The sequence below is a fragment of the Sinohyriopsis cumingii genome, chromosome 14, assembly GCF_028554795.1.
Source record: "Sinohyriopsis cumingii isolate HCF-2022 chromosome 14, ASM2855479v2, whole genome shotgun sequence".
Classification (NCBI taxonomy): domain Eukaryota; kingdom Metazoa; phylum Mollusca; class Bivalvia; order Unionida; family Unionidae; genus Sinohyriopsis; species Sinohyriopsis cumingii.
In genome coordinates, this window is record NC_142974.1 from 43,030,978 (window position 1) to 43,175,156 (window position 144,179).

Below are 144,179 nucleotides of genomic sequence, written 5' to 3' on the forward strand. Positions count from 1 at the left end.
AAATATCTTACAACCCCTGTGGGAATCCACCTGCTGAGTATATTCAAATAATAAACAAAGATAATGAACCTTTGGTGCCAAATGAACAATCAGTTCTCATGTTACACAAGTAGAAGTACGCTTTCAAAGGTACATATAACAATTCATTTTGTGGTTACAGATGAAAATGCATTCTAACTTGTGTCACAGTGTACTGGATCTAAAACTGTAATATGCAGAAACAAACACAAAAACCCATAATGTATAAAAATGTCAAAAGGCAGAACAATGCCTCGTCCATATCTAAAGTTTAGTTTAGTATTCCATTCATATATCCATTTTATATTAGAAACAGTTACAGAGCTAGCAAAGCAAAATGTCTTCCACTAGCATTTATAGATTTTTTAATGAGAGAATCTGAGTAACATAGCTAGTGCCTATATCACTTCTTTTAAACCATGAAAAACTGCTGCCCTTAACTGCATTGTCATTAGGTAAAAAAAGATACACAGAATCTTCCATATTGTAGCATGAAGAGGGAAACAGTTTTCCTAAGTAAGATTTAAATAGTAGTCAAGTATCCAACTGACTAAACAGATTTAGTTAAGTTCCAGATTAACATGGTTTGAATTAATAATCTGGCCTGATTTGTATCTCAATGGTGGGAAGACTGATTATTAGATTCCACTGTAACTACAATCCACAATAGATTATGTGTGTGTGTGTGATTTGGATTTTTAACATAGCTTTAACAATGTTTCAGTCATATCAACACAATGTCTGCAGTGTGACAGTTTTTTTAGTGATTTCTAGCACTGGGGCATCATGCCGCAGACTTGTAGCATGATGTCCCACCCAGTCACATTATCCTGACACCAGGCCGGCCAGTCCTAACCCTAACCTCTTAATGCTGAGCGCCAAGCAAGGTAGCTCTTAGTACCATTTTCGTAAGTCATTGGTATGACTCGGCCAGGGATCCAACCCACGACCTCCCACATCCGAGGTGGACACTCGAACCACTAGGCCACTGGAGCAGTCACAATAGATTATGAGTGTTGGCACTGTTATTATGTTGTTATTATGTCGAGGGAGGACTGATGCAAATGCAATGTTAAAAGTGTCGAAAAGAAACATAAGCTTGAGTGTTGGCACTGTTATTACATCCTGGGAACACTGATGCAAAATAGTGTTAAAACTGGAGAGGAAAGAAAAGCTTGAGTGTTGGCACTGTAATTAAATTAAGGGATCACTGAATGCAAAGTCATGTTCAAAGTGTGGAGAGGTAAGAAAAGCTTGAGTCTTGGCACTGTCATTACGTCCTGGGAGCATTGATGCACAGCAGTGCTAAAAGTGTGGAAAGGAAAGAAAAGCTTGAGTGTTGGCACTGTTATTACATCCAGTGAGGATTGATATAGTGATAAAACTGCAGACAGGAAAGAAAAGCTAGAATCACAAGCAGTCAGCATGGATTCCTATGTCTACCTCTACTCCCTGAAGAAATAAATTGAAAGCCAATGTGATTGCTACACAAAGGAATTTAGGTGGCTCAGTGGTTGAGACATGGCATTTCTGACCAGAATTTTGTTTAATAATGTAATGTTAGCAACTGTCAGGTCCTAGTTATACAGTGCTACACTAACAACTCTAGCTATACAGTGCTACACTAACACAACCCTAGCTATAAAGTGCCACAATTTAACACAACCCTAGCTATACAGTGCTACACTAACACAACCTTAGCTATACAGTGCTACACTAACACAACCCTAGCTATACAGTGCTACACTAACACAACCCTAGCTATACAGTGCCACAATTTAACACAACCCTAGCTATACAGTACCACATAACACAATTCTAGCTATCAGTACCACATTAGCATAATCCTAGCCATACAGTGCCACATTAACACAATTCTATCTATAAAATGCCACATTAGCACAATCCAACTAAACAGTGCCACATTAAGATAGTCCTAGCCATGTGGAACCACACTGGCTCAATCCTAGCTATACAGTGCTTCATTAACACAATGTAACTGTACAGTGCCACATTAGCACAACCCTAGCTATACAGTGCCACATCTGCATAATCCTAGTTATAAATTGCCACATTAACACAATCCAGGATACGGTATACAGTGCCACAGTTGTAACTGTTGTTGTTTTGGGGTTTAATGGCATTTCTCAGTGCAAGATAGGCTATATATGGTGGCCAGTATAAATGGTGGAGGAAGAATCCAGAAAAACCCCAGTAAGCACCACCAACCCTGGGAAGTTACTTGCAGCTTTCTCACATAAACACACTGGCTAAGCCTGAGACTTGAACCCATGTAGACTGAAGTTGAAATGGCAGTGGTCACTTAAAATGGCAAGTGCTTTTGACCACTTGGCCACCCAGAGCCCCTCAATGCCACAGTAACACAATCATAGCTATGCAGTGCCATGTAAATTTAGGTATTTCCCAAAATGAAACATAAAGCAAATTAAAAATGCCAAATTAATAATATAGAATGTCAAATTTTTATACAAACTGCTCAATAATAACTCCAAAGCCTTCCTAGCGGAACGATCCCACATGTCCAAGGCAGTCTGTGGATCAGCATCATTTTGAAAAAATTTGAAGGTGCTTTTGACCAGGATGTTCTCTGTCAAATTTGGTCAAATTGTTTATAATTGGGATTTTGAGAAATCATTTCAAGGTCCCTCCTAGTTTTAGTAATGATGGTCAAATTTTAGGGCAAATTAGCATCATGTGAACAAATTTACAGGTAATTCATTCAAGGATGTAGTCTGTCAAATTTGACCAAATGTCATGAAATTTTTTTAGAGAAGTCTTTCAAAGACTTTTCTATTGTTAGTAATGGTGGCTATACTTAATAGCAGACTGACATCATTTTAATGACTGTTGGAGCGAATGACAGATTGGCATCATTTTAATGAATGTTGGAGCAAATGACATATTGGCATCAATTTAATGAATGTTGAAGGGAATGTCAGATTAACATCATTTTAATGAATGTTGCAGGGAATGGCAGATTGACATCATTTTAATGAATGTTGGAGGGAAGGACAGGTTGACATCATTTTAATGAATGTTGGAGGGAAGGACAGATTGGCATCATTTTAATGAATGTTGGAGGGAATGTCATAATGACATCATTTCAATGAATGTTGGAGGGAAGGACAGGTTGACATCATTTTAATAAATGTTGGAGGGAAGGACAGATTGGCATCATTTTAATGAATGTTGGAGGGAAGGACAGATTGACATCATTTTAATGAATGTTGGAGGGAAGGACAGATTGACATTTTAATGAATGCTGGAGGGAATGGCAGATTGACATCATTTTAATGAATGTTGGAGGGAAGGACAGATTGACATCATTTTAATGAATGTTGGAGGGAAGGACATATTGGCATCATTTTAATGAAATGTTGGAGGGAATGGCAGATTGACATCATTTTAATGAATGTTGGAGGTTATTGTGCTCTCTGCCAAATCTTACTATTCATTAATCATAAAGGATGAAATTATAATGAAAAGAAAAACTGGCTAATCAAAGGTGTCAATAGAAAGAAGTGAGTATGGTTCATTAATAAAAACATTTCCTAAGCCATCAGAAACTCAGTAATATACACAAACTTTATTCCTTCAAGCACTTTTTGTATCATGATTATAGATGCTCTTCAGGTAGGTACACTTTACATTTAAAAGTATTTTTGTAAATAAATAATTAGATATCATAAGTATTGATACAACACAGGTAGGTACACTGTACATTCAAAGTATTTTTGTAAATAATCAGACATCATCTGTATTGATACCCCAAAGGTAGGTACATTGTACTTGCAAAGTATTTTTGTAAATAAATAATCAGACATCATTGCTATGGATATCCCACAGGTAGGTACAATGTACTTTCCAAGTATTTTTATAAATAAATGATCAGACATCTGTTAGGGATACTCTTCAGGTAAGTACACTGCACTTGCAAAGTATTTTTGTAAATAAATAATCAAACATGATCGTTATGGATTCTTTCAAGTAGGTATACTATACTTGCAAACTATTTTTAAAAAATAATCAGACATCACTGTTATGTTATTATGTCACTGCATACAGTACAAGTTAAAACCAATTCCTTATCATTGTTATAGATATTCTTTAGGTAGGTATACTGTACTTCCTAGCAGTTTTGTAAATAAATAATCAGACATCATTGTTACATCTATTATGTCATTGCGTATAAGGATGAGATAAAAACAAATTTCATTATATCTATATACAACAAACAATACTTGCATATACAAAATGACATTGCAAGACTGATGAAACCATTATATCCTTCAGTCCTGGGGATAAAACAAAATAAAATCAACTGAATGCAATCAATACAGGCCCTGTACAGTATCTTGTGCCACACCAAACTCATTCGTTCTTTCCTTTGACTCAGACCTAAATTCTTCCGTAAATTTTGTCTATGTATCAAGTGTATCAACGTCCACCAAGTAAAGCACAAGTTCTGTGATATGAGATCATTTAAGTGGCTTAATGATAATGTACCACCTCCCCAAAAGTCTTTAACATTATCAGAGAATCCATCTTATACAACAAAATTTAACAAGATATTTTAAGGTCTTCAACCGTTTTACAACTATCTTTTACTTTAATATTGTGTACAGCATTTTAGAATCTGTACCTTTGGCATTGTATTAATTCATATTTCCAAAGGATTTATCTTCCTTAAGTACTTTTGAAATGTTTTATATTTATATGTTTAGATTTATACTTTTAATTGGCACCAACTATCCAGGAGTGTGCTGACATGCCATGAAACCTCAGCTGCTGGAGCCCCAGACTCGTAATACATGGGTTGTGGTTTCAGTGGGTCCTTGGGAAAAGCACTGAGTTAACATTTTCTTGTAACTCCCCACTGTCCAAAAATGGATAATTACTGTAGTGGCATGCATGTCTAAGCAGGTCATCTACAAATGCATAAAAGCATTTGTCTGTGTCATGTATTTTTTTAACAATCATGGTTACAAGTTCTTATAAAAGGTGAGTCAAAAGAAGTTCCAATTTCTCCAAAGAAATGAAAAAACTGACTTTATTGGCATGAAAATGTAACTAGTCATCTCTGAATACACAGAAATATAATTTTTTTAATCGTGTAGTTTTGTTCATCTGTGCTAAGGGCTGTTCCATTTAAACATACATGGTATCAAGGGAGGGCACTTTTTTAAAAATATATGCCAGGATACTCTGATTTTCAGGGCTCATATTAAAATGATAAATAATTTCTAAATTGCATCTATGGGTGAGTACCCCACTTTAAAAGTACCTTCCCTGGATCTCATGTATGTTTTAATAGAACAGCCCTAACAAGGTCTTCATGGAACAAGTCTAACTACAAAAGATTTAAAAATGCTTAATAATGGAAAAATCAAGATAACGTAAAGAAAATCTAATTAGGGTTAAATAAAAACAAGGATGAATTTGTGCAATCCATCTAACATGCTTCTCTGGGTGGAAAGATGAATGTACACATGTGTAGACATTTGAAGGAACTTAAAGATGGACAGGACCAAATTAAGAGGCCACTGCTGCAGGGAATTATTAATGAAGCTTTAAGGTTATGGAGGAAAGTGGTAATGATGTAATAGAATGAGATGGATAATGCAATAGAATAATGATGAAGAGCAAAGGAATGTTGGTGATGCTGTGACGGAGGAATAATAAATACACTGCTTTGCATGTGATTGCACAATCACTTAATGATGCATGGACACTTCCAAGTTACATGGAAGAGGCAATTTGGTAACTACTGTTTCTGTGAGGGATAAATGATTACAGCATTACTTTCATCGCAAAAAAGCATGCCACGAATAGCAGTGCTTGGGTTTATGTAATTAGGTGAAGTGATCATCTTGATTGTGACTTTTATAAATAGATTTACATATATCTTTCTTACCCTGAGAGCCACTGAATTTACTACTTTCCACCACTTGCTCACGAAGATGTAGAACTTCTCCACCTAATGACTGCACATTTTCCTCTATCCTCTGACATCTGGTATCCTGACACGAAACTCTACTGTCCACAGACTGTAAATTTTCTTCTATCCTCTGACACCTGGTATCCTGACACGAAACTCTACTATCCACAGACTGTAAATTTTCTTCTATCCTCTGACACCTGGTATCCTGAAAAGAAACTTGGTGCTGGGTTGTGTTCAATTTACTCTCCACAGACTGTACATTTTCTTCTATCCTCTGACACCTGGTATCCTGACACGAAACTCTACTGTCCACAGACTGTAAATTTTCTACTATCCTCTGATACATGGCATCCTGAGAAGAAACTTGGTGCTGGGTTGTGTTCAATTTACTCTCCATAGACTGTACATTTTCTTCTATCCTTTGACTCCTGGTATCCTGACACGAAACTTTACTGTCCACAGACTGTAAATTTTTTTGTATAGTGCTAAACCTGGTATCAACATTTTCCTCCAGATCTGTCAGACATGCACGCATGTCTAACTTATGTTGTAGAAGCTCCTGATGGATGCTTTCCAAGTCATGTTTCTGTAAGCCAAACTGATTCTGTAGCTTCCCTATGGCATCTCCATGAATTTCCCTCAGAGCTTTTATATCCTGTTCAAGGTCAAGAAATACATCTACTGAGGAATCACGTATCTATAATATATTAAGAAAAAAAATTATATTCAGTGAGAAACTTTTATAGATGACAAGAAAGTTTCCCTGTTTGAAAGGGTTAAATAGCAATTTACTGAAAAATAAGAAGTTCCTGTCACAGAATTAGGCAAAAAAATAACTTGGTTTTGCCTTAGAACTATTTGACTATTTTTCGTTATACATGCGTACAACGTTATCTAGGGTGAATAAATGTTTTTCCAGGTAAGCGACTGTACTAACATGTACCTCGCCGGAAATTACTTGCGACGAGGGACATTAAAAACATGATATGCATGGGTATTTTACCCTATTACTCACTCTCCAATGGATTTAAAGAAGATCAATTTCTAACCGACACACTGGTCGTTTTGGATCTCATCAAGGAGTGTATGCTCTCCATTGTGTTCTCCAGCTATAGGGGTAAGTGTTAAATTTATATTTCATTTGATATGCGGAGCTTATTCAGTTTGTAATGTCATATCGTGTAATGATGCATTTAATACAGCGCAGATAACTGTGTAATTGTGAACTTTGAATTACAACTTGCTATTAGAGTTTAATGTATTAGCATATATCTAGAGATTTTTCAGAACCCATTTTTATGACCAGTTTGATTTTATTATAGCTGTCTAGAGCTGTCTGAAGCTGTTTAGAGCTGTCTGGAGTATTTAGGGCTGCATGCTGTCGATATGTATGTACGTATGTCTGTACATGTGGTAGTGCCACAGAAGTAGACGTAGCTAATTCAAGGGTGCTGTATGCTGTCTGTACATGTGTATACGTATGACTGTACACGTGGTGGATCCGTGAAGGGTGCGAGTGGCCGATAAAAATGTGGGCCAACCCAAGGACTCGGTGAAACTGTGCGGTTCATCAGTTCAAGAATCGTACGATTGTAGAAGGGTCAAGAAGCATATGTGTGTACCAATTGTTGTTTCAATTGGGTACATTTTTATTTACATAAGATTATTTTGAATCTTAGTTATATTCCAGGAGATTATGTGAATCTCACTTACTGTGCATAACATTATTTGAAACACATTTGAATACCTTGAGATTATCTGAATCCTATCAGTAGTACCATACGTGAGATTATGTGAATCTCTCTTATAGTGCATATTATTATTTAAAACGTATCTGCAGTACATGAGGTTTCTTGAATCTGTATTTCATATTGAATTCATATTTTTGGTTTATTTTCAATGTGTGAATGTTTGTGTAGAGTGACTGGATCAAATGTATGAGAGAATCATTGTACTTATACACCATATATTTTTCTTTACTAATTCATTTCATAAATTTCTATCTTTCACAAATTGTATTTGTATTATTCATTTAGTCCAAAATCCACTGTTTCTATTCTGCAACAGTTCCAACTAATCATTTCTTTTCAGATCTAAATTAAAACATTTACTTGCCCTTTAAAGGTCAACCCAACCAAAACCAATGACCAAACAACATGTGTACTGTGATCTGGCATAAGAATTTGTCAAGAGTGAGTCTTTCAAATACTGAAACAAGTATACAGACTGATGTACACAATGTGCACAAGCCTTGCAGACATTAGAATGGAAAGTGGATTTTTTTGCTAGGTGATTTTATTGTGAGAAGTGACGTGGTAACGATTAAAAGGTCTAGTTTCAATCAATTACTAAATAAACATGTTAATGTTTCAAGGACCAATATGAATTATGTTTTGACTGTGCCCTTGACAAAAGGTCCCAATTTTGTAATCCAAAGGAACAGAAAAGGCACACTTATATAAACTAATCAACTTAATCATGACGACACTATATGCACAATACATGAAATAAAAACAGTCATGAAGTTAAATTCATATTAAATGTTCCCAGAAGGTAAAATTGTAGCTACAAATATTAACAATCAAGACTAATTACTCTGCTGATATTAGACCAGGAAACCAACCCAGTTAAAACATGAGGCAGTGCCCAGGCTCCAGTATCAACTAGTCTGAATTCTCAAATTGTTCGGAAAGTGAGAGTTTACTTAATCTTGCTTACAATACATCAAATAATATTGTAAATTTCAGTGGGAGAGACAGGTATTGGGAAGCATTAAGTAACTCAACATAAATATAGAAATAGCTTAATCTAACATTTATGAGGAATTAAGAATTACTAACATTTTTCTCAAACTTAAAATTATATGAATACATGATATTATTACTGAAATGTACATACTCGTATGTTGTATTTAGAATGCACATTTAATTGCTGTATGCTAAGTAATAAGAGAAGAATTATTGCCGTAGAAAATCTGTTTTATGAATACAATATGAAATGTATTGTAGATGTTTAGTTTTACTGGATCACATTCAATTACCAGTATATACATGGACCTAATCTGTGGTATTTCAGAAAAAAATCATTTTTATTTCTTTCCAGATAAAACAACAATTAAAAGCTGGGCATTTTCTGCCAAATTTGGTCAAATTATGATCATAGCTATAGAGAGTCAGTGTAACAAATTTAAAAGCATTCCAAGCCAGGAAGCTTTCTGCTAAATTTGAAAAAATTATTTTGAGCAGTTTCTGACAAACATTTCAGGAGGCTTAAACTATTTTTGATAACGTTGGTCGTATCTGATGACAGATTAGAATCATCTTTACAAAAATGATAGTCCTCCATGTCAGGATACTAATAGAAATAATTTAAACATTTATCAATTTTAGCAACAGTAGCCACTTTTGACAGTGTGTCAGCATGCAACTGAATTACCTTCATGTCTAGATGCTTCTATAAAATTTCCTATAATTCTGTTCAGCAGTTTTTCCCAAAACCTTATTTAAATATTTATTTTCTCTGTAGCAACACTGAAAGCCATCCATTTGAAAATGCTTTAAAATTTGATAGAACTGTGTTCAACAGTTTTCAAAAGGTTGCTCAGAGGATTTTTTATATTTATAATGAATGTCACATGTGATGCATCTGTTGTAAGGAATCTAAGCACTTAATGTCAGAATAATTTCTGTCCAGTTTGGTCAAATTCTTTAATGCAAATATTTTAAGAAGCAGTCTTTAAATGGTTTTCTAATTTCTGTGATATCCATATTTGATAGAGGATATTATGCATTATAAAAACAAAACTGAAAGACCCCTATGTATATATGCTTGATTTCCAATCTGCACTGTTTCAAGAAAGAAATAAAGTAAAAAAGATTCCAGTTCTATTAAACACTGGTAAAACTGGCCAAATATGACAGCAGATCAGCATTATTTGACTAAATCTAAACCCATACCTACCAGTATGCTTTTTGTGAAATGTGATAAAATTTCAGTGGGACAGCTTTGAAAAGTAATTTTTGACAGATTTGACATGTCTATTAATGGCAGTCATATTTGATAGTGAATTTAGATCATTGGTAATAATTGTCATATGATGTTAGCTAGGGCATCTGCTGAATAAACATTTAATGCCAGGATGCCTTCTGTAATATTTGGTCAAATTCTATTAAATAATTTTTAAAAAGTCATTTAAAACTTTCCTAAATTTTGCAATGTCTACATCTAAAAGCAGATAGGTATGATCAGTACAAAATTAGAGACCTCATGGCCTGGATGATTTCTAATTTTGTCAGTTTTGGGAAGAAATGAAATCAGTATTTTTTCCATCTTTCTTAAAGACATCAATAAACTACAGCAGATTTGCATCATTTGTATTAAATTAAAAACCATACCTGACAGCATCCTTTCTATTACAATAAGGTAAAACTATATGGGTCACAGTTTGAAAAGCCGTTGCTGAATGATTAAATATGTTTACAAAAGACAGCCATATCTGATGGTAGATATTTGGAATACATTGCTACCTAGATGCTTTCTGTCCATTTCGGTCAAATTCTGTTGAGTGATTTTGAGAAAAATAAATTTAAATGTCTTTCTATTGCCTTATCTGATGCTGGACTGGCATATTTTCTATGAATTTTAATCCTGTACTGCTCATCAAATTGGAGGTTATCTAATCTACATTAATTAGTCATTTGGCTTCCATTTTGAATTTACTTATTGCACAGTAATAATTGTCTCATTACTATTAAGTTTGCTGTGGACAAATGAATGGCTATTCTGGATGTGTCATTTCAAAATTCATGGGATCAGTAATGTTAGTAAGCCAAACCAGCCAGGCAGGCCAAACCATTAGCAACAAAAGGAGGGGGGGAGGCGTGAACCAACCATTTTGGGGCATTTTTAAGGATCCATTTTTAAAATTGAGGCCTTAAAAAATGTTGAGATTTTGAATGAAAAACGCCAATCTGAGCCTTGTGTCCACCACAGGCACATCGTCGGTGATGTCCACGAGTGTAAGGGTGGTGGGGGTCAAGCCCCCCCCCCCCCCATGTGTGTTATGAAATCATTGAGCCACTGTTGCTTTGCACAAAGTCATGAGTATCCCTAGAAAAAAATAATACAGTTGTTAAGGCACGTCGCTAAGTTGATGGTTTGATGTAGTACATTTTAGTATATAATCTATGTGCTAAATGGTTGCTCAACAAAAGATTTTATCAAGACCAATGTGATATTGTGTTCTAGGATTGTGTGATTTAATTGCAATGAATCCATGAGGGGTTTTCTGAGCATTTGCAAAAAAGTTTTTAAACTTATTTATGTCTATGTCACTGGGGCACCAAGTCTAATGTATATTTTGCATGATATGTATATCAACGCTGTTAAAGATAACCCAAAAATTACAGTTATATCTGATCACTTTGGGGTTCTGAGGGTATCGCTGCGTAACATAAATGATATCCATGTTTTTATTCCTGCTTTGGGAAAATATTCTGGCTGGATCTGTTTGTCAAGCATGAAATCATCACAAAGCACAAGATTACTGATGCTGCCATCAAGATCTGTGACCAACAATGCAGGATTGATGCCAGTGATAAATTCAACAACATCTTGAAAGTGGAATGAACTGCTCCAGTGGCCTAGTGGTTAGAGCATCTGCATCGGAAGCGGGAGGTTGTGGGTTCCATCCCTGGCCAAGTCATACCAAAGACTTAAAAAAATGGTACTAACAGCCTCCTCGCTTGGCGCTCAGCATTAAGAGGTTAGTGTTAGGACTGGTCGACCTGGTGTCAGGATAATGTGACTGGGTGGGACATCATACTACATGTCTGTGGCATGATGCCCTAGTGCTAGACATCACTATAAACTGTCACACTGCAGACATCGTAGCTATATGACTGAAAAATTGTTAAAGCTATGTTAAAAATCCAAATCACACACACACACAAGGTGTAATGCTTGTGTTTCAAGGAATCCTTTGCAGCTTCATTGAATTCTTTGAGGACATCATAACATTGATGGTTGTCTCTGGATGGCGCTACTAAATAAAGTATGTTTCATTTGAGTCACCTCATTATCAGGTTGAGTAGCAAATGAGATTTAGCAGATGCAGACGAACCGATGATTATTGCACAGTAATGATGGATGATGCTTGATTGGTCCTTGCTCTTGTGTCACAGAAAAGTCAATCACTTTCGTGTTGTAGGAATATATTATTATCACATATAATCATGAGTCTATATCGTGTTTGATGCGAGATGATCACTGATATCATTGGATCAAGAGCGGCAACAACAAGGAATCATCAACAGCCACTTACAGGTACATGCTTAAAATGTGGCCCAAAATATATGCGTTTGTGAGCATTCCTAGTGGGCAAAGTTGTGGTGGTGACATCACCCTGACAGTCGGAAAATTACTCCATGGGCTAAGTATCCTGGTGAAAAACATCTTCCAGGATATAATTAATGTGGTACTGTAACCCGACTTGATATCAGACTTGACAAGGAAAATTGACCAGGAGCTGATGAATTTCCAGTGAATGCGATTGATCAAGCATGCCATGCTCATGATATTGCTTTTAAAAATAAAGATCGGTGACAATGACGTATCACTGACGTCAAGCTGATTTGCATGCTTATAAAACATAAAAACATGCTAGAATCGCTTGCCAACTTGTTGGTAAGATCTGCGATGATCGACAAACTAGCAGTTGGGGTAAAATCCCCCAGGATGGGCAATTGATTGTCTGATAATAATGGAATAAATTTATTATAGTCCAAGAGGATACTGGAAAGGCAATTAGCAAACTCGCTGATGCAGCAGGTGTCACACATGGTGTTGCCGCAGACTGGTTGTCCTAACAGGCAATATGGCAAATTAACTGCCACCATCTAAAATGATTCAATGTGCATGGCTTGATGTTAGCACCCCCAACGAAGTTCATCAGGCAGATATGTTGTTTTTGCCCCATGACAAGGTACTCAAACCCACATATAAATAAGTACTGACGTTGAAGTAGATACACAGAAGCAGAACCATTGCCAAATAAAACAGCAACTTAAGTCACAGCCGTGTTTGAACAAATTTATCAATGTGGACCTTTACAATGGTCACAACTGCTGGTAAAGAATTTATTTGTGCAGTAACATCGCTAATGCAACAACATAATGTTGAAATCAAACATGGACATGCCGCCATACATCGTGATCTGGTAATCGTTGAGCGATTTTATCAAACACTTGCTAAGCGATTGTCTGGGCATCAGTAACCCAGGAATTAATGATGGAGGACACTTGATATCATGAATTAGTTATAAGACTACAGCGCCTGACAGCTGTGCTAAATGAAGTCATGCATGGATTTGCTATAAAACCCACTGATGCTATCTCGAAGAAACACAATACCGGCTAAGAGACCAGTGAGACTGTTGCTGGGTAGCAATGTGACAATCAGTTGTTTATATAAGCCTGGCAAACTTGAAGGTGGTAAAAAAAAAGAGCAACTGTTCCTATCTGGAGTGTAACCCCCACATAAAGTTTCCAGTGTGGTAAGATCTACAGGTAGGCCTGCAATTTACAGACAAGAGTTGACGGTTGATCATCAATAAGACGTTTAATGATGCATATGCATGCAAGCATTGAGGATCTCATGGTGACAAAAACATTAGGTGCACAGAAATGCCAGAGAGCATTATATATATATATATATATATATATATATATATATATATATATATATATATATATATATATATATATGACAATACCAACATGGACATGTTGATCACCACCTTCAATACAGCAACGACCGAAACAGCCAGCAATATCCTTGGTAGACATCGCCCAGTCAAGAAACCCTGGGTCACAGCTGAGGTTCTGAACCTGTGTGACAAGGGGAGGGAACTGAAGAAGAAAAAGAATGATATGAAAGGGGCAGAGCAGTACAAGGCAGTCAACCGGGAAGTCAAGAATAGCTTGAAAAATGCAAAAGAAAACTGGACAGAAGAAATGTCCGAAGACACTGAGAGAAACTTGAAAAGGAACAACAGCAGGAAAGCATACCAACTGGTCCATGTTCTAACAAGCACAAAACAATGGCGGGTTACCTTCTTACAGGACAAAGCCAGAAACTGCCTCACAGAAGAAAAAATATTCTGAAAAGATGGACAGAGTACTGTACAACATCAATGCCAACCTCATCACAGTAATAGAGCACCTCTATGACAAGGCCACCAGTGCAGTGATTTGAAAGTCATACATTTATTTTACATTTAATTTACCTGTGGGGATTAATATAAAGTTCTCTGTACTAATAGTGTAATCAACTTGTAACTCACCTTACTCACTTGACTGATATAGTATTCCTTATAAAATCTTATAGGCATTATGATCCAGCTTTCCTAGTAAGTTTTTAATGAAATACTGGTGACAATAAGGAAACCTTCAACAATATGTCAAATAGTTCATCAGATGAATTGCCTACAACTTTTCAAGCATTCTTGATATGACTGATTTTTATTGAAACTCTGAAAAGCATAAAAATCTTTAGTCTTTTTAAGTCATCAAGTAAATCGATCATTTTTATTGCATAGTTGTGAGTGAAAATATTTCTCTTCAACTGCTAGCACCAGTGTACTTGTCTCTGTTTGCAAGTTCATTTACTTTTCTAAGTATAATTAGTTCACATGAAACAGTTATTCTGTCAGTTCACTCACTTGCTCAGTAGGATTTCCTGGAATAGTTCCCCCTCAAATGCAGTATCTCACATTGCCATAAAATAATCCCATGAATAAGTAAAGCACTATACCTGCTTGATGTATGACACAGCAGAGATACAGTCTGGCAGACGATAAAGATGTTTCGGATCTTCAAGCAAATCTATGATTTCTTTTATGAACCCCATCGTTTCTCCATCAGTCAGCTCCATCTGGGGTGCATGCATAGTGGTGTTCCTCACATTCAACACCTATTGTAAGAGTACTTGTCTTTCAATTATAAACATCATAAGTGATATTAACTAATGAATTAAAACAAGACTACCATTAAACCCACATTATATACCCATCATATATTTCATAATCCTCTGTATAGGTACTAGCAGAGTATGGTTATGTTGGAGGTTACTGTCTGATGTGTCTCAAAGACTTTGACCTTTAAACCCCAGAATATATAGGTTTCTATATTACCTGAATTGCAACTCTACCAAAATGTTTTAACAAGAAACCTATTCTTAGAATAAAAGTGTTTACTGCAAAACCCAGTTTGATTGTAACTGACACTGACTAATGAATTTTCAAATAAAAAATTTATAAGCCTGTCCTACACTTTAAGTACAAGCCATTCCATAAATTTTAGTCAAGGTGCATGATCAAGACTTCAGTTTATTATGCGCTATTTTTTTCCACTTACAGTGCTATTGAGTTTGGACCCAAAATCAATCTTCCTTCTCTCAGTCTCAGTGACCGTGTTCTTTGATTCCAAACTGATAAGCATTTTCCTTCCAAGTACTAGCCATTCACAAAGAATGGTAACTGTAAATGGTCGAGAACTCAAGTTATGGTACTAAAACTACTTTTTCTTTCACACAGCAACTTTGGCCTTTGACCTTTTGATCACCAAATCAATAGGTTTCTTCATTATCCTTAATATAAGCCATCCACAACATTTGATTAATGAAGCTAGTGAAGAATTGGAGTCATCTTGTCTAAACCATTTTTCTTCTTCAGTCATGTTCACCTCAACCATAGACCTTTAACCTTTGTAATTAATACATATAAGTTTCATTATTTTTACATGACTTTGTGCAAGTTATCCACAAAGTCTAGTAGCTGTGAATGGTGGACAATTCAGAATTATGACAGATGGATGAAAGGTTATATGAACATCATAACATTAAACATTCCACCAATCAGTTTTATTAGCAACATCATTTTCATACAAGATTAACTAGAGCAAAGGATGAACAAGTCTTTAAAGTATCATGGCAATCCTCCAAGTAGGAAAAGTAGCAACAACAAACTTAATGATGGATGAAAATCATGCCATAAGCTCCTCTGGTCTAGAGTTTTAAAAAAAACAAGAAGACAGGGAAAGTAACTTTAAACTTGAAAATGTATTTTAGCTGCTAAATTCCTGACAAACACTTGGCCAGATTATTTATTGTGGGCAAGTACTGTTGAAGACTTATCATTGAGAAAATGTCCAAGGGGCTCCCAAAGTTAAAACAATGCTTGATATAAATATAAGCACAGATTCAGCCAGACAATTGGCCAAACTGAAGTCTCTGAATCACAAAATGAGCCAGTTTTTATGGTACCAGTAAATTATTAATAAATAAGTGCTTGTAGATAAACCATTTAATAAAGTTATATTTATATTGTTATTATGGAACTGTGATTGATGCTATTTTATTTTAATGCATAAATAATTAATAGAATTTTTTTGCTATTTCAATAAAACAACAAGCCTGGAATTTAAAAAAAATGTCCTTGTATTCAGAAGGACTAGTAGATTTTTGAAATTTTCTAGTGCTGCAGAATCTTTACGAGTCCTTCCCACAAACATAGGCACATATCTAGATTATCACATCCATTCATTAAGAACACTTTTTCTTTTTTAAATATCACATCAATTCATTAAGAACACTTTTCTTTCTTAAATATCGTACCCACTCATAATTCAGATGTATAAATCTTGCTTTAGAAATCAATGTTACTTGAAAATATCCTCTATAAGTTCACAAGAAAAACAATGATTAATTCTCCACAATGTAACCATAAAAAGGAAATGAAAAAGTAAATACTTTGTACAGGCTCATCCGCCAGAAAATAGAAATAATAACAGAAAAACAAAGACCTCACTCACGCTGATCACTATGTATTTTTGCTCCACAGACAACTAAATTACAGAGAAAGCTGGGAAAGAAGATCTCTTGTTATATTATATATTTACTATGTAAAAAATTGACTTAATTCTGATTTTAATTGCTATTTGAAGAATAATTTTCGGGTACATTTATTTATCTAATCTTCATGTAACCACTGGCAGAATCCAGAAGAAAAATGAGTGACCGATATTTGATTCTTTATGGCCCCATTTGATAATCTTCATGCACTGGTGGTCCATCAGATTGAATCCCAGATTAATTCTTGGTCAGTACAGAGAGTGTCAGTTCAACTGACCAAGTGTGAACTCACTGCATAAGAAAACGTAATAATGGAACTCCTAATGATCCAGAATAAAATGACTGGCTTCAATATGATGGAAATAAAATGTACAATTTATTTGACAGGTGTGCAGAAATTTTTAGAGAAAACACAGTTATAATGGATATGATACATAGTTTGTTATGCATTGCTCTACTTCTTAAACTAATAAAAGAATGCATCTCTCATTAACAGTATGAAATTAAAACAGTTATTTTAAAGATTTTAATACTTAAAATGTTTGATGTTATAATGATGCAATAAGCATGAAATATGTTGTAATAAATAATGAAATAATTGGCTGGTCAGAGCCTGAAAGAGAGAATATACCCTACAAATGAAACCCAAGAGACTCTAAAGTATCCCTTTTATAGGGAATGTGGAGCAAACATTATGGGCTGTTAAAATTATTTGTCCAGAATATCAGTGTCAAATAAGAATGTATTATTAAGCTAGTATGACAGAAACAGCATGTTTTAACCAAATTTAAAAACTTACTTTGTGTGTCTGTTTAAGTCCAATAGGGGAAAGCAACCCATGAAAGTGTCTACAATTTGCCATTAATGTTAACAGCGCCTGGTGATCACTCTCTTTGGGATCTGTGTTGGTTGGTTTCTGGCCCCTGGGCATAAAAGCCTTAGCACACTCCCAAGCATTGTAGGCCCATGAAGTCACATCACAGTTGTTCCAGTAGATTCTATCCGAACTAGGATTATCAAAAAGATTAAGCAACTTATCCAACCAAACATGACACCCTGCTTGGCAATGCCTTGTCTTCCAAAATCCCCACACCTTGTGCTCATTTTGTGTAATATCCCTAGCACTACAACTTCTGCATTTTGGATGTGGAACACGAGTACCATGATATATTTTTTTCTTCAGTTCCTCATGTATCAGGTTGACTTCCGTTCTGACAAATGAGTCAAGAGCTCTCTTCATGTACCAGAGGGCCAGTCCCACTTTCAGCCAATTTCTGTATCCAGGATCTTTAATATCCTGACCCGGAGAACTTGCTGCCATTTTCTCTAACACCAGCTACTTAAATGGTTCAAGTTTGTCCATTACCTACTGAGGAAGAGACATTAAAAATTAGAAATTGTTCCTCATTTCATTCAATGGTGCATATCTGTTGTTTTAATACACTGCAAATGTCATACTATAGTGGTACCTGAAGGAAATGTCTGGGACAACATCATAGCTGCAAACCTCTGGGTATATGAATGCTGACTGCTCATGACAAAAATACTGATTTTCATGAACAAATACTGATTTTTAACATCAAAGATGCATGTGATACACTCTTGCACCTTCTGAACAGGCACCTTGTTCCATTTGGGTGTCCATTCAGAAGGTGCAAAAGTGCAACATACTCACACTCAGACACAGGCTTTTCCAAGCTTTGTTTTTATCAATCATCATGAATTCCTATATACCTCCTTTCACTGATGATCTGAATTCTGTGATTTTTTTTACTGAACAGTTTTCATTCTAGCATGCAACTAATCCTTTGCAATTTTACTGTCTGGAAAAAGTGTGCAAAATAAATCTCCAGCAACACTAGCAACTGAAAAAGGAAGGTTCATTTCAATGAATTACATCAAGGTTTTCTCTGGTATTTATGAAAGTCATACGTTTAGGCTGTGTTGTTGATGATGAAGCAGCAAGTTGATGTTTATTAGCTTTTTCATGCTGTTTTATGTCAATGCTCAATAGTGCAATTACAATTATACAATTTGCAAAACGCAAAGTTTTCTCCTTTACTATTGTACAACTCATGTAGTTCATGTACGTGCTCAAAGTCACTTTTTAAAGCTATAGGTTATCATTTTAGAAAATTTTATTACACATACATTTAAATGGCATTGATTCACTTTATTTCACAACTTGTCCATCAAAATTCTATTGAAGATTATTGTATAAATTCCTCGAAAAATGCTTACTGGCAAATTCAATGATAACGCCCTTCGACATTTTTAGGCACAGTCAAGCAAGCGGGGTGATCCTATTTAAACTGGTTTGGTTGGGCGCTATGATGTAAGAGAGAATGCACCTGTGGTTGGGAAGTTGTACTACAAACATAACCTGAGATGTGACAATGACGTTATTTATAAACAAAGCCTGGTAAAACACTGGCAGGAGAAAAAACCGTGACACAAGTCCAATAAATTGGAGGCAGCTATGTAACTTCATATGTATCTTCTATTTGGTATGTCATATCTTTTATCTGATTCCCATACAAATATGTGCTTTCATACATGTAAAAGACAGTAGAAAAAAGGGTGTCAATTCAGGTTTTAGTTAAATTTTATATCATGCTAAATTATCATTGTGAAGAAATGTCATATGTACAACCTATGAATAAAATTTATTTAATGTTACTTCTTTATCCCATTCAAAGTTGAACATCCACATAGGAGATTAATGCAAATGAGCATGACTTCTTGTTCATGCAATCATACCTTGATTCCCCCTGCATTAGTAATAGTTCAATCCCACAGGCAAGTTGATTTGGAAGACAACGAATGTGTACACTCACCAATTAATACAAGGCAACTAACTCTTGCAGGTCACAATCTGACCCCTCCATGACTCCAATCAAATTTTTGATACTATCTACTTATTCAGTCACTCATAACTTACACCACTGTAAAAGAAGACATTCATCCATGTACAATTTAAGTAACAATACTGATTTAGAAGATCCTTTTTTATGCGAAGTATATATGTTGCTTCACACAGGCACACAGAACATAACCCAACTTCTGGTGTAAATGCGACTACTGGGCATTATGTATATAAACAATGAATACTGGTGAATAACAACAATTCAAATTTATTTTCTTTCATGCTCATTCGGAAAATAAACCTTTGTACATTTTCTCAAGTAATCTACTTATTTACTATACATGTATCATAGCGGTCATGACCCTTAGATATTTTCATAAAATAAGTGACTTTCCAAAGACCATATTTCATGAGGGAAATTCGAAATATTTTTTCTTGAAACAGATATTGTAAAAAAAATCTTTAGCACCGATAAAGCATAAGAAACGCAGTTTAATACTGTAGAAAATGGCAGAAATTTCAATCACAACATCGTATGTGACGGCTAGACATTTATGTTTAAGTTCAAATATCTCCATCCCTGTGAATGCACATGTACTTGATTCCAGGGGAAACTAATGATAACACACATTCCAATTAACTGGGCTATTATTTTCCCCCTGAATCAAATGTCATTGTGTGAATGGTATTTGTTGTATTTAAACAAAAAAGGGGGTGGGGTGGGGATAATATCCTAGTCATTTTTTGGAACCAAATTTCAAGTTGTCAAATAGATTCCAAAAATATTTCTTGCCCTGAAATGTGGATCATTTAAAAAAAGATTAGACTACAATGTATTATTATGAAGAAAAAATTATTGAGAGAAATTAGATTTAAAAAAGGACCTTGTTAAAAAAAACCTCCCCACACACCAATTCAGAGTGAAGTGGTTGTTTAACCTTCCATTCATCTGCATGCTCATATGGACAATTCCAAGTCTGTTAAGTGCACCCACTCCCCAACAATATTAAATTTACAGCAATCAAATCTTACGCTTTTTCACTGTAAAAAGTAGATGATCAAAATACAAGTTATTACTGCAATTTTAAAAATACTATTTCTTTAATTTTGGTTACTTTTGGACTGTGACTTTTACCCACGAAAGTATCGTTATCATGATTGACATAAGAGCACATATTTGGTATAGCTATCTCTATGCATGTGTAGATGACTTAAATATATTTTCAAGGCAAAGCACCTATTTTTCAATGTTGTACATATGGATATGTTTGCATTTGTATTTTTCTTAGATAAATGCATTGTTTCCTTATCTTGGCCAAAAATACAGGAGGTAGACAAATGGATATTGGTATGCATATGTCTAGGCATTCTGTGTCATTATCTTGTCACTCCATAATAACCATTATAATTTTTCAGTGATTAATTACTTCATCAGATCTAAATGTAGACAATCTACATGACCTTCCAGGTCATGTAAAATTATTGGAAACTTGCATCAACACTCCTCAAAAAAAAAGGAAAACGTAAATTGCTAGTTTTTAGTAAAATATACATTTTTTAAACTGAAAACTGTAACATATTAATATACAATTTCTATGTATATGTTTTATGTGTACTTACATATTCCTTCACTTCTATCAAATGTTATCCCCATAAATATTTGTATCTTACATTTTATGACATTATCTCCACCTTCTCAGTAACAGGCGACAGTTTTTTAAAGGACTTTTTCATTACATTAAATCTAGGTTGCCTGAGAATCTTATGATTGAAGGAAAGAAAAACACAGGCCTTGATAACATTATTTCTAGGCTGAGAGAGGATATTCCAGCTTCTAAGGATGTGTGCTATCCAAAAATGCTGTCTTACATAATCATGAAAATAATTCCAACTGTAAAAAAGTCTTTTGTGAGAGTTAACCTTAAACAGATAAAGAACATACATGGTATAACTGTAGATATATCAAGCAGCAGAAGTCAGCTAATGGGTCATTCCATATCAAGTGGGCCAGATTTTGGAAAGTTGGAAATTTGACTCCCTAAAAAAAATCTGTAAAAAATATATGCTGATGTACGTGTTGAGGGATGATGACTTACAAAATATTAGACTCATAGCTCAAAAACTGACTGAGATACAGTTTTCTAAGAAGTGAGTATCACCAATAACTTGTGAAAGCATGTAGCTGGGGCTGATTTTCAAATAACTTTTTTCCACATTTTTAATTTGGCTAGACAATTTGGAATCACAAGTCCTACATAACTTTTTGTTTAGATCAACTTGAAGTGATGTTTGAAAAGACTCATTAAGGAAAGAACCAATGACTAAAGCAATCCCGCTCTAATGGCATTCACTCTGTGCCTGTGTGTACAAGACACAAAGCAACGGATAAACTTTATGAAAAATTGGCCCTTCTATATCAGTAAGGTTACTTAAATGGTAATGATGAAAGGTGTGGAATGTCCTCTTTACAGTGGTGTAAGTTATGAGTGACTGAATGCTCAGATTGTGATCTGCAAGAGTTAGTTACTTTGTGTTAATTGGTGAGTGTTAACATTAGTTTCCCCCAGAATCAAGTGCCTCTGTTCAATCCAGTAACTTTCTTGAAGCTATGCTCAAGGTATGTTGAAAAAGGCATTTTCAAAGTATAATTAACATCACTAGATTTATCATGGTTTCATTATTACATATTTATATTTTTTCCCCCAAAGCCCCTAAGATATTAAGCCAGGAGTTGTCCAAAAATTTAAATCTAAAAACAACCAGTCAAATTTTCTGACCTTGGAGATCAACAATTTTCTCCTCAGCAAATGGGAATTTGCAAAAATTTAAAACATGGAAACGTTTTTTAATAAAACTTTAAACTAAATAAATGTAAACGTATTAATTTATAAAAGTAAATAAAAAAGACATTTAAACCATGTATCTGAATTTGTTCCTAAGTGTGGTAATTTGGAGTAATATTGTGATATTGTTTAGTATAATGGGATTAGGAATATGTACTGATGTGATGCAATTTATTATAATAATAATAATAATAATAATAAAGACTTTATTTAGAGAAGGTAACTCAATTAGTTACAGAACTAATCTACCTTGAGGCCTTCTTAGTTACAGAACCAATCTACCTTGAGGCCTTCTATCTGTTATGTACAATATATACAGTATATACAACATGATGTGAAGAGTCTGGCTTGACACTAAATAATTAAGTAAATTTAAAATTCAAAGTATCAAGCTTTTTCTAACTCTAGCCCGCAACAATGTTTAGACATTTAACACATGGCCACAGTAATTATACATGTCTTAATACCTGGGCTTAGCAAACATGACACACTATATAATATTGTATAGAATATTTTTTTTAATTCATAAATTGTATATCCTTTATAACAAAATAATTATATGTATGACTGTTTCTGTATTATTTTTATTATTTTACTGATTCAGGTTTCATCAGAGACTCATGTATCTTTTCAATTCCATCACATGGAAACCTTCTAGCACCAAAACCATGAACAGAGCAATTTAAAAAGAGCTTCCAACAGTGTATCCCTCAGGGGTGTAAAACTGAGGGTAAAAAAAAAAACAACCTTGGTGTCAGAACTGGGGGTCAAATAAAAAATGTAGGGTAAAAAATATACTGCCAAATTTGCTGAAAATATTAGAGTATTTATGAAGAGATAACACGAGCATGTATGTGTTTCTAATAGATGATGGAATTTAGTATTTTGATACTAAACATGTTAAAATAAACAGTAATTATTGCTATCTTCATATAATGTGCATTATTAAACTCTCCTTAAGAGGGTCTCAAGGGAGAATAGTCCTTGACTAATGAGTCACCCTCTATAAATAAAGCATTATTATTATTATTATTATTATAATACATAAAATTGTTATGATGATGCATATCATTTTTGACGTTGCATAATGATGTAATTGTTATTTTAAAATATAAAGACGTCATCCGTTTCTTTTAAAACATTTTGTGCCTGAAGAAGCATACATTAAATGCGAAACTAGTTGCACAGAATTATCAGCATTTGTGTTGTTTTTTATCCCAATTCTAAATGTTTCATTGAACTCTTTAACAAATAGATTCACACAGTTATTAATGATGTGACCTCAACATAAATGCAACTACTTACAGAGTATGAAAAAAGACAAATTTAAGCGAATGACACTTGAGGTTAATGCATTAAGATTTTTGTTTATACATGGCTAATATTCCTAATATTGATCCTTGGGCCAAACATTACCAACTAGTACTTAGTCAAATTATATTCATCATGAAATGACAGGAAACCATGATATTCATTCATATGCAGACATTTTAGTCCTGGATAGTATTGTAGTAACATGTAACTTAACAAATTTATACTCCTCTGTTCAATTCCTAGTTTATGATGAGTGATTATTTGGATAGCAGAAAGATTATAATCCTCACCCTCCTTGATTTATCTGCAGCATTTGACACAATAGACCATGATATATTACTTCACCGTCTCCAGCATGTATTTGGCATTCAAATTTCAGCCTTACTGTGGTTCAAGTCCTACTTGGTGAACAGGACACAAATTGTGTCTGTAAATGGAATACACTCCAGCCCAGTTGATCTATGTTGTGGTGTTCCACATGGTTCTGTTCTTGGACCTGTTCTCTTCATTCTATACACTCAGCCGCTCTAGTGTCATAGATCATCATCCAGTGTCTCACCAATTGTACGCTGATGACACCCAAATATACAAATCTAGCCACCCAACTGAGTGTGAAGTTGATGCTACCATCCAAGGTGTAGAGAGGCACATTTCTGATGTGAAATCATGGATGACATGTAACAAGCTATAGATGAATGATGATAAAACTGAGGTCATTTTGATTACAACATAAAGACGTTCTCATTCACATCCTTTACCTCAAACAATAAATATCAGCAACACCAACATTAAATTCACACAATCAGTATGAAACCTAGGTGTTACTCTGGACAGTACTCTCATGTTGCACCAACATGTCATGAACATATGCAAGGCTGCATATCTTGAGCTGAGACGCATCAGCTCCATTCACAAATATCTTTCAGTTGATGCCACTAAAACACTTGTGTGTTCATTAGTATTTTCACGACTGGACTATTGTAACTCATTTCTGTCTGGTTCATCTCAATATCTACTTCAAAAAGTTCAAAACACAGTGCTCGAATCATACTTAGAGTACTACGATCAGAGCACACCTCCCTGCTGCTCTGTACCCTACACTGGCTATCCATTCGATCCAGAATCAAACACAAAATTTGTTCTCTGTGCTATGTTTCACTGACGGACTCTTGTCCAACATACCTATCCAACCTCGCCGATGTGTACACATCAGCAAGATACTTATGATCCTCTTCTGACAATCGCATACTCATTATTCCCACTATGAAAACAAAGTCATATGGACAGTGTTCTTTTGCATAGCAGAGCCCAGCAACGTGGAATGAATTGCCCACTGAACTTAGACACAAAGACACAGTGATCACATTCAAGAGTGCTCTCAAAATTCACTTATTTCGACTGCATGAACAAACTTAAAGACCTAATAATGTTTCCTACCGTAAATATTCTCAGCATGTTTTTTCTGTTTTCTAATTTCATGGTGTTTGTGTTTGTAATCGTATCATTATATGTTTTTTATCTTATAGGTGTTGTCTAATGTTGTAAAGTGCTTAGAGCTTCTAAAGATTAGCCGCATTACAAAGTCCTCATTATTATTATTACCTATCCAAGGTCTGTGGCTTTCCACTGGTTCTCTAGTTTTTTTCCAATGAAATGACCAGTTTAACAACACACATGCTAGTAAAGGTACCTGATATACCCAGGAAATCAAAATTCCCAAGCCCGGCTAGCCCAAACATGTAAAGAGCATTGTTTGGCAGGTGAAATATTATGTAAATAGCCAAACCCTTAATACAGAAAGGAATACAATTTTAATTATAATACGATTTTCCCCATAAACCCCTTGCCAGGTTAGTATATGTAGATCAAGACTGAAGCTCTCATTACTTTTGGTATAGTGGATGTTACATGCATATAGTTTATACTTAACAATAATTAAGTGATCAGACACAACTTTGAAGAGAACCTGATAATTATAGGTCAAAAACAAAAATGTAGTAAATTGATGCTACTCACCCGGTAAAACAGTGTTAGTCCAAGTAGTGTCACTGAAGGAGAAGCCAAGCCTTTCTGGATCTCCTTGTGGAAGTGAAAGAAGTGTGTTACTAAGAAAAAGGATGGCTTTTTCAAGTCTGCTAGCAGAAAGCAAAGAAATATTTCATTCAGGATGAGGGTAAGCTTTTGAGGTTTGCTTTGGAAGTCTCTGTATCACTCACAAGAGGCCAGGTATGTTCTGGGTTTGCTTCTGGAAGTTCAAGAAACGCAATTAACTTTGAATACTAGGTAGAACTGAAAATAATACTGAAAATTAGAATCAACTTTGTCCAAATATTAGAACTGGAAAATTGATACATGTATCTGAAATTTTTTTACAGTTTGGCAGCATTTAATAAACGAAACAAACAATGCAAAATGCAAACTATGCAACCCTGAATTTATTAGTTTCCAAGGAAACAACTTAAAATCTGCTAAATAACATGAAATACAAACTGATCCTTCTGTTGTGATATAAGGACCCAACTTCAGTGAGATACCAAGATTTCGCATTAAAATCCAAAGAGCACTGATCTTCTGTTGTGATATAAGGACCCATCTTCAATGAGATACCCAGATTTTGCATTAAAATCCAAAGAGCACTGATCTTCTGTCATGACAGAAGGACCCACGTTAGGGAAGCAGCCAGATTTTCCTTAGGATCCAATAAGCTCTGATCCTTCCCATAATAGAAGGACTAAAATAGAAGAACCCACCTTTCCCCTTCCAAAAATATAATTAGCTTTCAAAACGTCAAATTGTGTTCCTTGAAAACTAACATGCATGAAAAGAAATGAATCCACTGTATTATTGCAAGACTTCAGCTGCATTTTTATAAAAAGGTCCACAATTATAACATAGTTTGAAAGTGTTTTTCATAACACTTTTGCCATTCAGATTCATCCCAAGTGTCTAGGCTGTTTATATTTTGCAAACATGAAACTCCATATTTTGCTTATTATGATATTTTGAAATAACAATTTACAGATAAGTTCCAAATAATTTTTTTCAAATATGGCACAATGTTCCTAGCATAATATAGTCATGGTTGTTGCTATCTTCATATAATGTGCATTTTTATACTCTCCTTAAGAGGGCCTCAAGGGAGAATAGTCCTTGACTAATGAGTCACCATCTATAAATAAAGCATTATTATTATTATTATTATCATTATTATTATTAAATGAATATACCACATATTGCTAATATCTGTATTACTGTGTCTCTGTGTCAGCAAGTGCAAGATATGACAGCACTAAATGTGTTGTAAAATAAAACCACATGCCACAGGAATGTATAGGACTGTGATGAATAATGTTCTTGAGCTGGAGAAAAATAATAGAGAATGACCAACCACTGGAATTCTACCAAATGCAAGCTGATTATTTACCAATAAACAATGCTGTCCAAGGGGTTATCACTTACAGAGGCAACTTTCAGGATTTTATATATATATATATATATATATATATATATATATATATATATATATATATATATATATATATATATAATTTATGATTAAATAGAGATGAACAGTTTTATTGATATTTTTATTACGTATAATGCACATTTTCAAAAAACTATACTATACCTTTATATATTATTGATGAATGTTCACTATTTCATCAGAACGCAAATTATATAAGGATCACTGCCATCTGACCTCTGTGGGGTTGAGTCTCAGGTTCAGCCAGTGTGGATATGTGAGAAAGCTTGCCAGTAGCTTCTTGTGGATCAGTGGTTCTTTCACGGGTTTGCCGGGTTCTTCCTCCACCTTTGAATTTTTTTATATTTTTTATTGGTTTTTTTTGTTATTTTTTTTTGGGAGGGGATCCCCATCTGATCTATTTAGACCATTCGAGTCGGCCCCCTCTCGTTTGTTATGTTTACCTGAAGGTTTACATGTTTACTGTGCCCGAAGGCTTATTTGTATATTTTAATGTTATTTCCATTTAGTTTCTCTGCTCATATTTGTATGGGGGCCCCAAGTGGCCGAGCGGTCTAAAGTGCTCTCCGTTAAGGATCACTGCCATCTCACCTCTGTCTGCGTAGGTTCGAGTCTTGGATTCAGCCAATGTGGGTATGTGAAAAAGCTTGCCAGTAACTTCTCATGGGTCGGTGGTTCTTTCTGGGTTTTTTCTCGGGTTCTTCCTCCACCATTAATACTGGCCGCCATCTATTGCCTATCGTGTGCTGAAAAATGGTGTTAAACCCTACAACAACAACATATTTGCATGCTATGTTTTTTCAAACACACATGTAAATATATATATATATATATATATTGTTTTCTTTTTTGAATTTTTGTTTTTGTTTCTTTCCAATTCAAATAACATTTTGCAAATTCAATGTCTCTATTGCAAAATCTGTTGTATCCAATACTTTCGAGTCTTGGATTCACCCAATGTGGGTATGTGAAAAAGCTTGCCAGTAATTTCTCATGGGTCGGTGGTTCTTTCTGGGTTTTTTCCCAGGTTCTTCCTCCACCATTAATACTGTTGTATCCAATACTTCATCGAAAGTTAGTTTATACACGTCTCTAATTTTCCTTTTCCTTTCACCATCATCTGATGTTTGTGATTTATCTGATTTATCTGTTTGCTCATCCTGTTGTAGAGATCTCCTTATTTTCTTTTCCTTTGGATTTGGATTTGCTTGTTCCGTCTGTTCCTGTTCTTTTGTCTACATGTGATTTTTTCTCTCTGTCTTTATGTCCCTGTTTATCTTTGGATTTTTTCTCACCGAGTGCCTGGGTTGTTAGTTGCTTATTTGGATTATCTTGTGTCTCTTTTTCTCTTGTATTTGTCTGCTGTATGTGTTTCCTGTTCCTTGGTTTCAGTTTTGGTGCCTGTATGTCTTCTTGTTCCCTCATTTCATTTTGCCTGGAGGTAGTGGGTTCTCTGTTTAGTGTATCATATAGAATTTTTGTAGTTGGGCATTTCCAGGGAGTGTGACCTACTTTCCTGCACTTTTTACATTTTCTATGGAATAAACAGTCCTTGTTCTATGATAGCACAAGGAAACCATGTAGAAAGAAGGCTTTCTTTATTGTCTTTAGTTTGTCTTTCTCTATCTTCAAAATTCTAACTCTGTTCTTGATGGAAAAACCGGGATGTGTATCCATTCTTGCCCCTGTCACTTTTATTTGGAACTTCTTTTAGATTTTCTCTACTGTGGCCTCAAGTGGAATCTCTAATGGAATCTCTGATAAGTGTAGCTCTGCTGTCCTTTTTTTGATCCTCCTTATAAACGGCGGTGGTTCCCTTATGTTTACAGTGAAATTTCCACAGTCTAATTCCCATATGGCAATAGAGGATCGTTTCCTTTAGGTCTTATGATATAGGCATCTTCTTCCCCTTTTCTATTTAGCGAATCCTTGCCACACTTGGTCTTATTTCAGGTTCGACTTCTCTCATATCTATTTCTTGTGCCCCTTGTTTGTATATACATCCTAAAAATTCTCATTCTGTTGTTTCAATTCTCCTGGTGTAAACAAATTTCTTCATTTTTGCTACTTCCCTATCTTTCGACATTTGCGCTTTGCACATGCAACACGAAATTGTTTTTCAGTCAATTGATACTTGAATTTTTTCCAGTTTTGTAACTATTGTACAAGTTGTAAATTTTTATACTTTACGTATAGTGTTTCTTGATCCCTAGTCCATTCCAGAGTAGTATTTTTCCTGGCTATATGTATCCGTAGATGAAAGCACAATTTGGGAGGGGGTTCCAAACTGCTATTCCGTTTGCTTTGTACGTACCATTGCCGATGATAAAACAACAGACTGTACTTCTCAAGGACTATCATTGATACTGGCTGCCATATATAGCCTATCTTGTGCTGAAAATGGCTTTAAACCCTATAACAACAGTAACAACAAATTATATAATAAAAAATTATGGTGTGCATAATACTTATAATCATAAAACAAATAAGTATTTTATAAATAATTAATCATAAGATATTGAGAATCAATTTTAAAGTGCCCTTTCATTATTAAAGAATTAGTAAACTTATTTTTATGATATTAGTTTATACTTTCACTAGTTAAGTTATTCTGTAAATTAGAATAATACAAAAATATTTTAACTAATTGTAAACAGGGGACATAATTCAAAAAAGTTTCATTAATTAATGAATGTCGTATAAAGTTTTGGAATTTAGATCTTTTGGATAAACATTATTAAGAAGTTGAATACAATAGGTTTCCTTTAGCTGACGTTCCATCTCAGAATCAGCTACAAATTAGGTTGAAAGGAGAAATCTTGCAAAGTATGGGAACCCTTGTTAAAATGTGTGGCAACATGAGATTTGATGTTGCACAATTAGTATCACTAATACTATATAATACAAATAATGTGATACTAATTGTGCAACATCAAATGTTATTTATTTGATCACATGCAAAGGATGTGGCATCAAAATATACTGGTTGATTGATTGATTGATTGTTTGTTTTTTAACGGCGCATCAGCACTTTTAGGCTATTTAGCGCCAAACAAAGTGTTACTTGTATAATCTTTTAAAGCTTATAAAAGGTTCTATATCGACCAGCGATATAAAAGAACAAATGGTTGAAATTAAAAACGGTAAGATGGTAACGGTGCAAAATAAAGCTTCCCGATCAACGGGAGATGTAAAAAAGATTAATAGGTATTAAAATGGGACGGTATATGTATATTGCATAAAACTGCACAAGATGATAGCATAAAAGTCAGAGTTTTGAGTAAATATTTATGGCTTTCAAGAACTCGATAATACGAGTGATGTTTATATTATCAAAAAGTTCTTTCATGTCATGCACAACGTAATAACGATCGCGCGTAGGTTGTAGGTCAAAGCACTCTATCATAAAGTGCTTGACAGTGAATGGTTCATTGCAAGAAACGCACTCTGGTGGGTCTTCACCTTTTAGTATGTGGGTGTGGGTGATATAAGTATGACCAATTCGGATTCTTGCAATGACTACCTCCTCCCTACGAATGGTTCTGTAGGAAGGAGTCCATTCTCCTAGAGTTGGCTTGATGGCATGAAGTTTGTTATTTACAGCATCATTCCATGATGCCTGCCACTTCTGACGTAAGAACTTTCTGATACAAGGTTTAAAATCAGTATATGGTATTTTAAAATCAGATGGTTCTTGAGAAAGGGCCATTTTAGCAGCGCGATCTGCTTTTTCGTTACCTTTAATACCAATGTGGCTAGGTAACCAACAGTATATTATATGGTGGGAGACACTCAGCTCGGTATTTTTTACGAGTACGTTTTTCAATAATGGGTTCTCCAGTTTTCTATTGTGTAGTGACTGGAGTACTGATAGCGAGTCGGAGAAGATGATACTGTTTAAAATACGGTTCTTTTCTATATGTTGCAGAGCAAGGTCTATTGCTCTGATTTCGGCCGTAAAAATTGATGCTCCATTTGGTAAGCGAACTTGCGTTGTGTGATTTCCACAAACAAAGGCTGCAGCAGCCTTTTCCTCATCCTTTGATCCATCAGTGTAAATTCTGGTGTAGTTTTTAAATTCGGTGAGGAGTTCATGGTAAGAGTTGTGGAAGATAGAAGGGTTTGTTTCGGATTTTTTTCCATCGTGTAGCGTAAAACGTACTTTTGGTTGTTTAATTAGCCAGGGTGGTGTTTCGGAGATGGATGTTTTCTGAATTTTAGAAAGATCTATATTTGTAGTGTCAAGGCTGGATGATATTCTAATGCCAAAGGAAGGTATGGCGTTTGGTTTATTTTCGTATAAAGTTTTGTATTTGGGTTGAAAAACAGCCGAAAAAGCAGGATTCAGAGGGTTTGATTTTAATTTGAGAGCATACTGTGCTGAAAGCATTTCTCTACGATGCGATAACGGTGGTTCATTCGCCTCAGCTAGAAGGCTTTCACACGGGGATGTTTTAAATGCTCCCAGAGCCAGTCTTATTCCCTGATGATGAATTGGATCAAGCATTTTAAGATACGATTTTCTGGCAGAACCATACACAACGCAACCATAGTCTAGTTTGGAGCGAATAAACGTTCTATATAAATTCAGGATGACTTTTCTATCAGCACCCCAGTCAGTGTGTGCTACTACTTTAAGTAGGTCAAGTGCTTTTAAGCATTTGGCTTTCAAGTTTCTTAGGTGTGGAATAAAGGTCAGTTTTCTGTCAAAGATAATACCCAAAAATTTTGTTTCCTCAACAACTGGAATAGGTGTTCCGTCCAGCGTGAGTTTAGGTTCATCATGGTGTCGTTGTAATTGACAGAAATGCATACATACAGTTTTTGATTTCGAGAATTTGAAACCGTTCGTACTAGCCCAATTTTGAATCTTGTTGATATTTTGCTGTAGTTGTCTTTCAATTGTATGCATGTGCTTTGACCGATAACATATGAGAAAATCATCAACATATAGTGAGCAATCCACACCAGGAGTCAAACACTTGGTGATGTTATTAATTTTGATATTGAAAAGTGTCACAGATAAAATACTGCCCTGGGGCACACCCATCTCTTGCTCGTGCAAATCTGAGAGAGTAGAGCCCACTCGTACCTTGAATTCTCTGTCGGAGAGGAAGTTGGATATGAAAGAGGGCAGACGGCCTTTAAGACCTAGATCGTGCAGGTCTTTTAGTATCCCGTACTTCCATGTTGTATCATAGGCCTTTTCTAAATCAAAGAAAACCGCTACTAAATGTTCTTTCTTGATAAATGCATCGCGAATGAATGTTTCTAGTCTAACCAGATGATCGTTGGTGCTCCGTCCATAACGAAAGCCACTTTGGAAAGGAGATATTAAATTGTTAGTTTCCAGGTACCATACAAGCCGAGAATTGATCATTCGTTCCATTGTTTTGCACATGCAGCTTGTGAGTGCAATAGGTCGATAGTTGGTAGGATCTTCACTATCTTTACCGGGTTTGGGAACTGGTATTACTGTTGCTTCTTTCCATATTTTAGGTAGGTTACCAGTAATCCATAAATCATTGAAGAGTTTTAAAAGAGATGTTAAAGATGATTCTGGAAGATGTTTTAAAAACTGGTAATGTATTTTGTCAGGCCCAGCGGAAGTATCATGGGCCTTGTCTAAAGCCTCCATAAGTTCTGATAGTGAAAACAGCTGGTTGTAGCTTTCCGAGTTGTTGGATGTGAATTTTAAACGTGACTTTTCTTTTTGAGTTTTCAATTTTTGGAAGGCTTCGGAATAATTAGATGATGACGAATTTTTAGAGAATGTATCAGCAAGAACATTTGCTATGTCACGTTTTGAGCTAAGATTGTTATTGTTCACTTTTAGATGTCGGAAAGAATTGTGTTTTCTCTTTCCGTTTATTTTTCGGATCGTGTCCCAAACTTTCTTAATTGAGGAACGAGAGTTTAAAGAGGAAACATATTTCATCCATGATGCTCGTTTACTTTCTTTGATCGTGCGGCGAGCTTTGGCCCGGAGAATACGATATTTACTTAAATTCTCGGGCGTCGGATGATTGTTAAATTTTTTCAAGGCTTCTCGGCGTTGCCGTATGGCTTCCTTACATTCCTTAGTGAGCCAAGGTTTTAGGGTTCTTTTACAGTTTGCTGAGGACTTGGGGATAGATTCTTCTGCAATGTCGGTTAAAATAGATGTAAAATGCTGAATGGGGTCGTTAACATTGAAAACTGTATCCTCATTCAGCCTGGTTTTACAGAGTGTTTCGAATTTGGCCCAGTCGGCCTTCTTTAAATTCCATTGTGGAATTACTTCATCAATTGTAGAGTTATGATTTACAAGGGAGATTGGGAAGTGATCGCTGCTGTGAAGGTCATCAGCGACCTTCCATTCATAGTCCAAAAGCAGCGAAGGAGAACAAATTGTCAAATCGATGCATGTGTATGTACCCGTGCCTGGGTGTAAATATGTAGGTGTTTTGGTATTATATAGACACAGATCGTGTCTAGAAATAAAGTCTTCAACTTTGTGACCTCTGTCACTTACATGATTTGATCCCCATAAAATGTTATGGGCATTAAAATCCCCGAGTAAAACAAAGGGTGCGGGAAGCTGTTGAACAAGATTATCGAGTTCGTTTGGTACTAGGTTAGTGTTTGGTGGTAAATAAATAGAGCAAAATGTAATCACTCGATGTAGAGTGACGCTTACAGCAATGGCTTGTAAATTGGTGTTTAAAGTAATGAAACTATGAGGAGCTCTGTTGTTCACAATAACAGAAACTCCTCCCGATGCCCTGTCAACATTTGGAGAGCAGGTGTTAAACAGGGAGTAGTTTTTAAATGTGATATTGTCTGTATCTTTCAAGAAGGTTTCTTGAAGGCATAGTACCGCAGGATCATGTTCGTTTAAAAGCAGGAGAATATCATTGTAATTTGCTTTAAGTCCTCGACAATTCCATTGTATGATAGTGTTTTTCATTATAAATTTAAATTAAAGATTGTGGAGCTAGGTTAGACCTTTCGCAGACGGAATTTGTTTTGTTATTTCTCTGGAGGAAGTACGGGGGTGAATTTTTTGTTTGTAGGTCTGGAGTTCCCTTGGGCGCATGGAGCAGATTCTTCTGCATCCATGCTCTCGATGTCTCCAAACCTGTTATAAAGTTTGATGGGGTCATCTGACCCCTTTTGTTGCCTGTTTCCGTGAGATTTTTTATTCTTTGGTGATTTAGGTTGTTGGGTATTATTAAATGTAGTCTGAGTAGATGCCGTGTTTTTCTGTGCTTGGTAATGGGGGGTGTTTGAATTTGGTGTTGAATCGGGTGCTTCTGTTTGTGTTTGAGCGTCCTTCGTTGTTTTAGGATTGCTCTTCACTACAGTGGAGAAGGATGGGCCAGGATGGGCTGTTTTTGCCTGTACAATTTTTCTGGCTTCTGGATAGGGAATATTATTTGTGTATTTTACCCTCTGAATTTCCTTCTCCTGTTTCCAGGTATCGCAATCCTTGGAATTTGCGTGGTGCTCTTTTCCGCAGTTGACACAATGCGGAGTTGCTCTACAATCAGATTCCTGATGAGCATTGTCTCCGCATCGGCCACATATTTGGCTCTTGGAGCAGCGGTCTTCGTGATGGCCGTATTTTTGACACTTATAACACCGAAGGGGGTTGGGAATGTAAATCTCTACCTTTACTTGCAAAAAGCCAACTTTCACCACTTTGGGTACAGTTGGCCTGTTGAAGGTGAGTACAATGGTGTTGGTGTCCTGCAGATTGTTATTACGTTTAATACGTATTCGTCGGACTGCAGTGACACCTTCATCTTTCATTCCTTCGATGATGTCAGCGTCGGTGACTCCAGCCAAGTCACGGCAGCGAATCACGCCTTTGGACGTATTCAGTGTGGTGTGAGCGAATGAGGTTACTGGGATATCAAAGAACGTTTTCATTTTCCTGATATTGTCTGATTGACCTCGTCGCTCACACTCAATAAGAAGACAACCCGATTTCAACTTTTTAACACTTTTAGGTGTGCCAATCGATCCTGTGATAGTCTTTTCGATGACAAATGGAGATAGTGCGGCAAGCGGTTTCGTGGCATCTTTTGACTGTATGACCATGAAGCGTGGAAATGACTCCACACTACATGGTTCATCGTCAGACTCTGATAAGGGTTTCGATCTTTTATTTTGATTTTTTTTGGAATTATCCATGACGGCTAGATTAAAAATTCAGCACCCGTGCTCCCCACCCACCAAGGAGCCCAACAAGGGGACACTTTTCAAGTGTCAGGGATACACAGATGCCATACTCAGTTGATAAAATTACCTTTGAATGACCCTGAAGTCGCCAATTTCTAAGGTCGGTAAAATTACCCCCCGATTGACCCGTTAAGCCACCGCCTTCTAGGAAGCCTTCTAAGACTTGGAAAAGTGAAATATAAAGGAAAAGAATATAGGGGCAACGGTGGTATCAAGAGAGATACAAGGAGAGAGAGAGAAAGAAGGTGAGAAAGTTAATAAAGACCTCCTAGGGCTCGGCGTGACCAGCCGATTTGTCGGAACCGGGCCCATCCCGACCACCCGTCTAAGAGAAGTAGAGGCCAAAGTAGTGTGTTGCAGGGAACTGCTCAACTACCAGGATCCTTTCCTCCCCCGACACGGGACGCAACCCACGGCAAACAGGTTGCCTCTACTTAGTCGCCTTTTACGACACGTAGCGAGGCACGTCGGGCCAATTCTACAACCCCGGACCCGCAGGGGGAAAAATATACTGGAAAACCAGTCAAGAAATATCTAAACATACAAACCAACATAGATCAGACATAAAAATTATATCGATCAATCATTTTCATCTCATGGTGTTAATGGGAAATTCCAAAACTATACGACATTCATTAATGAAACTTTGTTTTTGATTTATGTCCCCTGTTTACAATTAGTTGGGAATATTTTTTATTATTCTAATTTACAGAATAACTTAAGTGGTAAAATTATAAATTACGATAAAAATAAGTTTACTAATTCTCTAAAAATGAAGGGGTATTTTAAAATTAATTCTCAATATATAATGATTAATTATTTATAAAATACTTATTTATTTTATGATCATCAGTATGATGCAGACCATGTTTTATTATATAATTTGAGTTCTGATGAAATATTGTACATTCGTCAATAAAATATCAAGGTGTAATATATATGTTTTTCAAAATGTGCATTATAAATAATAAAAATAATAATAAAACTGTTTATCTCTATTTATTCATAAATTTTTGATATAGTTATCAATATAGATAAATGTATCTTTCAGATCCACTTTTATGTATTAAATTACAATTTTATGTACTCTGTATGCATATTTTCGTGTCAGTTATTCATTACAAAATGAAATAATTAGGTTAACAATGTAAGCAACAACATCATCTTGTTCATGTCATACTGTTTATTTCATTGATCGCTTAGAAACAGAATATATTTAATGACATAAGCAATGATATTGAATTCAGTCTGATGAAGCAATAAAGCAAAACCAGTCACACATTCTACTGTTGATGTTGTTTATTTTATATAAAATCAATAATTGTTCAAGTAACTGTTCTTCTAAAAATGAAGCCTACTGCAATGGTATGAGAACATGTTATAATGAAGTTTACTTAATGTAATTAATTCATTGTACATAGTAGTTTTGTACCGATTAATGAATATAATCAATCATCAGTTGGTTGAGCGAACCAATAAAATTCTAAGTTGTGAAACTTCATAATCAAATGTGTTAATTAGGGAGACAACTTCTTTTTAGTTGTATGCAAAACACAAAGGTTAGTAAAACTCCTGTGTGACTGGTAAGCTAAGTGAGGCTTCCAATCCACTAAAGTTGATATGAATTATTTATTCCCTTCACAACTTCGAAAAATAAAACCATATACCATATTCCTTAGGTGCAAACTTTCATGTGTGTGTGTGTGTGTGTGTGTGAGAGAGATTTTAGATTTTTAATGTAACTTTAACAATTTTTCAGTCATATCGCTATGATGTCTGCAGTGTGGCAGTTTATAGTGATGTCTAGTACTGGGGCATCGTGCTGCAGACATATAGCATGATGTCCCACCCAGTGACATTATCCTGATACCAGGCCGACCAGTCCTAACACTAACCTCTTAATGCTGAGCACCAATTAAGGCAGCTACTAATACCATTTTTATACTGTACATCTTTGGTATGACTCTGCCGGTGTTCAAACCCGCAACCTCCTGCATCCAAGGCAGACACTCAACCACTTAGGCCACAAAAGCAGTCTGCAAACTTTCAAAATTAATTAATAATTAAAATTAATAATATATAGTCATGATTACTTGATGTTGAGTTAATAAATTTAAACACATTTTGATGATTTGTTTTAGTTTAAACGTAAAATCCTTTGTAGTATTTATAAATAATGACAAAGAAGAAAACCATGTCCTTCTATACTTTAAATTACTGACACATCACATATGAATGAAAGGGATTTGGGGGACTGCAACTTACAGTATTTCAGTTACATAAGACTGATCAGCCATAAAAGGTTGCTTTCATTTAACAAAGTTGTAGAACAAAAATAACACAACTAAACAGAAAAAAACAATTGTAATACTTTTATCAGGTTAAAGTATACATGTCATAAAAAGAGACTACCCGGTTACAATTAACATTTTAATTTCCTGAGCAAAAATATAACTGTATAACAAATAAAAATTAAATTTGCTGTTGGTAACCGTTTATAACCCATTATCAGTCAAGTGGAACTGATTATCAATTGTAAAATTCTAACCGATTCCCATGACTAGAACATAGTAAATTTCACCTAGATAATAATTATTGAAGCTTGTGAGAAAAAGAAAACAAACTATTGACAAATTATTTCCAGCTAATAACATTGATCCTTGCAGCTGGTGATTTTCAATTTCTATCCTGGTAAATGTCAGCTGTTATTCACACAGTCTGTCATTGTCACATGGACATTAATATTTTTAGCTTCACTACTCTTCCATATCTGGTGATGTACACATTTGGAATATCATTTTGTTTACTTGTTAATTAGCCAGATATTTTACACGAGTAGAATCCTGACCTTCACTCAATATCTGAATCTCAGAATCTCGGCTTTGAATAGCTTCGTTTGTTTTCAATAAATGATTCAATTACATATATATTTATTACCATCTGGTGTTTGCACTGAATAAGATCTATCACTATGTTTATCTGTGACAACAGCTTCTATCCATATTTTCTTTGGCTGTTGTACTCTAGCTGAATCACCTATACTTAGAGGCTCTTGGTGCTTTGCCTGTCTACCATAATACTATTATTTCCTTTGTTTGTTTAAGCCGAACTTTTCCTTAGGTGGAAGGCAGCTTTTCCTTTGTTGTTAGCAGTACTGTACATAATAGCCTACCCATAAACAATTGTGCTGGTGAGTATCCAATGTTCAAAGGGGTTTTCCTATTCTCCATAAAACCTATCAATGGATCTCTTCTGTCAATTTTGGCCTTGGTGATAGTTCTTTAAGACACCTGAACATACTTTTTTGCAAGGCTGTTTGATTGGTAATAATGAGGACTGAATGTCACTGGGAACAAAATCCCAATCCTTTGCAATGCATACTCTTAAGGGATGTAACAAAGAACACTGTCTGAAATTTCCTTCTCACTAAATCCCCTTCATGAAAATTACAACTTTAGTATTCTTGGGATCCAACAGATCTTTGTAATTATTCTGCTATAATAAGGTAATTTTATAATCCCAATTGAACAAGTCAGTAGCTTTAACTAGCCAAGAATAATCAGGGAATTCATGGGGACCAATTGTTTCTTTTAATTTGAGTTCCTGTGTCTCAGACAAATGGGACAATTTAGCACCATGTTTATTATGTCTGAAGAGATTCCTGACAAAAACATAACATCAAATGCTCTCTTCAGGCATTGTTCAATATGTATGTGACCTGCATGTACTATTTTCAGCAACCCTGACCTTCAGGATATGGGTATTGCAATTGTATGACCTTTATTATGATGCCCTCCACAACAAACATCTCAACATCTTAGTTCCAATTAGGGATTATTTGGCCTTCATTCATTTTTCAACTTGGGCCAACCTTGAAGTATTACCTTCTTAAGTGTGCTCTATTGTTTGTCTTGATCAGTCAGACAAATTATTTCCTGCATTTTTTGGTCACTTACAGGCAAATTTGATATTACCATATTGACCTGTAAGTCTATTCCATTCAACAATTCTGCATATGTGTCATTTAGGAACTATCTACTTAATGTATATGGTCCTTCCTGTCCAGAGATGTGCTTAAGTTCCAGGTCATATCTTTGTAGTCTTAACATTATGCACTGTAGATGTGCAGAGGCTGCATAGAGAGGTATCTTAAAAACTGGCACAAGTGACAGGTGATCAGTTTGCATATGTGCTTTGTGGCTATACATGTATAAAAATGTATTTACTAACATGTCAGAGACTTGGGTGTGTATGATATGGGTTTACCATTCTGCATAATGGATGCAGCTAATCCAAATTTGCTCATGCTGCAATTTGGAGAGTCGATGGTTTTCTGGGATCCAAGTATGCCCATATTTGACCTGGCTGTGTAAAGATCTCCTGGACATTCATGAATTCATCATTTTGGGGCTTTTCTCAGGTAAATTCAACATTTTTCTAAAGCAACTGTCTCATGGGACATATCACCTTTGCCAGACCGAAGCAAACCTAGATAAACATGGTATCATGCCTAATATGGTCTGTAATTCTGATTTTTTTACAGGGCATGGTATACCCTTGACAGCTGTGACCTTGTCTTTGTCAGGTTTGAGACCTATGGCAGTCAGCATTTGTTCAAAGTATACTTAATTGACTACTACTTCCAACTTCTCATTTTTGAACTGAATGACCTTTGAAAGTGACCTCTGTAAGACAGCCATTAGCTTTCTAATATGTTTTACCCTTGCTTTCCCAAAAGAAGGAATGTCATCAACTATGGCAACTACCACACTAAGACCTTCATATCATTCATCTAATTTGCATATGAACTCATCTCCATTTAGGAGGAGAAGCAACAAGAAGACTCTTAAGATGGCTACCATGGTGGCCATACTATCAGATTAGCACCAATGAACTAGACATCATTAAATTTGTTTTCTAGTGAAAACCCAAGGCTGATATCACTTTCCATCAAAGACGTATATCAATAAAACTTACAAGATATCAGCTGAGATAGCCATACAGATCATCAGACTGACAAAATTTTTAAGACCATCCAGACACCATAAGAAGTCTTCCTGAGGCAAACAAACACTCACACCTTTCCATTCTGGAGGAGAAGCCAACAGAAGATTTTTGAGTTGGCTGCTAAGGTGACATTAATAGATATCAGATCAACACCATTTTCATTTAGGACCAACTAGATATAATAAGAAGTATTTCATAATTTTCAGTGAAAACACTATGCTTACATGTTCAACTATTCAGGTGCAGTAGCAATAAAAAGATATTCAAGATGGCCACTGTGGCAGTTAGACATCATAAAAAGTTTTTAGTAAAACTCAATGATTATATGACCATACACTTAGAAGGAGTAGCAATCCAATGAATTTCAAGATAGCTACTGTTGTGGCTATACTGGACCAGTAGATATTAAAAAGGAATGGTGAGCAAAGCAACATTTTTGTTTATGGCAAACTAGGAACACTCGTATAATATAATAATAGGCAATCACATTACACAGGAAGTATTCTTCACTCGCTGCTTGAAATAATGCTGCAAATATACTATTATTATTATTTAATCTCCAAGTTTCACAGCAGCTTATGTAATATTGACAGCTGTTCTATCTTTATTTTACTGATACAATATTTTCTATCAGTCTCACCAAGTACACACAAAAGTTTCTCATTAATTATTCATGTCAAAACAAGATTAGCCATAGGAACATCTATCAGGTAATACAGCAGGTATTGATAAACAGAAATAGCATCAGTTTCATAAAGAAATAAAACAAAAAATAAAAATGCTTTCCCAAATGAGCCTGAATGATTGTGCTTTCCAACTTTTGTGAATTTAAAGCTGGGGAAATTGATCTTTTTATGTTGTCATTTTTGTACCATAGATGTAAATTCCTCAAACAACAATTGAGAAATGGTATGGTTCACAGCTGCAATTTAATGTTGTTATTTTAAAAAATGGCTTATGCCCAGAATAGTTAGAGTCTGATACTTGTTTCTTAATGTGGCAGAAAGAAAAATTTAAATCGTCTTTGGGTCACTGAACATCAGTGAGATACAATCTTCTAAGCCAAACTCCTTGACATAAAACCCCTTTGATCTTAATCTCAGGCAAGGACATACATCTGACACTAACTGCCTTTAATCCTCAATTAGACAAGTGATTCAAGTTTGAGAAACAACTAAAACAACCAATTGAAGTAATGAAGCATCTTGAAAATGATGTAGCATTTACAAAGTTGCTGATTTTACAATTCAAGAATGTGAAGGGACACGGTGAAAGGAGCAGAGGGTTGCACAGTGGGGGCAGACCAATTTAGGGGCAGGATGGGTTGCTCCCTAATTTAGTCCATCAAGAATCAAGGTTGAAAAAATAATTATTCTTTTTAAATTTGTAAAACTCAGATCTTTTCATTTAAATAAAATGTTTAAAATTTAAATCAGACATTTTTATTTAATGAAACTTATCAGGCCATTGTATATGATCATATAGTGAAGATAAGAATAGATTTTAGGTTTTCAATTTATTTACAAAATATATGGATAGTTTATGATGTTATATTTTAAATAAATTAAACTGAGCTGAGAAGCCTCATGTTTTCCTGATACTACAGAAGTAACATAAGTGACTGGTTTCTCAATTACAGTGGGAGCTTCCATGTCACTGCTGCTCTGTGTCTCATTCTGTCAAAGTAGAGCCAGACAGAAACTTGTTTTCTTCCAGACATTGCACAGGCAATAGTGTAGAGATTCACAGATTCCAACATCTAAGAGATCAGTCAATGATTTTCTTCTTAATGGTACCTGACTGAATGAACATGCATCTTGTATATCCCATGCCTGATTGCACTTAATACTGCAGTGCTCAAAGTTACACACATCTGACAATTTCGATGAGTTGAGCAGATCCTGACACGTGTTTATTTAAAATTAGACTTAATATAATGTCCAAACATCAGTACTATTAGTTCAGCAGATTCAATGTGTGTTTATTTATTTACATTTTGTATGTATGACATTCTAATACTATTTACAAGCGATTTAGTCACAAAATCTGTCTAGTTTATCATTATATGTAAAAATAAATTAAAAACACTATTCTGATGATCCTTTGAAAATTATTTCTTTTGGACTGATTTAAATCATCTGATGTGAATCAAACAACCCTGTCTAGATGACATATATATGTACTGCAACTTTTATCAACATAATACAACTGGTATTGGTATAATACAGCCATCAAAATGTCCAATCATTCCATATTTTGGATTCCATCCCAAGACCCACCCAAAATAATTAAATGATTTTATAGTTTTTTGAAACTTGGTCTAATAGTATACCTAAAATAGTGTATGGAACAATGACCTTCTGGGACTTTTGACCCAATCTATTTTTAATATATCAACTTGTAACAAAGTACAATACCAGATATACAATTATTAGCTTATAGCTTTTAAGATAATCGATATAAATTAATTTATATAAAAAAATCCCAAACATATACTGTATACAATTATTAGTTTACTGAATTTCTAAAACAATCTAATATTAATAAATTCATACATAACAAAGTCCAATACCTAATATATAGTGTATACAATTATTACTTTATTGGACTTTTTAACCAGTCTAATATTAATAAGTCAACTCATAACAGCCCAATACTAAACAATAATAGTACTCTTTAAGGCATGCAACACAATCTAATAGTAATAAATAAATCTATAACAATCTACATGCATTATGTAAAATATGATGTATTTGATAAGACTTCTGACACAATCTAATATTAATATTAATAATTTAGTTTATAAGAAAGTCCAATAACAAAATAGTGGTACAGAATTACTACCTTAAAAGGTTTTTAATACAATCTAAAATTAATAAATCTAATTATAACAAGTCCAATACCAAAATACAGAATTAATACTATAATGGGATTTCGGCATAATATTAATGAATCTGATTACAACAAAGTCCAATACCAATTACAGAATCCTACCTTAATGAGATTTTGGCATAATCTAACATTAATAGATTTGATTATAACAAGGTCCAATACCAAAGTATAAAATTACTACCTTAATAGGTTTTTGACATAATCTAATATTACCCAGTAATAGATCGGTTTATAACAAAGTCCAATACTAAAATATAGGTATAGGATTACCATCTTAAACGACTTTTGACACAATCTAACATCAATAAATAAATTGAACATAACGTCTAATACCTAAAACATATCATAGATAATTACTACCTCATTATCCCCAAGGAATGTGAAGACTTCAAGGTTCCCATCTTGATGAATTACATACACTAGCAAAACTGGCTTTTGTCCAACATGCTTTCTGTTACTTCCACGTACCTAAAATAAACAGAACTAAATATAGTGTTGTTATTGTTCTCATTTTCTTCAGAATTTTTCCATAATTAGACTTGTATGAGACTTTAAGTCATACTGTACATGTATATACACAAAATTTTTAATTCGTATTGCACACGAAAAGATGCAAATGATCGATTCATGTTGGACATGTATATGCATATGACTTTAACTCCTATGGTACATGTATATGCATATGACTTTAACTCCTATGGTACATGTATATGCATATGACTTTAACTCATGTTGTACATGTATATGCATATGACTTTAATTCATATGGTACATGTATATGCATATGACTAACTCACATTGTACATGTATATGTATATGACTTTAACTCCTATTATACATGTATATGCATTTGACTTTAATTCATATGGTACATGTATATGCATATGACTAACTCACAATGTACATGTATGTGCATATGACTTTAAGTCATATGGTACATGTATATGCACATGACTTTAACTCCCATTGTACATGTATATGCATATGATTTTAACTCCTATTGTACATGTATATGCATATGACTTTAATTCATATGGTACATGTATATGCATATGACTTTAACTCCTACTGTACATGCATATGCATATGACTTTAATTCATATGGTACATGTACATGCATATGACTTTAACTCCTATTGTACATGTATATGCATATGACTTTAATTCATATGGTACATGTATATGCATATGATTAACTCACATTGTACATGTATATACATATGACTTTAATTCATATGGTACATGTATATGCATATGACTTTAACTCACATTGTACATGCATATACACCTTACTTTAACACATATTGTACATGTATATGCATATTACTTTAACTCACATTGTACATGTACATGTATATGCATATTACGTTAACTCATATGGTACATGTATATGCATATGACTTTAATTCATATGGTACATGTATATGCATATGACTAACTCACATTGTACATGTATATGCATATGACTTTAACTCACATTTTACATGTATATGCATATTACTTTAACTCACACTGTACATGTATATGCATATTACTTTAACTCATATGGTACATGTATATGCATATGACTTTAACTCACATTGTACATATACATCTTACTTTAACTCCTATTGTACATGTATATGCATATGACTTTAACTCACATTGTATGTGTATGTGCATATGACTAACTCATATGGTACATGCACATGCATATTACTTTAACTCACATTGTACATGTATATGCATATTACTTTAACTCACATTGTACATGTATATGCATATTACTTTAGCTCACATTGTATATGTATATGCATAAGACTTTAACTCATATTATACATGTATATGCATATGATTTTAACTCACAATTTACATGTATTCAGCAACCTAATAGCAAACAAGTCTATTTTTAAAGTTCTATCAGAAGAAAATCTGAAAGGCCACTGTATATAAAATGTCCTGTTTCCATGAGGAGTGTGTGTGATATGGATTTTTAACGTAGCTTTAAAAAATTTCAGTCATATCGCTAAGATGTCTGCAGTGTGGCAGTTTTTAGTGATGTCTAGCACTGGGGCATCATGCCGCAGACATGTAGCATGACGTCCCACCCAGTCACATTATCCTGACACCAGGCCAACCAGTCCTAACACTAACCTCTTAATGCTGAGCGCCAAGCGAGGCAGCTGTTAGTACCATTTTTGTAAGTCTTTGGTATGACTCGGCCGGGGATCAAACCCACGACCTCGCACATCTGAGGTGGATGCTCTAACCACTAGGCCACCAGAGCGGTGTTTCCATGAGAATATAACATGAATGGTCCCGCTTAAAAGACATTTTATGTGTGTTCCAAACTTTTGAACCTTAATTGCATAAATGATGGTCTGGTTCACATTCTAGTGAATGATTAAGTTACAAGCTATGGACAAATTTAAATCTCAAACTTGCCATGTTTAAGTTACCTCCCTTCACATGATAGCAATAATATAGCATGGTCAACTAATATGATATACTCTCAAACAAGCATGGTCATGAGTTAGATTGGAATTTAAGCTTTCACAAAATTAGAAATAGAGAATCTGAAATGGCTAATGATTAATATTGAATTTATGAAACCTGCTGAATAATATCCAACTTTTGTGAGCCTTGGCAAGCAAAAGCTGGATGCAATGAGTTTCTTAAATTTAATATTAAAAAAAAACATTATCCATTTGTGATTCTGTTTATCACATAGATTTTATGCCCGTGCCTGCTATCAGCTGACTAATATTCTTTGTTATAATTGCTGTTGTTGCTCTTGTTTGGGGTTTAACACCCTAAAAAAACAATACATGGCACAACAGGCTTCTGTGGGGAAAATTGGCCATATTCTGACAGACATGACCTTTTTTTCCCAATTCCCTTTGGGCAATCAATTTGACTAATGGCTGCCAAAATGTTTATAGTAATAGAGAAAACAAAAAGTTTCAGAAGGCAGGGTAAGGAAAATTTTCCCACAACTGCAGCCAATCAGTGAAGAGAATACTGCACAAGAATTTCATGGGTTTATTTAGACCAATCAGAACAATTCTTGAAGTTGTGAGTAAATTACACAAACTGTCCACCAAATGTTCTAATTGGCAATTAAAGTTCACATAACAGTCACTGGCAGATAAAAGAAATAAATAAATAAAAGAAATAAGGCACAAGCTCACTGATATCAATCATTGGGGCTTATAACATTGCTTACTATTTACCTATCAATCATATCATTGCTTACAATTTACCTATCAGTCATATCACTGCTTACTATTTACCTATCAGTCATATCATTGCTTACTATTTACCTATCAGTCATATCATTGCTTACTATTTACCTATCAGTCATATCATTGCTTACTATTTACCTATCAGTCATATCATTGTTTACTATTTACCTATCAGTCATATCATTGCTTACTATTTACCTATCAGTCAAATCATTGTTTACTATTTACCTATCAGTCATATCTTTGCTTACTATTTACCTATCAGTCAAATCATTGCTTACTATTTACCTATCAGTCATATCATTGTTTACTATTTACCTATTAGTCATATCACTGCTTACTATTTACCTATCAGTCATATCATTGCTTACTATTTACCTATCAGTCATATCACTGCTTACTGTTTACCTATCAGTCATATCACTGCTTACTATTTACCTATCAGTCATATCACTGCTTACTATTTACCTATCACTTATGTCATTGCTTACAATTTACCTATCAGTCATATCATTGCTTACAATTTACCTATCAGTCATATCACTGCTTACTATTTACCTATCAGTCATATCATTGCTTGCTATTTACCTATCAGTCATATCACTGCTTACTATTTACCTATCAGTCATATCACTGCTTACTATTTACCTATCAATCATATCACTGCTTACTATTTACCTACATATACAATAAATCAACAAAGGAGAACACTTCAAATTTGACATATTTAAGAATCAACTCTAATATTTCATGCTACAATTCACCTAACACTAAAATATGTTGAATTATTTTGTAACAGTAACAGCAGTGGTAAGGATACATCATTAAAATGCTTGTAAAGTCTCATGTATTGCATTTTGCTTTTGTCAACCAGTTTTTCACAATTGGAGACCAAATGTTGGCTACTTTATTTTTAAGTTGGTAGCCATCTGATGGCCAATACAGTAGATCTATTTGGAGCCCTGCAGAATCACATATAGTGCTATGCTGAAATGTTGTCATATAGACTGCTCAGGTAACCGAGTGGTTAGAGCATCTGCCTCAGATGCAGGAGGTCATGGGTTCGAACCCCAGCCAAGTCATACCAAAGCCTTATAAAACTGGTACTAGCAGCTGCCTCACTAGGTACTCAGCATTAAGAAGTTAGTGTTAGGACTGGTTGAGCTGGTGTCAGGATAATTTAACTGGGTGGGACATCATAGTACATGTATGTGGCATTATGCTTCAGTGCAGAACAATACTATAAACTGCCACACTGCACACATCATAACGATATGACTGAAAAATTGTTAAAGCTACCTTAAAAATCCAAATCACACACACACATACATCATATTAAAAATTATTAAACTGCAAATATGTAATGTGTACAGACTCTGTGATAATGGCATCTCTGCTGCATTGCACACACATAAACACACACTATACATGTATTGAACCCACTATGATACATTGACAAATTACAAACTTTTCATGAACATTTCAGAGATTTAAACTTTGTTGGTTGTGGAAGTGGCCCAAATGTGCCTGAGATTACTGAAGTGGGTACCTGATATTGAATATAAATTAATGCATGTAATGAAAATGTAGAAGGGGAAGAAAAGATTGGATCATACATTTCTTACACTGTATAATGTTGCTGGTGATTCAAAACTTGGAAAAACACAGTATTACTTGGCAATATAAGGAGAGTTAGTCTGTGCAGTCAGCATGAATTACAGGGTCTGTCCCTATTCCATCGGTTTCCACCCCTGGAGTCATGACTCTGTAACCAGAGATCCACACCAAAGAGAGCTGCAATGTCTCAGCTGATGTTGGACTCCAGACCAGATGGTTGCTGGTTCAATTCCCACAAGTGGATTCTTACTAATTGACATGGACTTTACTTAAAACTATTATCTGATAACTATCATCTAATGTTTATTTGTTAATTACATAACAATGACATATACTGTGAGGCAAACTTTGGAATGGATATAAATAAGTGTTCTCAACCTTAAAACATTGCGTGTCATACATTTTGATACATGTCACTGATTTCAATGTGACTAGAAGATAACTGTTAAGTAAATGGATAAAAAAACATTCATTTGTTAGTATATATCAACCATTACAAACAGTCTAGTTTTTATTATTGTTAATATAGTTGATGAGATGAGTCTGCTATCTTACCTACACAAAAGAATGGAATTTCATTACAATATCCCATATTTGTTATTATATTTTTTACTCATGCTGGGATATTATGTTTTAGGCAAGCTCAAGTTTCCCAAGGGCAAGTTCAATGTTTAATTCAGCTTAAACTTTATAGCTAGGTCATCTTGTTATGTATATTGTATTGTTTGTTGGCTTTTCTCTCCATGTTTATATGTCATGTATATTTGTATTTTGTAATTGACCATAGTCCCTAATCATGTTCATGGACTACCTGTCTAGTGACATTTATTTTGGAAACAACATATTATTAGGTAATTTTCATTATGAGTATAGATGAAATATTGGGATCATTATTATTGAAGGTAAACGTGTCTATTTGAATCTGAGTCTAGGACATTGACTCTTCACTTGGAAATTCCTAAACTTGTTTACAACTTTGAATGTTTAAGAAAGTTAGCTGATCTACATCCAGGCTCTTAGTTTTTTACATCAATTTTGTTTACTTGAAAAACTAATTATTCCTATCATAACACCCAGAGTGAAATCTGGCTTATTGTTGTGTTCAGTTTTCAGTTTAGATGGATTTAATTATTTATCTTATTCAGAGAACTACAAATGCTCATTAACAATTCTTGGACTGAATCATTAATTTGGAACTATAGTGAATCCAGTCAAGAACATTTTGGATTATGTTATTGTGATATATCACCACTTTCCATGCCACTGGCACATTATCATATCCATATCTATCATATTACATGTTATGCTCTAAAAAATCTCCAGACTAACACTTTAACAGGTATACTTATAGAGGATAGACAACTACAGAAAAGCATACATGTACACAGACAATACTATCTAGAAGAGATCAAGCAATCTGCTGCACTAAACCTAGTTCAGTTTTCCTGACATTTCCCACCCCATTTTAGATACATGCACACTTAAACTGGGGTGCAACATTAATGTCAAAATATGTAAATTTGAGTGGGAAGGGTTTGAGGAAACTCCAACCCCACAACATCATGCTAAATTTGGCTTTTACTTTCTAATTGCAAAAAAACATGAAAGTCACTAGGTGACTGATATATTAATAAGACTTTAATTTTCTTTTTTTGTCTCTAGTTTTCAAATCTGCTGTTCCCATCTATTACTATTAGAGACCAAGTTTCAAACATTTTTTTGCAGTTGTGGGGGTGGTTAAACTATTTTTATTTTCTTAAGCCTCAAGATGTTTTTTTCCCAATTTATGTACTGGATACTTAGTTTCTTTATTTTTCAAACTGGACTAATATTTTTCAAGCTGTTTGCATGATATACAAAAAAACAAAAACAAAAATGGCCCTGCTCTCCACACATTATAAATGGTCAGGGGGCCCCGAGTGGCCGAGTGGTCTAAAGAGCTCTCCGTTACGGATCACTGCTATCTCACCTCTGTGTGGGTTTGTGTCTTGGATTTGGCTAATGTGGGTATGTGAGAAAGCTTGCCAGTAGCTTCTCGTGGGTCGGTGGTTCTTTCCGGGGTTTCCCCCGGTTCTTCCTCTACCACTAATACTGTCCACCATGTATAGCCTATCATGTGCTGAAAAATGGCATTAAACCCTAAAACAACAACAACAACAACAATAAATGGCAGTCCTTTGTATGCTGACCTTAACATTGAAAAGAAACACGTGTTACCTGAAATCTACTGACTTTCAAAAGGTTTGGAGTTAGAACAGTTACAGTATGCAGTATATAATTATAAATTTACAAAGTCTAAAATTATGTAGCCAGTATTACATTGGACATAAATGTTATCTATGTTGTATGCATTGTCTGCCTATATATGTCTATAGTGTACAGCCTGCCAGGCTGTGCATTACTGTGTGCAATAGAATATGTTTCACTGGTGTCTCAAAACACCCTGTAGTATGTATATGTAAGTAGGTAGAACAGTGGAGTTAGTGAAAGAATAAAAGTTCACCATAATAGAACGTGTACTGCATTTTGGTGCGCATTACTAATCCCGCTCTATTCTCCTTTCTCTCTGAAAAGTCTATCAGAAGCCCTCATTGATTTGATAGCAGTAGTGAAGATTGTTTTAGTATGTGATAGTTCCTGTAGAATATAAGTCTTTTATCTGAATAGATATTTCTTTGACAAGAAATATGAACAAATTATTTCACTGAAGTCTTACTTCTTGTAAAGATTGTAGATAATACATAACTAGGGATGATATTTAAATGGTATTTGCGTCGCGTATGAACTGGATGAAATTTATATTGTCTCTATTGTAATTCTTGTTTGTATTTATACTTGGATGTTACTTTTATGTGTTGTATTTTAATTTGCTACGTACTGTGCGTCAGCGAATAAATTTATATTGATTATATGATTCCTTATTATTCAATCACCCTGGTCTTTTTTTATTATTTTACCTCAAGATGATTTTTTTCCCAAATAATAAAATGGATATGTATTTCTTCAGATCTGAGTAACAATTATATGTTACTGCATTTGTATGGGAAAATATGAACAAGTTTTTCAGATGGAAATACTGCATGACCTTTGGAGTGCAGTATAATATATTCCATCCAGGAAAACGCACAAGGGTTCATTCCAAAGAAAATTTGGAGTATCCGTCCATGAATCAAGGTATGGGGGTTCTAACCTGAAACAATAAAACCACAATCCCTTGATTCATGGACAGATACTCCAAATTTTCTTTGGAATGAACCCCTGTGACAAAACGAGTTCATATTTTCCCATATAAATGCAGTAACCTTTTTATTATATGCTCATTTTCTTATTCTACCTAAGGCTTAATTATATAAGCAAATACACTACAAGAAACAATAAAACTTAGTTGCACGCTAGACATAACTTTCAAAAGAAAATGGCATGTCTAGTTTAAATTTAAATTTGGAGTCATATTTTGAATGCATGTGCATTGCAACAAGTTTTCTATTTGATCTGGAATGAATAGATTTTGGTATTTTTTTTTTTTTGATTCTATGAAATGTTGTGACTATGGACTGGATGTATGTGTGACAATTCCACATAAAATACATCAGTTTGAAGAAGCGAGGGAGAAGCGTGTTGACATCTGCAAATGTGTTTCTGTTTCTGTCACTGAATGTTTGAAATCATAATGTGGGAAAAATATGAAGCCTTTCAATTGCAATTCTCAAAAAGATGCCATGGAATTTAATGCTTATTTTAATTTGAGTGCAGTAAGGAGTATGTAACTGCACTACAGTACAATTTTGAAATGTGTAATCAAGATTGAGAACCTATGACATGGCTCATGTAATTTGGATTTGAAGAACTAAGAAAGTACATTTTGAGGAAATTCAGGATGTAAAACTAAGTATATTTTTTGCCATTCTTCTTACCAGCTAAAGAAGACAAGTTTATGCCTTGTTAGTCCTACATGTAAGACCTTGACGCTGATATTTATGTTTTGGGCATCAGACACTAAAAACAATACCTACACTGCTGTCGGGCATTTCTGCGCACCTAAGGTTTTCGTTTCCAATACTGAAGCAAAACGCATACCGAATTCGAGCGATTGACAAAAATAAAATACAGCAATGCTTACCATTTGAAAAGATGCAATTGTCATCAGAATATTCTGTTCAAAATAATAATAATTTTGGACACAGGGGATACCACCCCCCTGTTTTCCTGACTTGCGATATGTCGGCCTATTCTGCGCATAGCTTTCAAAAGATGTAATGTTTATCCATATTGCTATAGAAATGAAATATATTACTTTGGACTATTTCTGTCAGCAGTTCAGTCGAGTAATTAGGTCAGGTTTATAGCTAGTTTTACAAAATTCAACGTAAAAATGCCAATAAATGGCAAGAGATATTAAGCAAACTAAACCGATCTTGTAAAAAAGTTAGTAAAGTTCAACATTTTATGAAAAATAAGCTATTACATGGAAAAGAAATAATAATGAATAGGATGTAATGTGTTTACAATGTCTTGTTGATGGGGGAAAATTACTACAGAATTTAGAAACAGACTATATGCCGGGTAATTTGTTGAGAATTTATGTTGTAGAGCAGCAGAGGGGGCGAATCCGACAACTTTTTAGACAAATTTCGATTAAGGCCTCAAAACGACAAATAGAGCCTTCCTTCGAAATCTCACTTTTCGAACAAAAAAAAAATAAAGTCTCCGTTTGGCAAATGGAGCCTTAGCGTTTTTTGCTCGAAAACGCTATATTTCGCCACAACATCTCGTTGGTGTTTTCCCGTGGTAATCATCGGGCGTCCCGCGTCGATGTCTTCGCCCCCTCTGCTGCTATGATCTTACAAACAGAGTGATCACTAACTCCTCCTCTTGTAGGTCAATTAGGTTATTTGACTGATCGGTAATTCTAAAATTAATTCTCGTTAAAAACCGATCATGGCATCGCATATAGACCGGATTAATCGGACTCTCAACGATCAAAAATCCCGGAGGGGCTGTTGGTGAAAATGAATAAAGGATATATCCCTGTTGAGCCTGATTTGATTGCTTGGTATCCACCTGGTAACTCCCTTCGATAACATCACATACTAGATTGATTGCTATCACCGATGCAATATTTACGTTGTATGGAGCAATATGCCTACCACCATCTCCGTTATCGTATCTGAGGATAGTTGATGGGGGGGCGTCCGCGGGTGGATTCTTAGGCCATCCTAGTATGGTTCTTATTGAACTGTTATAAATATCAACCATATACCCCGGTGTGCTTATTTCAATCGTCGACGATAACGTCGGTTCATGAACCGTAATAGCGATTTTTGATTCTTTTCCTGTGATCGATTTTATCCTGCGTTGAAATTCTTTATTGATTTGCTCTATTTGGTATGACCCAGTTGGTATTGTAACCTCCTCCCAGTTTGGGGTCCCATCGGGTTTATTTGTCCGTGCAAAAACCAGCGAGTTATTAGGTTGTTGTCCGTTAAATGCGTTCGCTCGAATATTAGGCCAACTGTGATATATTCGCAATTTTGCCAGCGCTATTTCCTTCACTGGAACCGGCGACGGGAAGTTCACACTGAATTCGGGTTTCGTTGACGTTATCGATATCATATTTGTTTGTACCGGAGTGGTGTTCTCCGCGATCCGTTGAAGCAACTGAAACCCTTCGGGGTTCAGCGACATTATTATTATTCGTTGTCTTTAGTGTCTAATTTCAGCAACCAGGTGGTTCCGGCTTCCAGTTAAAAATCCTCGATTTTTGACATCGCGGAGCTATACAACTGGACCATCGTGGAGAATTCAACATCGGATACGAACAAATTATCAATCGATAATGAGATCAACCCGGATAATTTCGAGTACGCGTCGGATACTATTTGATGTTTTACTGTATACTCGTTGAGTTTTTTCTGAAAACACGATGATATCTTTCTAGTGATTGCGTTGGCGACTCCAGCAACTGTTGTCATCGCGGAGACAGCGATTGGAACAGCGATCGGGGCTATCGTGGTCACCGTGGATAAAATAACACCGGTGCCAGCTACTATACCCGACACCGAGTACACGACCGCGTCGATGGCGGTTATTTTACGACGGTATTTTTTTATTTTTGCGCGGTATTGTTCGGAAAGCGTTTTCAAATTCGCGGAGAATTCTTTTGCGGTATCGAATCGATATTGATGTGACGTCGGTGATACCTCTGATTCAATTACCCTGGTGGTCATTTTATTCTAAAAGAGCTAGTGTTTTTAATTACTTAGATTCGCTACAAATTCCACATACCATGTGATGTTTGCCCGGGTTAAATTTCCATCAACGGCATAAATTGTAAACTGTTCAGTTGCGTTCTTGTCTATAATTGTTGATATTGTATTGTTAAACCCGGATGAACTCGACGATAATATATTAAACTGCATCATTGAAACCAGTGTCATTCGATAAATGCCCTTAACAGTTGCGGTAGTATTTACTGTATTCTGTGTAGGAGTCCAATCGAATGATCCATGCCGAATTGTGTATACTGTGTTGATGATGTTCTCATGAGGGATTTTTATTTTTTTGAATTGCTCTGCTACTCTCGGTAGTCCGTCTTTAATCGCTTCAACATCAGTTCCGATTATTTCTATTCTCCGCAAATTCGCGTCTATATTATTCTTGTTCGCTGCAACCCTAGTAATGAGTATATCTATTTCCTGTATATGCGCGTCCACATTTTTTTTGTTCGCTGCAACCTTAGTAATGAGTGTATCTATTTCCCGTGTATGCGCGTCCACATCTTTTTTGTTCGCTGCAACCTTAGTAATGAGTGTATCTATTTCCCGTGTATGCGCGTCCACATCTTTTTTGTTCGCTGCAACCTTAGTAATGAGTGTATCTATTTCCCGTGTATGCGCGTCCACATCTTTTTTGTTCGCTGCAACATCAGTTTTGACTGTTTCTATTCTCCATTCATGCGCGTCTATATTATTCTTGTTCGCCACAATATCAGTTTTGATCGTTCCTATTCTCTGTTCATGCACGTCTATACTTTTTTTATTCGCTACAATATCAGTTTTGATCGTTTCTATTTCCCCTGTATGCGCGTCTATATTTCTTTTGTTCGCTGCAACATCAAGTTCGATTGTTTCTATTTCCCCTGTATGCGCGTCTATATTCCTTTTGTTCGATGCAACATCAGTTTTGATTGTTTTTATTTCCTGTCCATACACGTCTATATTTCTTTTGCTCGTTGCAACATCAGTTTTGATCGTTCCTATTTCCCGTGTATGCGCGTCCACACCCTTTTTGTTCGCTTCAATATCAGTTTTGATTGTTCCTATTTCCCGTGTATGCGCGTCCACACCCTTTTTGTTTGCTACAATATCAGTTTTGATTGTTTCTATTTTCCGTCCATGCGAGTCTACATTATTTATGATCGTTGCAACATTAGCGCCGATTATTTCTATTTCCCGTTCATGCACGTCTACACTCCCTTTGTTCGCTGCAACATCAGTTTTGATTGTTTTTATTTCCTGTCCATACGCAGTGATATCATTTATAGTTGTTGTAATCTCATCCAGCTTGGTATTTTTTTTACCAAAGAATTTATCAAAGTTGTCATCGATCCTGTTAACATTTTTCCGTAACGAGATAAATTGGCCCGACAGCGTTGCAAAATCCAAAATAGCACCCATTATTGCTGCAAGATTTGGTTCGGTTACCGCCGGGGTCCCGAAAAAACTAGCGGTAGTGAGTTGTATATCGGTGATAGATTTTTTCACCTCGGTGGCAGATTTTTTCACCTGCGCGTCAAGTTCGGTCACCGATCTATCCAACCTTATAAAACCGTCTTTGACTAATGTTACCGCCGATATATGTTCACCCGGTTTGAGTCGTCCGTCGCCGGTATACAGCGCGATAGTGCCCTCGGCGGCGTCACGCTGTCGTGTTAAAACGTCATTCAGCGACACATTACCGGATTTCAATTTACCCTGGCGGTCTTGAAATACAACTATTTCGCCTGGGTCAACACTGGTTAAATTCAACGTATCAGCGATTTCATCCTCGATTAGTTTTTTTATGTCATCGGTGGCGGGCGTTTCCGTGGATCCTTTCAGCGCCGAAACCGGTCGCCCCCAGATATCAATCATTATTATTGTAAAAAAAAACAGCGTTTCTAATTAACCCGCCGGGCCTCTACGACCCCACTAGTGTATTCGTTTACAACCACATGAGGTGGTTTCCGCGATGATGAAATCGCCGCGAGTACGTTTAATACCTCACGGCCACATATCGGCGGGTCGCTTAATCGCTGTGTTGGCAACGTGGAATAAAACGCCCGGGCTGAACACGCCCGGATATACCGCATGAACTCGTTTGGCGGGGCTAACCCGTATGAATCAAAATAGACGATCGCGCGCGGATCAATCGCGTATGCAACCCAATGAGTTCCCGCTCCGGAGGACCCATCGAGGTTAATTATGCCTGTTTCAATATTCCTTGGTGCCGCCGGTAATTGATCCCTCATAAAAACACCTCTGAAGTTTTTTATCGCTAGCGCGTTTGCGGCGTCTATTAAATCAAAATTAGACATAGGGGTCATTGACTCAGGAGTCATAGACTCCTGCGTTAATAAACGGTTCCCGGTAGTCTTAGACCCTTTCCCGAGTACCATGAATACGGGGTTCCCGGTAGTCTTAGACCCTTTCCGGCCACGGGTCGTTTTTTTTTGTAGCCTTTCCCGGTTGCCTTCTTCAATGCCATCCCCGCCGCGGTACCAACGGCTCCTAACGCCGCCGCCTTAGCCACTGCTGGTGCGGCCGCGGCAATCAACGCTGGAATCGCAGCTAACAGCGGAAATATCCCACCGGTCTTTCCCATGTTTTTAATCGCTGCGGCCGAGAAATCTACCTGAACACCCTTTTTATTCTCCATCGCATTATTGAAATGTTTTATTTGACGCGCCGTCAACGATATCTTATGATTACCACCTGCCATCTGTGACGGCTTCAGCGTTATTGTGGTCCCGCATTGTTTAGCCGACTTTGATCGTAATTTCTTGACTTGACCATCAGTCAACTCTACACTGACGACACTATACGACATTTTATTGTAAACGCGTTTGTGCTTTCAATTACATGTTTTCCACTGGTGCATCAATGATTCTCATTCGTCCACCAACACCTTCCAACAGCATTGATTTATCGCTGAGAATGACAGCAACCGCTCTATATTCGGCAATACCACCAGGACGTTGCACACGAGCTCGGAAGTGTATATCAACGACGGATTGTCTCGTTAAATCGAGATGTTCCAACGAAAAATAATAAATCGGATACAGGTTTTTAAAATCAAGTTGTGATATTTGCAAACCAGTGTCGACGTTTTGATCACGACCCATATATGACAGCAATCGATGATACACACGTGCGATATGGTTGTCACCGTAATTGAGTTGTATATCCTCGGATGGTTCCTGCTGTCCGTTTATTCTCAACGAGACCTCATTGACACCGATTTGATCAAATATCATATGGCTGCGTTCTTGGGAGCCTAATCGCGCCTTATTCTGTAGCGCTACAAATATATGACGCGGGGCTGAAACACCCTGTTTGGATGCCAGGTGCCATGTAAATATACCATCCATATTATCCTCTTTAGCATCAGTGGTTACTGTGAGCCAACTCAACAGTGATTTACCACCTGTCTCCATGAATGAGAGTAATCGCTGTTCTGCGGTGATTGATGGGGTCATTACTGGCATCCACAATACTATATTCTTTATATTGACCTTACCGTCGGCAACACCAGCATCATGCCAGATTGCATCATTATCATTGCCCTTTCGCACGAGTACTACTGTATGCTTAGCCCCATAGATGACTTTTCTGACGTTTCTGCAGAATCCGAATATATGATGCAGTGGAATCGCGCATGAAAACTGTCGGCGTTGTCCTTGCAACATCCCTACTCGTGTTGCAAACCCTAGATTGTAATTAGTAATAACATTTATGACATCGAAGCTCCCAGCTGGTCTTACATACCCGGCCGGTGCTGGATCAACCGCGGTGGCATGTGTTGCCTTTACCCTAGAAAACTGATTGTGTTCAGCGTTATCGGTAGTATCCTTCGCAAACATCATAGACGGACCAGCCGACCTTGTATAATCATCTGAGTATCTCGCTAGCCCGATTATCGTCGTTGCAACATCAACATCGCGTTCTATTGATTCAATTTCTCGCCCGTCAATGAGATATTTTGCGCTCTCAAATAACGCCATTACGCCGTTGTTGACAAAACCAACTCGGATAGCCGGGTTGTTGTCGTATGGTGCATTATCGGCAGCATTTGTCACGAGTTCCCCCTCAATTTCGATAAACGCTTCACACGGTAGAAAGTATTTACTGGTATCTTGGACTTGAAGTTCAATTCGCGATCGTAGATTCGGTTGCGTTGCATAATAAGAATAATATTGATAATCACGGACAGAATCATCCCTGCGCACTGGGGCATCCATATCAAACGCGGGATCAGCGGTTCGCGCAAACATTTCTATTATTTATCATGTTGATATTTTCAATTGCGATTTTTTCGTCGTAGACCACTCCCCGCTATCGCGTTCATGAGCGCGTTAGTGGATGACTCAGCCGCCAACGACTCTAGTTTTTCTTCCACGGCGTTATTTATTACTTTACTGACATTTGCAGGCATCACCGTCGTTGATGGCATCACCGGTGGTTTCTGTTTTTTTCTCCTGGATTTCACCAACGACATTAGTTTGTCCTTTGCTGCAGAAAGCGCCTTTCCGGCAACATCTCCAATGGCACTAATACCCTTATCACGAATAACATCAATAGCCTTCATTCCTAATTGTTTGGCTAACGGCGCTACTTTTGGAGCCATTCTTGTAAATAACCCCGCAATGGTGCTACCGAGACCATCTCCATAGTACGCGCGGTAAACAGGCAATCGCGAGTTTACCACGTAGACGAGTACTGGTTTATCATGGTTGTAGTGTATGATCATCCTTATTAAAAACACCAGTTTTCCAATTAATCATCCACGAGCTCGTCTATGAGCGTTCGATATGCATTAATGTCCATAATACCGCCTGTAAATAACCGCTTGCAAATATCAGCGGCCTCATTGATTATTTCCGTAGAGTTATTTCCGGCTCGTTTTCCTCCGATTAGTACTTCCAGCCGTGATATATCACTGAGAACACTACCAGGACAGGTAACGCCGTAGGATTCTTTACCAACAGAGTATCCTTTTCCTTTTTTTGGTGTTATAATCTTAACTTCCTTGTGGAATGCGTCGTAATCGGATTTACTACGATGTGTTAATGCATCTTTATGTTTACTTGCTAAATACACTATTCTTGCCCAGTCCTTTAACGACTTTATATTTTTCTCGTAACCGCTATTGATATGCTTCTCATCTCGTATGCTCTTAGCAAAATTGTTGGCAGTAAAATTAATTAATTCTTCCCTGTTGCTGAAGTCTCTAATTTGATCTATTGTGCTCTTCTTGAGTACAATACGGGGTATATTCCTCTCTTTTTCTTCCGGTATTTCTTCTTCTGGTGTTTCTTCGGGTATTTCTTCTTCTGGTTCTTTCGCAGTAGCGCCTAGTTCTTCCTCGTCGGCCATTGTAACATAAGGTTCTTGTGGTTCGGTTATAGCGAGTGGTGGTGGCCTCCGTGTTGTAGCAGCCGCTATTTTTGCAGGGAGTGTTTCTAAAGACCTTTTTGTTTGTTTTGTCTCTGCCGCTATCTTTTCAAGCGCACCAAGAACGGGTACAGTTACCGCCGTAACATCCTTAGTCGCTTTAGTTACCGGGGCAAATAACTGTTCACTTCCAACAGCAAAATCAGTTTGCATTTGTTGTCGCGTTTGAAGTTTCTCTCTCACTCTGTCTCGTAACGGTATAAACTTTCTAAGCGCTGCTAGCCGCTCTCTGGCTAGCCGAGTAGTAAGTGATTCACCTACCATTATTGTAAATTGATCCGCAATTTTCTAATTTTCCGCCGAGTGTACGATCGGGAGCTCCACGGAGGCTCCGTCTATAATCCTTCTAATGTTTTTGATCTTACTAGAAATCTCCCGGCGTCGTTCATAAACACGTCCGAGTTTTTTTCGTATTATTTCAACGGCAGTAAATAGTCCAATGAATGCATTTGCGTCATTGTGGTACAAGTTTTCATTAATCGTATGTTGTAATCGTTTTACAAAAAAGTACTCGCGGGCCAGGGTAAAACGCCCCCGTTTCGACTGTTCGTTAATAATTTCATAATCGGATAATATTTTTTCACTGTCGAGACCATCAGATAATTCAATTCCTTGATTTTTTAATTTTGAAATCTCGGCTAATATATTATTGATGTCTTCGATATTCATTATTCTTATAGAACATCTTGTTTTTAAATAAAAAAAAAATGAAACCCCGTGTATCAATCCCGAGGTGTTTAATAATTCGTTTTCTTCCGGAATGGGCAATTTATTGTCAGCGCCATAGGCGCCGGCGACTTCGTCAGCGCCATAGGCGCCGGTGACTTCGTATCTACATATGAAAATCGAATTATATGCCCGGTCTTTTTTGAGATTGCTGTTTGATATACTCGTTCTGCTACTTTTCGTATTGAGGCGATACAAATGTCAAAGTATCTACTGGCTTCATTCATCGACTGAAATATTTTTTCCTCGTGAGTTGTTGTATCAAATGACTTTACGGATTTTGCTTTCTTTGGGTATTTACCGGTTTGGCCTTTTTTGGTATTTTGACTCTGAGAGATGGCTTGCAAGTTTATAAGAGAATTATCAGTCTTATTATTATTAATATGATCAATCACAAGTCCATTTTCGATTAATCCGTTAAATGCTTCAAATACCACCCTGTGAACATGGTACTTCTTCTTTCCGGCACCAAACATCAGATACCCCTGATTACTTACGGTACCAACCGGCTTCTTCAGTTTGCGGTTTCTAACAATGCCGTCGCGAGATGCCTCGTAATTGACGAGCACAGGATGCGGCTGAAATTCTTGGTCCATTTGTATAATAATACTACTTGTCTAATTTATTATTTGGTTTAATTATGAATCTTTCAACGTAGTCTTGGGGGGTTTTGATGACGAAGTCGGCGGTGGGGTCAATGACGGCGTTTTTAATTCGCTTGTCATAATAGCGTTTTAGTTCCCTGTATCGCTTTCCGCCACAATTGATACACAACTGCGATTTTCCTCTTACACCGACGTGACAAACCAAGCACGGGAGGGGGCCAAGAGAACCATTACGAACGCTTTGTAAATGATACCCGCAGAATTCACCTCTACATGATTTATTGCACGGGGTTGTCGACCCAATCATCAACCATTTGCAGTGATTCATTATACTATATTCTTTCATTTAAATACTTGTTTTAATTATATGGATGAGTTCGAGAGATTAGCAGCAATTAAGCCCTGGAAAAATATTAAGTTCAATCTCGATAGAGTCCTCAAGGACGCACCAAAAGCGTTAATAAACGATAGAACCCTGTTGAGTAAAATACGCGATTGTATCGATGAATTCAAGCGTGATGGCGCATCTCATAGTTGGTCAACATTTCGAATTGATGGCGTTGTAGATGCTACCATGAACGACAACCGCGCAGCAACGATAATATCACAACTTGACGGTAAAAGGTATTTCTTCAGAGTAAAATTCATTGTCCGGGTGGAATCAGGTAATTGGATCATACGTGATAAATTTGAACCAGTTTTCAGCGACAAGAAAACAGTCATTGTTAGCCGCGACTCCAAGCCGGGGCTGTTAACCGGAATTGACAAACCATACTATGAACGAGCGTATCCTGAAACAGCAGTTGTTTATGGAATATACCCGTTAAATAAGAAACCTGATATCCGAAAACTGAAACCAATGAAACAGTCAACGGGGATAAATTGTGTAGCAGAACGAATAATAGAGCATTTTACAAATGCGTGTCAAGGAAACAAATTGACTGATTTACGACGTAGCAAAATCAACCAGTGGGAACTAACCGTAAAAGAGCGTGGAGCAACCATCAGCGACATAGCGAGATTAGAAACATCGCTGAGATTTCCAATAACCGTTACAACGATAACCGGTGAAGTATTATACGAATCAAAGTACAAATCAAATGGGGCTCCAATCAAAATTATTGATCATAACGAACACGCATGGACGCCCGCGATCACAATATTTCCACGGGATAGAACAGTAAAGTATATACCCGAAGAATTCCTGGGAGAACAATTCTCCAAGGACGGTTTTCTCGCGGAGAGGAAACTATTTGATGCTATTGCCTACTTGTGTAAAAACGACCCTGTATCAGTGTGGTTACTTCGCAGCGCTGAAAACGATGCGGATACCTTTGATCAGTTTGTAAGACCAAACGGTGAATTATATCGCACTGAAGCGTTTCACAACAAGATGAAACAAACCGCCATGGAATTTGAGGAGCATGATGAACAACTGCTAACAAATTGTTTTACGATTCCATCGGTTGTAGCTCATGTTGCAGCAAGGAAAAATGCGTGGAGACCAACGCGCAAGGAATTTCTGCCGGATGTACAATCCAGTTGTTTGGAATACTATCACGGTGGACTATGGAACACTGAATACAGCCGCGACGCTATGATCTCGGTTGATATGGTTGCCTGTTATCCAGCGAGTTTTCTCGGGTATGGATCCGCCGCTAAGTACTTTAGACGATTTGGACACCCCAGACATGAAATGACTCGTGTTGCTATTAATGGACCACTGCCTGATTTTGATTTAACCGGATTCGCTCGCATAGTATCATTTGAATTCGCGGCAGGACTCCATCGCTGTTGTTATATTTGGATCGGTAGACACATGGCTGAAAAGAAGTGGCTGCCAATAGCGCTGCTACGGTATATGATTGATTGTAGCATGCTTGTATCGTTGATTGTCAGTGACGCGATTATATCATACCGGGCGCAGACTGAAGTCTGGTTACCAGAACCGGAGCGTCTAGATAGCATAATTGACGAGTCCAGAAAACACATTGATGCCGACGAGGAATATATCATCGAATGGTCCAGGAGGATATTCAACCAACGAAACCGCGAGGCAAAAGATCTCGGTAGAAGAATAATTGGTAAGTTCACACAAGGTGGAAAAAACCACGACTACAAACGATATTGCTCACGGCTGATTATAGATGACGCAGAATATGATTTCGTAATCAAGGACGCAGTGGTAAAAAATAGATACGTGAACTGCAAAACAGCTTTCTTGTCCAATGGAACAAGGTTGGGCACAGTTGTTACTTACAGCGATGGAGACAGCCCGGCGTATCCACATTTGAGGGCGTCTATGCTGGGTTATGCCGCTATCAATTTATTCTCGATGATAAATAGATTTCCCGACACCGCGGTTAGAGTAGCCGTTGATTCGTTTTATATAGACGTAGCGTATAAGGAAAACGTAGCCGAGTTTACTAGTCCGGACGAGAGTTGGGGTACATGGAGAATTAAAAATGAAATACGACGCGATTATTCCCCGTCAGCAGATGTCACCGTTGAAAACAATTACTTACGCGGTGATAAATTGTCAGAATGGTCTAATGCACCATCGTGTTCTGATCCAATTTGTAGATATAAAACAGTTTATTTAAGCGGCTGTGGCGGGTCAGGAAAGACGACTCGGGCAATTGAATTATTTCGAACGCGGGCAAGTATAATCGTGCTTACACCGACCCATAGACTAGCGCGAGAAATAAAACAACGAAATGTTGACGCCGTTACTTATCACAGCTTTTTTCGATACAGCGGCGGTGAGTGGACTCCTGATCGAATGGGTGAAAAATTTATTCCTGGGGTTATCATTTGGGATGAGATATGTACTGTTTCGTTAGATGTTTTACAAATGTTTCTTGATTGGTTGGTGCTCGCGAATACAGCGGTGATCATGTGTGGCGACCATGGTCAACCACCACCATTTGTCGGCGAGGGTCCACATGATTGGTTAAGGAGTTTTGTGGACTATTATGAAGAAACCGATACTGATTACCGAGCACTTGATGAACAACTGCGCGAGGTTAAAAAATTAATCAGATTACAGCCGGATAGAGTTCAGTGTGAAATAATCCGCGAGGTAATTCCGGAAACGCCGTTGAATGAATTCTGGGAAACATGGAGACCAAACGATTTGATTGTAGCGAGTAGAAAGATAGTCAGAGACACACTTCAGCGGAAGTTGTTTGCGTTGCATAAGGAAAAGTTTCCAACGCGTCCAGTGCCGTTGTGTTATAGACCCGCGGATACACGGCGGCAGAACATTGAAGTTGAAATTCCAGGCCTGACAGCGTCAGGGACAGAAAAACAAATTCTCGTGCTGAATGATATCGTGCTCGTTGATATCGGTGTCGTCGAGGACGCGCTACGTGCTGATAAATCCCCGTGGACGCTAGGATACGCAACAACAATACATTCCTCGCAGGGACTAACCATCACGGACACAATTGTTTGGATGGTTGATAATCGCATCGAATGGTCGAATCTAGTCTATCTTGCAGTGTCCAGAGTACGAAGGATAAATCAGCTTCGAAGAATTGTTGTTTACGAAGTCAGTGACGGAGTCACTGACGGAGTCGCTGACAAGGTCAGTGACGACAAAGTCACCATCGATGCAAGCGTCATTGATAGAAAACTCTCGGGTTACCGCCAACAGGATAAAAAAAAACAGCGGCGTTTTGATATTGATGCCGAATTAATAATCTCGCTACGACAACAACAGAATAATCACTGCGCGAGTTGCAATTGTATAATGAGTTGGCGTTATTCGGATAAAGACACTCGCCAATTTACCGTGGATAGGATCGATAACAGTCTCGGTCATGTCAAAAACAATGTGAGGTTGACCTGTCTTGAGTGCAATAGACGCAACGGCGCTAGTTAAGACCACGTGGTGGCAATTGAGTATCGTTAGGTATCACTTGTAGTTGCTCGCGTGTAAATCCGCGCTGAGGAGCAGTTGAATCCAGTCTATAGATCGGTGATCTACCAGTTGATCGTGTTATCGTTGATATGTTATGTGTGGTAACACTCCAAATAGGATCAGTAGCCCTTTTTTTACCGCCTTCAAGCTCTCCTGGTTCATACAGATATCTAACAGTGACATCGCCGAGAATCGGCTTGGAAACGCTATTTATTTTTGATTTTCCGGGTATATACTCGTATTTAATCGCGTCGCTGGGCTTCATGTTGATTGCTCGGGTAATCTCGTTATTTAACGCTGCAATTACACCTGGCAACCTTTTAACCCATTCACGAGATCGTTTTTCTTGGATGAATTCCTTCGCGTATTGATATCCAAATAACCGTTCAGCGAGAGTCCGATTGAATCGTTCAACAATTGCCTGATCACGATGTAGTGCAGTATGACCTCGTCGTATCGCGACGCTATGATGTTTCAGCGTTGATAAAACAGCGCCGCGAAATTCACTACCAGGATCAACTTGTAATAGATTTGGCCAGCGCAGAGGGCCTCTTCGATAAATTCTTTCAAACGCAGCGGCTACTTCAGTTGCTGACTTTGTTTTTAACGGCTCCGCTTGTTTGTATCGACTCGCAACATCAACTACGGTTAGCGCGTATTTGTAACCGTTGTCATGCGGCAGAAATAGTATATCAGCCTGATGAACTTCATTAGGTACGCTGACATCAAAGCGCGAGAAGTTGATTTGTTTAGGCGGTGGTAGATAGATTTGCCATATAGCCTGTTTGGATAACCAATTAGCCGCAGTGGTCTTTGTTACCTTTGCAGCGCTTGCAAGCTTACCAATTGCGGCCTTCCCCTTCCAGTATCCTCTCGGAGAATAATAGATGGAATCCATGTTGTTATTATAAACGCTATCGTTTTCAATTACCAGCGCGAGAAGCTCCGCTTCCAATCATTAATTTACCTTTCATAGCCGATTTTACCAACCATGAGGCCAATTTTTCTTTGAAGGATTTATCAGGAATAGCATTTAGCGCGTGAATTAATTTTACATCCGCGATATGACGCTGTTGCAGATCGCTACTTTTGTAGTAAGCAACATCATGAGCATGACACGCCTTATCGATAGCGTTTATTGGATACTCACCGGGTTTGGGCTGATTTTGATCATCGAGTCTAATATCTAATCGTGTTCCGGGGCCACAGTAGTTATATCCTGGGAGGTGCTTTTCTCCTGGATACTTTGCCCACGGTGTTCCGGGGAGTTTTGCCAATTTGGCTGCGATGTCACCTCCTCGCTTTTTTTTAAAACATCTCCGGGTCTAATAGAAATAAATCTAAATTTCTTTGTACCGCATTGTACACACTTACCAGTAAGCGCCGATCTGTTATTTCTTGTTGTAGCGGTTGTCATATCATTTGTGCCAGTACGCACTCTACACTTCACACAATATAGATCCATAATTTATGTATAGAGATATGAATATAATTGATTTTTCGGCGACTAAAACAAGAGAACCAGTTAAGCATGTTGCAGCGTTACCAAACTCGATCCGGATGATTATCATCGGACCATCTGGATCCGGCAAGACGCAATTGTTACTCAATTTAATAATGAGATGGATGAAGTGGGATAAGTTGTATTTGGTTGCTCCTAGCGTAGATGATCAACGATGCTACGAGGTGTTGAAAGATTTCAACGAGAATGCATCAGCGATCGCTAAAAAAAATGTTATTGAGTTTATTACGGATATCAATGATGCACCGGGTATTGATGATATTGATGGCGACGTTAACAATCTAGTCGTGTACGATGATGTTATGTTAGACAATCAAAAAAACCCAGCTAGGATATTTTCCAGAGGCAGGCATAAAAACACTGACGTGATATATGTCACTCAACGATACACTCAGATTCCAAAAGTAATTAGAGACAACTGTAATATTCTTGCTGTGTTCAACGGCGTTGATACACACACGCTACGAAATATTTGGCAGACATGGTGCGGCGGTGACATGGACTTTAATGTTTTTCGAAACTTTTTTAGTCATGCTCAGTCGACCCCACATGGATTCGTAACGATAAATTTACATGATCCTCGGACACGATATCGTATCGGACTTGACCAAATATTCGGTTAGTTGTAAATAATTTTCATTGTAAATAACTACTTAGCAGCAGAGGGGGCGAAGACATCGACGCGGGACGCCCGATGATTACCACGGGAAAACACCAACGAGATGTTGTGGCGAAATATAGCGTTTTCGAGCAAAAAACGCTAAGGCTCCATTTGCCAAACGGAGACTTTATTTTTTTTTTGTTCGAAAAGTGAGATTTCGAAGGAAGGCTCTATTTGTCGTTTTGAGGCCTTAATCGAAATTTGTCTAAAAAGTTGTCGGATTCGCCCCCTCTGCTGCTTGTAGCGGCAAGTAGACACGTTGGGTAGCAGACGATTTTGTACGTGTGGGACAACTTCTTGCAAAATTGGAAACTTGGATTAAAATACAGTTTTGTTTTAAGGTACACATTTCCATCTTTTATACAATGTATTTATTTGTATGATTCTAAAAGATGCATAGTAAATCAAATTTTCTGGGTTACTGGTTCAAGAAGGTCGTGGGGTGGGACTTCACGTTGCCATTAAGAAATAACATTTTTATGTGCATTTCGTGTCTAAATGTGGGATATTTTTGTACACTTTATGAATATCACTTTTTTTAATTAATGTACGATTCTTCTTTCTGGATACAAAATGGATTTTTGACCCAAAATAGCACATGATCAAATGTTTACCGAAATGACGTATCGTTACGTAGAATTACACAACGCGCAGAATAGGCAGACATGGTGGTACATGTGTAATGTTTTACATTGTAGGACTAGCATGTTATTTGTAAGGACCATGTTTGTCTGGCGTAGCCTAAATCCGAAACATTGTATCAAAAAAGTTAACAGGGAATGTGCCAAAGCAGCTGGTATGTGGCAGTCCATGAAACATCTGTTTTCGTTCGTTCAAAAACAAATTTCATCAACCAAAATGTAAAGCGCCTGGCGTCTGAATCCATTGTTTGTTTACAATAGAAAGTATTACTTTTATGCACGTGAATGCAATATGACTTTTCGCGAGTTCAATATCGTAAAATATTGCACAATTCTGACAATGTAAAGTTAACGGATTAAAAAAAAATGAGCATATAATAATATTTTTTCTAGCTATTTGCGGGATGAACATATAAACCAAACAAACAAACCTAGCCCCACTTCCCATACATTATAAATGGCCGGTCCCTTGTATGCCGACCTTAAAATTGAAAAGAAACATGTTACTTTCCTTAAATCTACCACAATTTGGAGGGTTTGTACAATTAGAACAGTATGTTGCATATAATTATAAATTTATACATAGTCTAATATTACGGATTGAGAGAGATATGAGAACCTTAACTTAAATTATTCAAGCAAATATGTCTGTGTCTAATACCTATTTCGGTGGGAACCCAGAAATCTTTAAATAGTCGCGTAACAATAACACTTGATATGATAATTGATATTGCCTTACAAACTGACCATCCACTTGTTGGAAAACTCAACTGATGATCTAGTAATTTAGTCAGCCGTTATTAATTAAATTCGAGCAACAATTTATATGTAGTCATGCTACTTAATATCAAGAACTATTTTGTCATAAACGCATGTTATAAATAGAACATTGGAAAGTACTTATATTGGTAGATTCCCAGCAACACCTCATAATCACGCATCTCACGAGATTATTCTAAACGCGGTATTCAGATTCACTAATGTACTAGCGAGGATATTGTTTTCTCTTTGCACAGAATATTACAAAAGGCTACAGAAAAAAGCTTTAATTAAAAAAAAATAGTGTCCTTTAGTTATGTTCATAGTCTGGTCCCGTGCCTTATATTCTCTCTGCTTTGCATTCAGCTAAACGAAGTCAGGTGAACACCGATGCAATAGTGTAACGTGATCAAAACAAATACCTACATATGGTATGAAGAGATCTAGTTAATCTAACCGCGGCATATTTATTCCTTTAATGTTCTAGTGACATAATGTGAACTTTACTAACACTTTCGATTTGAACTATTGCAATCGTTATCTTGTGTTCAAACTTAATTGGGTCACATAATTAGTTTTACAAATATTTTAACTAGTAGGCGAAAATGAAGGAAAAGGGTACACACAACGATATTTTGTTAATATTGCACATTTTACACAGTCATATCAAAAATATCTTCTCCAATCGATTCCATGATAAATATTACGTCGAAATTTATATGAGGCGATGTGTGATAGCTTAAATATAGCCAGATATTATGACGAAATTATCACCCCTCTTTTACGAAGGGGTGAGGGTAACGATTGTTTTGCAAATATTGCACACTTCACGCAACGTCATCTAAAATAATCAAATTGGAATAAAGTCCTTGATCAATTTTACATCGATATTGATATCTCGTTGTACATAAGGATCGAAATAGCAACCCTCTTCCTAAAGGGGGGGGGGGTGAACGTGACGATATTTAGTACAAAATTGTACATTCAGACTCCATCATGTTTAAAAAAAAAAAAAAAAAAAATTATAATCAATTCCTTGATGCCTTTCACGTCAGATAAGCGTATATAAGATAGTACACGGTAGGCGGCGCTATGCAGAAAAAATACCGAAAATTTCCAATATCATTATATTTTAGGAAGCTAATTCCATCTTTACGGGGGGCCCCGAGTGGCCGAGTGGTCTAAAGCGTTCGCCGTTACGGATCACTGCCATCTCACCTCTGCCTGCGCCGGTTCGAGTCTCAGATTCAGCCAATGTAGATATGTGAGAAAGCATGCCAGTAGCTTCTCGTGGGTCGGTGGTTCTTTCCGGGGTTTTCCCGGGTTCTTCCTCCACCATTAATACTGGCCGCCATATATGGCCTATCGTGTGCTGAAAAATGGCGTTAAACCCCACAACAACCAACCAACCATCTTTACGAGAGAGTGAGACAGAGAGAGAGAATACACTGAACTTGTTTTTTAAAATCTAATGCTATACAGAAACTTCACAGATTGTATAACCTGATAAATAATCGTACAACTGACAATTGTACGATTGAGGATGAGTAATATATGTTTATTATCCAAAACATTTAATAGAGTGCATGCATGGAGAAACAATATTTCTTCTTTAAATATGTTCCCCAATCACATTATGTTAGGAATATTAGCCATCTGCCTTGCAAATCCAACCATTCTAAAAAGACCAAACTCGACCTTTCTGTCTATTTCAGTAGACACAGAGGAAATACTCTTGCCCATTACGTATCCTTTGGCACCGCCAGATGTCGCTAGGTTTATAGCTTCATTGCTCTACTGAATAACATCGTCCAGTTTATCCTCCGACAATACAAACCATTTTCTTTAAGTAATTGACTTATCTAACGCTCCTTTAGGATTTATTGTGTTGATTAATAATTCGTTGCAGGTTGTATGGATTCTGTTTACAAGTTCTGCCAAATATGAGTGCTTGATCACCTTTAGGGACTTAGTTCTTTTAAGACCACGTCACACCACGCTATAGTTCACCTCTGTAAGATCATTATGTGTTAGCGCGACTTTGATTTTTTCGCTTTCTCCGTTTGTAACGGAGCTGGTTTTAATGAGTTTGTAACACACTGCATTGCTAATATGTGCTTTATTTTGTACTTGTGTAGTTTCAGTAGAACAGTCAACTAAATACATGAACTGCATCAGTTAAAGCAGTCTATAAGTCTGGAATGCGAAACTGACATTTTAGATTCTTTCGTTAGTAACGGGGAATATATTTATATTAGCGAGTTAGTAACTTGTTGAATCACTCATTTATGCTTTGCTTTCTCTCCCTGTGTCATTTCAGCAGAATGTCACTTAAATGGTATTTATGCAACTTCAAAGCATGGAAGTCTACCATGGCTCTTGCTTTGTTTATACTAAGTATTCACTGTCTATAATATGCAGCGTCAGTAATACGATGTCAGAGAAAGTCTGAGCAACCGTATTAGCTGGAGTAGTATGAGAAAAAGAGAGAGCTGCCTCATTTTGGTCAACAGGGCTTTATTTTTAATAAATGACGGTTTTTTCCACAATTATGAATGCTGTTGGTGAGAAAAAGATGATGGTTGACGTTGGTATATGACAAAATTTTAAATTAAAATTGTAGTAAAATTGTTATATAATTATGGTAAACACACAACATTGAAGCGAACAAGATTTTAAAAGACGCATTTTGGTTGGTTTCACAAGAACTAAAATACTTTGTGTAAATATTATACACAGATTTGTTAATGAATACCAGTCACCAGAATCAGCAGCAGATTCTCTTGAAATTAAATTATCCAAGATCATAGAATCGATCGGATGGCTTAATTTTATTAAAACGCAAGATGTTTCATTATGGTTAATATTTAGTTCTGACGATGAACGATTAACAGAACGGGCGTCTGATTACTCTAGTGGTTTAATAAAAAATATGACGAATTCAGGATCTCTCAAGCGAGTATATTACTCACTAAAAGCAGCAATGAACAAATATCTTTCTAAGATATCCTAACGGTTAAGCCACGACGTGCAAGAAAATCATCAATGCTCGGTGGGTGCTCGCTGAGTATATATTTTTTATTCCTATTTCGATAGTATGTTAATAGACATCGATAGCTGTTAGCTCCACAATCAACACAAATGAGGGTATTTCATCGAACACCTTTTCCACATGAATAACACGGAAACGTCCCACCATTAGGGTTTTTTCGTAGCAGGTAAGCATGAACTCCACAATAATCACTAGCACACCTCTTACTGCAATGATCCGTAGTATCCGCTATCAGCCATCGGCATTTTTTCGGATTAATCATTTTACTTATCGTATTTTTAATTATAATTAATTTGTTTTAATTTTACATTAAATTTTCATTAAAGATAAGATTAATATATAATATAAAATGTCCGTACCAAAGACAACCGTATTGGGGCTAGATAAAACAGCCCCAGTGCCAATAATCCCTCAACGACAAAAAGTTGCTGCGTTATTACAAAAATTTCCTGAAGAAATTTTTAAATTATCTGTAAAATGGCCGCGATCAAATGTTAATTATTTAACCTCGCTGATAAAATTATTCAGTCGGACTACGATCAATCAAATTTGAAATGGGAGAATTTCGGTTATGGAATGTCAGATGAAATACTGAGTGAACGGATCAACCGTCTTCTACAACGAAAATCAGGACCGTCTAGAATAAAAGATCGACAAAAATTCGCTAAATTGATCTTTAATAAATATAAGGAATTAACGGGCTTTAAACCTTTATGACCAAGATCGAGTAGTCAACTAGAGGAGCTCGCAGAACGAGTATCAAATATTCAGGAGCGTTACGGCCTGAGAAGATCTTTATTACAGCAAATCAGGCAACAACAATTCAACTTTAAAGAAGTTGTAAATGAAGTATTTGGCGGTCTCAGCACCAATATTAAATTTATTCCAAAATTTAACCGTAAACTAAATCGATTTACACTAAATGATCTAGCGACGATCGTTAATAATACTGTTCCAAAATGTTTGATTTTACATCCATCAATCAAGATCAACGTTGTTTATGAAGTTGAGATGTTTAAGGCGACTAATCCCCATGATGTTCAACAAAGGGATTTCAGAACCTCACCTAAGGTCGCTTATTTAGATACTGACCTTGATGATTTATCACAGGAAATTTATCAACATGTTACAAAAATTATTGAACAACACTTCGTACGGTTCAGGCTGGGTCCTTGATAAAATTACATCGATTACAATCAACTTGAATGCATTTAAATTATCATCAGGAGGATCGTACGTTGATCTCCCACAATCGATCAAGAAAACGAAATCCTGCATTAATGTGAAAAATAAAGTTGATAAATGTGTTTTATACGCGCTACTGTCGGCATTATTTCCAGCTGATGATAATGCTTATCGAGTGACAAAATATTTACCGTATCAGGATCGCCTCAATATGATAGGAATGAAATTTCCAACCGAGGTCAAACAAATTGCTAAAATTGAAAATCAAAATTTAGATCTTTTCCCGTGTGGTATAAATGTATTTTCAATTAATTCATCAAATAAACCATTTCCAGTAAGAATTTCACCTCTCGCTAAACACAGTACCGACGACAGAGTCGTGAATTTATTACAGCATAAGAACCACTACGATTGGATTAAGAAGTTCAGCGCGTTTATTAGTGGCTCACTCTCAAAACATAAAGGGACAGTTTTCTTTTGTTACTGCTGCTTAAGTGGATTTCAAGATCAGGAAAAATTAATCGATCATAACAAATACTGTGACAATGTGCAGAAGATCACAATGCCAAAATCAGAAAAAGATAAAAACATTTTGTCCTTCAAAACATTCGACCGAATGATAAATGTTCCATTTAAATGGAACATTTATCATCTACGGCGATTTCGAATCTTTTATCGTTCCATATTCATATCAAAGAAAGATTCATGTTCAACAACATATTCCAGCACCATACTGCCTGCACACAGTCTGCACCGAGGATACATTTTCATTATTATCTCCGGTTTATCGCTTGAACGGTCAAAATGATCTTCCAGCAGAAGTTCATATGCTCATGTATCTATTCCAGGAGCAAGTCAGGATTGAGAAATTTTTTGATACTAAAGATTCGAATAAGTTTTCAGGGTTACCGAGTTACATCGCGGCGAAGAAATACGTATGTTGTAAAAGAGAATTTTCAACTGGAGATCTGATGAAAGTACCTCATTATCGTGCTTTAACGAATAAATTTATCGGTGCGGCTCACCTCAAATGTCGGGATAAATTCAACAAATTGAATTTTATTCCAGTTGTCTTTCACAAACTACGTGGGTATGATGGTCATTTTATTTTACGAACCCTCGATTATCCTGAAATCAGTAAAAATTGTGATGAAAACGGAATTAAGATAACAGGAATCCCAAATAATATGGAAAAAATGTCGATCACAATCGGTCAATTAAGATTCATCGATAGCATCCAATTCATGTAATCGTCGTTAGACACCCTCACGAAAAATTGTCATAATTTTCCTTTTGTGAAAAAATATTATGGTGATAATGCGAAATATTTAACCAGAAAATGCGTCTTTCCATATGAGCACTTTAACAGCCATGAAAAATTCTCTGAGACAACATTACCACAAAAATTCGAATTTTATTCATCATTAGATAACAAGCACATTACCGACGATGACTACAAATACGCCAATGAGGTTTGGAAGGCCTTTGATTGTAAAAAGTTTGGTGATTATCATGATTTGTATCTTCGTGGTGATGTGCTGCTTTTAACAGATATTTTTGAGCAGTTCAGGAAAACGTCCCATTCACAAGCTCATTATTTCTCAGCTCCTGGCCTATCGTGGGATGCTCTCCTGAAAATAACGACGATCAAGCTTAAACTTTTGACCGATCCTGATATTTAACTATTCATCGAGCGAGGAATCAGCGTTGGGATCATTGTGATCGTTAAAAAACATTCTGTCGTGAACAACAAATATATGTCATCGTACGATCCACGCGGTGAGGTGAAATATATTACCTATCATACCTATTAGATGAAGGCGCGATTTTTAAGCCAGTGCCTTACGGATGATTTCGTTGGATCTCCCCGGATGAATTTCTCGCGGAAACAAATAATCTGGCCGTGGAAATGAATCCTAAATTTAGCTATTATGTAGAATCTGACGTTGATTATCCGATTATCTACATGACCTTCATAATGATTATCCATACTTGCCAGAGAGATTATTTATCAATTTGACAGCATGATCTCGCCGGAATAGTTATCGTTGCGAACAAGCGAACATTCGAAGGTCAGTAAACTAGTACCTAACTTGATGGACAAGAAAAACTAAATCTATCATTATGCGGTCTTGAAGCAGGCTGTTGATGCTGAATTGATTGTTAAAAAGATTCACAAAGTACTGCGATTCAACCATTCTACGTGGATGGCTGATTATATAAATGGAAATACTACTCAAAGAGCTCAGTCGAAATCGGATTTTGAAAAAGATTTCTTTAAGCTGATGAACAAATCGGTTTTTGGTAAAACAATGGAAAATATTCGCAAACGAGTTGATATTGAAATCGTCAATAACATTGAACGACGAAATAAATTAATTAAATCCAATAATTTCAGGGATATAAAAATTCTGGTGAGAATCTTGCTCTGATCTTAAAGAGAAAAATAAATTTGTTCTTGTGCAAACCAGTTTATGTGGGAGCTGCGGTTCTTGATCTATCGAAGTGGATGATGTTTGATTAGCATTACGGTTTTGCTAAACAAAAATGGCCGCATTGTAAATTATTGTTCACGGACACAGACTCGCTCGGCTATGAAATTCCTGGCGGTGATTGTAATGATGATCTTTTCCAAGATATTTATGATAATCGAGATCGTTTTGATTTATCTGATGTGCCGGCATCGACGGGCTTCAGCGATTCAACAAACAAAAAAGTGATCGGAAAAATGAAAGATGAATTTAATTTTACTCCTGTGAGAGATTTGTTGAATTAAGATCAAAAATGAACGCGCTGGTGGCTGATGATGGTGTTGATAAGGCAAAGAAGGCAACAGGAATTAATAAAAATTTTGTTAAGAATAAATTAAAATTTAATGATTATCTAGCTGCATTACACCGTCGTCCTGAGCAGATTTTACCGACGGTGACAACGAGAGGCTTTCGATCTCATAAACACGAAATAATGACCGATGTGATCACCAAAACCGGCTTGTGTAATTATAACGATAAAAGATACTGTCAAGACGGAATTAACATATTTGCAATAGGACATTATAAAATCAGACAAAATAGGCAAAATATCGTTAATTAAAACAAAAACAATATTAATTACTGCAAAAAAACTTATAACGTCCTATTAGAAATATAATATTTGTTATATAGGATGGTCCATCCAGAATCTTATACAGCGAGGCTAGCCCGAGAAAAGCTAGCAGTGATCAAGAGATTTATTCCTGTACGAGATTCTCTCAGAAACAAATTTCAGGATCAGCAGGAGGCTCGAGCTGAATATGTTGAAGAAAAGGAGGATTTTTTTTCAGACCGGTCACACAAAAATTAGATAAGCAAGAGGCTGCAACAGCAGAATTAACACAAGCCGTTAGAAGATCAGCTGAGGTCGCAGAACAGTCCGCGCAAGCCGCTAAACAATTTGTGGAAGCGATCGAGCAGATCATTAAGGATGAGGTTATCGATGAACCTGAAGAAGGTCCTGTGGAAGATCTTGAAGAAGGTCTTGTGAAAGGTCCTGAAGAAGGATATAAAACACCACCATAAATAATTCCAATTATTAAACGAGTCGAACCGGAATTATTAGATAACATCGTTGAAAATATTAAGTTGAAGAATTATAATCTAGCTGTTGACCTTGCAAAAGAATATTCGAATTATCGGAGTCTTGTTAAGTCAGACTCATCTCATCTAATATATGATAAGTGGGAGAGGTTATTGTTCACGGCTCACAAAAACATTAAACGAATATCATCTCGCTATCAAGATGAGTATGACAAATTCAGGGAGGATGTGAAAGAATCAAGAAAAAGATCAGATATTGTCAACTTCCCCAAAAAATACATGAACCGGACTAAGGGTAGTTGACCAAATAATTTGTCCTGATAGTGTTATTCGCGATGTTGATCGATTGGAGGTTCTAATCGGTGGAATACGGGCTGGCAATAATTCTCATGAGATAACCGGTGAAGCCAGCAGCATTTGTCAAAGATTGTTTCAGGATGGTGTTATGGAGATTGAAGTGTACAGAAAACTCCCCGATGAAATAATCGAGGCCGTAGAAAACAATAAACCAATTGATGATATCAGAAAAAAGCAAAATTACTTGAAAATGCTATTAACAAAAAAAACAACATGGAGCATGCGATGATAAATTGATTAAGAAAGCAGTAATGTTGTGCAGTGAATTGTTTTCTAAAAATAGTTTGAGTAAAAATATTTGTCTAGAAATAATTGACGAATTATTGGATGATTAATAATTATAGTTAAGTAATACTAAAATGGTAACTATATTCAGTAAAAATAAAAAAATAAAAAATTGAATAATTGTGATCGATAAAGGTAAACAGTAAAATGTATTTTTAAGACTCAAATAGTTAAATAGCGGGTATTACTTAATTGTTATTTTTCTGGTGTTAATTATTTTTCAAAATTATTTGTTATAATTACTTAATTATAATTATCAATGCCTCGACCTGCTACTTATTTGTCGACCGCTGATGAAATGAAAATAATACATTTACGAGGTCGTGAATCTCCACTAGTACCGCAAAGAAATATAGAATTGGTTTGACGAGATTGTATAAAAATATGGCGTGAGCAGGGAAAAATAAAAGATTCCCAGCTGTTAATTTTTTAACATCATCAGTCAGATCTTTCACATGCGGGAAAGATTTGACCGAAGATGTTAAAAAAGTTGATGAGTTGATGAAAAAAACTCGAGATGAGTGACAAATTCAAAAGCAATGTATCGATGACACAAGACAGGAGATAAAAATATCAGACAACTTAGAAATGAGAGACGTAAAAAATATCAAATAAAACCAGATGTCGATAAATTGGATGAAGAATTGAACGAGCTCAATGCTAAAAGAATAGCTATTTTAAATTCCATATTGGCTCAGGAAGAAATTAAAAAACTGATCTCAAAAGAAATAATTAAATAGATGATGACCATTATTCTGTAAAAAAAAAAAATACCAGAAAGAAACCTCCATTACCCAAGTGAGTCAGCTCTCTCTTTTTCTCATACTATGTTTTCACATACCAGGGTCGACCATCACCATTTGACTAGCAGCATTCATGATAGCATAAATAATTCGGAAAAGAAGCTGTCATTTATTCTAATAAAGCCCTGTAGACCAAAGTGAGTCAGCTCTCTCTTTTTCTCATGCTACTGCTGGTAGTCACGGGCTAATTTGCTAATCTATGCTTTTAACTAGTTAGTCACATACTGGTTTGTTAATCTATGCTTTCTTCTCTTCTTGTGTCGTTTCCGGAGAAATGTATACTAAATGCGTAAAATGCACGTTCAAAGTCATAGTCCATTCTGCACCGAAGAGAAGGAAAGCAGCATCAGTCCAAGGAGACAATCTGCGGTTCGTTGTTGTCGATACCGATTCTTTGGGGGGTATTCCCAATTTAAGCAGTACAATGGGCGTACGTCCCCACTCATGTCCGTGCAAGCCCTTTGCGCCTGTAAATCAGGGCCCATGGGATTCGTATCGGATCAATTGGATTCACCTCTTTTATCAACTACACCGTAACCGGCCGTCCAGTCGTCACCGATCGTCCAGTACCGGAGATCTTGAAAAGACGGCCCAGACAACTCCGACTCATTGGAGGCATGACATATTATTGAATTCTGCCAATAGTTTAGAGTGGCACAAAATATACTAGAATTTCTATGTAAGTAAATCAAGTTTTGTTGATGTACAAAAGAAAAAAGTACATGCATACTTTCTACATATTACTATATGTAAAATAATTATAAGAAATATGGTATTAACTTGCATATTCAGAGTTAATTTACTAATTGATTTCATTTTTTCTTCACAATCCCAACATTAAATCTCTGTTCGCCATTTCATTCATTTTTGTTTTATTTCAAGTTGTACCCCTGAAATGACCTATACAACAGCAACTAACATATGAATGTTTCTATTTACTACCTTAATTCCTCCATAAAACGTCCTTTTAAAATTACTAATGGATGGTATATTTTATGGTCTTTTCATATCTACAACAACAACAACAACAACAACAACAACTGCTACTACTACTACTACTACTAATAATAATAATAATGATAATAATAATAATGTTATGCATAACTCAAAAAATACCTTTTAAATTTATGGTGGTTACCATAAAGCAGTAAATGATGCGTTATTTAAAACATATATATAGTATTTTTCCTGTAGGTATTAGGGATGTGAATGACTTCAAATGGAATTTGTTTCTCATATGGTGACACCCAGTACATCATTGATCAGACAGACAAGTGGACATTTTTAAGATAAAATAATAGATTCATTTAAAAAGAACCAAACACTAGTCTTATTGGTGGCAATCTAAATTTTAGTGTTGATGAATGAATGTCATCTAAGAAAATTCAGTGACAGAATAATGAATATGCAACACTGGTTTGCATCAACAACCATCATAATGGAAATTAACTTTGATTTTCTTACTACCGTTTCAACTCAGCAAGACGTCATAAACATGGCATGTGAGGAATTCATTCCAGTCAGTCAGTCAGTTTTGCCCGTCATCCCTGCCGGGGTATAGGCCGTCCACAAAAGATCGCCAGAGGCCTCTGTCCTGTGCCTTCCCCTCGAGCTGATTATAGGTGTGACCCATCTTTGTGGTGTCCGCCTCAAGGTCGCGTCGCCAGGTGTTTCTTGGTCGGCCCCTTCTCCGCTTGCCTTGAGAGTTCCACCTCAATGCCTGTCTTGTAATGTTGGTTGGTGGCTTACGTAATGTGTGTCCTATCCAACCCGACCTCCTCCTCTAGATCTCGTCCTCTACCGTAAGCTGGGGGGTTCTCTGCCACAGGTTGGTATTACTGATGGTGTCTGGCCAGCGGATCTGGAAAATTCTTCTTAGGCAGCAATTGATGATGGTCTGGACTCTCTTTACGGTCGACTTGGTGGTTCTCCATGTCTGTGCTCCATACACTAGGACTGACTTCACGTTGGAGTTGAACAGTCTGATCTTGGTAGTCAAGATTTCTTTGGAGCTCCAGATGTTCTTGAGCTGCATGAAAGCTGCTGTCGTCGAGGAATTCATTCCCCATGATAATTATTTTTTTCTAAAGAAGGATTATGAAGTATTCACAATAATAATCCTGGTATAAAATATAAAGGCATTTGAAAGTATGAAGCCTTTATTACCTAACATAATTATAGGCCAAGAGAATAACCGACTAGTATCTAAAGACAAGGTGGTGATTCTTTTACCATTCTTTCGCAAGAATGAGCAAAATCTGTTAATCTTGTGTATATATTAGATTATTATCAATAGTGGTCCAAGATGTGCACAGCACAGCAGGAACGAATCTGGATGCCAGAACAAATGTGCACATGGGAGGTGGTCAGCTCACCTGCTAACGCTTTTCTGGTGCCAATAGATTGAGAGGATTGGGTAATGGTTCTGCAAACAAATTTACATTTGAGTTGTTCCATTTACACATGACCTTAACAATGGTTTCGAAACTTTTGTATAATTAGAAAAGAACAGTGTAATGATGCAATTTTTGGGGGGATAATTTAGCACTAGATTCTGGCATGGTCAATGTGATACGTAAACATTGAGGTTCATATATAGGTTTGTCTCGCAGTTAATTTGGTAGGTAGCGATGGTTAACCTCTCTTGTATGGAACCATGAGTTGATTTTAATTAGGACACACTCGGTTAATGGTTAGAGATAAATAGAGAGTGAAGTTAACGTAAGGTCAAGTAGCGAAAGATGACATGGTTGAGACAGGGAAAACGTTCGGGAAACCTTGGTATATTTGACAAGGCGTTATACAATAATATTTTCCAGAATAATTATTAATGAAGGCGGAATAGAAAGAATAATTCTGAATTCGATGGGAGTGTTAAAGTTTGTTGGTGTTTAGAGAAAGTAATCCTGATTTGGTAAGCTAAACGTGGGGTTGAGTTTCCCAGACGAAATTCAAGGTTTCAATGTAATCTCACTCGCGATATTAGTCAGTCCAATTGTTTCCGCCGAAATGGAAGTCTGAGGGGCTCCAAGATCAGTAGATAGTGCTTTTCTTGTTAAATAAATCGTCCAAGGGACAAGGGGGTCTGAAAAGTTGAGATCCAAAACCAGATAAAAGAGAGAGGTAATTTTCTGATGATAAGCGATGCACAAAGGTTTTGTCTCAATTGCACTATATTCATTGATGCACGTCTGTAATTATTTGTTGAATTTATTCCACCTGAATCCATGCTTGCTTTCCTTGAATGCAGAATTTATTTGTTACATGCATTCCGTCTCCAATGTTATATTATTCATGTATTGTATGAATATCATAAAATATTTCATTGATATGAATGTTTTCGGATTCAGTGGTTTTGTATGTAATATAAATCACGTATCACCGTAATTTCATTCATTTCTTCTGGTGCGAATTGTCATAAGTGAATTATCTGTCTTAGATGATCATGTATCTAGAGAATTAATGTTTGTAAGTCTGGCAATGTATGTCATTGAATCGCTAATTAGCAACGTAATGTAGGTAGGATAAGGAATGGAATCCATTAATTAATTTGTGTAATTAAGTTTTGAATTCTTTTCAATCAAGAATCGATGGTGTTAGCATTAGTGACGCATGTCCAGCGATGTCATCATCTAGTGACTGCCATACAACAAGGGCGCAGTAATAGTTATAAAGAGATCTAATTATGTCAAGTTCCAGATGAATGCAAGGATCAGCTAGAAAGGCATTTATGGAAATAGGATTTTGAGTGTTTTTTTTTTTAAATTGTGAACTAAATATAGATTAGTTCTGTTGAATTACGACAGACGATATCTGACGTAGATGAGAGTGGGATTATTGTTTGATCCAAGGAGAAGAAAATACTGACACATATTTAGGTTGGGTATCATTTTTCTTTGAAGTGAAAAATAGCGCCATACTTTATAGCACAGTAGAAAAGAGCTCAGTCTACAGCCAAGTTGATTGATGATCCAAAGAAGGTAGACGAAGAGACAGAGAGAGAGAGAGAGAGAGAGAGAGAGATGGAAAGAGATACTGAAGCAACGACCTATCACTAATAGTTATTTACACCAGAAGCAACCAGGTGATGCTGACATGCAGGCAATTCGAGCTTGATCAGTCACTAGATTATATGATGACATTTGTTATATCGGTATAACAGAACGGCTGGCTGAATTTTAAATTAATTTTAAAACTCTATTTCTAAGGGAAAGTGAATCATTTAAATGTCATGTTCGATTTCATTTTGTTCATGTAATTCATTATATTGTTCTTTTTTACATAAGGGTGCTCGTTTTGTCCTATTATGTATCTATGCTCAGATCTCTGTTATTCCATTCCTTAATTTTATATTTCATTTTATAGTTTATCGATCCGGATAATAACACCGTGGTCAATCATCTCCTAGATAATGATAACCAAAAACCATTAGAAGTGAGAGATCACACACCTATCATCCCACCTGATGCCACACAGAGACATGAATGTTAGGTGCTGAAAGAGTGCGTTAATGTTGAACCAGATCATATGGAAATGATGTGAAAGAGAATGTCACTGTCTGAAATGATTAGTCACTGATGCCTTCATTCTTTATATGAACAGTGCAGATGATATGCCAATTAAGTATACCTAATATCAAGTCTATGTCTGATGGAGAAAAATACAGTCAGTGACCATGGCTGTAGGGAAGTTAATTGAGACTATGGTCATCAATCTGAGCAAAGACTACATGGAAGTGGAACCCAATCAAGATGTTTTTCGCCAGGTGATTCATCATTCCAGACGGTGCTAGCCATCTCTTACTGTTCCCAGTTTCCATTACAAATTCTTACGAGTCTATGCTCTTAAAATAAGTAACAGAAAAGAGTGAAAGGTAACATCCTTTGTAAAATTCAAAAAGTAAGTTATTTCCTTAAAATACAAAGTAAAATGGAGAAAAAAAACTTACGGTATTGCGAATTGAATTCCTAATTAATAAAAAATTACAGACACAAGTCCTAATAATTTAAAATCCTTAATAAAATTCAGTAAAAGTTCAGAATAAATCCAAGAACTGATGGCAATGATGTATTTGTGGTAGCTTATAGAGTGTTGAAGTGCCAACAGGACAAAACATAAAATAAAGCTTAAATGTGCTAGGTCTTAAAGCAAGACTGAAAAATCTTCTCAGTCACAAGGTTATATAGTTCTCTACTTGACCTCAGGTCACAATTTATCATTTTCTAAAACAACGCCCATTACCTACTGGAAAATAACCTTCTAGAATGATTCTAATGTTTACAAAATTAAAAGCATAACCAGGACTATGTGAAATTACAAAACCTAGATCTAGACCCAACTAAACATATTTACTTCTGTTAACAATATAATACCGATTTTAAACCCATACACATAGAGAATAATTTAGCTATGTATTAATTGTTTACACAGATTAAAATTTTAAAAAATCAAGTTGGGTCAAATAGAAATGAACTCAGTTTTGGACAAGGTCAAGTCCAACATACAATGTTACATTACAATGGCATGTAATGGAATAAAAAAAACTTCAAATAAATTATATATATATATATATATATATATATATATATATATATATAGCAAAATCATAAATCAATTGCATGAATTTCTGTTATGCCCGCTATGTGCCAGAACTGGGACTGATGTACAAGAACTTGGTTGATGCTGTTCAAGTTACCGATACGACTTGAATGCAAAGAATTTTGAAGTGTGGGATGATTATATTCAAGGGGCATAACCACAGATTTAAGCATGCACTGCAATCTTGAGGTTCCTGTGCCATCAGTAGGTCACCCTGAGCAAAGGAACAGCTCATGAGTTATTATATGGGATATTTGTTAATAATGAGGAAAAGTGACTCTCACATTCCAGCCGATATGGAGACAGAACACCTTGCGAAAATTTGAAAATGTATAAACCATCTGCCTCATACTTCTGCATACCAACATTATCAGGTGTACATACTGTCTTTAAATATAGTGTGAATAATCCCTGAATTCAATGCTATAAAGGATTGTATTGCAATTGTCCATGCATATTTTAAATCCTATGATTTGGAATGCACCTGCAAACAGCCAGTTATATTTGTTCATTTTAAACACATACTTATTGCCAGGCACGTGTAAGACATTGACTGTTATTCATCTCATTTTTAGTATTAATAGGTAAAAGACATTCCAGAAGTTCAAATAGTAATCAGTCAAGATTATTCAGTAATGTCAAGCACTCTTGAAAAAAAGCCTAGTAGGTACACTGATTGATAAACGTATCCACAAACATTTAAATACATACCTAATGGGTAAATCCCCTTTACCAATTCTCAATCATTAGATTCATTCTTTACAATAGACGTTACCAATTTGGGGTCATTAATAAAGTTATGTTAGATATAAGGCTGTCTTAAGTCTTTGTTATTATGCCTAAATTATATTGTGTATGGCTGTAAGGTGAATTGTGTATTAAGGTCAAATAAAAGTACAATATGGCATGGATCTACATCCATCACGTGTCCATCATGGATTGCCCTTGTTCTATTGTGTGTGGCTGTGAGACCAAATTACAATATGGCATGGACCTACATCCACCATGTGTCCATCATGCATTGCCCTTGTTCTATTGTGTGTGGCTCTAATTGGCTCACATACAATGTTTATTGTTCTGAATTAAGGCCCAACTATACAGTGATGAGTCGGACTGAGGCATTTATCTTTACCTGCTAATGATGAGTTATGCATTTACCGTACATAAGCATCTTCATCACTTATATATAACATCAACTTCGTTGCCTGTAGTCAAAATTTGTAAGCAGCATAAAGTACACAATCACCCATCACAGGTACAATTAATATGTGTTCGTATTTTATCTGATCATGATAAGGATGGTAGAAGTTATTGAGTTGTTGAGTTCTTATGTTTTACATCATCATTAAGTGTGTGAGCATGTTGGGAAAAGTGTCTTCCAGGTAGTTTACGTACTGAGTCACCAACCTCTGTTCTCTCAATGTTTCTTTTGAGCAGTCAAGTGCCTTTGATCTGTTTTCGTTGTCTTCAGCAGATGTTCTCTGGAACTCCTTGACTTATCCAATTCTCTCTTTATAAATACACGTGGGGACAAATAACTCTAACATATACTTGTTTCTTGTAAATGCCGTTGCTCCTCCAATTAGAACTTCTTCTGTGCCAACTTAATGTGTTGTTTGCAGCACAATTAAGTCTATGTTCTGGCAATAGGCAGGCTTATAAAATTTATACACTTTTCTTTTATATGCTAAAGTAAAATTATTTATTGGGTCCTATTTTTAATTTCATGCAATTTACCAAACAATTGTAAACTTCCAGATAGCATGCAGGTGTTTCTATTACATAATAAATTATATTCTTCTGATTCTTTTGAAGCGGTCATTTAAAGATCATAGTGTTTAGTCCTAATTTTCTTAAAAGTTATTGCAAAGAATATATTGTAACTTTTAATCAGCAGAACGCAAATTTCGATTGTTGAGCCAGTGGCTGCTAATCGATGCATGTGATGAAGTTTCAGCTTCAACAATATCCAACAACCGTTTTAATTTATATTAAATTCATCATCTCATTTAATTATTGCAATATCGCCTTCATGATATTCTATGTCAATAGTTCTATATGGGTACTCCTCACATGGAGCAATGGCAAATAACAATACAAAATACATCCTGGAACAAGTGAATTTTTCTTCTCAGCTTCTTTTTGTATTTACTCTTTCAATGTTCTTGTTATAATGAACATCAAAATATTATTTCTACCTGTTTCAATGTTTAATTATTTTTAATGTGACTGTATTTGCTCTTCTTGGTTTTAATTACGTGGGAGACACAACTTAATGTAAGTCTTTTTTTTCCCTTCGGTTTTCAGTTGATCTTTATCTGTTGCAAACCCTTTATTTCACAAAATCACTTAAACCATAGATGTGAACGTTTCTGGTCCAGATTATTCATAATTTCTAAATTCCAAAGACTGGTCATTACAAAGTCACTAGAGTATGATTGCATTCCTTCGCTTAAATCCTCACTGTGTGGGACAGTTACAATCGGTCACTCAAAAGTCACTACAGTCTGATTGCATTCCTTCGCTTAAATCCTCACTGTGTGGGACAGTTACAACTGGTGACTCCAAAGTCACTACAGTCCGATTGCATTCCTTCACTTAAATCCTCACTGTGTGGGACAGTTGCAACTGGTCACTCTAAAGCCACTACAGTATGACTGCATTCCTTCGCTTACATTCTCACTGTGTGGGACAGTTACAACTAAACTGGCTGCATGATTAACCTGGCTATCTCTATCAACATATTTATATGGCAAAGTTGTTTTAGTTTTCACCTTTCAGGAGTATTGATGATAAAATTTAAATCACTTACTTTCTTTTCAACTATGTAAAGAACATAGTACTCAGCCCGAAGAGGATTTTGTGGTATGCGCAAGAGTGCCAAAACTCTATCACCAGGCTGAAAACCCCTTTCCTTTGCAATTTTGTCATAGCATAATTTCAATTTTTACTAAGTAGGGCAGATTAGTTCTTGTAACACCACAACCCATTGAAAACGTGTATTTAAAATTGGAAACATAATCAAGAAGATTAATTTCTGTATCTTCATTTGAAAGAAGTTTCTCTTTTAACGCTTTCACTGGCCCACACACAGAAGGTCCCAAAACTAGTTCAACTGAATCCTAAAGATTTATGATCTGATTCCTTAACTGCATGCAACAGTAAACAAACACATTCGTCCCAATTTTTTCCATTATCAAAACAATATGACTGTATAATATTTTTCAAAGTTTAATTAAATCTTTCTAAAGCCCCATGGCTTTCAGGGTGATGAGCAGAAGACTTGAATTGCTGGAAGTCAAATTCATGCATAACTTGCTGGAAAATTCTACACATAAAATAAGATACATGATCAGATTGGACACATTTGCGAAGGCTAAATTGAGTGAAAAACTTTATCAAAGCTTTTACTATTGTTTTAGTTTTAATATTCCTCAAAGGAATTGCCTCTGGGAACGTTGTAGACGCACACATTATGGTCAACAAGTATTGGTTGCCTGACTTGGTCTTATGTAAGGGACCAACACAGTCTACCATTATTTTGCTAAATGGTTCGTCAAAATGCAGGAATAGGCTGCAGATGAGCCTTAGTTATAATCTGATTGGGTTTTCCCACCATTTGGCTAGCGTGAGACAATGCTAGGATATTGCCTGTAATGTGGTCACCTCATCTTGTTTTTCTTGTTTACCATTTTCTTCCTTGACTACGAAAATGTCGGGTGTACTTTTTTTTTTTTACCAGATTTTGTTCGTCAATACAACTTAAAATGTTGCAAATTAATTCCTTAACTTGCTCGTGTACTCAAAATCTCAAAGTTTCCAAGCTACTAAATAGTGATAGCTTTTATAGCGTCATATATTTTAATGGAATGATATCTTATGCTTGGTACCTGTCTGTTAAACAGTTCATCTTATCGTTTCCATTACACTAGTACATAGGTTATACCATACATTCGTATTTTCTTCAAACTTCTTTTTAAACTTTGTATGTGTCATCTTGTTTGTGTCAGATATGCCCTTTATATCCTCTCTTTCAGGTACACCTGTTTGTAAAGCAACCCCATCACCCTATATTACTTCCTGATTTTAAAATATTTACCTGGTAATGGTAGGAATGTATCCTATTCCAAATGGTGTTTTATATTTAAGTCAGACTGTTTCGACAAATCTTTTGATTGTTTTTTATCCTTGCTTGCTTTAACCGGAAATTTGTCTACTGATGTATGATGTGTGCTATGGTATTGTTAATTGAATCTGGTTTCTTTGTGAGCAGAGGCCAAAGTGGATCAGTGGTCAGCATGCTGGACTCGTGAACAATATGTGTGTGATTACAATGTACCCTCAAATTAGCCTGAGTCGGCCAGCATACTGCATTCAGGCCAAAGTGGATCAGTGGTCAGCATGCTGGACTCATGAACAATATGTGTAGGATTACAACCTACCCTCTGATTAGCCCGAGTCGACCATCATACTACATTCATGGGCAAAACACTTTGTTTCAATTGATTCAGCAATAAATAGTCTGCTTGTGTTCTTGTTCTGTAAAACACCAATCCAAACCATTAGCTTTGAGTGAAATACTTTTATAATCAAGTCCTTAGCGTTCTGTTAAACCTTTCCATGACGTGTGCATCTTTAAGTCAGAGTAAGTTGAATAATACTTAGATTTGTTCGATTTGCCCTAAATCTTTAAATTATTTTTGATTTTCCTCCTTCAAAGATTTATATATCGGTAACACATGTTAACACATATTTTAGTGTACACTTTTTCAGTGCAAGCGAATGTTGAGAAGATTTCTTTACCTGTCGAGGCGTAGTTGTATCAATTGTTATAGTTATTTATATAATTGCATGTCATGTAAACGATGTGTGGTTGCAGTCGAAAATTCACAAGACTATTAGACACCTGTGTGGATATCTTTATCTTAGGATCTGCTCATCTGGATTAGGATCAACTCACCAGGCCTGGATTTACTCAGGATCAGGGTATTCTCATCAGAACTGGGATCTACTAATCATTAATAGGATCTACTCACAATGATCAGGATCTTCTCATCAGGATTAGGATCTACTCATCAAGATCTATTCAGCAGGATTAGGATCTGCTCATTTGGATTAGGAACTACTTGTCTGGTTTAGAATCTGCTCATCAGGATCAGCATCATTCACCAGGACCAGTATGTTCTAATCAGGATCATGATCAACTCATCAAGACCATGATTTATTCATCAGGATTAATTTCTACTCATCAGGATTAGGATCCATTCATCAGAGATCAGATCTACCAGTCAGAATCAGGATCTACTCATCTTGATCAGGATCTACTAATCAAGATCTATTCATCAGGATTTGGATCTACAGATTAGCATTCAGATCTAACCAGCAGTATTAGGATCTGCTTGTCAGAATCAGGATCTACTCATCAGAATCAGGATTTGCTCATCAGGATTAGGATCTACTCATCAGGATTAGGATATACTCATTAGGATCAGCGCATCAGTATCAGGATTTACTCATCAGGATCAGGATCATTATGAATAGGATTTACTCCTCAGGATAGGGTTATACTCATCAGGATGTACTACTCAGTTAAGGATCTACTCATCAGGACCAGGCTATATTCATCATGATCAGTATCTACTCATCAGGATTAGGATATACTCTCTATATCAGATCTTCTCAACCAGATAACCAGATCAGGATCTATCCATCATGATATTCAAAGTTACAGATGAATAACTGACTTCAGGTTTATGTCAAATCTACCAGTCCTATGGTTGGTTCAGAAACAACTTCTTCATGTTATGAGTCACTATGCATTGCTTAAAATCTGACTTCGTTTTCCATAAAAATACAAAACATTTTTTAAAACTTGAAGGAGAATTACAATTACAGGCCCCATACATTTCTATTCAACCTATCCCATTACATACTTATGACTTTTTAAAAACAATGAAAACCCGATACTGTACTTCAATATCCAGATATTTGCTAGACACAGAACTGCAGATATGGCAACACTTGAAGTGCAGAATATTAACTAAATTATGGCCTGATGAAATGGTCCATAGTATAGAAAGCAAGCCAGGTACAAGTTATGGCCTCATCACATGGTCCATAATAAGGATGCAAGCATGGTACAAGTTACGGCCTAATGAAATGGTTCTTAGTAAAGAATGCAAGCATGGTACAAGTTATGGCCTAATGAAATATTTCTTAGTAAAGAATGCAAGCATGGTACAAGTTATGGCCTGATGAAATGGTTCTTAGTAAAGAATGCAAGCATGGTACAAGTTATGGCTTGATGAAATGGTTCTTAGTAAAGAATGCAAGCATGGTACAAGTTATGGCTTGATGAAATGGTTCTTAGTAAAGAATGCAAGCATGGTACAAGTTATGGCCTGATGAAATGGTTCTTAGTAAAGAATGCAAGCATGGTACAAGTTATGGCCTGATGAAATGGTTCTTAGTAAAGAATGCAAGCATGGTACAAGTTATGGCTTGATGAAATGGTTCTTAGTAAAGAATGCAAGCATGGTACAAGTTACGGCCTAATGAAATATTTCTTAGTAAAGAATGCAAGCATGGTACAAGTTATGGCTTGATGAAATGGTTCTTAGTAAAGAATGCAAGCATGGTACAAGTTACGGCCTAATGAAATATTTCTTAGTAAAGAATGCAAGCATGGTACAAGTTATGGCCTGATGAAATGGTTCTTAGTAAAGAATGCAAGCATGGTACAAGTTATGGCCTGATGAAATGGTTCTTAGTAAAGAATGCAAGCATGGTACAAGTTATGGCCTGATGAAATGGTTCTTAGTAAAGAATGCAAGCATGGTACAAGTTATGGCCTGATGAAATGGTTCTTAGTAAAGAATGCAAGCATGGTACAAGTTATGGCCTGATGAAATGGTTCTTAGTAAAGAATGCAAGCATGGTACAAGTTACGGCCTAATGAAATATTTCTTAGTAAAGAATGCAAGCATGGTACAAGTTATGGCCTGATGAAATGGTTCTTAGTAAAGAATGCAAGCATGGTACAAGTTATGGCCTGATGAAATGGTTCTTAGTAAAGAATGCAAGCATGGTACAAGTTATGGCCTGATGAAATGGTTCTTAGTAAAGAATGCAAGCATGGTACAAGTTATGGCTTGATGAAATGGTTCTTAGTAAAGAATGCAAGCATGGTACAAGTTATGGCCTGATGAAATGGTTCTTAGTAAAGAATGCAAGCATGGTACAAGTTATGGCCTGATGAAATGGTTCTTAGTAAAGAATGCAAGCATGGTACAAGTTATGGCTTGATGAAATGGTTCTTAGTAAAGAATGCAAGCATGGTACAAGTTATGGCCTGATGAAATGGTTCTTAGTAAAGAATGCAAGCATGGTACAAGTTATGGCCTGATGAAATGGTTCTTAGTAAAGAATGCAAGCATGGTACAAGTTATGGCCTGATGAAATGGTTCTTAGTAAAGAATACAAGCATGGTACAAGTTATGGCTTGATGAAATGGTTCTTAGTAAAGAATGCAAGCATGGTACAAGTTACGGCCTAATGAAATATTTCTTAGTAAAGAATGCAAGCATGGTACAAGTTATGGCCTGATGAAATGGTTCTTAGTAAAGAATGCAAGCATGGTACAAGTTACGACCTGATGAAATGGTTCTTAGTAAAGAATGCAAGCATGGTACAAGTTACGGCCTAATGAAATATTTCTTAGTAAAGAATGCAAGCATGGTACAAGTTATGGCCTGATGAAATGGTTCTTAGTAAAGAATGCAAGCATGGTACAAGTTATGGCCTAATGAAATATTTCTTAGTAAAGAATGCAAGCATGGTACAAGTTATGGCCTGATGAAATGGTTCTTAGTAAAGAATGCAAGCATGGTACAAGTTATGGCCAGATGAAATGGTTCTTAGTAAAGAATGCAAGCATGGTACAAGTTATGGCTTGATGAAATGGTTCTTAGTAAAGAATGCAAGCATGGTACAAGTTATGGCCTAATGAAATATTTCTTAGTAAAGAATGCAAGCATGGTACAAGTTATGGCCTGATGAAATGGTTCTTAGTAAAGAATGCAAGCATAGTACAAGTTATGGCCTGATGAAATGGTTCTTAGTAAAGAATGCAAGCATGGTACAAATTATGGCCTGATGAAATGGTTCTTAGTAAAGAATGCAAGCATGGTACAAGTTATGGCTTGATGAAATATTTCTTAGTAAAGAATGCAAGCATGGTACAAGTTATGGCCTGATGAAATATTTCTTAGTAAAGAATGCAAGCATGGTACAAGTCATGGCTTGATGAAATATTTCTTAGAAAAGAATGCAAGCATGGTACAAGTTATGGCATGATGAAATGGTTCTTAGTAAAGAATGCAAGCATGGCACAAGTTATGGCCTGACGAAATGGTCCACTATGAATAATGCATGCATGGTACAAGTTATGGCCTGACGAAATGGTCCACTATGAATAATGCAAACATGGTACAAGTTATGGCCTGACGAAATGGTCCACTATGAAGAATGCAAGCATGGTACAAAAAGTATGTTTTACACATTGCCTTGCCTGAATAAGGTCCACATTTTAATAACATCTAAATAGCTAATGTCACAATAATAATAAATATCTAATTGTTCATCTACTTTTAACATGCTCACAAGATGCCTGCAAATCACAGGACAAAATTCCTTGTCATGGCCATTCACCTTGAACTATGGATGGACATCATGGAACATGTCTTAATTCAATACATAAAGACACATATTTTTAATTTGTGTACCTCATGTACATTTTGATTAATTGTGCAAGAAATAATTTTATTAAAATGTTTATATCAAAATAATTATAAAAGAATAAAATAAATAATTACTGTAATTGCCTGAAATTCTAACCAGCTCATCTACATATAATTTCAAATATAACTACAAAATTTAATTCATCTACCTCAGTTGATTTTAGTTTAATTATTAAAACATGGTTTCTGTAAAACAGTCTCTAAATAAATTATGGACTGTGCAAAAATTGATCTCTTCTGAATTATTTTTGCATTAGTGCACCAAAAACTGATTTGACATGGACAAATGAACCAGCAGTATTATAATAAATATGTGCATTTTGGCTACTGCAGTTCAGGCATAACTACTGCTTCTCAATCAATGAAAAACCATCATGGTTGGTAGTTTATCAACACACACAATAATGTATAGAAACAGTGTTTATATATATATATATATATATATATATATATATATATATAGAGAGAGAGAGAGAGAGAGAGAGAGGGAGAGAGAGAGAGAGAGAGAGAGAGAGAGAGAGAACAGTTGCAAACAAAACATAAAAATACATTCAATTTTAAACATGACCTTTTGGGACAGGGATATATGAAATACATACATAAGTACAAAATAATCAAACATGTGTTTATTTCATAGTACATGTAAGTTAAACAACAAAAATGATAAATGAACAGTCATAATGACATAAACAGTCTTCATGATGATTAAGAGGTCTATTAATTAGACACTCTATGTATATCACTGCTTTAGGAAGAACACATTTCATTCTTGATCATATTCAAGTTATATAGTCTTCTATTTAAAGAGTCACTCAGCCATACTGTTACACTGTATTCTGTATCAACCATTATGTGACTGTATTCTGTATCAACTATACTGTTACACTTTATTCTGTATCAAGATACTGTAACACTATATTCTGTATCCACCATAATGTGACACTGTATTCTGTATCCAACATTATGTGACACTATATTCTGTATCCACCATAATGCAACAGTGTATTCTGTATCATCCATTCTGTGACACTATGTTGTATCAACCACACTGTGATATTGCATCTTGTATCAACCATACTGTGACATTGTGTCCTTTATCAAGCATACTGTGACACTGTATGTAGCATCCTGCATCCAGACCATGACACCTTATCCTGTATCAACCATGCCATGACACCATATCCTGTATCAACCATACTGTGACACGATCTTCTACCAACCATACGATGATGTTATATTTTGTATCAACCATAATGTGACAATGTATTCTGTGTCAGCCATACTGTGACTCTGTGTTCTGTATCAACTATACTGTAAAATGGTATCCTTAAAATGTTTTGCGCATAAACTTCAAGGTCAACCTCAAATCACATCCAAAACAGATGTGATAATTGCAGCATGCCAATATAGTTGAAATTCATCAGATGGGTTAAGGGATCAAAGAAGATTCTAAAAGTTTAATGATTCTACCTTCCTTTCATGTAAATCTACAGTAATCAGATATTGTGCATAAGCTTTAGGTGCATTCCCAAAATAGTTTAAAAATACAGTCTCAAGTGTCATCCACAGCTAGTAAAAGTCTGATCAGAAATGGAATATTTGGATAATGAGATGTAGTTCACACACTCCAAGTTCTTAGTGTATTAAGTTTGTGCAACATATGTGCAGAAATTGTAATCAAAATCCTGCATGTAGCTTGCAAATCAACACAGCTAAATGCAAGTCAGACTGGCTAATTAACATGCACAGATATCAATACATGTCAGACTGGTTCATTAACATTCACAGATATATCTTATAAATGCCATATTTGGTCATTAATATACACAGATATCACTTACACATGTCAGGATGGTTCATTAACATGCACATCTATTACATACATGTCAGACTGGCTCATTAACATGCACATCTATTACATACATGTCAGACTGGCTCATTAACATGCACATCTATTACATACATGTCAGACTGGCTCATTAACATGCACATCTATTACATACATGTCAGACTGGCTCATTAACATGCACATCTATTACATACACGTCAGACTGGCTCATTTAACATTTACAGATATATCTTGTAAATGCCACATTCAGTCATTAATATGCACAGATATCACTTATACATGTCAGGATGGTTCACTAACATGCACAGTTATTGCTTATAATTGAATCACTTGAAATTTTGATGACATAAACTTACTGATTAAATTTCAATCAAATCAATTTACAAATAAAGCTTTTATAGAACTGAAAATCAACTTTTGACTTGTGACATTTGACATGGATCATGGATGCAAGTAAAAAACTTATTAGAGTTATCAACTTTAGATAAAGATTATATGACTTGAAGTGTCATGAATCATACCCATCATTGATTTAACATCATTATGTGTGTCATATAAATAAAATATATTCATATACAAAATATTTAGAATTGTTGAAAGCTCCATTAGTAAGGCATACAATTACCTCAGTATTATGTAATGATATCTCTTATAATCACACTTCAATAACAAGTCCAATAAACATGTCAACAACATACACTCTTAAGTCCAACTTGATGTATCAGGAGCTAAAATGATTCATTAATAGACACTGATGAGAAGTGGCTCACAAACTCATTCAAGATGTATGGACCATACTGACCACTGAGTAGCAATAAACTTAAGCTATTCGACACTAGGATCTTTCGTTAATATACACTAATGAGATGTGACTCACAAACTCATTAAAGATCTACAGACCACTACCGGTAAGTGGTAATAAAATCAATCTGTCAGACAATAGAATGCTTTATTAACATACACTGATGAGATGAGATGCAAACTCATTAAAGATCTACAGACCACTACCGGTAAGTGGTAATAAAAATCAATCTGTCAGACAAAAGAATGCTTTATTAAGATCCATTGATGAGATAAGACGCAAACTCATTTAAGATAAACAGAAGATATAGACAACTGAGTGGTAATAATCTCAGTTTATAATATGCTTATTTTTGTCTCTGTTAACCTTATATTGTTAGGATTATGCAGTATTTTATGATACTGAACACACTGATATTGCATACACATGCATGACATGTGTGCCTAAAATAGTATAGTGTATTAGGAACTATGTTGTAAACAAACCATGTACACTCATGTGTTTTAGGTTTTGGGTGATTAAATTTGATTGGGAATGAAGTACAGATGATAAAGTTACTGATGTGGATGAGTTCACTGAGTCATAAATGAAACTTTCAAACAAGCACACAAAAGAACATGATATTCGCAATGTCAACAACAAACATGAGAGATACAGTAATTGAAGATACCATTCTATCATTGAAACAGATATTTTGGAGAAATATTTGAATGTTTCTGCAGATTAATGGTTCAGACTATGACCAGTGCTCTCTAGGGTCTATAAAAATATAGCATAGAAAAGCATATTAAGGCCAAGGGCTATCATAAGGCCAAGGGCTATCACATATCTATCAGAGACATACCATTTTACAAGTCTGACAAAATATTAGATTCAAGAAAAAAAAATGCAGCTGAAGGTTTAGGTGGGAAACCAAGAGCTTCAGAGCCAATAAGCCAAGATGACAAAAAAGTATTATTTCCTCTGGCTAAATGGACAGTCACACAACAGCTGCTTTGCAATTTTCCCATTTTGATATAATGTTAGGCTAGCTACAGAAGACGCGCTGTATGATGTAGCTAATAGCTAGGGTCCCTCTAACAGTGAGGTGCAAGTGATATGTAATAAACACGTGTTCTTTAGCTGGTAATAAGAATGGTAATAAATATTTTTACATTTATGCATCTTGAATTTCTTCAAAACATACTTTCTTAGTTCAAATCTGAATAGCAGGTCCTGCAAAACCTGATACACACTGAAACTGTACTGAAATCTACACTGAATTCACCCATTAATCCAGTCCATCATACTCAGAAAAACAGAATTGAGTTGGATCAAAATCAAAAAGAAATTCCATCTATTCCAAACCAAATGGAAAACTTGTTGCAATGCTCATTCATTCACAATATGCCTCCAAATTTCAATTTTAAGTAGACCAAAATGATAATTCAGTTTGAAACTACTATTGAGCACATGATGAAATTCAAAGGATGCTGGGCGGTGCTATGTGCACATTAATATTATTAATGTGTATTAATGAATCTTAAGTTGTGTATAAATTGAATTTACTTTGTTTCTGCTAGTGTATTTTTTATAATTAAGCCTTAAGTAGAATAACAAAATGAGTACATAATAAAAGTTTAATGCATTTGTATGGGAAAATATGAACTTGTTCACTTCCAAAGGTCATGCAGTATTATTTTGAAAAAAACCTCGTTCACATTTTCCTATACAGATGAAGTAACCTATCAGACACTAGAATGCTTAATATACAATAATGTGATACAACTTAAACTCATTCAATATGTGATATTTGTTTACAGAATTTGTCTGAAGAAATTGTGATCCAGATATAGCACATTGTTTACTTTCAGCTCAATATAATGTCAGAATGGCTCATTAAGATGCACAGATATCACTTATTGTTAATCAGAAGAAATTTTAAAGGCAAAAACTTGTATAGAAAGGTTCTGTAAAATAGATTCAGAAATAAAGCCTAATAAAAATCAATTGACTGTTGATTTAGGACATTTGACATAGATGATTGAGGCAAGAAAATAACATTTGTTGATGATACAAACTTACAGATAAAATTGAAGCAAAATAAATTAAAAAATGAAGCCTAAATAAAATGAACAATCGACTGTTGACTTATGATATATGACACTGATCAATGTTGCAAGAAAATAGCATAGGACATTTGCCATAGATGATGGATGCAAGAAAATAACATATGTTGATGATACAAACTTACATATAAAATTTCATTACAATAAATTATCAGACTTATGACATCTGACACTAATCAATGATGCAAGAAAATAGCATAGGCTAACTTTGCCACTGATCATGACTTGAAATTATAATTACTATGTTAACTATGAATTATAATTACTATGTTAACTATGAATTATAATTACTATGTTAATTATGAATTATAATTACTATGTTAACTATGAATTATAATTACTATGTTAACTATGAATTATAATTACTATGTTAACTATGAATTATAATTACTATGTTAACTATGAATTATAATTACTATGTTAACTATGAATTATAATTATTATATTAACTAATAAGAACTATCCTTCTTATTACAAAACCACACAAGAATTATTAAATGCAATCTGAAGACAACAAATGGTGGTCCCTGATCCAGATAACTTGAAACTAATAACCCAACATTTTGTCATTTTGGTTTCCAACATTTTCCATTTTTAATAGTACCAGTACTTCACAGTTTCTAAAGCAAAGCATTTTAAAACCACTTTACATATATTCAAATGTGAGGAAAATCTCAACCTATAATTCCATTATTTTATGATATTTTTATAATGGATGGCTGAGAGCATGTTTGCTTTATCTTGATTTAGAATAAGTGCTGACTGTTATTCTAATAAGAATTTATTAAAGTTTGTTATTGTCATGGTTATGCACTTGATTTGATATGTCATGAGTCATGACCAATTTTTTTCTATATTTGTTTTTTAAGAAAAGAGGTTATTTCGAAATGTCAGATTTTAAGAGAAGGCATCTTGCTGATAGTTCTTCTGAGATGTTGAATAATTTGTTAACCAGATTTGATGTTATGTATAGGTGCAACAAGGATTTAATTTTTTTTCTTTCCATTTCTGAATAAATATCTTGGAACATATATTACAAATGGATATTTTTCTAAGCATAATACTTATAGGGTAAATCGGCAACTGGGGAGATATGCTTGATGCATTTATGTTGGACATGTCCGTCAAAGAAAAGAATATTTTCTAACTTAAAATTTCAGATTGAAGATTTTGTCATCTCTGCTACGAGACTAAACTAAAAGTTTTCAGTAAAAAATTAGTTCTTATAGATGAGCAATAAAAAGCAATGGATACTTTTATCAATGAAACTTGGTTTATTCCCACTGTTTAGTATTTTACAACATCACTTGGTGGAGTTCATGCCCATTATTGTAAGACCAACCTAAATATTTGTTTCACACATTAACTCCCTAATTATTATTCCAAATTCGGAATGCAGTTTGATATCAATGACACCAAAGTTGAATGTCACTGTCAATTTTCAAGATCATATATCTGTAAAGTTATAGCTTTACATTTTTAGACCCATCTAGTTTTGTATCCACATAATCTTGCCTTTAGCTCCACTGTGGGGTTATGGAGTAATACTAGTTTTGTATCCACATAATCTTGCCTTTAGCTCCACTCTGGGGTTAAGAAATGTAGCAAGACATCTTTGCTGACTTTGTAAATTGTTCACAAGCTAGCCTGTTAAGAGATATAGATCACACTAGGTCAGTGTGCTTGTCTAATGGCACCCTAAAAAGGAGGAATGATCTGATAAGGACAGAGGCTGGCTGGTGCGGTTCTTTAGGCAGTGATATTGCTATAGGCTTTAGATGTAAGGTTAATGACCTTGTGATCTTGGAAAAGATTGTAATATGTCACTGTCAGGAAACATTATGGGGAGGATAGAAATATCTGAGTAAATCTAGACACTAGATCAGTATAAGAGAGTCCATTATAAGCTCTAGACCAGGTAGCATGCTACAGAAACTCTTCTGAAAGATACAGGGAAAGCTTGTTTGCTATTCAACTGTCACATTATAGAGAATATTAACATTCAGTATCATTACATGTCTTTCACCTACTTGGATTGATCTCAACATCATCATTAAAAATTCTTCACCTTGTAACATTCATAATACAGATATCAGATATACATTTCTTGCAACTATTCATAGCACATTTCCCACAACTATCAGCAGCCTTCTCTTTCATCATCTGGCCTATGTGTGCATAAGAGTACTTATGGCAAAACTTCAGATGCTGCAATGACGACTTGGCTGTATTCACCAGGTGATGTCACACAGGTTGTCCAACATGGGTATTGTTTACTCAGTTGTAAGTGTTTAAGTTTTGTACATTTGGACATGCTGTTACTCAGCATCATATATCCATCTTTACACATGGTCACATTAGTAACATCAAAACCATACAATTCCTCCATCTTGTCCAACCTGAGTCATCCATCACCCAGATCCAGATTCTTCAGTGATAATGTCCTTAGTTCTTTACACAGAGACAGGCTGGTACAGAGTATAACATATCCATATTTACACATGGTCACACTATCAATGATGAGAAAATAAAGTTTCTCCATCTTGTCCAAGCTGGACATTTCTAATCTCAACTGGAATTACATTCTGGAGCAAAGTTCCAGAGTATTAAAATCTTTCTCAATAACTCCTAATTTGGTTTTGGAATTTTATAACTATTCACAATACATTTCTCACACCTATCAGCAGCCTTATCCATGATCACTTCTCCTGTGTGTGAGAAAGGGTCATCATGGAGAAGCTTCAAATGTTGCCCCCCAGAATTATTCAACCTGTGTTTTGCACCAATCAAATCCCCCTTCATCAGATCAAAGTGTTTAAGTTTTGTACATTTGAGCATGTTGTTTCTCAGCATCACATATCCATATTTACACATGGTCATATTAGTAACATCAAAATCATACAATTCCTCCATCTTGTCCAAGCTGAGTAGTCCATCACCCAGACCCAGATTCTTCAGTGATAATGTCCTTAGATCTTTACACTGAGACAGGCTGGTACAGAGTATAACATTTCCATATTTACACATGGTCACACTATCAATGATGAGAAAATACAGTTCCTCCATGTTGTCCAACCTGAGTAGTCCATCACCCAGATCCAGATTCTTCAGTGATAATGTTGTTAGTCCTTTACACTGAGACAGACTGTTACACAACAACTCTATACTGTCCTTGCACGTAGTTATATTATCAAGGGTGAGTTCTTCAAGCTGATTCAGGTTTTCAAGGTTGAGTAGTCCATCACCCACATCAAGATTCTTCAGTGATAATTTCTCTAGTTGTATACACCAGGACAGGCTGTTACACAACATATCCATGCTAAATTTGTGCATAGTTACATTATCAAAGGTGAGTTCAACAATTAGCACATTCAGGCTTTTAAGGCTGAGTCATCCATCACCAAAATCAATATTCTTCAGTATTAATGTCTTTAATCATTTACACCAAGACAGTCTGTTACACAAATTCTCCATTCTGTCCGTGCTCATAATTATATTATCAAGGGTGAGTACAACAAGCTGATTCATGATCAAGCTATTAAGACTGAGTAGTCCATCACCCAGATCCATAATCTTCATTGATAATTTCTGTAGTTGTGTACACTGGGACAGACTGTTACACATTATTACTTTACTGGTCTTGCACATTTCTACATTATCAAGGGTGATACAAGTCAGACTGTCCATGTTGTGCAATTCAAGCCATCCAATTCCCATATCCATATTCTTCATTGATACTTCCTGTAGCTGTGTACACTGGGCCAGACTGTTACACATCAATACATTATTGATTTTACACATTTCTACATTATCATGGATGATACAAATCAGTCTGTCCATGCTATAAAGTTCATGCAGTTCATCAGTCTGATCCAATACAGCACATAAGTCAGAACAATAATCCAGATTAAGACAATTGAGATGAATATACTTTGACATCAATGGCTTACACGTCATGGTTTCTTCTTCAAGACTTACCTAGGTCAGACTGGTACACTCTGACAAATCCAATGTAGCATCATCTAACTTACACCTAACCATTTCTAGACAACTGAGCTGAGTACACTTTTGATAGCAATAGTTTACCTTTCATGGTCACATCTCTAAGACTGAGATCACTCTGACAAATCCAATATTGCACCAGTAAAGTTATTACCATCCAGATTCAGATGCTGGAGCTGAGTACACTTTGATAGCAATAGTTTACCTTTCATGGTCACATCTTTAAGACTGAGATTAGTCAAACTGGTACACTCTGACAAATCCAATGTTGCATCATCAATCTTACTACAATCCAGATTCAGATACTTGAGCTGAGTACACTTTGATAGCAATAGTTTACCTTTCACTGTCACATCTTTAAGACTGAGATTAAGCAGACTGGTACACTCTGACAAATCCAATTTGGCATCATCAAAGTTACTACCATGCAGATTCAGATACTTGAGCTGAGTACAATTTAATAGCAATAGTTTACCTTTCATGGTCACATATCTAAGACTGAGATTAGTCAGACTGGTACACTCTGACAAATCCAATGTTGCATCATCAAAGTTAATACCATCCAGATTCAGACACTGGAGCTGAGTACACTTTGATAGCAATAGTTTACCTTTCATGGTCACATCTCTAAGATTGAGATAAGTGAGACTGGTACACTCTGACAAATCCAATGTTGCATCATCAAAGTTACTACCATTCAGATTCAGATGCTGGATCTGAGTACACTTTGATAGCAACAGTTTACCTTTCATGGTCATATGTTCAAAACTGAGCTCAGTCAGACTGGTACACTCTGACAAATCCAATGTTGCATCATCAAAGTTACTACCATCCAGATTCAGACACTGGAGCTGAGTACACTTTGATAGCAATAGTTTACCTTTCATGGTTATATCTCTAAGATTGAGATAAGTCAGACTGGTACACTCTGACAAATCCAATGTCGCATCATCAAAGTTACTATCAATCAGATTCAGATGCTGGAGCTGAGTACACTTTGATAACAATAGTTTACCTTTCATGGTCACATGATAAAAACTGAGACTAGTCAGACTGGTACACTCTGACAATTCCAATGTCGCATCATCAAAGTTACTACCATCAAAATTCTGACACTGGAGCTGAGTACACTTTGATAGCAATAGTTTACCTTTCATGGTCACGTCTCCAAGATTGAGATTAATCAGACTGGTACACTCTGACAATTCCAATGTCGCATCATCAAAGTTACTATAATGAAGATACAGAAGCTGGAGCTGAGTACACTTTGATAGCAATAGTTTACCTTTCATGGTCATATGTTCAAAACGGAGCTCAGTCAGACTGGTACACTCTGACAAATCCAATGTTGCATCATCAAAGTTACTACCATCCTGATTCAGATGCTGGAGCTGAGTACACTTTGATAGCAATAGTTTACCTTTCATGGTCATATTTTTAAGACTGAGCTTAGTCAGACTGGTAAACTCTGACAAATCCAATGTTGCATCATCAAAGTTACTACAATCCAGATTCAGACACTTGAGCTGAGTACACTTTGATAGCAATAGCTTACCTTTCATGGTCGCATCTTTAAGACTGAGATTAGTCAGACTGGTACACTCTGACAAATCCAATTTGGCATCATCAAAGTTACTACAATCCAGATCCAGATACTTGAGCTGAGTACAATTTAATAGCAATAGTTTACCTTTCATGGTCGCATCTTTAAGACTGAGATTAGTCAGACTGGTACACTCTGAAAAATCCATTGTTGGATTATCAAAGTCACTATCATTCAGATTCAGATGCTGGAGCTGAGTACACTTTGATAGCAATAGTTTACCTTTTATGGTCAATTGATAAAAACTGAGATAAGTCAGACTGGTACACTCTGACAAATCCACTGTTGCATCATCAAAGTTACAACCATCCAGATTCAGACACTGGAGCTGAGTGCACTTTGATAGCAATAGTTTACCTTTCATGGTCACATCTCTAAGATTGAGATAAGTCAGACTGGTACACTCTGAAAAATCCAATGTTGCATCATCAAAGTTACTACCATTCAGATTCAGATGCTGGAGCTGAGTACACTTTGATAGCAATAGTTTACCTTTCATGGTCATATATTCAAAACTGAGCTCAGTCAGACTGGTACACTCTGACAAATCCAATGTCGCATCATCAAAGTTACTATAATGCAGATACAGATACTTGAGCTGAGTACACTTTGATAGTAATAGTTTACCTTTCATGGTCACATCTCTAAGACTGAGATTAGTTAGACTGGTACACTCTGACAAATCCAATGTTGCATCATCAAAGTTACTACCATCCTGATTCAGATGCTGGCGTTGAGTACACTTTGATAGGAATAGTTTACCTTTCATGGTCATATTTTTAAGACTGAGCTTAGTCAGACTGGTAAACTCTGACAAATCCAATGTTGCATCATCAAAGTTACTACCATCCAGATTCAGACACTGGAGCCGAGTACACTTTGATAGCAATAGTTTACCTTTCATGGTCACATTTTCAAGACTGAGATAAGTCAGACTGGTACACTCTGACAAATCCAATGTTGCATCATCAAAGTTACTACCATTCAGATTCAGAAACTTGAGCTGAGTACACCTTGATAGTAATAGTTTACCTTTCATGGTCACACCTCTAAGACTGAGATTAATCAGACTGGTATACTCTGACAAATCCACTGCTGCATCATCAAAGTTACTACCATCCAGATTCAGAAACTTGAGCTGAGTACACTTTGATAGCAATAGTTTACCTTCCATAGTCAAAAATTTAAGACTGAGCTCAATCAGACTTTTAAACTCTGACAAATCCAATGTAGGATCATCTAACTCACACCTTACCAGATTCAGATACTTGAGCTGAGTACACTTTGATAGCAATAGTTTACCTTTCATGGTCACATTTTCAAGACTGAGCACAGTCAGACTTTTAAACTCTGACAAATCCAATGTAGGATCATCTAACTCACACCTAACCAGATCCAGACACCTCAGCTGAGTACACTTTGATAGCAATAGTTTACCTTTCATGGTCACATGTCTAAAACTTAGCAAATCTAACATAATGTCACCAGGGCAAAAATCATCCTGAATTATATACTTGATGAAATCCTTTCCATTGTGATACAGAGAGTGCAATTTCATACTAATAGTCTCCTCACAGGCTTCCCTGATACAGTTCCTATAAAGTCTACATAGATTCTTCATATAATATCTACTGGTATAATTCAGAGGATCACTTCTAATACAATCCTCAAAGTCCACTGGATTCATTCTGTCCAGATCCATATCTTCATCACATATTTCATATATCTTCTCACATACCTTCTGACAATGAATTGTAGAAATGCCTGCCACAAACATTATGATATTCTCATTTTGAAATACTTCATCAAGTGTATTCAATGAATCTAGAAAAATGTTGCATCTGTTCTCTCTACAACATATGTTTATGGCTGCAAGAAACTCTTGTACTGTTCTGTGAAGAAAAGTCAGACATATTTTCTTCCTGAATATTCCAGGTGAGTCTGAATTTGAAAGAATACCCAAGTCTAGGGCTGTCTGAAACTTTGATAACCCATCTTTTCCAAGTAATTTCACAAGAGCCTTGTCTTCAAAAACCAAGGAAGTTTCCTCTGCATTTGTGGTCAAAAACTGACTCGCAACTTCACACAGAGCAGCCAGAAACTCCTCACCAAATTGCTGAACAAGTGACTGATTTCTTAGCTTATGAGTTAAAATGAAAGTTGTGCTTTCTAGTGGCCATGTTTTCAGCAAAACATTTTTCTTATCTTCTTTTTCCTTACTTTCTTGCTTCCTCCTCATAACCTCCATGTACCTATTGACCATTACATTAAAAATTTCCAAGTATAGTTCATGAATTGTTTGTGGGAAGGATTTCTTCTCATACCAAACATGAACAATAAACAGCAAGAGAAGTGGTACATGAATGAGACTAGCAATCAGATCATCTGACCTAATATTGATTTTAAACTGTTTTATGGCAGACTCATCCCTGTAGTACTTATCAAAGATCCTCTTGGCAAACAACATACTGTTTTCATAGCTGAACCCCTGGAGATCCAGCAACAAGTCAATATCAGCAGATCTGATTAGATTTAACTGACCAATCTTCCAAGGTCGAGTTGTGGCAAGAACTGTAAGGTGCGGATACAGGCTCCTTTGCATTATTTTGTGAATGAAAGATGATGAATATCCCATTTCATCGAGGCCATCCATAATAAGCAAAACCTTATTGTTCTCTGCTTGCCCAATTAATGCTTCAATATGAGATCTATGTGACATATCTTGTGATTCATGAAATGGGAACTGTGTGTATACCACATCCATCAATGTTTTCTCATCTGAGATGTCTCTAAGACAGATATACAATAAAACATCAAACCTGAGCATCTCATCTTCATCTTTCAAACCATTTGTTTCAGATTTGTCAGAGACTGTAGCACCAATGAGAAGATTTAATTTTTTCTTTTGGACAGAACACCAAGTATGCACAAGTTTCCGACAAAAAGTAGATTTTCCTTGACCAGCAGGAGCTTTAAGAATAATGCGTGTTACATTCTTGTCATCTTTATAAAAAAATTGTCTAAAACTTGTGACCTTCTCCTTATTATCCTTTTTCTCATTCTTTCTATGTTGAACAGACTCTTCTATTTCTTCTTCTATGACTATATCTGTGTAGAAATCTTCAAGGTTTTTCAAGTTGACAGCACTTTCAAATACTGGGCTCATTGAAATCACCTGGACATGTTCATAGGCCTTAATTAGCAACAGTTGTATCTCTTGAACATCTAAAAAGAAAATTAAATTTGTGATCAATAGATTTAACAACACAAGTAACAACAGCAAAACTGAAGCATTAATATTATCATCATCAAGATGAATAACATCAGCAACAGCAACAACAATAATAATAAAAAGAATAATAATAATAATAATAATAATAACTGTGTTAATCAAAATCATCAAAGGAGCAAAGGAGTACAGAACTTATATGATAACCCCAGGGCACCTGCCTTGTCAGTGTTATGAAAAAGTGGAAGACAGGTTAATAATATAGCATGGTTCTATTACTGGATAATAATAATAATAATAACTGCAGCAAATGCATCAGTCCAAGCCATGATGAAGCCCCCTCCCCAATATGAATTTCAGGGATTTTCAATTAAATGAAATCATTTTTAATAATGTATCGCTTGTTTGAAAAGAGTGATTAATTTGGTAAAATTGAAGAGACTTTAAAAAGCAGATCCATTAATTAGGGTACTGCTCGAATACATTCACAATATTCATGATTTTACATTAATAGTTTCTTTTTCAGTTCTTCTTAATTTAAATTGATTCCTGAAATATATTTAGCAGAATAGACAATGACTCATTCATGATTTCTTGAATGAAATTATATCATGAATTAAACTGCAAATCAGATCTCAAAAGTAAACTATATATATATATATATATATATATATATATATATATATATATATATATATATATATATACACACAGTGTTCCTGCCTGCAACAAGTGTGACAACAGTTGCTAATATTAGAAACATGTCAGAGGAATGTTTTATGGAAGTGATACAAATCTTCAACACTTATGATAAAGTAAATGGTCCGAAGAAATGTTTTCCTGTTCAAGTAAGTCCAATTACTTATATATTAATTGTTAAATTTATTAAAGTACCAATATATGAATGTTTCAATATATCTCAATTCATTTAAAAATTGTTATTAATATGTTTATATACAGTAGCCATTGACAGTAATGTATAAATATAAATCAGTATTGAATGTAACATCAGAAATATAAAAACTGAAGCAGAAGTCTAGATTGGAGGAAGTATTTACCAAACTAACTAATTGCAGCTCTTGGGAAGAGGCAAAAATGATATACCCAGAGCATGCTGAAAAAGTGGACGATTTTTTAGGCAACTCAAATTTTATTAACTTGCATGATTGTGTTTTTAAAAAAAAATGGAGGTGACATCAAGTGACAAAAAGTTTATTTTGTAATCTTACCTACCCTTCTAAAAATGTATTGAGAAATAGTTAAAAATGAAGCCAAAAATTTTGTACAGCCTGATACCGGAAGGATTAATATTTCAATATTAATCCAGGCCACTCTGGGTCTATTAACTCTATATGTCATTGGGAAAGTTACTTAGATATAATTTCCTTGAAATTATATAGCCAATAATCTGTTTAAAGTAAACCTAAGAAGAATCCAAACAATCAACCGTCCCTGTACATCAAGAGCCAACAATTGTTCACCTGTGTTAGGTGTTACATTTTACACATGAAATAGATAAAATAGTTTTTATTTATGACAATGGTACTGAAAGTATTTATTTCACTTTTAAGAAATTTATATAAATCAACATGTATTGTGTAAATTTCAAGATAACATTGGAAAATATGATAACATTTAACATATTGGCATTTTATCACATAGTCAGTATAATTTTCCTATAGTATCTGCAGTTTCATATTTTTTATATTACAGTGCAACACAATCCTAGCTATACAGTGCCACATTAACACAACCCTAGCTATACAGTGCCACAATTTAATACAACCCTAGCTATACAGTGCCATATTAACACAACCCTAGCTATACAGTACCACATAACACAATTCTAGCTATACAGTACCACATTAGCATAATCCTAGCCATACAGTGCCACATTAATTCAATTCTAGCTATAAAATGCCACATTAGCACAATCCAGCTAAATAGTGCTGCATTAAGATAGTCCTAGCTATGTGGAACCACACTGGCTCAATCCTAGCTATACAGTGCTTCATTAACACAATGTAACTGTACAGTGCCACATTAGCACAGCCTTAGCTATATAGTGCCACATCTGCATAATCTGAGCTATACATTGCCACAGTAACACAATCCTGGATACCTGGTATACAGTGCCACAGTTGTTGTTGTTTTGGGGTTTAATGCCATTTCTCGGTGCAAGATAGGCTATATATGGTGGCCAGTATAAATGGTTGAGGAAGAACCCAGGAAAACCCCAGTTAAACACCACCAACCCTGGGAAGCTATTTGCAGCTTTCTCACATAAGCACACTAGCTAAGCCTGAGATTTGAACCCATGCAGATAGAAGTTGAAATGGCAGTGGTCACTTAAAATGGCAAGTAATTTTGACCACTTGGCCACCCAAAACCCCTCAATGCCACAGTAAAACAATCCTAGCTATGCAGTGCCATGTAAATTTAGGTATTTCCTAAAGAGAAACATAAAACAAATTAAAAATGCCAAATTAAAAATACAGAACTGTTCAATAATAACTCCAAAGCCTTCCTAGCTGAACGATCACACAACATGTAAAAGGCAGTCTGTGGATCAGCATCATTTTGAACAAATTGGAAGGTGCTTTAGACCAGGATGTTGTCTGTCAAATTTGACCAAATTTTATGAAGCAAATTTGGAGAAGTCTTTCAGAGACTTTTCTATTGTTAGTAATGGTGACCATGCTTAAAAGAAGATTAAATTCATTTTAATGAATGTTGGAGGGAATGACAAATTGACATCATTTTAATGAATGTTGGAGCGAATGACAGATTGGCATAATTGTAATGTTGGAAGGAATGGCAAATTGGTATCATTTTAACGAATGTTTGATGGAATGGCAGAGTTGCATCATTGTAATGAATGTTGGAGGGAAGGACAGATTAGCATAATTTTAATGAATGTTGGAGGGAAAGACAGATTGACATCATTTTAATGAATATTGGAGGGAATGTCAGATTGCCATCATTTGAATGAATGTTGGAGGGACAGATTGACATCATTTTAATGATTGTTGGAGGGAGGGACAGATTGACATCATTTTAATGAAAGTTGGAGGGAATGTCAGATTGACATCATTTTAATGAATGTTTGAGGGAGGGACAGATTGACATCATTTTAATGAATGTTGGAGGGAATGGCAGAGTAGCATCATTTTAATGAATGTTGGAGGGAATGGCAGAGTGACATCATTTTAATGAATGTTGGAGGGAATATCAGATTGACATCATTTTAATGAATGTTGGAGGGAATGTGAGATTGACATCATTTTAATGAATGTTGGAGGGAATGGCAGAGTAGCATCATTTTAATGAATATTGGAGGGAAGAACAGATTGACATCATTTTAATGAATGTTGGAGGGAAGGACAGATTCACGTCATTTTAATGACTTTTGGAGGGAATGTCAGATTGACATCATTTTAATGAATGTTGGAGGGAATGTGAGATTGACATCATTTTAATGAATGCTGGAGGGAAGGACAGATTGCCATCATTTTAATGAATGTTGGAGGGAAGGACAGATTGACATCATTTTAATGAATGTTGGAGGGAAGGACAGATTGACGTCATTTTAATGACTGTTGGAGGGAAGGACAGATTGACATCATTTTAATGAAAGTTGGAGCTAATAGTGCTTTCTGCCAAATCTGGTCAAATTCTATTGAGGGATTTTGAGGGGGCAGTTTTAGATGTTTGTGTTTCTAGTAATAATGACCACAACTGATGGCAAATTGGCATAATTTGTACAAAACTGAAAACCATCTAAGTCATGATGCCTTCTGCAACATTTGGTCAAATTCTGTTGAGCAGTTTTTGAAAAGAGTTATCTGAAAGTTATATCTTTTAGGAATGTTGGCCATATTTGAAAGTGAATTGGCATAATTTGAAAAATATGACAGTGCAGAATGCTTTCTGTCAAATTTGAATATCTACTGTTGAGTAGTTTTAGCTTACCTGGGCATAAGACCAAGTGAGCTTATAGTATGGCCCTTTATCCATCGTCTCTTGTGGCATGCATGTTTCCATCCTGCTTGTTGCAGTTCTAGTTCATATTTCTAAACTGATTTCAATCAAACTTAGAACATGAGTGTATATAGACAAGTTCGATAATGAGTGAAATCCATGCCTGATGACAAGATTTGTTATCTCTGATTGGTTAATTGCACTGCTGTTCTGGAGGCCATATTTTACTCAAACTTGGAATATATGCTTGTATCATTAAGGTCTCAAATGAGTTAGATAATGAGAGATATCCATGCATACTAATGAGTTAATCATGCCTCCGACTGGCTTAACTTCTTAGCAGAATATGGGACACATCTGTGATCCAATCTTGATCAATCTTGCAATGTGTGCTTATATCATCAAGCTCTTGAATGAATTTGATAGTGAGTTAGATCCATGCTTATTAATTATGTGATCTTGCAGCTGATTGGCTATCCTTGTTATCATTCTGTAAACCTCATTGCTACTGTTTTTGATGACATAATCAGATAATCAATAATCATGGTACAAACAACTTGTCTGGTTGGAACTTGTCAATAAAGTCTGGGTACATACATTTATTTGCAACTTGTCAATAAAGTCTGTGTACATACGTTTGGTTGGAACTTGTCAATAAAGTCTGGATACATACATTTCGTTGGAACTTGCCAATAAAGTCATGGTACAAACATTAGATTTCAACTTGTCAATAAATTCAGGGTACAAACATTTGGTTGTATATTGATCATAAAGTCAGGATACAAACATTTGGTTGCAACTTGTCAATAAAGTCAGGTTACAAACATTTGATTCCAGCTAGCATTGTTCATCCCTTCCATTTTCCCATTGCAGTGGAGTGTATACCTGATGATGCTTATTGCAATCTTGATGAAATCAAATTTTCAGCAGTCATCAAAGGACTCCACCTTCTTTTTTAGTCGAACTGCTTTCACTTTTTTTTCTAAGTTGAGAATTTCTGACATTTTGCAAGAACTTGTTCCTTCATTGGCAATCCATAGTTATTATGCAATATGCCCAGTCTTTACGAAGGAAGTGAGCTTGTCATGAGATGGACTGGTTTAAGTCTGGTACATTACCTCGAGTACATTTTGTAATTTATTAAGGAGATGTCACAATGGCTGGCATACCAGTTTTACTTTCTGGCAACTGTTGTCATGCTGTTTTGAGCTGAATTGTAGCAACAATAATTGGGTTACTTACTCTTAGAATGAATTAAAGTTATAGTATGTTTGAACAAATGTCAAAGAATTAAACAGAGAAACCAACAAATATTCAAGATTTATTTTAATAAAGTCCATTATCAGGTCATTCATGAAGGGTAATTTTGACAAATTTTGCACTATATGCGAGCCACTGGCTATATTAGAAGTGTACTTCTGAACACAAAAAGTGTTACCATGACATTCTGTTCATATAAAGTGGGTGATGCTGGTCAGAAGTGGGTGGGAGGCTTTCAAGAAAGGGACATTATCCTCAAGATCTACTGTGCATTGGCTGACCTTGCTACCTCTATGATTTGGAAAACTCTGTTATAATTTTAAAACAATAATTTTACAATACAGGATTCATGAATTTTAATAGAATAAGTTATATGAATTAACAAAACATTACACCTTAAATTAAACAAGCAATAAGTTAAAATAATTTTTTTCCTGAACCATTTCCAAAGTTAATTAGCTTCTTTAGACATGGATCCACTTTTTGTCCAAATGACTATCTGGGAAATAGTCTGACCATAGAAAGCTTCCAAATTTTTCTAAATGTTGTGACCAGACCACATTTCATTTTGATCATATATAATTTACAGGAAATTAAATCAAATACAAATTATTTTGAGTCATTATATAGTCTATACTGTACTATTGTAAACTACTGTTGATGGAGTAATATTTAAACAGCTTCAAGTCAAATGAATAAAATTAGACCATGCAACTGTGGCTAACTTCTCTGATAGGCCTAAAAGACAATGCAGCAGCAAAACCTTTTTTCCCATTCCATAGTTTCATTACAGGTATGAATTAGCTTTCATAAGCTCACAGTTGTCAGTATCCCATGTGAGCAATAGTAGGCCCAAATGAGTCTCTTGATTAGAAAAAAATGTTACATGTGCTGAAAGTTTTGTGTGTGTTTTTGAGAAAAAATTGAAAACAGCATGTGTTAAAAAATTATGAGCAACTGATGAAACATCATTTTATAGACTTACTTGGCCTTCAGTCCAGATGAGATAAAATATATGATATTGTGTGTGAAGGATTTTACTGGTCTATGTGATCACTGTTATTTAAGAATTGAACAGAACAATTACATACCACAGGCTGAATGTCTTCCAATGACAGTGAACTGTTGGTGCCAAACTGACCAATCTGATATTGCCAGTATATCTAGGTTTCCAGAGTAGCATACAGTATATGGGGCACTCACCAATTATTATGTACTTTTGAGAGATTGACATATGTAAGGTGAAAATGTTTGCATTTAAAACATGCACAATGGCGAGAATGTTGGCATACATCTATGCTTCATTAATGTAATGTGGATGATATTTCCTTGGATATTGTACTTTTGGAAACTGTACATGATCTAAGCACACTGCTGACTAAAATGACTGCTCCCTTGTGCTAAAAAATCATCCTGAATTAGTCTAAAGTACATTATCCATAACAGATATTAAAATAGGGAAAATAAATTTTTCCACTCTAGATAATATGAGCTTCTGAAAGTGCAATGAATGAATTACCAAATATATAAAATGTAAAAAAGTTATCAGCTCTTTTTATACAATTTACCTCTGAAGTTCAGGAAGTGAAAATGACCAAGTGGAGCTAGCACTTTTTTTGTGAAAGGTGCACATCTGGAGTAAGGACAAGCTGTATACTCTATGAACCCATCAATCATACACCATAATAAAGAGAATTAAAGATTCTTTGAATTATATCTAAGATATACAAAGTCTTTTTTAAATAACCAGTATAACCAGTGAGGAAAGCCAGGGAAATAATTTTTCTTTAAAATTCTAACCCTATGTAAAATACGAAACTGTAAAGTGCCACCTATGTTGTTGGTACAGTCTTAAGTACATTCTGAAAGGTAGAGCAATTGATCCTTGACCATAAAATACTGAGATGAAAATCCATAATATGAAAAAGACCAAGAGATAGAAACAATTCAAATTTGCAATTGTCTGCAATGACATGTAATTCTTCATCATTGAAGGTATATACATCAGGCCCATAGTCTTACAATGTAAGACATTGACCATGATATATATAATATTGGGTGGTGGGGTGGAGGATCATACATCTTACTGCCATAACATTAAGTGCTGTGTAGCTCTGCTCCATATTAAGACTGTTTTACAGCTTTTAGTGTAATTACACACTACGACTTTTTCCATAATGAAGTACATCCAGGCACAAGCAAGTGGATGCATTTTTCAAATTCTATTGACTGCTATTCAAGTTGGTAGTAGCTGAAGAATGCTGAGGTTGACTGAAGGAGGGATGCATTTTCTTTAATGAAACAAAATGTCTAATCCCATTCACCTGAATGGATTAAATCATGCCATCTATACTTTGGCTATTACTTAAGCAGAATAAACACTGCCAGTAGGATGTAATTTTGAGGAGGTTGAGAGAGTGCATTCTTATTATGACTGGGTAAGTATTATTGAAGAAATATATTTTACTCTAAATCTTGGCCTATTCTTCAAATCATCATAATAACTTACCGTAGTAGAATAGGTAAGTAGCGGAGGGAGTCAATCCTCTTACCCATGAGAAGGCCCAACTCCAGTCCCCTAAGGTATGTGAGACAGCTTCAAATCTTGAGAGATATATACAAGCTGAAGTAGTGATGCCATATGCCATAAATTCCCAAGGCTGTGTCTCTGAGAAGACTCTAAATCATATGGAAATGCAGCCTGTTGAAATGCTGCTAAATTTCTCTCCTGGTCAAACTCACCCCTTGTGATAAACAATCAGATCTCAGAGGTAAGCTACCACAAGTTGACCATTATTTCATTTGATCTCGAGTCAGTTGTCTGATTAGAGAATAAATAAACCTTTTATGCAAGATGATGTAACTTGATTGGAGGTTTCCCTCATTCAAAATTGTACATAAATGAGATCACCCTCCTTCACCACCTTGTAATGGTAATGTGTACATTCATTCATAAGTTTCAAGGTTGAGTCATACTCTTATCCAGGTAAACATCACTTGATCTGACTTCAGGAAAGACCAAGCTGACCTAATTCCTGATTGGTTAGTGTAAGGCACCTTACTTTGTTTATGGGTTTGGACTTCTACAATGAATATGCATCTTTCATTTGTATAGTGCATTAGTTATCCATATAAGAGATCTTCACTTAAGAATTTAAGTATTCCCAGCAATAATCATCAGTCTCGGATGAATTTTATTTAATTGTGTTTAACTGAGAGGACTTGTTTATTTAATGCAATCATTCATTGGAATTAAAAAGTGTTTGGTTTACATAGAAATGTAAAGTGGGGTGATTAAGCTTTCACACTATAGCTGATACGTGACAGCTTGTTGATAAAAATAAGAAGGGTTGACATGTAAGTCTACAATTTACAAGCTACACCACTGACATAATAGGCAGGGAAGCTTTATGTTGGATGCCAACACCTGGCCAAGATATTCATGGCAGAACTGTTAAATATAAAACATACTTATTCAACAACTGAGAAAATATGTAGTGGACACAAGAAATGATGTAAAATGCAAACAACATTCACTCATACCTGCTGTGATGGCATCCATATGAATCATGATTCCAGAAGGCATGACATATAAGGGAACATCTGCTGTAAGCCGAGTGAAGATGTCCAATTAGCTGAGATGTGACCAGATATAATATGAGACTAAGACTGTTTGATCCAATGTCCAATGTTTTGGCTACCATTGGGACAAAGAATCATTTACAGTGGTCTCAGTAACAGGCGACCCAGAACTATGAGATCCAATGCAACAATGAAGAGGTCTAGTAGGTGAAATAATTCTTGGGATGAGATGTTAGATCATCAACAGAGCATGGTCCTGAGGGAGACATACCCTGGGCCTTGACAGTGGTTCCAACATAGCTTTATTCAGCCATGTCAGAACCCATATGAAATTCAGTTTGGGACACAAACACTTGCTAGTGAGATTGTTGAGCAGGCAAGGAAAGACTAAAGGTGCAATAAGTTGTTTATCCATGATATTTTCCCACTTGAAGGGTCAGGATAAAATGACACTCAGATTCCCTTGCCTTTAGCAGAAGCTTTGGAATCACATATGTTGAGATACAAGAATTTAAGTCCATATCATTCCAGTCAATGGAATAAGCATCAACAGGCCAGGTTTTCAGATATGGGAGTGGAGTGTCATAAGTTGGAAGCTTTGCATTCCACTTTGTCCAAAATAGATCTATGAGTGGCCAGACCGAGAGGACACAAATTTCACTGAACACCAAGGGGTAAATCGGACATTTTGTTTGCATTGGCTGATTCTGATAGGATTTGTCAACCAATGCAGTGAGGAAGGCCAGGATGTGATAGACTTGAATGTGAATTTTTTACTGATGACACCACTTAAGAAAATCCCAAACCATATCTGGGGATTTGAACCCCTTCCCCCAACCATTGCCATATGAGACAATTTAGCACAGTTGAATTGTAGGATATGACGGCCCTGGACCCTGTTCATGTGCATTTTAAACTCTCTGCCCCAAAATGGATGATATGATGGGATGGGATTATACCAGATTTTTACTTTTTGACAAGGAATCCAAGGCAGGCTAGAAGTTAAACAACTAAATTCATGTCTGAACTTAAAATATAACTCAACTGGTGCTTTTTATAGTATGTCAACCAGGTAACTTGACATCACAGATGCAGATATGGTCCTGAAATGAGACACTACCCTGTTCATAATTTCTGATGATGATCCAGGGACTGATTGTTGAAACCGAAAGGGAGTGCCCTGAATTAAAATACCATTTCCCTGAAAGTTTACCTCAGGAATTGCCTCAAGAACTTGTGCTTTGGACAATGGAGGTAAAGATCTTCCAGATCTGGAATGATTGAAAAGTCTTCCTTCTGAAAGCATTTAGAACCTGTTTTGATGCTTCCATTCTGAAATATCGTACCTATATAAAATAGACAAGAAAGCTAAAATATATGACAACTAAGTGCTATATTGGCCTTTGGCACTAGAAATAATCCTGAATAAAGACCTGGTGACTTTGTGTTTCCAGCAATCTCGGTCACCCATTTTTGTCAGAACATTCTCTGCTTTCTTTTGAAGAATGTTGGTCCTGAATAAATATTTTGGAAGAAGAGAGTGAGAAAAGTACTGAATGTATTATGGAGCTCCTCCAAGACAAATTGCAGAATCAATGGATCATCTGGGCAAAAGTCTTTCCCATTCCACTGCAAAGCGTCTGAATCTCCACCCTCCTCTACTGGAATCTGTGATAATGGAGATCTGTGGAGGATGTAATTTCTTTTGGGAATGGAGGCTGACATCGACAAAAACTGATATGATCCTCACTTTGCGTCTTTTGTCATCATTTACCCTTGAGCACTTCATTTTCAAATGTGTATAGGGCCTTTGTCTTCTGTGCCCTATAGTTGTCCTGCTTCTCTCCTCCCTGCTCTGAAAAGATTACTGAGGTCTGTGAAACTGGGCCTGTGTGAGATTTACCTGCTTTTGAACTTCCACCACATACCCATGAAATAGTAGCTTCTGTGACAATGGATGTAATCTGAGTGTGGCCTTATGATGCTCTTTGAGGAAGACAGAAGTGGAGACACAGGCATCTCTTTCAACTAACTGACGATTCCCAACCACTCTTATAGCAAGTGTCCATTGTGGCCGTGCACAACACATATTCCACTGAAAACACTGATTTATAAACTTGCTCAGAGGACATAATGACAAATGAAGCTTGGCTGCTTGCTGGATGACTGACATCGATACCAGGTCAAGCAAAGAGCATATATTGCAAGGACATTCAAGAATAATTGTTGCATGGCACTGAAATGTGCAAGCTTCATCCATACTGAAGATGGTTCTGATATTTACAGGCCTAATACGTCTCTGTCAATGGATGGGACTACTGCACAAAATATAGTACACTTTATTAAATTTGGATGGAGAGTTCTGTCAACATTTAAGTCTTGTATCTGCCACTCTGAAGAGTGTACAAAGTCCGCCAACTCATCAGACTTCATCAATTGCTTAAATGTAGGCTGGTTTTTCTTCACCAAGATGAAACAGGAGGAGGTGGGCAAATTTCAGGCAGTAGCAAAACAAATGATATCATTAGTTGTCATTCTGAGGTCAAGTAAAGACACTGCAACTTGCAAGCAAGAGAAGAATGGGGTGATGAAAATGCGTCCTGTGATATTTGTTATGGTTTTGTTGAAGGTTACCAATGCCAGCTGTGAACCATACTGGTAATCTGTCCAATTTGTGATATATGATAAATTGAAGATGATCTCTGACTATTGCCTCTGGTCCAGGCAATTGTTTGGGGCATCTGGGTCTGACACATCACCAATCTTGTCCCAATACCAAAGGAGCTCTAATGAGCATTGGTTGATATTCACACATCAGTGACCATTGCCCAGTGCCCAATAAATGCTGACTTTTGACTGGTGCTCATTCACTTGTCACTGAACATTAACCAGCCAATAACTACGTCACATGACTCAGATTTGTATGAAAACCTCTCAGATTTTACAGATCTAGAAGAGTGGGTTGACCTGTCTCCGTTTCAAGGCTATGGAATCTGAGAGTGTGCTGCTCTTCACAGATGGGCAACTCGCCCCCTTTCATCAATGTATTGTGGACTTTGAGAGGAATTTTGCTCTTCCGTCATATGGGTGTTACTCATCCTCTAACCTAAATTATTTCTCCCTTGGTCCTAACCACAACAGGCACTGACTTATGGGTCCATGGGTCTTGTATGTCTGCAAAGAGACAAACCTCATATTCTCCTGAGATTGGGGAGTGCCCTTCACCATTGAAGAGCTAATCTATTTATGAGACCTAAGGGACTCAGATAAGGATCCAGTATGTTCTGGAGATGTTTTTTCCTCTTCCCCATATATATGTGTCTACTTTTTGTAAGGTCTCTGATCTCTTCTGACAATAAATAGCAGAAAGGACTTGCATATGTCCATTGGCAATTAGTACTTGCAAGGCAGTTGGAATGTGTATCACAATGGAATTTTTTAAGTCCACATTTTCCCCATCCCTGCCTTTACATAGATGCAAACTAGAAAATCGGAAACAATTAACAATAATATCAAAAACTGATGATAATATAAATGGATGGCAGGCCACCTGAAGTCAGATGCAATGAATCATTCAAAGTCAAAGAAACACATAATATTTATAAATAAATAAGGTATGATCACTAGAACATAATAAAGATGATTATGCTGGTATATGATCTGCTAAAACGACACTAAAATGAACATACAGCACTGAATCATCATTAATCAAATTAAATACAAACTAACAGTTGTCAGCAATTACAAATCAAAGAAAAACAACCTGAACTGAATTAGGATAAAAGAGGCACAAGCATATAATATGGACCTGATCACTGTTAGGGAAATTATTACAAAGAGCACTGCTAACAACTGGAACACAGCTTTCCAAAAAGCTTACAATAAAACAACAAATACAATCATATGCAATGGAAGTGAGGGAATAACACTTAAATAATATGGAAAGCAGTATTTCAACACAAGCAAAAGCAAAATTTCTGTATAGCATGAAATTTACAACCAATTCATAATGTCATCCTTGAAAATGGGGATGTCTACAGTGACTGGATCTATGACATGGGGAGCAGACTGGTGGGCTTTTTCTTCCAGTTCTAAGCTTTCTACAACTTTCTATCTAATGGGAGAATGTAATTTTTATAAATGGATCTGAGTAATTTACATTATGAAAAGGTTAGCAGTGATAGTGATGGGTAAAATATTACTGATATTAAAATAGCCTTTGCTGTTGGTGATGTGCAATTAGACCTGGAACTGTATGTGATGCCTTGGGTTGGATGGTTTGGCCATGTTTCATTCATATCAGAAAGTACTCGGCTTTACTCTCTGCCATAAGAAAATTGCTTATTGAGGCATTTGTCAAGTGCTGTTTGAAGTTACAATGCAGTTTATGCTAGTGCACAATAAAAATGAACATAGAAATTACATGCAATACCTTCTGGTCTGTAAATAGTCAGTGACTGAAAAGTGTCCCATAAGCTTAAAATAAAGTGGACACCAAAAAAATGTCTATACAAATGATATCCATGTTTATCTTTTGTTAGTACAGTAATCAGTCAGTGACCATAAATAGGTCAAGTACACATTACTGAATGTACTAGTGACCAGGACAGGTACAAGAAGAGGGCATCAACATGCATCTCTTATGATAAAGTTTTAGTCTAAAAGAGCTACAAAACTTCATCTTGGAAAGAAAAGAGCAAGCAATAGTGAAAAAATGTAGATTAGACTGAGTATGCCTTCCTTAAATGAGAAATTCCAACTGCATTAATTTGGAAATGCCACATGACACAGTAATTAGTAAGTGAGGTATAGAGTGGATATGGAATGAATCCCTATATACATGGGAGATCACTCTTGTCTGACTATCACCTATGTGGACAGAAAATCTTTTGTTTTTTTAAAAGACAAAATATAGCTTGGGAGCACTGGATTTGCAAGGATTTGCTTGAACTCATAAGGTGTTATCATCAAGAAATGCATCTGAAGAAGAATTTAACCATGCATTCAACCAAATTCAGTATTCCTGTGCTACCATTCGTCATAAAACAATGTGAGATGGTGGTCAGCAGAGCCTGAAAAGTGCAACCACTTGAAGGTATTATTGGAAATCATCCTACATGATGGCACAAAGGATTTTTCTATAAATGGAATCTTTATAAATTTCCTTTTATTACTCAGTAAAAACCTATGCCTAGGTTCACAGATAGTTAAATATTGTTTAAAACTTTAAGTTTGAAGGTGAACATTAATTAATATAATACTATTATAGAATTTACAATGTCATTACCTTTCTCTGTTGGCCGCCTTGAACCTTTTCTTCTCCCTACAATAACAAAGAAAAGATGGTCCTATGAATTTGTTTTTTTTCAATATGACTTTAGTTAACCAAATAAGGCAAACTGTAATCAAGTAAAATCCAGTTTATGTGAGTTGCTTAAATATTGACAGTCACATTCAGAAATCTCAAAAGTTGTGTAAAATTTTGACATTAAAGTATTATGCTGTGCAATATTATTTCTAAAAATGATACCTGACATCTAAATGGATTCTCCATAACAATGACATCTGACAGCAAAGTGGATACTCGTTAACAATGATATCACACAGCAAACTGGATTCTTCACAACAATGACATTTAACAGCAAAGTGGATACTTGTTAACAATGATATCAGACAGCAAAGTGAATACTCATTAACAATGATATCACACAGCAAAGTGGATGCTTGTTAACAATGATATCATGCAGCAAAGTGGATACTTGTTAACAATGATATCATGCAGCAAAGTGGATACTTGTTAACAATGATATCACACAGCAAAGTGAATACACCATAATAACTCTGTCATTTTATTTTACTATGACTATTCATCTACCACAAAGAATGAAATTATTTTGAAAAGAAGAATAGAATAATTAGTGGTGTCATTATACAAAGTGATTTGATTATGGTTCACTTACAAAGACATTTATTAAGTCAACAGGAAACTTTATTCCTTCAAGCACTTTTCATGTCATGATTATGTATACTGTTCAGGTATATATACAACATACAATACTTTTATATAAAAACACATTTGCAAAACTGATGAAAAACATTAAACATCCCTCACAGTCCAGGGAATAAAATTTTAAAAAATTAGACAGAAATGCAATCCATACAGGCCTTAGACAGTATCTTGAGCATAAAACAACTGGACAACAACAACAATGGACAACTGGCCATCTCATAAGCTCTTCTGGTCTATGACCAATAGAGCTAAAAAGTATGAATCCCAATTTATACATTAATGATTTGAAAATTGTTAACATTTCTAATATAACTCTTGAATAAGGGGATGTATCTTTCCAATGATTCCCATCACATCAATGACATCACTGTGTTTAACTACAAATTGGTGGCATTGTTCATTGAAAGGTGACATATTGGAGATGGAACAAACACACACTCAGACACACACACACACACACACATTTATGCCATGCTGTAATGCACACTGACAGCATAATTTAGCATGAGGCCCAAGTTGGCCTGATGTTGCTCACCTACATTCCACACTGCACTAAAATATCAAATGTAATCAATGTTGGTTGTGGAATGAGTTGGAAGGAACTAATACCCTATCAAATTTGATTGAAGTTGATCAAGGCATTGAAACCTTAGGTTTCTTTATTTATGGTAATCAGATTGTACTGCAGATTGGTATTAAATAATCTTTTCCAAGACAAAATTCTGATAAAAGGAAAAATTAGACAAATATTTGGTCAAAATTTTGGAACATTTTTAAAGATTTTTCTTTTCAATAAATAGAAGCAATTTGAACTCTCTCTCTCTCTCTCTCTCTCTCTTCAATTTATTTACATTTTTAGTAACATCAGGAGATGATACATTAATAGCATTTCTCTATTTTCAGAAACTGCACCCAACCATCCCAATAAAGACTGCTTTTATAAATAGCCATTTCACTAAAGTTATATCAAGTGTGTCATGTGCTATGTATACTGTACAGTTTCTATAGAGACAAAGATGCTAATGTGACATTCTACTATCAATTAGCATTATTTGCATCATGTACATGCCACAAAAAGGTATCAGTACACTGCCAGGTGTTGTTATCGCCGTACATGTAACTCACCAGGTATCAGTAAGCTGCCAGGTGGTGTTATCACAGTACATGTAACTCACCAGGTATCAGTAAGCTGCCAGGTGGTGTTATCGCAATACATGTAACTCACCTGGTATCAGTAAGCTGTCAGGTGGTGTTATCGCAATACATGTAACTCACCAGTATCAGTAAGCTGCCAGGTGGTGTTATCGCAGTACATGTAACTCACCGGGTATCAGTAAGCTGCCAGGTGGTGTTATCGCAGTACATGTAACTCACCATGTATCAGTAAGCTGCCAGGTGGTGTTATCGCAGTACATGTAACTCACTGGGTATCAGTAAGTTGCCAGGTGGTGTTATCGCAGTACATGTAACTCACTGGGTATCAGTAAACTGCCAGGTGGTGTTATCGCAGTACATGTAACTCACCAGGTATCAGTAAGCTACCAGGTGGTGTTATCACAGTACATGTAACTCACCAGATATCAGTAAGCTGCCAGGTGGTGTTATCGCAGTACATGTAACTCAACAGGTATCAGTAAGTTGCCTGGTGGTGTTATAGCAGTACATGTAACTCACCAGGTATCAGTAAGCTGGTGGGTGGTCTAGCAGCAGTAACAGAATTTTGCTTATTTTAATGCAATCTGCACTTGTCAAGTGAGTTCCAGATTCAAAGCTGAAATTTCCAAGGCTGAGTTGAAAAGAGATTAAATGTTTTAATCATATACAGAAAAAAACCAATGTACCAAATAGTTCATGAAATTATTTCTTATGCACTTGTACTTATCGGTTGTTTGCATTTTTCAAAATTACTTGAACAGATCCTTGCCTCTTTTGCACATACAGCCAGAGATTTGAGATCTTCAGTTATTTATAATGTTGTCTGATAGGTGAACATCATACCCTTTTTTCAGACATAAATCTTCTTTTAAAGAAACCTTAAAATATAGCAATGAAAAGAGCAACATCAGTTTTCTACATGTATGGTATCAAGATCACTGATAAATCTACATAACAACCAATAGCTCACATTCAATATTTGTCTTTTCACCTGCAATTTAAAACAAAATGATTGTCTGCCACTCTGAAGATTACAAATATCAACAAATAAACAAAGCTACAACATGATCACCAAACTGCATTATATCTTTACTTTTAACAAAGTATATACATTTTATTTTGAACCTCACTCATTCAAATTCAAGTGTGTTCGATACTGAAATTTTTTGAATGAGAGCACTACTGGTATGCATCCTTAATAAGTTGGAGCAGTCAAGGTCTAAAATTTACAAAACTAATTTTTGTAGGAAACTCATGAATCAGGAGTTACCTCCCATGTACCAAGCTGTTACTGCTTTTACAGTACTGTACATGTACATGTATGCTGTTTTATCTATAAATCTTTGTTGACTGATATGCAATGCTTTACATCAGATTCAAAGTTGCCAAATAGTTTTGGCAAATAAATGATAAATATTGTTAATAACAGCCATATTTCATCAAACATCTATAATATTTGTTAAAATTTGAAAGGTCTTAAGACACTCATTAAAATTAGGTCATTAAGACCCTGAAGTTAACCATAAGCAGACCATTGTCATTTGAATAAAATTAAAATAAAAACAGAACTATGTTGACATAATATGTCTGTCTCCACTACTCATATCACTTCAAGATGTCGAGGTTCAAAATGTTCAGAATTTGTTTAAAAAATGGATAACTGCTTTAGTAGTATACAAGCCTAATCAGGGCATCAACATTTTCATAAAAGCTTGTTTCTATGTGATCCTTTCTTTCATCATCATGAAAACAAAATTCATACTGTAAAAAGAAGGCACAAAAAAGTTCCAACGTACTTATAGAAATGAGAAAATATATTAATTTAGTGGCATAAAAATCTAATTAATTTATCTTCAAAAACATAAAAATGTTTAATGCTATTTGTTGACATTATGTTAGTTTTCCCCATTTGTATCAGCAAGGTCCTTATGGAGCATGTCTAAGTACAAAAGTTTAAAATGTATGAAAACAGAAAAATCAATATAACTGCATGAAAATTTAATGAAACTATCTACAATGAAATAAACACATTTCTATAAAGTTTTAAACTAAGCATGAGCAATCTTCTAATATGTATCCCTGGTTATAAATATAATATACATATGTACAGACGTATGGAAGGACACATGGATGGGACCCGTTGAAGATATCATGCCCCAAATGCAATTGATGAGCAAAGTTGTGATGCAGGTAAAAAGCAATGTGTATATTTATCTGGTTCTTTCTTACCTTGAGAGACCACGATTTGCTTAGAGAGTTTTCTCACTTTCGAATCCAACTGTCTATGTCTTATGTCACATTTTCTTTTGCCTAATTTAATCTGCAGGTCCATATCTTGGTGAAGTCCCTGCAAGTCAGACCTCTGCAAGTCCATATCTTGGTGAAGTCCATGTAAGTCTGACTTCTGCAAATCCATATCTTGTTGAAGTCCCTGTAACTCTGACTTCTCCAGGTCCATATCTTGATGAAGTCCCTGTAACTGACTTCTGCAGGTCCATATCTTGATGAAGTCCCTGTAACTCTGACTTCTGCAGGTCCATATCTTGATGAAGTCCCTGTAACTCTGACTTCTGCAGGTCCATATCTTGATGAAGTCCCTGTAACTCTGACTTCTGCAGGTCCATATCTTGATGAAGTCCCTAAAAGTCTGACTTCTGAGAGTCCATTTCTTGGTGAAGACCCCTCAAGTCGGACTTATTTGAGTCCGTGTCTTGATGAAGTACCTGTAAGTCATTCTGTAAGTTCTCTATGGCTTCTTCATGAAGTTCTCGTAGAGCTTTTATATCCAGTTCCAAGTCAAGAAAGACATCTACTGAGGTATCACATATCTATGATGTATCAAGGAAAAATGAAAAGTTCATTTTGTATTAGTGTGGTATATTTATTGATGACTGAAGAAACACTGTCACAAATGTAGATGAAATAATAGTACCCAGTAAACATAAGATATTCTTTCAGTTTAAGTACCTTTCATCTTGGATTTCTTGGCCCCAAAATCAATAGTGTCTTTCTACAAAGTATGATACATGTAACTGATGATAGCATAGAATTCTAGTTGTGTGGAAACCATTTTCTCCTTTAAGTCACAGGGACCTGGCCTTTGACCTGAACTCAAAAGTTATTTTGTACCTCAAGTGAAAGCTGTCAACAAAGTTTGGTAACCATAGAGTTTGGAGAATTCAAATTATTGCACAGAAACCATTTTCTTCTTTCAGTCACAGTGACATTTGACCTTTGACATTTGGACTAAAAAATCAACAATCTGTTTCTTACCTATGTGCGAGCCATTCACAAGAATGGTACATATAGATGGTAGAGATGTTTAGTTATTGTATTTAGCCCTTTTTCATCTTTCTGACAGTGACTTTGACCTTGGGATTTTCCCCCCAATAATTGATAGTCTTCTTCATTGCCCAAAGTGCAAGACATCTATGGAGTTTGATAACTATATCTAGAGCTACTGTGCAGGAAAAAAATTGAAGCAAAAATGGACAATATCACGACATACCGTATATACTCACATATAAGCTCATTTGCATATAAACTGACCTCCCCCCAAAGTGAATAAATATAAACAATAAAAAGTGCATGACCCGCATATAAGCTGAACCACAAGTCTGAGATGACATCATAAGATGCATGTGGTAAGTCCTAAATGCATTTATTTTGCCAAACTTATAATAGCAAAAATTACATAAATACCTCTCTTGGGGCTGGCATGAAAATTACATAGCAGTGGTATAAAAAAAATTGAAAAGTAAAGAAATTTATTTATTTTATGTTTTCTTATTGTTTTGACCTAATTCAGATTTGTGTACAACTTGATCAGACAAGGACAAGAATTGATCATGGGTTGCTGCAACACTAGCTCTCCCATTTGCCGTTTGTCTCAATTATTGTTTTTTCTTGCGTTATTGCATTAGACTTTTTATATCAGTCCACCAGTAATTTCGTTTTTATTTTACCTTGAAGTTGTAAAAACTAAACTCATTAAAATGTGATCCCAGTATGACAATAACGAACAATAATATGGTTTGATTAAATGCTCACAATAAGTTAGTGAACATATTTACATAATGGCACCACTGCATGTACACTGTAGGTTTTAACATGCGCTGAATGAAGTACATCATTGGGTTCATATCATGGGTACCAGTGCTCTACATTTAATGAGATATCCCAAATACAATAATGAAGTTTCAGAAATAAGTTTTGTAAATTATGCTAATGCCATAAAAACTGAGTTGCAGTCTGCTTTGATGTATGCTAATACCATAAAAACTGAGTTGCAGTCTGCTTTGATGTATGTGACCTTACACTCCGTTTTACAAAACTAATGTAATTGTGCTAATATTACTATAGAAAAGGTATTATACATTAAAGTTCTGGTTTACTTGCCAGTCAAAATTCCCTCGTAACCCAAGCCAGTTTCAGGGTTTTAGTCATTAACTGGCCCCTATTGCTGTTGGAAACAATAGACAAATCTGCCAGTTCTAAACAAATCAGGTGCAGAAACATCCAGCTTTCCACTGTATGGAAAATTATAATTTTATTAAGCCAAAACACAAAAGTAAAATATATTGATGATGATCTCAGTTGATCCATATTCAGAATTTTAGCCTTTACTATTACCATTATTTCATGAACATGTCACAGTTATGCTGGTTATGTGCCTTGTACAATTGAATGTGTGTTTCTTTTCATAAAGATTACCTCAATTTGTACCATGGCTTATATCACTGAAAAAAGTAATCACGAGCATGTGAATGAACATAAATGAAACAGCTATTACCAACTAGTGGAAGTGTTATCTGGAAGAATGCGATTTGGTTGAAACAATGAATAAAGCAAAATCTTCATCTAATAAGTTTGGGAATAAACAAGATTAACGTAATGCTCAAAGCACGATTTGTACTGTGTAAGCACTGTATATTAAAGTACAGCCTGGTCTCCTAGGTAAACTCAAACCGGCCATTAAAATGTGAAGTCTTTATTTACCTTTATTTTATTTTGTGTTGGAGAAATCAGAAAATATGCACATGCAAAATAATAACACTAATAATAACATTATAGTAGTTTAAAACAGTTTAGTAGTGTTGGGACACCAAGAATGTATTTTTTTACAAACATATACATCTTAGGACATGTGAAAAAAAAATTGTCACAAGATTTACGGCATTTATGGTGTAAAAAAAATTATCTTAAAAACTTTCACGCTCAGACCTTGGCTTGTGGATAAGCCCACCCCCTTCTTCCAGGTTTTTATTTTTCAAGAATTATTCAGCATATACATATATTTTGCTTTATGATGGTCATATAAAAGATGAGGAATTATTATGATGTAAAACAATCCAACTTTATGGAGATGGTGAACTGCATAGATTACTGCATTTCTATGGGAAAATATGAACAAATATTTTTGGATTAATACTGCAGGAGTGTTGTATTCATCAGAAAAAACTAGTTCATATTTTCCCATAGAAATGCTATAACCTTTTTATTATATACCCATTTTCTTATTCAACCTAAGGCTTAATTATAAAAAAATATACTACAAGAAACAAAGTAAATGTAATTGAATTGATGATAGTTTCCAAAATAAATACACAACCATAAAAAATGATACAGTAAATATTGTTTATTACATTTTTGGATAAAACATGTCTCTGCTGGATCAATGAAGTTTAATTTCTTCTGCAGAATTCTTAATTACAATGTATTACAAAGGCTTTGTTATAATCTTTCTTTGTTATAAGTTTTAATTTGAGTTTATTTGTGTTAAAGGTCAGAGAAAATTAGCTTGATTGTAACAGTTTATATCATAGGATGTGCCAGAGCCAAGTAAAGAGTGGCACTCATTTAAATTAAAAAGGCATACCAAAGATACCAGGCAAAGAAAGACATGATAATCACAGCTAATTAGTAATCTCTAAACAACAAAGGTGTAAGGTAATAAAAGTGTCATAATTGCATTTTATTTACAAATCAGTAACTCAGAATCATGTTTTCCAATTCAATGCAATTAAAGCATGACAAAAAAAAATTCTTGTAGCTTTTGATCAAATAATTTAAAAATGTCCTTTGGCTATCATTCTATGCAAGCACACTGCAGTACATTTTGAAGCCCATCTCTCTTGTGTTTTAAACATTCATCCAAACATATGTGAGGCTGACCAAAATTATTGAGGATGAAATATATATGTCTGTCTGTAACCAAAATGAGTGCTTGTGTATGTAATGATGTTTCAACAGCATCTGGTGCAAACTGTTTTGATAAGACTGGGTTTAGTGAGCAAGCTGATGGTGATGTTTCCCTTGATATGGTGCATGGTACATTGCACATGCTTGGATGTGGTAACAAGGATGTTGATTTTTTGGATTATGCTAATTCTGACTGTGACATTGTCACATGTGCTATACCAAAAATTGAAGATATCATTTGTGAAATTAGTAATTGCTGGGAAGTGCCCAATTTTCTGCTACAAGAAGTGACGAGGATGGCGATGACATTACTTAGGTTTTGTACCAGGAGTCAGTGAGATTCTATACAAGAAACGCATGCTATTTATTGTGAAATTCTGCATGTCACTGAAAAACATCTTAACAGAATATGGAATTCATATAATTTGGAAGAGATAAAACCCTGAAATATGTTCTTTAAAGAAACATTATTTTGTGATTGAATACATTTTAAATAACAGTTTACAGTCTAAAATTATGCCTGAAGTTCCAAAACGTAAGATAAAAAAGTAATAAACTAGAGAAAAATTAAATTAAAAAAACTCACAATCTAATTGTGATGTGACTAGTTTGAAAGCTGCTGAGCCGAATCTCCACAGGCAGCCAAATGTTTTAGTCCAAGAATATTATTGAACACTTTGTAATTCCAGTGAATAAGAATTTCAATAAATAAATAGATCCATATTTAAAAATGATCAGAACAATAAGACTGATTTCACTTTAGATGTTGATCCTTAACTAAACAAGTTTATATAACAGTCCTTTTGACCTAGGATGCTATTACCTTTTTCTGGAAATAATCTGTCAACTTAATGGATGAAAATAAATCTGGAACTTTCTAATATCTGAATCATGACTATCTTTAACTCAAACTGAAGTAAACATGTTTACAATTAATAGTGATCTAAATATTTATTCTATAATCATACAGAAATATTAGCTATGTATTATGTTGTTTACAAAATGTAGCCAGTTAGGTAAACTATTAACTTCATTTTGGACTAAGGTCAGTCAGAAAATACAGATAAACATGATGTATACTCATTTAAGCCAACAAACAATACAAATTAAATATCAATAACAATGCCTGAACTCAAGGGTGTCACTGTGCCATTGTCAAATGTGGACTAGGTGAAACAGGTGCCTGTAGAGCAGGAAATCCGGCAGATTCTCCAGAAGAACAAGATAGTGATTCAACAGATTTGTCAAGACCCATGACCTGCAGCTATTCATGCATAAATGTGGGCTTAGACACTGCAAATTCAGTGCTAAGTAGGTAATATAGCATACCATGATTTTCCATATGGCCACTGAGATGGTCATACTGGACATCAGATAATTTAGGTCCAGGTAGACATCATAAGATGTCATTAGTGGATGCCCATTCTTATATGCCATATCAGAAGTCCAAGCAGCACCGAAGTGTAAATGTTTGTGTATATTTTCATCGCAATCATCCAAATAGTCTGGTTTAGGACAAGGTATGACAACAGTTTTGTTCTGATGGATAGGACTATGGACAATGGACAGCAAGTCATCCAATGAGCTAAAAATCAATGCAAGTGAAAGCATACAATCCATACATTTTTAAAAGCAATCCAAAGAAATCAGCAAATAATATAATATTGCTTACACCACTAACATTTTCTTTATTTCACTGAGTTTATTTATATTTTCCTAACAAAAATTCTTCTGTACAAGACAAGTTACTCTTTGGTACAAAACACTTCACTTGCTTACTCAATGGATTCACTTGAACAATCCCTGGTTAAATGCAATATACATTTCTTCTTTCACAATGTGTAATCTGGGATATAATGCATAATTTCTCTACAGTGAAAAAAACCCAACTCTTTAAAATCAAAGAGTAATCAAGGGAGATAATAATATGAAAGTGCTTTTTCCATCCATAAGTAAGTTACCATACCTTTTTGATGTCAGACACAGCAGCTATACAGTCTGGTAGAGAATGAAGATGAACAGGATCTTCAAGCAAATCTATGATTTCCTGTATGCAACTCCTCATTTCTGTATCAGTCAGCTTCATCTGGGGAGCATGCATAATGGTGTTCCTCACATCTGATACCTAATTGTAAAAATGACTGTCCTTCAATCATAAATGTAGTATATTGGAAATAGTACATCCCCACTACATATTTGGATCTCCCTATGTAGGCACTACCAATGGATCTCAATGGCCTTGACATTTGGACAAGATATGTGGTTTTGAACTAAATTTAACGTGCAGAAACCATTATTTTCTTATTAGACTTTGCATGGCCATTACCTCTAAGGCCCATAATATGTAGGTTTTCTTTATTATCATAAGAGCAAAAGGGCCCAAAACGTCAATTAATATGCTTCTTTCTTACCCATTTTTTGTTGTTTTTTTTTTTCCTTACAGGAAGTCAATTCAATCTAGCCCGCGTGGCCGAGTGGTCTAAAGCACTCTCCGTTATGGATCACTGCCATCTCACCTCTGTCTGCATGGGTTTGAGTCTCGGATTCAGCCAATGTGGGTATGTGAGAAAGCTTGCCAGTAGCTTCTTGTGGGTCGGTGGTTCTTTCCAGGGTTTTCCCGGATTCTTCCTCCACCATTAATACTGGCCACCATGTAAAGCCTATCGTGTGCTGAAAAATGGCATTAAACCCTACAACAACAGCAGCAGTTCAATCTAGGAATCGTCCTTAACCAAAGTGCAGGCCATCACCAATGTTTGGTACAAGGTATATGATATAGAACTAATGTTGTGTGTGGAAACCATTTTTCTTTTCATCAAATTTCTTTCAATCAATGACCTTGATCTTTGACCCCAAACTGTTAGTTTTTTCCAGACCCCAACTGCATGCCATACACAAAGTATGTTAACTATACCAAATAGAAATCTTCAGTTATTGTGCCAAAGACATTTTTTCACTTTAAATTTCAATGACTTTGGCCTTCAAGCCTCTGAATCCAAAATTTATAGGTGTTGTTCTTATCCAGGTGCAAGACAACCACACAATATCTTCATTGTAGATGATGGAACAACTAGAGTCAATGTTTCTTTCACATACTGTAACTTTGACCTTTAATATTTTGACCCCAAAATGAATTGGTTTCTTTCCACTAGACCCCTCCAGTGGCATAGTGGTTAGAACATCCGCCTTGGATGTGGGAAGTCGTGGGTTTGAACCCAGGCCAGGTCATAAAAAAAGACTTCTAAAAATGGTACTAACAGCTGCCTCACTAGGCATTCAGATTAAGAGGTTAGTGTTAGGTCTGGTCAGCCTGGTGTTAGAATAATATGACTGGGTGGGATATCATGCTACATGTCTGTGGCATGATGCCCCAGTGCTAGACATCACTATAAACTGCCACACGACAGACATCATAGTGATATGACTGAAAAATTGTTAAAGCTACATTAAAAATCTATATCACACACACACACACACACACACACACCATGAGTACAAGCAATCCAGAAAAATTGGTAACTGTATATCTTGGACTAATAGAACTATTATGTAAAAACAAAATTGGGAACAGACAAGCAGATGGATGGACAAAATCACACAACACACTAGTCATTATGGTGACCATATAATAATACTAACAAATGAAATATTATGAGAAACTGAAAATAGTCCAAATTTTAAAACTATATATAAAATCAAAATTTGTCCAAATTATCAATGTGAAATAGTAATGAATTGATATTCTAGTATGACATCATCATTTCCACTTTTCAAACTTACCTTGCATGTCTGTTGAAGTCCCTGAGGTGAAAGTCGGCTATGAAAATGTTTACAATTTGCCATCAGTGTTAGCAGTGCCTGGGCATCACTCTCATTGGGGTCTGTGTTGGTTGGTTTCTGGCCCCTGGGCATAAAGGCTTTAGCACACTCCCAAGCATTGTATGCCCAGGAGGTCACATCACAGTTGCTCCAGTAGATTCTATCTGACCGTGGATTGTCAAATAGATTAAGCAGCTCTCTCAACCAATCATGGCATAGCACTGGGCAAGGGGCCTTAGTGAATCCCCAGGTATGTGTGTATTTGTTTTGTCTAATATCACTAGCCTTACATCTTGTGCATTTAGGATATAGAACAGTTGTACCACCATATATTATATTTATCAGGTATGTGTGTATCAGGTTGACCTCATTTCTGACAAAAGAATGTAGAGCCCGCTTCATGTACAACAGGGACTGTCCCACCTTCAGCCAATTTCTGAAGCCTGGATCTTTAACTTCCTGACTAGGAGAACTTGCTGCCATTTTCTCCAGTGGATGTTACTTAATGACATAAATAGGTCCTTTACCTAAAGAAGATGAAACATTAATAAATTAGAATATGCTCCCACATACACTGAATGGTGCATGTCATAACACAGTGGCATTTCTGGTGGGATATGTCTCTATGAAACTTCCCTCCACCCCAAGACCATCGGGTCTATAATAAAATCCTAACAGTCTATCATTTTGTCCCTAATAATTGGTCACCCTTCTCTAACTCCACCTCTGTTTACCTTTAAAACTCATCATCTAAAGGTGCAGATGAGTTACTTTCACAGAATGAAACATTCCCCAGGATTCATATTTATTTTTTGATAAAAAACTTTCTGTATTTTCCTTCATATTTTAGAGCTACTAAATTTCAATCTCTCACAATGCTGGCCGGCTCACTAGCTGGCTGGATGGATGGCTGGATGGTTGGATGGATGGGTGGGTAGGTAGCTAGCTAGCTAGGTAGGTGGGCAATATTTTAGATCAAGCTCTGCACAATAGTGAGAACAAATTGAAAATTTTTAAAATTAAACAGAAAAATCATAGATGATAAAACCTTTCATATAAATGTCAACATGACAAACACAAACTTAAAATATAAAACATACAGCATTAAAATTCTGCAAAATGAAACATGTAAATATGGTAAAAAATTTGCTACATGAACTGCAAACCAAGATATTCTCTTGTGGTACATCATCATACAGTTTCTTCATGCAGTGCACTTAAAATACTTCTGCCTCACACATTTCTTGAACTTCTGATGCATATTTTCAAGTTTCTAAAATTAACTATGGTATATACTCAAGTATAAGCTAAATAATATAGAAAAAATAAAGGCCTGGAAGAAGGGGGGGGGTGTCAGCTTATCCATAACAAGGTCTAATCTTGAAACTATTTAAATTCTTTTTGTTGACAACTAAAATGACTGTAAATCTTGGGACATGAAAAAAAAAAATAATTTCTTGTCTTAAGTCTTATATGCATATAAACAAAAAATACATTTGTGGTGTCCCAACACTTACTAGACTGTTATAAACTACTATGATTGATTTTGTTATTATTTTGTGTGTGCTTATTTGCTGAAGCACTCTCTGTTATGGATCACTGCCTTCTCACCTCTGTCTGTGTGGGTTCAAGTCTCAGATTCGGCCAATGTGGGTATGTGAGAAAGATTGCCAATAGCTTCTCATGGGTCAGTGGGCCTTTCCGGGCTTTTCCCAGGTTCTTCCACCACCATTAATACTGGCTGCCATGTATAGCCTATCGTGTGCTGAAAAATGGCATGAAACCCTAGAACAACCACCACAAATCTGAATTAGACAAAAACAATAAGAAAATAAAAAATTAAATAAATTTATTGACTTTTTAAACAAATTTATTAACTTATACTATTTCTATGTAATAATCACACATGCTAAGCCCAAGAGAGGTATATGCATAATATTTTGCTAATATAAATTTGTCTAAATAAATGCATTTGGAACTTGCCACATGCATCTTGTGATATCATTTCAGACTTATGGGTCAGCTTATATAACAGTATATTTACATATCATTGCTAATTTAATAGTACTCCATTGGTGACATTCACTATTTATAACACTGCATTTACGTTTCATTGCTAATTTAATAGTGTTCCATTGTTGGCATTCACTATTCATAACAGTGTGTTTACATATCATTGCCAATTTAATAGTGTTCCATTGGTGGCATTCACTATTTATAACAGTGTGCTTACACATCATTGCTAATTTAAAAGTGTTCCGTTGGTGGCATTCACTATTTATAACAGTGTATTTACATACGATTTGACTAAAATGTATCTGATCCAGCAAATAAAGTGATGATAATGTTTGTATGTTTTTTTTACTGACATATGACAAATTTTCATTATCAATAGTGTATAAAGTTTGACATAAAAGGCATTAAAACCCAGATTATTTCATCATAATTAGCAAATTAAGCCCAAATTTGCAACTCTGTTCTTATACAAAGACTTGAAGAGTTGTATGAAACAGTTACCTCCCCTACTCAATGAGGCTCTCATACAGTAGACATAGGAAATTAAGACAAGGGTAGGCAAAACACCAAGGATATTTCATATGAATTACTTGTATTCATATATAAAATAAAAAAAATAATACCAAATTGATCTGACTGTACCAATAATAGTAAAAAATACTTTAAGTGTACAAGTGACATATCTATGCACATATTTTATGCCTCATCAATCTGCCCAATAAATAAATTCATGAAAATATAAATTTGTCTAAATAAATGCATTTGGAACTTGCTGCATGCATCTTGTGATATCATCTCAGACTTGTGGGTCAGCTTATATGTGGTTCATGTACTTTACAGTGTTTATTCTTATTCAGTTTGGTGGGTCGGCTTATAAAGTGAATGCACTTATAGGACACACAGTACAAATTCAACTCCAATAGTAAACATATAGAAACACCATCATTTCAAAATTCAATAACTTAAAATTACTGGGTGCTGATGATGAGACCTATAATTCTCCATGCACATCTAACCTTGGTGCAAGCTTAGGTGTGGAAAACACCCTATGAGCCGCGGCATTTTGTTTACATACATGTGCATGAAACACGTTATTGATTCTGCACCAAATGAATCAGGTGCTACTTTCATTATGGAGTACTCCTGAGTCAAGCCTGTAAGAATGCTAAAATTGCATCAGTAGAAATTTGTCTATATTTTTTCTTTAAATTACATATATGATAAGCTCTCAAAAGATATTTTTACTAAAATTTTAATTTTCATTATTAACCAATTATGGACCACCAAACCCATAAATACTCTATTATTTCTTCACCCATTTCTAGACTGGTTCACAGTTCTTCCATATAATTAGTACCGTGTGTCCTGTACATGAATATATACAGTATATCATTTCCTATAAAATATCATGTCCTTCCTTGTGGATTAATTTCAATTTTCATCAATACTGACCTTTAAACCTGCCTATTCCACTTCACTACAGTGTCAGATATATTAAGAATGTGGTGAAGTATACCACAAATCACAACTCTTGATGAAGTTAAGTGAGTCCACTAAAGTCAGTCTCATGTGCATTCAGAAAAGAAAGTGGTTTAAGCTCGTACGTTTACCAGTATGACTGATTCACATTGGACCATGCAAATTGAGACCTGCAAAAAGAAAAACAAGTGATACTGATTCACTTTCAATACTAACTGACAAGTTGCAAGTCTTCATTCATAATACATATACAAAGCAATACTGTTAGTAAATGAATATAGTCCCACAACCAGTCTTACTAATGGACAGGTTTTAAATACCATTATACTGATATGAACTGCAATATGGCAGTGTACCAATATATTCTTACATCACTAGTAAAAAGTAGGATTGTTTGTTAGAACTGATTCTTTCCCTCTGAAGAAAAGGTCTGGAAGATGCCATATTCAATTTAATAGTGTTCCATTGGTGACATTCACTATTTATAACAGTGTGTTTACATATCATTGCTAATTTAATAGTGTTCCATTGGTGACATGCACTATTTATAACAGTGTATTTACATATCATTGCTAATTTAATAGTGTTACATTGGTGACATTCACTATTTATAACAGTGTGTTTACATATCATTGCTAATTTAATAGTGTTCCATTGGTGACATTCACTATTTATAACTGTGTGTTTACATATCATTGCTAATTTAATAGTGTTCCATTGGTGACATTCACTATTTATAACAGTGTGTTTACACATCATTGCTAATTTAATAGTGTTCCATTTGTGACATTCACTATTTATAACTGTGTGTTTACATATCATTGCTAATTTAATAGTGTTCCATTGGTGACATTCACTATTTATAACAGTGTGTTTACATATCATTGCTAATGTAATAGTGTTCCATTGGTGACATTCACTGTAACAGTGTATTTACATATCATTGCTAATGTAATAGTGTTCCATTGGTGACATTCACTATTTATAACAGTGTATTTACGTATCATTGCTAATGTAATAGTGTTCCATTGGTGACATTCACTATTTATAACAGTGTATTTACGTATCATTGCTAATGTAATAGTGTTCCATTGGTGACATTCACTATTTATAAAAGTGTGTTTACATATCACTGCTAATAGTGTTCCATTGGCGACATTCACTATTTCTAACAGTGTATTTACATATCGTTGCTAATTTAAAATCAAAAACTTTTAACAAATTGATCTGACTGTACCAATAATAGTAAAAAATACTTTAAGTGTACAAGTGACATATCTATGCACATATTTTATGCCTCATCAATCTGCCCAATATATAAATTCATCCCAGTGTACATTGGTTACCCGTAGTTCAACATTGTCATTCAGGAACAACTAGACCATAGGGTGAATTTATGTGTGTGTGTGTGTGTGTGTGTGTAAAGTTTCAAGGCAATCCTCAAAGTAGTTTAGGATGACAAACAACAGATGAAGGAGAACAGATAATCATATAATTATTGTTTAGGAATTCCATTCCCATCAGTGAGGTTTTAAGATAAACAGAGTCCAGTTTAACAAGGCTCCTCTGTATATATGTATGAATAAACAAACTGAACTTGTTACAAATAAGTGTAACATAGTACTAAAGAAACTAACATGATAAACTCCACTACTGAAGCAAGTTATATATGATACATATATACATTTGGACAAAACACCCAGTGGAGAACTTGAAAAATGAACAGGCAGAACATTATAAAAAGCAACGATTAAAAGTAAATTTAGTTATCTGGATAAATCAAAACCATAAATTAGGATAATTTCAACCTCAAAATATTTCTGGGTAAACATTGCAATTTAAACTGAATGCATAAACACTTAGATAAATGGCACAAGGGTATTTTCAGCAGATATTACATTTACAGTCTTACCATTCGAGGACAGAATTATAGAATCTATATGAATTAAAATTATAAAGCTCTTTAAAGTGATTTGGTACATAATTCCATATAATGGCAGATGCATACATGTATCTTAAGATTTTATGCCCAAATGTTGAGATCTTAATTCTTGGGACATCTAAAATCTTTGAATATCTAAAATTATATGCATTGTGTTTAAAACATTAAATCATCCCAACATTTGGAAAAATATAATTCAGAATTTTGAAAGTCTCAAGAGCCATAACCCTATGTCAGCACACCTTCGTGGGTCGCATTTCTGCCATAAGTACAAATCTGAGAGCATGCTCTTATATTCTGCCAAGTTTAGTAGTGTTCATGTCATGATAAACTCCACTAATGAAGCAAGTTGTATATGATACATGGGTAGCATTTTTGCCAAAAGTACAAATCTGAGAGCATGCTCTTATATTTTGTCAAGTTTAGCAGTGTTCTTGTCACTGCAGAAATGCCAGGCTGAGGGATAGAAATATGAAGTTGGAGAAGAGAAATGTATGAAGGATTGTCAGTTTGTTGATTCTAGTTAGATTCTGATCAATGTTTCAAGACAGATAGTTGCCCTCAAGCTTTGTTACTGAGAACGGAAAAGAAAAAAACCAAATGTAGACGCAGGAACAACAACAAACTGCACTTAGTCTTTTTCTTTTCCTTCTTTTTCCATGGAAAAGATAGCAACAGTTCAAATAATATGAAACATGGACAACAAATGCACACACCCCACACCAAAAGGGATTGAACTAGGTACACGTATATCAAACTCAATGACCTTAAGGGCAAAGGTCACTACAGATTTAAAACTTTATTAAACATTTCATTCCAAATTTCTTGTTTTGTAGGGAAAATACCCATTACACCAATAAAAGGGATGGACAACTGCTGACAGACATAAAAGCCATTAGCAACATGACATAACATCCCTGATGCTCCGGCTGACATTCTTTCTTTGGGCTTTCTCTAAACATCAACATTTATTCTTTTCTAAAAACTTTATTTTCATCACTAAAATTTATTATTGACTATTGGTGTTTGACTGTCCAGTTATTTCTCTATTTAAACCATGAAATACATGTGCAGGATCCTACCAAGAAAATGTTGTTTTGGTTGTTGTTTTGGGGTTTACTGCCATTTCTCAGTGCAGGATATGCTATATATATAGTGACCAGCAAATGTGGTGGAGGAAGAGCTGGGGAAAACCCCAGAAAGAACCACTGACCCACAGGAAGCTAATGACAGCTTTCTTAAGTATCCACATTGGCCGAGTCCGAGACTCAAACCCACACTGACAGAGGTGAGATGGCAGTGAACGGAAACATCAAGCACTTTAAACCACTCAGCCTCCCGGGGCCCTGTAATATAAATGTCATTTATGTATTTTCAAAAAAAAATAATATGCAAATAGGTCAGTTCACATATTTAAAAGAGACTAGCTTAAACTGATCGAATCAAGAATTTGTTGTTACAATACTGCTTGCTACAAAAGCTCTGATTTTTTTCTGTGCATCAATATAAAGACATAGCTATTAGAATATATTCCAATATTGTACAGGGATCTTTTCACTTTTTCACATGTGCTAGTAAAGGTACCCGATATACCCAGGAAATGAAAAATTCCAAGCCTGACATTACTGGTGAACAACAAATAGTTCTCCGCCAACAGTAAAGCCCTACGTCGACCCTGATATTTATGTTTTGGAGTTGTCTGTTGAGTTAAGCCACACGGAGGCTGTGAGCGTATCTTTAATCATACATGTAAGACTGTGACGCTGCTATTTTGCGAATACCGTTGATATATATGTCAATAAAAAGAAAAGAAATGCAATAATTACCTTAAATATTACGATATTTGGCTGGTTTGTGCAATTAGGAAATTTAGAATAATTATAAAAGCATACACAGTTGAAAATCGCAGAAACGTAACATTTCGAAACCAAGGGTCTAAAAATTGACAGTGGGGAAAACCAAGACGGAGCCTAAAATAGACACGAATAGACGAGCAAACATTTTGCTTGCTGTTTTTTTAATTAAAATTTTAAATTAAAAAAAATCCAAATAAAATCTTCATGCGTTAGATTTGCCACCCATTAGTAAACCCATCAACAATTTATAGGCAAACCCCCAATACTACAGTTGTTATTATTATTTTTTAAACCTTAAGTTAAAAATAGAAAAATAGAAATTACCTGAATCATATGCTCCTACGTTACTTGCATAATCAGCACCACCTCATAATCATGCATCTCGCGAGATTATTCACAACAAATTACGAGTTATTTGTCCGTACAAGACACTATAGTTACTATGCTAACAGTTGGATCCACCATGCTCTGCTTTTATTATTTATTTTCTAGTAGTATTTGATATTATGTTTGTTCTTGTTTTTGATGTTGACTGTTGTTTTGTTTCATTCCATTAAATATTAAAATTTTGGTCGACGGTCGTAGCAGTTACATACAGACTTGGATTTCTATTTAAATAAAAGTGTATTGCATGCTTCCCTTCATCTTATTCAGTCTATATTGCTACAGCCATAAATATCATGACAGATGCTATTTTACTGAAATCTAGAATGCAATTACAATGATTTCTATTTTTAATATCAATTGTGTTATTGTTAATAATATTGTCTTTTTTGTGGGGTTAATGAGTCATTGGAAACCATTTTTTTAAAAACTCTTTTTCGTTAGGAATAAGATATATTTTCAAATTATATGCCCAGCAAACATGATGGACATTTAACATGATGGTTTTAAATCGTCGAGGTTACGGCGTATGTAAACAGAAAGCTACGCAAACGCAGACAACTGAAACAGACGGAAGTAGTAAATGGGGGCACCCTAGCGTCAAGGGGAATTAGCATTACAAGACGACTTGGGCAACTCTAGCGTCAAGGGAAAATTAACATGGAGAAAAATCGTGGGTCAGATTAGCGTCAAGGGAAATTAACATGGAGAAAAATCGTGGGTCACTCTAGCGACAAGGGGAATTTAACATGGAACTATAGTGTGGGTCTGTCTAGCGACAAGGGGAAATTAACATGGGAATAGAGTTTGGGTTTGTCTAGGGACAAGGGGAATTGAATATGGGATTTTTTTTTTAAATTTAAATTTAAATTTAAATTTAAAAAAAGGGATAGGCAATGGAAAGGCTATCTCTTTTCGAGAAATATGGCTGGCCCTGAAAAGGGCCTTTGGGTTTATGTTAATATTAATATTAACATAGATGGCATCTGTCACATCTTCTTCTTCTTCTTCTTAAACTCCTTCTAACTGCCGGTCCATACACAAGTACCCTCTTGTGACATCCTTGTCTTTCTATGTAAACTCTCCTCATCCATTGACTAGTATCTGTCCTATCAACAACAGTCCACTTGGACCTGACATACATGAGCATGTCCGTCCTAAACATCATGGAAGACACAAGGGTGGATGACTCAACTGTGGTCCACATCTTGAAGCGACGAGAATAGGTGAATCAATGCAGTGAACTGCGCTTATTTATAGGTACAGGAAGGATTGAAACGGATTGAATTCATTCACCAATCCGAACACGCGTTACAAAATTCAGTCAGCTCGCATCCAATCCGAAGAGAGCAGTCTGTGACGTCACGTGGTCTATATAGATTCGTTAGCGCTTGTGTGCAGTCAATCTATGCGACAGTGATTCAACATGACGGAAACTCAGAAAACGAGCCATTGGGGTGCACCAGCAGGGGAGACTGCCCAAGGGAACCCGGACTTACTTTCAGAAGAGGTACATTGGGATTTTGTGGATTTTCTTACCTCGCAAGAATTTGTTCCGGAACCTTCGTTACCTTCTTCATTACCGCAAGTGGAGAATTTTAGACAGAGACAGAAAGAAGAATTGGAGAAATTTATGCAACGACAAAAGGAAGCGGAACAAGCTTTTCTCCTACAGCAACAGCAACAGCAACAAGAAGAGGTAAGAAAAAAACAACAGCAACAACAGCAAGAAGAAGTAGCAGCAAAGAAACAAGAGGGTGAAAATCAAACGGCTACGGTACTGTTGGACATTTTAGCGGAGTTAAGAAGTCTGAAACAAATGTATCAGTCTTCTTTATCACGACCGAAGAGAATACGACCTTCCCGAGCTAAACACGCCAACCCTGTGACTAAGCCTATCGTACCACCCTTAGTGATTTCAACCCAATCATCAGAAGTAGGCCTTGGCCGTGGCAAAGGCTTAAGGCAGTTAAAGTTGATTGGTTAAACTCACCCCTACACCAAAATAAAAAGGCCCTTTTCAGGGCCACCCACATTTCTCGAAAAGAAATACAATTTCAATTTGCCAATAACTCAAAATTAAACCCCACCCATTTTACCCTTATAGTACGTGTCTGTGTATGAGTACGTGAGTGTAGCTTCTTATTTTAAAATTAAAACTCAAAGACACTTACCTTATATCATTCATGTATTCTTTTATCCATTTTTTACAATCCAATTCACAGCACAACACTTTAATTAAAAGTTCATTGACTTCTTCTTTCTCCTTGTTTAGTCTCTCTGTTTTTTGAATTTCTTCACCGTTTTTTCCTCATTTTCTTCCCTTCTTCTTTTCTTCTCCTGTTTCTTTGCTTCTTTTAAATAGAATTTTCTTCTTTCTTCCTCTGAAGAATCCCTCTCTTCTTTCGAAGAATCCATCTCTTCTTCCGAAGAATCCCTCTCTTCTTCTGAAGAATCCTTCTTTTCTTCTGACTCCAATGTCCTTTTTCTTTACAATAATAACAGGTATCTTGACTTTTGTCTTTTTTAGCCCCTGTTTTTTTTCTTTTTTGACGGTCTGGACACTCTGAAGACCAATGCCCTTTCTTCTGACAGATATAGCAAGTATCCTGACTCTTATCTCGAAAGGAAGGAGAGTAGTCTGTCGGCTGGTCTGAAGAGAATTTTCTAATGACCCCTCGCAAAGCCCTGACGAAACGTTCGATTTGGCTAGTCTCTTCCATTGTTCTCCTCGGTTTGAGAGTGAAATGAATAGTGAAAAGACAAGACACACCCTTTTTATATACGCTGGTTTGCCATGACTATAAATTAGTCTATGGTGTTTGAACTTGAGTCATTTGACGTTTTACACTCAAGATGAAACGATCCTATTCATTCGAGAAGAAAGAAGAAGAAGAAAGTAAGAGGCAGAAACGTGATCTATCGCCTCGTACCAGGGCTGAAATCTTGGCACAAATTCATGCCAGTGATTTTGAAGAGGACATGAGTGAACCAGAATCCGAACCCTCTAAACCAAGTTCACCACCCTTAGTCATCCCTGAAAAGTACTATTCCATTCGAGAGACGGAAAAGCGCTCCTCTAGAAAATTTAGAACCACGGCTTACACCTACACGGTGAAGTTTAAAGATTTCAAGGCCGACGTACCCTTGGAGAAAGCAGAAGGGTTTATCACCGAGATGTGGGATTCTTTGCTCACAGCACTCAAGCGACAATGTCAACCCAAAGAAGACGATCGCTTGACACTATCCATAGATCACGACGGTTTGAAATCCCCTGTTTGGATCGAGTTTAGCAGATCTGCAGAACTAACCCCTTCCAAAATCATGGACAAGATTCAACACGTACAACAATCTAATGACCAGTTTGACATCACCGATGGTAAAGCCACACTGAAAATGGCCCACGTCTCTCTTCCTCAAGGGACAGGACGCAAAAAGATGTTATTGGTGGACAACCTTCGCAACACCAAAACAAGTCTCGTCCGAATTCACAACCCTCAAGACCAGATGTGTTTAGCCCGTGCCATCCTGGTGGGACGAACCTATGCCAACAAGAACGACACGGTAGAATGGAAAAGAACCTGGAAAACTATTCAACAATCCGATCGAGCCAAACAACGAAATGAAGCAGAACTCCTGTTACAACAAGCCGGACTGTCCAAAGACACACCCTGTGGCATTCCTGAGATGCAAAAATTGCAAGATGCCCTAGCTCCACGCTACACCTTGAAAGTGCACCCTCAAGAAATGCGTGGAACTCTGTTGTTTCGATGCCAAGATTTTAAGGACGGAAAATACATTCATGTCTATTATCACGATGAACATTTCGATACCATTACCAGTATCACTGGATTCCTGGGATACAGTTATTATTGTGAGAAATGTGATTATGGTTATAACAATCGAGAGCAACACAAGTCTTGTGGATGGAAATGCCCAGGATGTTTGGCCTCTCCACCCTGTCTGAGCGAAGAACCAGTGCCTTGTTCAACTTGTCTGCGCACGTTTGTCAGCCCTACCTGTTACCAGCAACATTTGAAAACACAAGGTTCACAGAAGAAATGTGCTTGTCAACTCCTGAGATTGTGCCCTACGTGTGGACAAGGCATACGTACCAATAGTACCAAGGCACACGTATGTCGAGGAAAGAAAAAATGTCACATTTGTCACCACATCGTGGACTTGGAACACGAATGTTACGTGCAAAAATACCAACCCCCACCAGAGGAAGAGGACGGTCACAAGAAGAAAGGCAATTTCATCTTTTTCGATTTCGAATGCATGCAAGAGACCGGCATTCACATTCCTAATTTCTGCGTGGCTCATCGAGCGTGCGA

The 144,179-nt window shown here is 35.8% G+C and overlaps 4 protein-coding genes across 4 annotated transcripts; all 4 read right to left on the reverse strand.

The window, feature by feature from the left end:
* Positions 1-5,891: 5,891 nt before the first annotated feature.
* LOC149783643 (uncharacterized protein CXorf38 homolog) lies at positions 5,892-69,033 on the reverse strand. Its single transcript, XM_089932881.1, has 7 exons — positions 68,900-69,033; positions 43,881-43,988; positions 37,517-37,664; positions 25,928-26,156; positions 17,688-18,257; positions 14,792-14,950; positions 5,892-6,677 (listed from the first exon to the last, which is right to left on the reverse strand). The coding sequence occupies exons 5-7, from the start codon at positions 18,207-18,209 to the stop codon at positions 5,892-5,894; spliced, it is 1,467 nt and encodes a 488-aa protein (XP_089789007.1). The 5' UTR covers positions 18,210-18,257; positions 25,928-26,156; positions 37,517-37,664; positions 43,881-43,988; positions 68,900-69,033.
* A 28,775-nt stretch (positions 69,034-97,808) lies between these two features.
* Positions 97,809-100,765, reverse strand: LOC149783644 (uncharacterized). The gene has a single exon (XM_089933153.1). It carries the CDS (start codon positions 100,654-100,656, stop codon positions 99,952-99,954), a length of 705 nt encoding a protein of 234 aa, XP_089789279.1. The 5' UTR covers positions 100,657-100,765; the 3' UTR covers positions 97,809-99,951.
* Positions 100,766-100,816: 51 nt separating this feature from the next.
* LOC149783645 (uncharacterized) lies at positions 100,817-124,769 on the reverse strand. The gene is made up of 6 exons (XM_089932882.1): positions 124,506-124,769; positions 123,823-123,906; positions 120,268-120,303; positions 116,884-117,075; positions 116,534-116,648; positions 100,817-106,153 (listed from the first exon to the last, which is right to left on the reverse strand). The coding sequence occupies exons 1-6, from the start codon at positions 124,767-124,769 to the stop codon at positions 101,439-101,441; spliced, it is 5,406 nt and encodes a 1,801-aa protein (XP_089789008.1). The 3' UTR covers positions 100,817-101,438.
* LOC149783646 (uncharacterized protein CXorf38-like) lies at positions 120,267-132,570 on the reverse strand. The gene is made up of 4 exons (XM_089931890.1): positions 132,127-132,570; positions 130,313-130,471; positions 124,375-124,973; positions 120,267-120,303 (listed from the first exon to the last, which is right to left on the reverse strand). Exons 1-3 carry the CDS (start codon positions 132,565-132,567, stop codon positions 124,785-124,787), a joined length of 789 nt encoding a protein of 262 aa, XP_089788016.1. The 5' UTR covers positions 132,568-132,570; the 3' UTR covers positions 120,267-120,303; positions 124,375-124,784.
* Positions 132,571-144,179: the final 11,609 nt, after the last annotated feature.

What these genes read in the sequence shown, in the direction of transcription:
- LOC149783645 (XM_089932882.1), bottom strand. Translation starts at nt 124,769, where the DNA reads ATGGACCTGCAGAAGTCAGAGTTACAGGGACTTCATCAAGATATGGAC. An exon ending in TGGTGGAAGTTCAAAAGCAG is followed by an intron (nt 116,649 to 116,883) that starts GTAAATCTCACA and finishes CCATTATCACAG; the next exon opens with ATTCCAGTAGAGGAGGGTGG. An exon ending in GGAGCTCCATAATACATTCA is followed by an intron (nt 106,154 to 116,533) that starts GTACTTTTCTCA and finishes TTTTCTTTTTAG; the next exon opens with ATGTTCAAGAGATACAACTG.
- LOC149783646 (XM_089931890.1), bottom strand. Translation starts at nt 132,567, where the DNA reads ATGAAGCGGGCTCTACATTCTTTTGTCAGAAATGAGGTCAACCTGATA. An exon ending in GACTTCAACAGACATGCAAG is followed by an intron (nt 130,472 to 132,126) that starts GTAAGTTTGAAA and finishes TTTTACAATTAG; the next exon opens with GTATCAGATGTGAGGAACAC. An exon ending in CTGTGTCTGACATCAAAAAG is followed by an intron (nt 124,974 to 130,312) that starts GTATGGTAACTT and finishes GATACATCATAG; the next exon opens with ATATGTGATACCTCAGTAGA.
- LOC149783643 (XM_089932881.1), bottom strand. Translation starts at nt 18,209, where the DNA reads ATGGCAGCAAGTTCTCCGGGTCAGGATATTAAAGATCCTGGATACAGA. An exon ending in GACTTAAACAGACACACAAA is followed by an intron (nt 14,951 to 17,687) that starts GTAAGTTTTTAA and finishes CTCTTACAATAG; the next exon opens with GTGTTGAATGTGAGGAACAC. An exon ending in CTGTGTCATACATCAAGCAG is followed by an intron (nt 6,678 to 14,791) that starts GTATAGTGCTTT and finishes AATATATTATAG; the next exon opens with ATACGTGATTCCTCAGTAGA.
- LOC149783644 (XM_089933153.1), bottom strand. Translation starts at nt 100,656, where the DNA reads ATGCACAAATTTAGCATGGATATGTTGTGTAACAGCCTGTCCTGGTGT.